Source organism: Stegodyphus dumicola, chromosome 1 (genome assembly GCF_044657685.1).
Source record: "Stegodyphus dumicola isolate Sdum_Otavi_A_Nest chromosome 1, ASM4465768v1".
NCBI lineage: Eukaryota > Metazoa > Arthropoda > Arachnida > Araneae > Eresidae > Stegodyphus > Stegodyphus dumicola.
Window position 1 is genome coordinate 56,858,417 of NC_140768.1, and position 144,179 is coordinate 57,002,595.

Here is a 144,179-nt window from a genome sequence, read left to right on the forward strand (position 1 = left end):
TCCTACCAATGAGGAGAAGTTTAGTTTTAGACGCCGAGATCTGCATCTTCTGTTGTTTAGTCCAATTTGCTAAGATATCGAGGAGATACTGGGTTCTCGATTAAGTATTGCTCCTACCAGCCACTACGAAACCAAAATCGTGTGCATAGGTTTGGAGTTTGACATATGTATAGTTTTCAATGTGTTGGAATGCTGAATTGGCTATAATATTTGATAGTGTGGGCCCCAGGCATGAGCCTTGAGGGAAGCCTCTGGCCAAAATGTTTATCTAGACCTCCGTCAGAGGTGATCTGGATTTTTCTGTTTTGTAGGCATAATTTGATCAAGTTAATTAATTCGAGGGCACACCTCATATCATCCAGGCAGCCGGTTATTACTTATGTACTAACACTAGGCATTGCATTCGAAAGCAGTGTTGGAGACTATACAGGGTGCTCAAAAGATCTTTGCGAAACTTAATATGCTGGTCTGCCATACCATGACAGACAAGATTTACATAGGACTTGGGCCCGAAAATGGGAACGGCGATCACTAAAGGACAATGACCGCCAGAGGGCTTTTGGACAGTGGAAGTGTAATCATTTCAAGCTAGGACGTTACAAAAGAAAGATGAATCGGCTTACTGAGTTTTTTATGGGCATTTTATGTGACATTTTGCGGATAGAGTGTTGCTGGATCTGATTGTTGACATTCCAGTAGCTACACGCCCAAACATCTGGTTTTATCCTGCTGCTGCGCCTTCAATTTTAGCAGCGCTGTGCAGTAATACCTCGATAGCACATATCCTGATCTTTGAATTGGCAGAGACGGACCAGTCGTATGACCACCGCGATCCCCTGACCTTACCTCCCTGGATTTCTACTTGTGGTTATACATGAATTTCACACATGAAACAGAAACATTGGACATTGATCTCGTCGTTACTATCGTAGAAGCGTCAGCATGTGTCCTGGCTATTTTATTTTACACCTGGCTATTTTGAGCGTGTCCGTGAATCCATGCGTCGACGCTGTGAAGCATATATTGTGAGGAATGGAAGGAATTTTGAACATCTATTATTTAATCATATTCTTTCATAAAATTCATTTTAACACCTCTTTCGACATGCTTTGTATCTTCCCCTCTAGGCTTGCGAACTTTGCTCGTTAGGGGATGCCTTTCGTATTTTCGGGCACATACAATTTATTAACATAAAACGGGTAGTTTTATGTTAATAAATTGTCAGGCAGAAATAATCCCCGCCCAAGTCAATCCACTTCTGCCATCAGGCTGAGTCCTGTAGCTTCCAGAGGGCTTTGGTAAACCAACCTGTGGGGGGTTCCCTACGGGCAACTGCATGCAATTACGCAGAAGATTCAACATGTTGGCCCCTGACTGCGCCCTTCATCTTGTCAAATAAGGTGTAGTCTGAGGGGTCCAGATCGGGTAAGCAACACAGTGACGCCCAATACCTCGAGAGTATAGCGGGTGTTCTTGCTGGCGTAGGGACGTGCTTTGTCGTGCTGCAACAACTAGTGCCGTGCCCATTTGCCCTGATGGTGCTGTTGAATGCTCCGTCGCAGCGTTCTGGGAACATCTTCTGCATCCAGGCTCCAGCCAGTTCACTAGACGAATACCCTGGACATCCCCGAAGACTGTTGCCATTTGTTTCTGCACGTTCAATGCCGGCCTAGACATCTTGAGACGCAGGCTTGTTGCATACTTCCACTCCATGGAATCATGCTTTTTTCCGGGAGTGTCGCGCAAAACCATGACTCGTCCCCCGTACCAGGCGGGCAAAGAAGTCATCTGGATCGGCATCTGTAATGCAAGAAGTTCTTTGGAGATGTCGACTTGCTTCGCCTTTTTTTTGTGGTGTGAGTGCATGAGGCACCCACTTTTCACACACCTTTGTCTTCTTCGAATCACCATGCAATATCGCCTGCAATGTTCCTCGCGCAAGCCCTGTCTCTTCCTGCATCTCGTTGAGCGTTATGCGCCTGTTCGACATCCAGTGGCGTAGCGAGCATAACTGGCGCCCGGGGCAAAATACCTTTTTGGCGCCCCCCTCTCCCGAAAACAACACAGTAATATGATGAAAATCTTGTTTGGAGACCATATGGCGCCCCTCTGCGAGCAGCGCCCGGGGCATCATACACCCCCTTGCCCCCCTCGCTACGCCACTGTCGACATCATCAAACCCGACACGGCTGCCCCATTTGATGCGGTATGCGATGCTCCTGGTCGTCCCGTACGGACACCTTTGGCTGCAGTCTCCACTCCATTGCTGAACTTGGCCAACCGACGGTGTACGGTATGCTTTGAGGATGCTTTATTCTATGGATCTCACTACCAAGTATCCCTTCCTTCCATAGGAACCACGTTATCCAAAGCTGACCGTGATAGCCACCTTCCAGCATTGCTGTCTACGCTCTCAATGACTACGCCGAAACGGACAGGCGCTGACTGATACCGTTCGTCCGCAGCCAGCGCCCTCTATGGATTGAGTAGCTCATGCCCCCTTGTGTGTATTTCACTTGTTTCCCTGTAATATCATCTAACAGTTTCGCTGTGAGAGCCGTTGTTTCAATCATTTCTGTACGATCCAAATACACTGCTCGACATTGAAAATGCAAAACCAAGAAGGAGTGGTCAGAAATTTATGCAAATTTCAGAGTAGACGCACGTCACTGAGTTATGCGAATGATGTGAAATGCGCAGCTCTCCGACGCTCGTGAAGTAAGATATAAGGGAAGGAACGTGTAGAACGGGCAATATTCGTGTCGTTATTTCTGCCAGACGAATTATCGAAGAAAGTTGGTTTTTGTCCCGGAGGAGAGAATGCCAGGCCGCCGTGAACGAAGGCACTTCCAGCAGATAGACGATTTTACGAGGGGTATGGTGATCGGACTGAGTAGGGAGGGTTGGTCCTTACGTCAAATCGCAGCTGATACCCACATGGATGCGAGCACGGTGCATCGGTATGGCGAACATGGTTGGAACAAGGAAATGGGGGAAGAAGGGAGGGGTGCAGGTGCAGCCAGAGTTACGTCAGCACGCGTGGATCGACGCATCCGCCGACAAGCTGTGGCGGTCCCGCAAGTCACTTGTACCGCGATTCTGCAGCATGTGCAAGATACCGTGTATATTCCCGTATCGACGAGAACTATTGCTTGTCGATTGGTTGAACGTGGCCTGTACTCACGGCGTCCGTTAAGAAGACTGCCATTGACCCCACAGCATAGACGCCAACGTTTGTCGACGTGGGGACAGATCTAATCCGGCAGTAACTGTGGAACGCCCCACCGCGCGGCAACGTGGCATAATGGTTTGGGCGCTATTGCCTAGGATTCCAGGCCACCTCTAGTTCGTGTTCACGGCACTATGACGTCCTAACGATACTTGGATAATGTACTGCGGCCGGTGGCAATCTCCTACCTTCAGGAGCTACCTAATGCAATTTTGCAGCAGGATAACGCCCGACCACATAGTGCTCGCATCTGCCAACATGCTCTGCAAGGTATACAGATGCTTCCCTTGCCACCGTACTCTCCTGACCTGTCACCAATCGAACATGTGTGGGATGTGATTGGACGTCGTTTGAAGACTCTGCCCCTGCCTCGTTCAGAAGACGAACTGTGGCAAATGGTTGAAAGGAAATGGAGAGCCATCCCTCAGGACACCTTCCGCACTCTATGCCTAGACGTGTTTCTTCGTGCATCGCTGTCCGCGGTGATGCTACATCCTACTGAGCCGACGCCGTTCTCGCGCTGTATTCTGAGTATCATTTTGAAATAAAGATCACTTATTGCTGCTTGCTGTCTCTGTCTTTTTTCCAAATTTCATCACTTTCTGACCACTCCTTCTTGATGTTGCATTTTCAATGTTGAGTAGTGTATTAGTTACATGCTTTCATTTTTATGCACAAAATATGAAAGTCTAGATCAACTGACATTATCTGTAGAAGAGTTTCACATTTAGTGTTCAGTCTATTCTTGTATCTTGTTTTTGGTGGTATTTATCTGTGGTATTTAAAATTTATTCGGCTCTCAAATAAATCGTGGTGAAGAACATTAAGATCTATACAGCTTTATCAGAAACTTTGATATGAATATTGATATGAATTCGCAAACAAAAACAAGCATTTCTTACCGATATTTAATTTCTAATGCAGAGCCTAAACAGTGCTATTTTTCATTCAAAATTATGCTTTTATTCAGAAATAAATAATTAATCTACGTATCAGTTCTCTGAAATGTTATAATTCAGCAACATTTAATAAATTGATGTGAGTTCTAATATACTTTTTCTTACACTATCAGTAAAATTTAATTCATTTTACATTTGAAAACTGTACTTTTTTACTAACGTTGTACCAAAATTATTCTCCGAAAGCTAATAGCAGCTTTATTCGTAAAACAGGGTTGTACCTCGAATCTGTTTCAACTCGCCAGCTTTTCGTCTTTCGTCACTACGCGAAAGGGAGGGATGCCCCATGGATTTCTTTTTAAGGGAAACTGGCTCGTGTACACGTTACACATGGGAAAAATCACGAAAAGGCGCATGCAGCCAGTCCGTTCGCTGGGACTCTAACCTCAGACCGAAGTACCAATGTTCAGCAGCTAGTGGGCGTTTAATTGGTGAACCCGCTGAATACTAGTAGCCCGACACACGTGCAAGCACGGCGAATAGGCTGGTAGTCTCTCTTCCCCATATGTAAAGTGAACAAGAAACGCTTTTCTTTAGCAAATTCATGAAAGCATGCCTACCGTTATGCAGACAGCCCTCGAGGGCTTTTCATTAATCCCAATAGTTAAATCTCAATGTTTAAGGTACACTGCGAAAAAAATGGGACAGTTCTATACCTCCTGTTCTACTGGGCCAATTGACGAAATTCAACTAACGCGTTTCATGTCTCGAAAGCGCGCGATATGTATTAGATTTATGTATAGCATTTTTTAATATAGGTATTTTGACACAAAAGCGGACGTTTTCTGAAATGACATGCCAGTTTTTTCTATATTTCGATTCCACGACACAAATTATGCCAAACTGCCAAGTTTTGTAAAAATCGCAAGAGTAATTGTTTAAAAATTAGCTTTCAAAATTTTAGCTCCTCAATGTTAATTGAATTTGATATATTTTCATTAATATCTCTTTTTTTATTAAACTTACTTTAGTCCTACTTCCAGAATTCGAAATTTAGGCTTTATCCAAATATAATTTTCACATTTTCTATTATTTATTTTAAAAACTTACATTTTTAAATATTTTTTCTAAATTTTTCGAAAATAATTTTATTATAACCTATAAAATTTTTAACATCATCTTAAAAGTAGCTTTATTTTTAAGTATATCTGCAAAATATTAGAGTTTTTTATTCAAAATTTTCTAGGATATACATGAATTTACATTTTGGTACGTTCTGAAATTTGGCGTATTTAATACAAATGAGGTTTACGCAAATTGTTAAAATTATTTGAAAGACTGAACGATGGACCTTTTTCCCTTTCGTGCATCAATGAAAAAAATTTTAAATAAGTAGGTTGCTATGAATTAAGAATTCCGCCAAGGGATTTAATCTTAGCGCAAATGGAAAAAAATACGCCAAAATAAATTTTTAAATTTCTCCATAAATTTCTCACCAAAAATTACGAAATTTAATATTGAGTCATAATTTGAATCGCAGAAACGAAATATGAAAAAAATTGCTATGTAATTTCCCAAAAAGTCCGATTTTGTGCCAAAATACCTGTGTTACAATAATGCTATATATACAAGTAAATCTAATATATATCCTAAGTCGCGCTTTCGAGACATGCAAAACGCAATTTGAATTTCGTCAATCGGCCTAGTAGAACGGAAGATACAGAACTGGCCCATTTTTTTCTTTTCTTTTCTTTCTTTTTTTGGGGGAAGCTGCGCAGTGTGCATGTTACGACATGTTGAGTTACCGATTAGCGTTCACACTTAGACCAAAAAGGTTGTCAATGAGGCCGAGAAATCTATATTTTAGAGTTAGTGGGTATTAGAAATGTATGGAATTTCACGGAAACAGACTGACGAATGATTCTTTGTTCCCTAGTAAGTTACTTCATTCATATTTTGATTGAGCAAGATCAAACACAAAAAATAGATACATTAACTAATATAAAATGAATCCAACAATAAAATAAACAAAATGTTTATAAAAACCTGAAAGGTTTCATATAACGGTCTACTGAAAGGGTTTAAGTTTTTTACGCTCTGGCTAAGCTTACAGTTTACCAGTTTTTTACACTCACTTCTACTAACCAATTTTTTTATTTTGTCTTTTTAGCTTTGTTATTAAATATCATTTCTTCGCAGTTACGCTATATACAGTTCAACAGCAAAATTTAAAAAATTTAAAAGCAGTATAGCAGTTTACGTTTAGAGATCTCTGTGCGGCGTTAAAGTGTTGGCATAAATTTTTCTGTTTTCTTTCAGTCTTTTCTCAATTCATCATATTAATGTTCAGTTTTGTAACTAAAATGGGTTACAAAACTTTTTTCGTTTACTTTTTATGTGTTTATTTTATTAAAATCGCGTTCTTGACACTTGCGCCACATAAAACTCGATTTAACAGTGAAATCACAATATATTTAAAAATAGCTCGTCTTTAGAATTTCTGATACACAGTCCTGCACGCTAGAGATATAATTTTTTTTTTTTTTTTTTCCGTTCCGTATTGCCACTGCTCGCTTTGAAATCGTTGAGTTGATTAATCAAAAATTCGTTAAAAGTTTACAAAATATGAAAGGGATAATAAAAACAAAATCGAAGTTTTCATGTGCTTATGTTCGGGTGGAGGACTACGTTATTCAAAATTTGAATGCTCTAGTTGCCGTTGTTTTTTCCCTGTGCGAGAAACATGCACACGTTCGTGCAGATTCTTCATTTAATTTCTTTAAATATAATGCAGGATAATAATATTTAGTGGCAACAATATTTACGGCATTACAGGCAGCATTACGGCGTTGAAAGGTGATGCACAGTTTATAGTTATTCAATGCAAAATGTCGTTTCGAGACTAATACCGCATTCGGGACTGACATCACGTTTTGACTAAAAAAAATATCTAATTATTTTAGGTGTTTGGCCTTGCATTCCACATAATATTAATTTTTCTATTTCGAATTTGAGTTTGCGGAATTCCAACCATAGATACACGGAGTTCGGGAAATGAATTGTCATTTCTGTCAATTAACTGTCAGTCCTATTAACTGACAGTTCGCTTAGAAATAAGAGAATTGATATCTGTTTTGCTTATGTGCGTGCTCATCACGGATTCTATGGAAATGAAAGAGCTTAGCTAAAGATGCGTTAAATTTACCCGTATATGTCAATATTAACATTCCAAAGAGCTGTTGGAAGTCCTTTCATTATAAGAAGCTTTTAGCTAAGTGGAATGAGAAATATATTTCATCCTGTAATGCTGAATGCAATGCACCGAAAAGTTCTTACCTTCTATTTACCATAGACTGCATTCTGAGTCTTGCCTCTCAATAAATTTTAAAGTTTCTGGTCACGATAAATTTGCAAATTATCTGTTTCACTTCAATCTAAGATCAAACAATTTATCTGAATGTTAAAAAAACGTACATTTCATTTATGCATTCAATATTTAATTTTTTAGTTAAATTTACTTCTGCAAGCCCCGTGTTGTACATCTGTGCTGCACAAGACGATTGTATGATTCAAAAAAAAAAAAAAAAAAAAAAAAAAAAATTTCTTAAATTTGCTCTCAAATCTCTTAAACTGGTAAGAGCGTGGAAAAACTACGGTATGGAAAAATTACCATACTCATTAAGTTTTTACTAATATATCTCCGAGAATGTTTTACTCCTATGCAGAGAATTACTGTATTCCTTCATACATATTCTCGTAATGTAAGTGGCTAGTATGTTCAGCTAGAACTGTAAGATCCGTGTTTTCGAATCCTTACAGTTTTATTTCTCCTATACACCCGCTTTGAAAACTCTACCTCCAAATGTATGTTATTACGTTTGTAACTAATTAAAGCATAGAGTAGGGCTTTTTACTCTTCGAAGGTCATATGAACAGTTAAACTTTTACAAAATCTTCCCCGTTAACGGTGTTAAACTTTTATTACTTTAAAATATTCTAAACTTTATTTAGAAAAACTAATTTCACAAAACTATTATTCCGCATCTAGTTTTGCAGAATATTCCCTAAAATCACAGCGTTAATTCTAAACTTATATGATTCTGTCCCTTTTTAATAAAAAAAATTGACAAAGGCAGAGAGATGCCTAGGATGAAATATTGAAATAGAAGCACCCCATAGACGCAATTTGTTTTGCACGAATTATCATGTAGGATTTATTATCATCAAAAATTTTGAAATAAAAGTTTTGAATGAATTGGTGGACATAAGTCTTGTTTTTCAAGACCATCAAGTAAACTAATTATTAAAAATGTAAGCAAACACTAAGCTTATATCGATTAAATTTGAATTAATATAGACTAAATATTGTCCAACTCACTTCAGTAATAGGAAGCAATCACTTCCTTCTGTATAAACTTTTCAGCTATTAGTCAAAGCATGGAGAACAGATGCAACTGATTAGTAGCAAATCGGAATATTTCCTGAAAAGTCACTTTCACAATGAAAGGAATGAATAAACTAACTACTAACAGCTGTTCAGAACACATTTTTTATTGCCTTGAATTAAACTTATAAGGAGCAAGTATTAACCACAAATAACCAATGCAAGGTAAAACTGCAAGCGAAAAATGAATTCGTTTTATATTACTTGTTTCATTGTCGTGTTGGTAAGTTGTTTCAAACTGTTAAACTTTCATAAGTTTTAAAATTATAGAAATTGTTTACCTATTTATATAGAAAATAATTAAAGAAACTTCTGAGAGGTTTCAGATTTTAACGGTTGCCCAAAATGACTCTTTTAAAGTGTAATATGGTTAATCAGTAGATATTATCAATATCAGAGGAATAGCGAGAGTTTCAGGAGAAATAGCGAAGTTTTTTGTAGGATACTAGATGAATATGCGTTTAGACTAAAACGGAAACTTTTTATATTTTTTCTATATTTGAAAAGTGAAAAATATGTAATGTAATTCTATAAAAATATTTTATTAAGATACATCATGAATTAGCTGCATTTTTACTTAAATCATTCTTATTAAAAATTTTTAAAAAAAGATAATATTCTTAAGAATTGCATCTCTTACTTTTAAATACTTCAGTTTAAAAATCCGTAACAGAGAGATTAAATATCATACATTTTGCCGAATAGCAGCAAAGTGAAACGACGCATTCGGAGTAGACTACGTTTAATGTGAATCAGCCCAGGTTCGTGTTTCAAAATTAATAGTTCTTTAAGACCAATAATAATCGCACAGAAATTGTAACTTGAGAATCTGTTCATTTTTCAGAACATGTATCAGATTTTAATGGCTGGAATTCATTTGAGGATTTCATTGGTGGTTATACAGATTGGTTTTGAAATCACTACAGCAGTAGGCGTACGACAATTTTAAATTCTTATTTTAATTCTATTTACAGCGAAGTGTAGAATTGTTTGCATTTATAATTTTAAATTTGAAACAAAACTATGTTTTTATAATTAATAAATAAAAATTAGAATTTCGCATAAGAGAGAGAGTCATTTTAGAATTAAATCATTGCAGAAGCATTAGGTTTCTTGATGCCTGAAACGTGAAAAATACGCAATGCTCTCGCCTGGATTTAAACCTGGACCTCTCGAATATACGCTGAGTGTGCTACCGTTACACCACGAAGGGCGTGCAGAAAGGACAGAGAAAATATCTTATATCATGAAGACCGAACAGTTAAGGTAATAAATCTCGGTATGAGCGTAAGATTTTCTGTTTAATAGAGGTAATAGGTAATTTATTAAGTATTCAAGCTATATGATTTTATGCATTTAATGTAAACTATGATACACAAGTACTTTATTATCCAAGAATTATTGTTTATATGTATATATAAGTGTCAACAACCGTACTTAAGTACTCATATAATGAATGTATATAGAATAATGTAATCAACTATTCAAGTGTCTGTATTGCAATCAGGTATTCAAATATATAACTAGTATTCAAGTGTATAAACAGTACTCATATAACATAATCATGCATCTACTATATCAACTCATGTATGTACTCAAATAATGCAAATTTTCGAATAATGAATGTAAACAGTTTTAATGTATTCAAGTATCTTACTGTAATCAAGCTCTCAAGTATATAATTAATGTAACCATGTATTTTAATCGTGTATGCATTATGTTAATGTATCATATTTAATGTAGTATTGATAGTATTGATGTATTTAAGAATTATTATTATTGTTATTAGTAGCAGTGGTAGTAGTATTAGTATTTGATGTATGTAAGAATTATGGAAACGTGCGCTCAAGAGTATCCCCAATGCATTCTAATAGCTATAGCTTATATATATTCATGCAGCTAACGCATTCATGTAATATCATCCAGGTCCCAGTTTGTTCATGCGACTTCGCAGAGAAGCAAATGCATTCCCGAGATAGGCATCCTGGACCTCGAGGGCTGCCGGTTTAAGATAGTGGAGGGCGTGGGACATATACCTTCTTACATCAGACATCAGGTATCCCCATTCTCCGTCACCTGTCACCTGTTTAATAGAGGTGTTAAAAATGGCCTCAGAATTGGTATGCTATACTTTATATAAAGTTTTACTTACATGCTCGAGAAAAGTGCTTTATTAATTTTTTTTTTAAATTCAGTTCCGTGACAAAGAAGAGCTTTTAATTTTATTAAGTTATTAAAAGCTTTCACATTAAATCGAAGACCATTTCAGACAGAATATAATCCGGTTTTCAAATTTAGATTTTGTTTCAGAAAATCTTTCAAAACAGGAGCGAATGGAATCGTCAAGACTATTTGGTGAATTTTTAACGGTGGGAGAAAATTTTCTAAAGACGTGAAACTGGTGAAACTTTTTTCAAGTTTCGGAATAATAATCTAGCATTTCCCAAATTTTGCAGAAGTAAGTTGATGATGATGAGATGTAATAAAGATCTTCCATATTCCATTTGAATATCAGAATTTACACGAATATCATTTTCTAATTACTTGCTAATAGAACCTTTTCCTTCAGCTACTCCATTCTACATTCCATACTGAGATACATTTCTTTCCGCACTTTATTAAATTCCATTTAATAACGGTTCTTGAAATGAAAACGCAGAATAAATAAAACCATTTTTGTAAATATCAACAATATTATTTAAACACTAAAAGGGATAAAATTATTAGCTACTCTCTCTCTAGATGTATATTATTTATATGCCCCAAAATCTTTAGAATATCAGTCTGATGCTGGCATTTCGGAAACGCACAACTATTTTTCTTTCATTCATATTCACAATTTTGGCAGATGTGCTGTGGTTAGGATTCCATCTACTTCAACCATTATAGCGAATGAAACAAGTATTATTCCTCTTTTGTATGGGACTGCCATGGTTTCCTGTCAACAGGAATGTGGCCGAAGAACATGTAGAGAAAACCAGTGCTGTATTCAAATAGGAAGTTTAATTTTCTGCAGAGACTATCAAAAGGAAAGCATGTAGATTTGAAAATTGAAAACTTTTAGATATTATTTATTATAGCGTAATTTTCTGACAAATATATGACAAACGCCTATTCCGCGCTTTAATATTCTTGTAATAAACCGCACGACATAATGGACGCAAAAGAAACAAATTTAAAAAAAAATCTTGCTTATAATACAAAGTATATTCTCACCGAAACCTTATAAGTCCGTTGGCTTTCGTTTTGCATTGCAGTTTTTTTAAAATAATATCTGGGAATCTACTGCTCATAAGAAATAATAAAAGATGAAAAAAAAAAAAAAAAAAAAGATTTTGAATCACTAAATATACCAGTACATCCCCCTTTCTTTTTAGCACAAAGGGGCGTTAGCCCAGAAAGACAATAAATCTCGAAACGGCATTGAGCGTCGGTTCACTATAAATGTCCGTTTCACATTTCGGATTGTTGCCACCAAATATTACCGCTCTATATTATATTTAAAGAAATTAAATAATGAAGAATCTGCATGAATATATATATGTGTCTCGCACTGTGTAAAAGAACGGCACCTAGAGGTATCAAATTTTAACGTAGTCATGGAATATGAGCACATGGAAGCGCAAATTTGAAATTTGTTTTATTGTCTATATCATATTTTGTAAAACTTCAACTAACTTTTGATTAACAAACTCAACGGTTTCAAAGCGAGCAATGGCAAAACTGCACGAAAAAAAACATTTTTATCTCCAGCTGGCGAGACTGTCTATCAGAAATTTTGATAGACAGTCTGATAGATTCTGACAGATATGCTGTTTTTAAATACTTTTCTAGAGATATGCTATTTTTAAATATTTATCCCAAATGCCCTCAACACATGTGTAACAAAAAATGCCCCTCTGGGCGTAATATAAAATCTGAAAGCTTTCAGATTGACTTTTTACTAACATTTACCATTTGAGGATCAGGAATATATTTTTCAAGTTTAAGTTGAGAAAGAGAACAGAAAATAAATTTCATTTGTTCACATACTATCCCTCATTAATAAATACAAAAAGTCAAATTCTGAAAACAAAAAATTTCAGAATTTTTTTTGGGGGGAAGGGGCATCAAATAGTCAAAGTCGCTTTGTCGCATTTTCAGTCGCTTCGTATCTGCAGTTTTCATAGTCTTACGGCATATCCTAGCGTAACAATTTGTCTTTGAAGTAATACATCGCAATAACCTTTCTGCAATATTTCAGATACCTTAAGCACAAGGTCCCGAAAGTGGTCGACCGGTTAAGGTCACTGGAATATCTTCCAGGTTTGATATCGGATGAACGAGCTGGCTACATGGATAGTTTTAGTGGTTATATATCCCCATGCTAACGTGAATACGAGCCAGTTTCCCTTAATATGTCCTCCACGAAGTTCCTCTCCTTTGAGAGAGATATGTTAAGTGTTCTGAGATATTTAAATAATTTTATAGCCTAACACATAGACATAGATTTAAACGTTTAATTTTTTTAACCTTGTGTTTCAAGCTGTCATATAAACTTTGAAGTACACTTACATCGTAATAACTATTTTTCATAATGCTTTTTCTGTAAATCTTGAAAGCAATATAACTGATAGATGTATAAGTATAAATTCTTTCCATGCTATTTTCATTTTATTTCCTTGGTTCTATAAGAACTATTCAGTATTTATATTAACGATTATAAATCGAAAAAATAGGAACATTTCAGAATCTAAGGAGGAAACAATTTCTCTTTTTATTAGATAACTGTTATACAGAGTATTTTACCAGTAAGCTCATAAATATCTCTTTTCACAGGGTTTGTAACCTATGAGCATTATAAAAGCCTTCTGAAAGCATTAAAAATGTACTTTATTTTATTTAAGTTTCATCATGTATTATGCATATTGTATACTTCATCTGGAACCATTCAATATTTATGACCATTCTGGAACTGCAAGATTTTGCGCACCGGCTACAAACTGATAAAACTGTCGCCCCTCTCGGTACCTAGCAAGTAGGAACTTAAATATCATGGTAATGATTTTGAATTTATATATCGATCTCAATGAGTATTTGCATTTTTTACGTCTTACCTTTGCGGATGTAGGAGTCCGGAGTCAATAGAAGTCAATAGAAAAACTACGTTCAGCTCACTCTGCCGATGAGTGCCTCATTAGCATATGCCCAAAGATTTTGAAAAGAAGATAGACATAGACGGTATGCTGACCGTATGTCTCATATAGTTTTTAATCATGCTAGTGGATGCTTATTGAATCAGGAACATAAACGAATGAATCGGATTTCCTTTCAAATGTATCAGAACTACTTTCTTCCAAGAAATTTAAAAAATAAGTAAACAAGTAAATAAATAAGACAAAATTTTAAAGCTTTCACATTTTTATTCAAATCAGATCTCCTTTCAAATGTATCAGAACTACTACTTTAATTCCAAGAAATTAAAAATATATATATAAATAAAAAAGAAAATAAAATCTGAAAGCTTTCTTATTTTATTCGGATTATCCTTCCGATTTTTATTTATTTTATTTATTTTTAATTCTTAAAAATTCGTTAAAGTTTTACAAAATATGAAATAGATAATAAAAAAAATTCGAAATTCAAAATTCAGGCTTTAAGGTTGAAGGACTGCGTCATTCGAAATCTGATGCCTCTAGGTTCCGTTCCTTATTTCAAAACGCGAGAAACATACATTCATGCATAGTCTTCATTATCTAATTTCTTTAAATATAATACAGGGAAATAGTATTTGGTGGCAACAATTTGAAATGTGATTCAACACTTTTTAGCCATTCGACGCAAAATGGTGTTTTGAGATAACATGCTCTCTTGGGCTAGCGTTCCCTTGAGATAAAAAAATATGCAATCACCCGGAATTCAGAAAAATTTATTTCTTTCTTTGGCATACTGAAAACAAATTAAAAGGTGGCTAATAATTTCTCGGAGGAATAAAATATTTTTCATTATTTTCAGTTAAACATAAGTTCCGAAATTGATCTAATATACTTAGCTTTTTTTAATCTGAAAATAAGAATTAGAACATTTCAGGGCTCTAGTGTAAAATTGGGTGCCCCTTTGATTGGCGACAATTTTTTAAAAATTTTGGCAATGAAACCTCACTTCTGGTTACCACGATAATTTTAACTTTGTTTTAGCTTCCCGATTTTATTTAAATGAAAATAGATTGATGTGTACATGGACATATTTAAGGCAGTGCGCAATGCCTAGTTTGTGCAATTCTAGGATGATTTTTAAGTAAAAACAGATCGATGTGTACATGGACACAGATCTTGTACAATTCTTTGACTTCTTATTTTGGTTTTGTGTAGCGGCCATCTTGAAATTGTGCATTTCTGGCGCCGATCTTGGCGTCAAAAAAGAATCGCCAATAAACAAGGGGCACGAAATTGTAAACTTTTACCCATTTCATTTCAGAAATACCCATTTCAGAAATGATTATGAAATCATAATTTACATAAAATATTTTAAGGATTTAGGGATTTTAAGGACCTTTTAAAATATATATAACATGTATAAGAATAAAGAACTAGCTTAGAATTTATTGCAAATTTAACACACTATAGGTTACACAACAATATGTACATTTTGCTGTTTTCAGCAATGTGCATTTTTGTTTTTCAGCCCTTTTTTATTGAAGGACAGAGAGAGGGATGACTATTCTATGAAATGAATCTATGAAATTACTGTGTAAAAGTCATAGAAATTTTCCAGGGAAGCTGGGGCCAAACACTCAAACGAATTTTTTTTTAAAGTAACAATTCTTCGATTTGTGAATTTCGCGGAGAAAATAACCATATTTTAATTTCATTTATTTACATTTGTGAGATTATAAAGCATTATTGCTTATTTCCGTGTATGCTTTCAGTAGGGTAGAAATGATTAGTATGACCAGGTAGGAAATAGAAAATTCGTGGTTTGCCACATTTCCTGCTTTGAATTTTAACAGTCTGCCACATTTCCTGATAATGATTAAAGTTAAAAGGATGTAATTTTAAAAACAATGCCGGAAAATCTCACCTTTGCTTGGCTTTTCCAAACGGTATCTTACATTTTTCACAACAAACTTTATCCTTCAATTATCCACAATCCCTCAAAAATCCTCTAAAAAGTTCATATTCGTTTGTTAATTCATACATGAAATATCTGTTTGGAATGCCTAGCTTTCTCTATCTTTTACGCTTGTTTGAAAACTCCCACCTTAAAATTTCCTTTAAAATCTCGTGATACTTAATAACAACATCACAAACAGCAGGTTTAGAGCAATCCATAACTAAATGCAAAAATCATATTTCCAAAACAGTATTCTCCACAATATCTGAGCAATTGCCGAAAATAGTGTTACGAATTTTGTGTTTAGATAATTTTAGTAGAATTCTAATTTAAAATATTGTATTTCCCCGTGCAATGCAGCGCGAGACAAATTTTAAAAGGAAGCTATGCCGGGAAAGTAAGAATACAGAGGCACGTGCAATGGCACATACGCAAGAGGCACGTACTTTGAGCAAATGGATATCTCGGTAATTTGTCTTGAAATTGAATAAATGTACTTGACCGCTATGTTAACAGTAACCGTAATTCCATTCTCTTTAGAAATCAGAAATTTGCCGTTGTTTTCATTGCTTTTGCTAAATAATATGGGTTACCATATGCTCGTAAACCAATGTGGGTTACCATATCATATCATTTATCACCATTCTTGGCGATATGTTTTGGTTAAACTTCTGGGTGGGCTAAACTAAAGCTGTTCCCAGTGGAGGATATTTCTAGATATTCACATTACACGTGGAAAAGCCTTAAAACAGTGTGTTGTTAACTACTTTACAACATTTTAAGTCAGTTCGATCAGTCACTGTTTGACAGTCTTATTCACTCGGTCACAATAAATATATTGAAGGAGGAAAAAATAATTATAGTCAACTCCTGTTTCGCTGAGAGCACGTTAATAGGATTGTGAGTTAACCAAGTTGGGTCTGAAAAAATACAAAGTGCATTGCAGAATGATGGGAAAAATACTTTCATAAATCAGTCAGCGTAAATAAATTGTCTACGAAAAATACAAAGGAGAAAAGAAAAAAAGATTGAAGAAGCATCTAAAAATTTTTAAAAGTAAGAAAACAGTAATTTTGTCAGAAGCGACATGCAGTTAGAATAATGAATCTCGAACATGAGTTTAAAATAATCTGCAATGCAAATGTTAGACTAAAATGTGTGGACGGGATCTTTATTTTTAAATTTGGTAACATTAATAATTTGAAAGTTTTAATTTTTAGTCCAAAGGAGCTTTCTCCCTGAAGGACTATTCTTTTCGTTTTGCGATTTTGCGTTGAATCACTATAAATGTCCGTTTCACTTTTCAAACTGTTGCCACCAAATGTTAGAGTCCTGCATTATATTTGAAGAAATTAAATAATGAAAAATCTGCATAAATGTATGTATATTTCTCGCATTGTGATAAAACAACGGTACATAGAGCCATCGAATTTTGAATGACATAATCCTCCTATGAATATGGGCACGTGGAAACTCAAATTTGAAATTTGAAATTTGTTTTATTATCGATTTCATATTTTGTAAAACTTTAAAGAGTTTTTTATTAACAAACTCAAGGATTTCAAAGCGAGCGATGGCAATGTTGTGTAGAAAAAATTTTTATCTTCATCGGACGAGTCTCTGTATCGGAAATTCTAAAGATATGCTTATTTTAAAACTATTTAGCGATATTGCTGTTAAACTGAATTTTATGGTTTAAGAGCGAAGAACGTGATATTTAATAAATAAATATAACGTCACAAAATGTTAAAAAAAAAAAAAGCGTCGCTTTGGACGTAATTTAAAATCTGAAACCTTTCAGATTTTTTTTTTCCTTATTATTATTATTTTTTTTAATTTCAGATCAGTTATGTGGCGGATTTATATTTTTGTGTGACTGTGAGCAAGGGCTTGAATGCGTAAGTAAAAACTTCATTAAAATTTGAAAACATTTCTAATTAATTTTCTTTCCTTAAAAATATTGTCGCACCAGCGGTTAAGCAATTTTCCTTCTGTACTGTTGCCACACACAGTTTTCTAGATTAAATTTTACATAAATATGTTTCTTTCTCTGAATCTTTTTTAATCTAAATTATAACCTCCATGTATATGTTTTGAGTATTTTTGAACAACTCAAGTAGTTGTAATGAGAAATCGAACTTTTTTCTTAGGAAAAAAAAATCCAATTAATTTAAACTTAATCATACGAGACATTAAAAACAAGTAAAAAATAACAAAGCTAAGCTATTAGTTGATAACGCTAAAGCTAGCGTTCAATCTATGGTCATCTCTAAATACAGCAGCATCCAAGTATGCCGCTATAAATATTTTTTACAACTGTTTTTGTTAACAGCTTCTTAAAAATGATCTTCCTTGAGCAGTTATATTTTATATTTACGATAATTTTAACAGGAAATATTTCGAAATTTAAAAGCGCTTTGAAGTGGTTTAAAATTGTTTCTAAAAAATTACAAAAAATGTGTACTAAGGCAAAGCAAATTTTGAAATTGCAGACGAAATGCATGCTTTTACACATTTTTTAAGGGGCTTGTGGAATTGTTTCTATGAAATTTTGCTTTGGTTTATGTAATTACGGCAAATCCTCCAGGACTATCTCCTTACGGAAAGGAATGCCTTCGTGGAGGACTTTCTAAGGTAGAGGACTTTCTGGTTCGTAAGCATGTTACACATTGGTAAAACCACGGAAACGACCATGCAGCCATCTCGTTCGCGAGATTCGAGAGTTTCGAACCGAAACACCAGTGTTCAGCAAGTTTACCGCTCGGCCGCTGCTTGGCCTTTCTTTTATAAAATATTAAACGAACGAAATGGTAACTATTTTAGACCAAAACTTTAGAACTTGATGTGCAATCTTTAATTAATGAAACATGTACTGCGAAGATATAGTACAACTTCTTTTATTAATAACTTTTCCCGGATGTTTTAATTTAAAATAACATTTACAAAGGTGTGTGTGACCAAAACTTCCCAAGCAGTCATACGGCGTACGTTTATGAATTCAGTGCAGTAATTTATTACCACGATTCAACGGCGACAGCAATGAAGAAAATTAAAAAAAAAGTTTTTTTAAATAATGTACTCTAGTATTCCAGTGATAATAAATCTGTTACATCATATTTCTTCTTTCATATACGAATTCAAGGCTCATTCTTAGTCTGTTTGTTCATCGGTTTTAATGACCCTAAGTATGAGAATAAAAAAAAGTGAACCTGCTTGATAGTCCATTGTATATTTTCCTACTAGGTTGCTGAATGAGCAGTTTTCATTTAGCAACCTTGTAGGAGCTAAATGAGCAGCTAATTGCTAAACGAGCAGTTGAGCATGTCGAACAGGACTTAGAAGAGAAGGGCTAGCTCATAGAGCTTTTTTCCCTGAAGCAGAAAGTGAGAAGTGATGACGTAGCCATGATGACACTGAGCGCGCCAATATAATTCACAGCTTGGAAATTAGCGTTTTTGAACCAGCGTTTAAAATGAGCTGTGTGTGAAAGATAGCTATAGTTTGGAAGAGGCAATGTTACTGCTTTATGCATTTTAGACTGAACCATTAAAAATTTAATAATGCTTACTCAATTTTAAAATAATAGATAAAATGTGCTACTCTTTTAACATAAAGTTCCGTGGTTTTTTTTTTTTTTTTTTTTTAATTTTTATTTGCAGGTTGTTTTTTTTTTTAATTTAATGCACGTTTATTTCTAATCATTTCTTTATTTGCATGCTAACTGAGAGAATTTTTATACTGCTTCTAAGATAACTATAATAGCAGCTATTTAAATTTACTCAAAAAACAACTTTACATTGACATAGGTTTAAACATATATGACATATATAGCAACATTTCTGCTAACCTACGTTTGATTTTTTTGCCTAATTGTAAATTTTACATTGTTATAATTCTATTCCGATTCAATATAATAGATATTTTTTAAATAATTTTGTAATTTATACTTATATCTATATTACAATTAAATAAATGTATATAAGATTGTTACCTTAATTTTGACAAAATAGCTTTATTCAGAGTACCTAAAACAGTTATTTAATTTTTCAAAAGTGTGAGTAAAGGAAGCAGGTCTTTTTATGCCAATTACTTTGATGTTTTATACTATTATATTTTATATAGAATGCTAATCTAGCACAAAATCTAATCAATAATTAGTTACAAAGGATACAATAAGAATAACTTTAACAAGTACTTAACAAAATTAGTTTGTTAAATACTTGTTATTCTTGTTGGTACTATTTTGGTACTATTCATAATACCGAAGATATTATCGATTAACTCATAGAAGTCAGATGCTTTCTGATTTCCTGTGGGGTAGAGTATACCTTTTGCGGTACTTTTTGAAAATAATGTTTTCTCTGGAGCGACTTTTTGTCTCTCGTTTCCCTTGACCATTAAATAATTTGGTTTTAGTTTGTGACACAATTTGATTTCTTCTCAATCTCTATTTAAAACCTCTTTAATAATATCAAAATTTAAAACAGTTATATCTTCTAAAAAAAATCCTCTATCTAAAACGCGGTTTCTCAGTAATTTGAGGCAGAGCGCGAAATGAGACCTCTGATTAAAACAAACTGCACATTTTGAAAAGAACCAACTTAGTCCAGTTTAGAGTCATAGCAGAGTTTCAATCTATATGCATTTCGTCGAAACTGAGAACGCATATTTTTTCTACAGAATACAAATATTCGCCTCTTTCCTTCTTTAGAGTAAGAACATTACTTTGAATTCTTGGACTACACTAAAATTTAGAAAACACTAAAAAATAAAATAAACATCATTTCTTTAATTTGATAATACTAGGTAAAGATATTCCAATTTTTTTCTTAATTTTTTTTCTTTCCAGAAATCATAGCTTTAAGATGACAGAGCTCTTATGACATTGCAACGTGAAATATTTTCACTAGTCCACCTGTTTTTTTTCTTCTTTTTCAGTAATTCATTAATCTGCGACTTTATAAAAATAGGCTTTAGACATTTTTCCAAATTCTCCGATTTGTGTCCCCCCCCCCCAAATTTCGCTATTTGAGATTTTAATTTCTGATACCAATTTCTGTCTAGATGTCGTCCACCTTCTTTGTCGCTGAACAAACATTCTAAAATTTTTCTTTTCTCTATTTTTCAATAGTTTAATACAATTTAATACAATTTTCTAAGGATATTATTTTGTTCTTCAAATTATCAATGCATTCTTGCTTATCTTTAAACATTCAGGATGATCTACATATTCATTTGTGAGTTTTATTTTAAAATCATTAAAATTTTATTTATTATTGTCATCATCAATTTTGATTTATTATTGTCATCATAATTTACTTTCGGCACAGCATTCCATTTCAACAGTTTCTTTTTGTGGCTATCCAAACAAGCGATTTTTCATATCATCTTCATAAACACTGCATAGAAAATGTTCGCTGCAGATTTTTCCGCTCTTCACATTAATAGAATCTTCTCTTTGACATTTGTGTATCCATTCTTTCGTCAAAAGCAAACTCTCATTTGGATCCTTTGGTCCCATGAAATAAAATATCTCATCCTTTCATACTTCTGTAAGTGCTACGGCACGTTACTGCAGCGCAAAAAGCCATATTACGTAAACGATACTTTACAATATAGAATTTAAAATAAAAACTGACTAAAATTGCATATATATAAATGATTTTAAATATATACATTATTAGAAAACAGATATATATATTATTAAAATTAATTTGGGATATGTAACCTCTAGAAAATCGTGTCGCAGCTCAATGAAACCACTGTTTTAAACGCGGGAAATCAGGACAGGTGGCATCACAGTGACGTCAGATTATTGCCTGTTACATCCCCCCATTAGGCTCGCGTCGGCGAGGAGTCGAACAAAGAAATGAGCTAGCCCTTCTATTTATCCCTGATGTCGAATCTCCTTTTATGAAATAATATTCCATTACTGGTCTGAAAGTTCTCTTTAGAGCCGTCCTAACAACATTTGATACAATTTAATAATAGTATTTGAAAAAGAAGAGTAAAGTCTCCATTAAATCATCAGTAGCACTCTGTTAGTTTAAATCAAAATTATAATAATAATCTATACTATTCAAATCTGTGAGCGTATGTCTGTCTGTTTGTTCGTGACACCATCTCCTCCGAAACGGCTGGGAGTTGAGTGTTGAGAGAAGTACCTCCCGAATTCCAAAGATTCATGAGAAGCCATTTCGACCATTCTTATCTTCATACGACTTTAATCAGCCGAGATATTAACTGATAACTCTGAAAACGCTAGTTTTCGCACTCATATTTCCGAGTGGCAACAGTCTCACGCGCTGGAGATAAAAATTTGCTTTATTTCAAGAACTGTTGCCACTGCTCACTTTCAAATCGTAGAGTTTGTTAATAAAAAAATTGTAAGTTTTACAAAATTGAAATAAAAATAGTATTGTCAAAAAAAATAAATAAATAAATAAATAAATAAATAAAAGCTGCTGTTGATAACTTTTTTGTTTCAGGTTAGGATAATTCACAAGGTATGTTATTGCCATATTAATTCTTTTATTGATATTGAGAAAAAGTTGTTGTATAACATTAAATTTAAATCAAGATACGTATGCATATTAACCTGAAGAGTCAACCTGGTTTGGCAACAAAAAATTACTAACGAATTGGTTGTTGCTTGGGAAGAATGAACTGATTTTATTTATACTGAAATGTTTTTATGCATTTTCTTTTCAGGTGTACATAGAACATATAAATTTTTCCCTGGCGCAGCCCACTTCTTGTATTTAATACCCCGATAATTTTTACTGTCTTTGACTTTGCATGAGATTTTCTGTGATTGTTTCAAATGTTTATTCATGTTTTCAATATTAAAATCCACATGGACATTTAAGTCATTAATGAGGAAGTTGCTCATGACAATTAATCATTCAAGTAGCAATATTTTGCAAAAGTTGATTTTTGTGTAATGTGTAATCTCAGGAATGACACAAAAGAGACAGGCATAACTAAGAATGGGTTTTATAGACGTTTTGTAAAGGGGTAACTTATCAATAGACAGAAACGATTTCTGGCAATAAGAGGACAAAGAGGAATTTCCAACACTCGAGATTACTGGGAATATACGCAACATGTGGAGAACAGGTGACTCTAAAAACAGCCAATGTAACTCATATTTTAGTCATACATTTTGATACATGTTACAACTAATTTGATTTTGCACATAAGATGACTTCTAAGCACTGACCGCTATTTAAGACATCTCTAATAAATAATGCTATGTTGGATTGCTCATATTCATGCGCATATAGATGTACACTGCTTATCATAAATTAAGGAAAAATCACAAAAATTAAGACTACTGAAAAAGTTACATGTAGAATTTTATGAAGCTTACCCACAATATACGACACATAGTAAGGTATCAAATAACATAAAAAGAAATTACCAGACAATTATGGTAGTATAGAAATTAGCACATGTATAAAATAAACAAATCGAAGATGTCAGTTTGCTATAGTAAAAGTACCTTCAATATGGAATATAATCACCTCTAGAAGCAATACAGCACATTCAGCGATGTGTGATGCTTTCAATTATGCCATCTATCAGTTCCATAGGAAGCGAGAGCCACTGCTCTTTCAAAGCAGTTGCAAGCGCGGCAAGGGTATAAAGGGGCGGATTGAGAGCAGCTAGACGTCTCCCTAAAGCATCCCAAACGTGCTCGATAGGATTCAAGTCCGGGGATCGAGCTGGCCACTCCATGCGCAAAATTGTTTCCTGTTGAAGATAATCATATATGATGCGAGCCCTGTGTGGTCTTGCATTGTCGTCCTGTAACAGGAAATCATCACCTATTGCCCGGGCATATGGGCTCACATAAGCATCAAGGATGTCCTCTCTATAAACATGAGCATTCACGGTTCCCCTTGGAAAAACATGTAGGTCTGTGCGTCGACCCAAAGAGATGCCACCCCAAACACAGACACTGCCTCTTCCGTATGTATCTCTTTCACGGATGTTTGACGGATGATAACGGGTTCCAGGTTCTCTCCATATCAAATAACGCCTACTATCGCGTTCTATATTAAACCTGGACTTATCCGTAAAGACAATAGCCCTCCATTACTCAGGCGTCCAGTGGACATGTTGTCATGCCCACTGCAAACGGTCCCTCCTATGGCGTGACTTGAGCGGCACGCAAATGGTTGTTCGCCTCGCATGCAGACCACCTTCCTGAAGCTTTCTACGCACAGTTGACGTCGACACTAAATTTCCGGTGGCTGCAGCAAAGGAGGATCTAAGACGAGTCGGAGTAGCAATTCTATTCCTGAGTGTACATGATGTCAAATATCGGTCATCGGCGCTCGTCGTAGCAGTTGGCCGTCCTTGGCGAACCTCCTAGGTACCGAACTGTGATTTGAAATTGTCTCCAAAGTCTATGAACCAAAGAAGAACTCACATTTAGCCATCTGGCCACTTCTGTTTGACTTTGTCCTGCCTCTAGTTTCTATCGTAGTTCTGCAGGCAAATGATGCCTGGAGATCATTGTTACGAATTGGCTATCTCAGATTTCTGATGTCACTATCACAGTGAAATATGTGGGCTTGCTCTCAAACATGGACTTTTATGCTCCTCGCAGATGACGTATTCCGAATGCAGCGCCACTAATTTGCATATTGGAGTTTTACTCAGCTACTCTTACTTGATAACGTATTCAAATTTTACACGGTTTGGCTTATTTTTGAGGGAGTTATCGCTATTTTTGTGATTTGTCCTTAATTTATGATAACCAGTGTAGTTGGATTGAGGTCTTTATATCCAGACTGGATGGTACAACGCGGACGTGTTTGGGAAATTAACGGTATTCTTTTATACAGTTGGAGAATGAGAATTAAAGTTTGGAGGTAATATTTTAGTATGGCTCTTCATCAAGTCGAAGAACGTTCAAAGGACTTCTAAGTTTTCGAGTTGTCGATTGTGTGAGGCCTTTAGAATTTGGGCTGCATGTATCATCGGCGCGCGTACATGATAAATTACTAGATTCGGCTTGACTACTGTAAAGCTGCTGCCTAAACAAACTGAGTTCAAGGCAAACATTTTCTGTTTGGCGTTGATGTGTATTCAAAGCTTTGCTTCTTCTGTTAATTTTTTTGGTTGAGCTAAGACCTTTATGGTGAGACGAGATCTTCGCAATCCTTTCAGCACAATGTGAACGAATAGTATTTATCGTTTTTGATATTATTCTCCTAAATCCTCAGCTGAGTACAGATCAGTAAAGAACTTTTTACGTTCTCTACGAAAAATCTTCAGCCTATCTATAAAACTGCAGTTCTATCATAGTAGCTGAACTGAGGTCTGCATTCTATCAAGATCGCAATGTGATTGTCATAGTGTGAATGAATAATGTTTGACAGCTGAGATATGCTACTTACATAAATACTGAATAAAGAGTGACTCATTCAAAAACTTTGCAGTATATAGGGTAGAATATGCAGATATTTATGCAATGTGTTAAATTCTGTTTAAATATTTATCCAGTGCAAAGAGTTTCGATATAAATTTGTGGATAAGTTTCAATACCACCTCAAATTTCTCTTTAATTTAAATTATTGCTTCAAATTTTAAAGCTGATCATTATTATAAAACTCTAACTTTGCGATATTAAATCATATCCGTTATTTCCTTCATTTTAACACTTCAGTTTATTAAAAATAAATTTATACATGAACAGCTATTGAAGAAAACTTCAAACAATTAATATTTTACAATTACAAAAATCAACACATAATGCAATTAATTTTATATATGCACTTTAATAAATATATACATAAAATAGTTATTACTTGCATATGTGTTACGCTGTAAATGTTATAAAATAGAACAATTTAGAAATTCAGAGCTTAGAAATTTACAGTTAATTTTATACAATCATAAAATTTTGTTATTTCAGAATAAATCCACTTGCGTGGAATTGCATTATGGATTTTAAGCAATGTATCCTAAAATGATGGAGACATTGATTAAATCCCCAGTACAAGTAAAGTATATTATAACAATAAAAACGTATTATTTCTTGTATTCAGTGATTTCAAGTATCAGAATGGGTTCTACTATTTTAGCAAGAAATATTAGAATAAATTCCACTATATAACAATTTGAATGCTTAAATCATAAAGCAAATAATTACATTATTTTATTAAAAATAGAAGTACTCAGATCTAAATAAGATGCGTGGAAGAGTATAGAGAATCTGACAAACAGCTGATTATTTCATGAAACTATCTGCATAAAATGCAATAATTTAAAGATTTTTTCCTTTAAATATTTGTAAATTTATAAAGATTTTCAAAGCTCTGCTACACCTTTCTTAAATGAATATTCCTCACAACAGAAAAAAGAAGACTAAATAATTCTAAGCGTGGAAATAGAAACATGGGAAATTCTTTAAGCAGCAAAATAATAATTAGGAACAGCATTTGTTGATTTGAAGGCACTGAATGAACTTTCATATTATATCATTGTCCCTTTCTTTTTCAAAAAGTTGCACGTTTTAAATAGCAGTCCTGGTTTTTTACAGATGCAGTGAATGATATTTAACACATTGACTGCCGCGTTATCCATATTCTGTTGACGGCAAAAATTCTGATCAGTTTGTGTCATCCGTATTCGGGTGACAGTTCTTTGAGTACTCACGAGATAAAGCAGATATTTGAAAAAAATATGATGGTTGATTGAATGATTGGGTAAAGAAACGTACAAAAATTATTGTTGTCGACAGGTAAACTTATTTCGTTCACTGAATTATGCTTTCTTAGATATCCACTTTTCTTTTTCCCTAAACAACCAATTCTTTTATGTTTAGTAGTATCTGTACCACATTTATTATCACTGCATTTATCAGTGTTCAAATTAGAATTTGGAGATGTAATTTTGTTCATAATTACTTTTCTGAAAAATCTCGACTGCTCGTCATCGCTACTATTCGAATTTTTTTTAAGCCTCGTAACTGGTTTCTTCTTCACTGATATATGTTTCACTTAAAAATTACTCTTCCATTTTTTTTAGACACTGCAAAAAAATGGAGCAACAAATTTAACCGAAAAAAAATTTCAACTATTTGTAACTTTACAAAAAATATTTGGAAAAGAAGAAATAATTTTCGAATCTCACACCCTTTCTTAAATACTTCGTTTTTGAGGAAAGATTTTAAACTAAATGACTGTCCAGAAATATTTTATTCTAGACGTTCTAAACGCTTACTATCAGAAACAACTGGCGCATACTATAGCAGCACTCGTGGCCTGGCGGACATTTTTTTACAAACTAGCGTGGCAGTCAACGTGTTAAGCAGAGAGTATTTGTAATATCTGAAACGAGTGCTTCATTTCATAGTAGCTATTATTCCATGTCTTCTTCCAGCTTTTTTGAAGTAAGACCTATGCTGTTACCTTTTTTTAAAAAGTTCTTTTCAAAAGGTTTAGAGTAATGTTTCCAAAGTGCAGATCAAAACTCAACCAAGAGATAAGGTGACAATTTTATAAAGTCGAGAAAAGTTAGGCCATTTCTAGTTTTATTACATAATTTCATACATTAATTTATAGTTATTAATTATTATATACCTATCAGTTGTCAGAAATGTTATTTACGTATTTATTAATATAATATTTTTCATTATTCTCATCTAGAATCCTTTAACTGTTCCCCCCTAAAGAAATGATAGGAATGCGAGTCGTGATAATAAAAAAATTAGGAAACATTGCACCAGAAAGTGATAGGGATGGACAATACTGGAAGAGCATTTCACGCTGTATCTTTTCTATAAAACTCCAGAAGAAGATTAGTTAAGAATGATTAGACGGTGGTATAAAATATTTCTAGTACTCGCGAATGGTGAAGTGAAATGCTTCGAAAGAAGCTACAAACTGCATAAATAACGAGAAGTAGGCTGATGTTCATTGAGTCCTTTCTTTAAAATGCAAATTTAAAGTAGTTTTTGATTGCTTTTCAGTAATTTTGCAGGCTTATCATTCTATAAACAGCTTCTGCCATACTTGATAGAGCCTATCTGGGGTAATTTCAAAAATCATAGCAGTGATTTTAGAAAGAAGCTTACTGATTTGCCTGACAGTGGTGAGTTACATGCTTTATCTTCTGAAGAGTAAACTCTAAAAAAGTAATACTCTGCATGCTCACTCTGAATCAACAAAAGTCAGCACTTTCAAACTCTGGTGTTTTAACTCTGGTAACTCTGGTATTTTAACAAAGGTGTTTTTTTTTATTAAAAATACTATTTGTTCCTTAAATAATTCTCCATTCCTTAAGAAAGTGTGAATATGCTACAATTTTGCTAAACTCTTTCTTATAGGTGTTAGCTGAAACCGTATTACATTTAAGGAAATTTCAGCTCAGAAGGATGATAATGTACTATAAAAGTCTTAAAACTGAAGAAGTACTTATTTTTAGCTGCTATCTTTTGTAATATACCATAATTATATATCAGCAAGTGATTATATTTTATTGTATTCTAGATAATTATGTTAATCTTAGTTATCTGACGTAATCTTAGACAAGCTGCTTATAAGAAAGGCTTTCTAAGTAATTTGAGAACGACAATCTATTCTATTGCAAATCCTTAATTAAAAGAAAATTAAACGTACTATCTATATCATAACAATATATTACAAAAATCACAGAAAACAGATTTGTCCTAGAAATGTTAGATAGTGAACATTCTTATAACTCGCATTAAAACGAGGAAAAAAATGAGAAAGGTGTAACTTTATATAAATACAAACATAAAAAGATTATAAATACTAAGATTCTTTTTACAGTGTTTAAAATTTTATCTCTAGACATCAGTCGCATAATCATAACCGCGACACAATCCTACTGGGTTCTTGTATTGTGAATTGCATCTTAGTTGTAGCCCAAGTAATACCCAAATTCACGTCTATGGGTTCTTCCATTGTCTTTTCCAAATAATCGACTTGACCATGACCATCAACCAAAATGATAGTGTGCGTTCTGTAAAGGAAACAGAATTTCCAATTAACTCATAATACCTGTTACACATACATACATGAAATAATTATTTTAAGCGCCTGAATATAAAAAGATTAAGCAACTCATATTTTCCTATTGATATTGAAGAACTGTTTTGCTGTTAAATTATAGAATACACAATAAGTTTTATGCCTTTAAATAAAAGCTATGTGGAGATCTTACTGTATTGGGATATTGGAGGGCTTCACTTTATAGCTTAAGAAGGGAATAATAATTATTTTGAATAAGAACGTAAGCTATTATTCATCTTCATGATATTACTTTTCAAAAGTTTTCCCTACCTATTAAAGAACTAGTCACTAATTAAAGCACTATTAAAAAATGAGTCGGCAGTCTATGTTGTTGATTTTCTAAGGCAAAATGCAAACAAATTCCCTGCGTTGTTTCGTATTTTTCGTAATTATACTAGAATTCATGTTCAAAAACAAAATACAAAATAGGCATAAATTAGAAATTAGTCGTGAAGAAACATTTGAAAAATTGGAAGTGATTGTTGTGGCTGATGAAACAGACGGAAGATACAGACATGCTTTCTTTTACTTAAGCAAGTTTCGCCAGAAGTCGTCCAAAACGAATATGAACAGTTTTAAAAATATGCGAAATAAAAGTTTTATGTCAAAATTTTTTAATTTTTTATGTATATTTGTAAAGTTACATTTGTATTTTTGTATACAAGATTATAGTTTAATCATAAAAATATTTTTAAAACATAACCCACATATTCTATCAATAAAAAAAATTACTTGGGAAACTTGGGGAAAATTGAGGTAATTTTGTACGAAAAGGAGTTTGCGTAACAGAATTTTTTTGTAATACTTAGAAAAAAGAATTTTAAAGTTTTATTAATTGCAAATGAAAAGAAATCTCTGTTAATAATAGCAAACTTCAAGTTATTAAATTTAACTAGAACAGAGTTCGAGGAACTAAGACATAGGACATGAAAAACAATGAGATATGAATAAGTAATCTGTAAGGAAGAATTCAATTTTGAGAAATGTTTACATATGAGCGGCTTTCCATTTTACCCTCGGAAAAAAATTCGTAAAATCAGTTTTGTATTGACTAAATAATTAAATTCTGAGTTAATAACAAAAATAACTTAAGAAATTAGTCCGTCGAACTGTAAAACTGTTTATTTTCAGTATAATGTAATTTATTTTTATAAAATGATGTGTAAACAACATGTTGAGTAAAACTATTATTTATTAATATTTAAATTTGAAAGTATGTGGTCTTGTCTTAATAACAACATTACCGTAACTGAGCCTCTATAAAATAAAGAAATTTTACAGGTATCTGATAACCTGATAATTTCTTTTATATGATAATAACCTACCATGAAATTCAAGAAATTAAAACAAAAACAGATCCTAATCTTAAAAGAAAATGTACGAGATTTTTCATAATGGCGTTTAAACAAATGCTTTTAAATCCATATTAATTACAATAACAGTTTAATTTTCAAAGACATCATCATACAAATGATAATTTCTTTTAACATAAGGAACTGAACGGTAGAAGAGTCCAAACGAAATATAAGTTGTATTTGTATTTCTGGACATAAAATAAGCTGGTAGGTAAAGCTATTAAGTTTTATGAAAAGATTTCCATACATGTATTCAGGCTTTTCCATGTCTAAATGTCACAAAATATTTCTTCTAACTTTCTGTAGGTTTAGTTGTAAAATCATGAGGTTATTTTGATGCTAGAGACCTGAAAACTATGCAGTGGCGTCACCGAGACTCGAACCCTGGTTCTCTCGAATACGTGTCGAGTATGCTTGCAATTACATCACAAAGATATGCGGTAAGGAGGGAAAAATACCTTATACAATAAATTATTATTGCTTACAGGAAACTCTGTCAGAGTATATTATTACACTCAACCAACAAAACTTCATCTCATGCTTGTTAACACAGCTATACGGTTCAATTAAACGCATCATGAATTTCATTATCAGTAATTTAAAAATATTTATTTATCACAGAATCACTGCAAGGGGTACTCATTCATGTTTTAATTGCCATCCACAATGCTTTATCAGCCAATTCCCTAACGCAAACACATGGAATGAACAGCACTAAAAACAATCATCAAACTGCCTTAAATGTGCCAAAAATTCACTATATAAATCGCATAGGAGCCAGTGCTATAGCTGAACTATTGTCTAAATGCATGCATAAAAATAATGATATTTTATAAAGTAACCAATTATTTACTTATTATTTTACTTATTTACTTACTTAATTATTATTTGCACATTCTTCCTCCCCTCCCTGGAAGGAATGAGTATTTTCAAATTAAATTTTATAAATCTGTCTTTTGAAGTTCAAATAACGACTTGATATCATTCAAAAGTATGGCATGTGCTTTATACAAAATACGCTTTCCTACTTCTGCAGTTAGGAATTTGAATTTACTGCTTATGTAATCAAAACATTCTCCCCCCTTCCCATCGAAATATCATGTAGAAAGATTTCAAAATAGAGAGCTGCCGTCTATTTAGAATTATACACGGATACAGAAAGGCAATATCACTGCTTTAAGTATGTATAGGTGTAAATATACATATAATATATATATATATATATATATATATATATAAAGGTGGGTTTTTCACAACACAATATGATATGTAATTTCTTCACAGTTTTAGCCTGTTAATAGATTTAGCGCGAGGCCGAGCATACATATCTGACTTGTAAATATCACAGGGGCGTGAGTAGCAAGAGATTGAATCAGAGTATGTGGGGCATTTAAAAATTATTTTCAAAATAAATTATGTATTGCTTTTACCTGGAACCATAAAATCCCATTTCTGGCTTAATAAAAATAGCACTTAATTGTTTTACATATTCTTCGGGTCTTCCTTCTGCATCTTTCATCAGCTGCTCATCGGGATAATGCCTGGAAAAGAAAAGTGATTGTTAAGTTAGCTTTGCTATACTTCTTTGATAAGCTTTCTATAAATAAAAAAATTAAATGGAATATTCTCAAGAAAAAAAAAAAAAAAAAAACATAAAATAATCTTAAGCAGAGTTTTTAGCGTAGAAACTAAAACATCATTTAAGTATTATAACTTATTATTAAAATCATACTTCATAGGTAATAACTAAATGTATTCAACATTCTAAACCAACATAGCTAAATGCATTCAACAACAGAATACCCAGTCTTTGGAAAATAAGTACCGTCAATATGGAAACCTTTTATTGCAAGACTCTTAAACATATTGAAATAATATGAAGGATTTATGGTAAAGATGTCCACGAGATTTTCCAAGTGCCTCAATCGAGGCAGAGAAACCTATTCGCTGTCCTGAAAGAAACACTTATCGTATCTCACACAATTAGAACTATTTAAGTTCTGGAAAGTGTTATGTTATCATTACGGACTTTCTACCTATCTAAAGATAATTTAGTTTTTTTACATGGTCTACAGTATATGTCAGAAAAAAAGCGGCTCTCATCGCAATTACTATCTCATAATTACGTGGATTAGGCCAAATCCATTGTTTTCGTTAGGCAAGGTTAAAAACAAGTGTGGTACTGTATTTACTCATAAATAAGACCTACATGAACATAAAAACATATTTTTTGATAAATTTTGATAAATAAAAATACATGTCAATATTTATTTTGTTTAAAATAATTCTGTGAGAGAAAATCCTAGATTTTTTTTTCTTTTTTAGAAGGGCTATTAATTTCGTTTTGGCAATTTGTGTTGAAAACTTTAAATGTCCTTTTCACTTTTCAAATTGCTGCCACCAAACATTATAGCCCTGTGTTATATTTAAAGAAATTAAATAATGAAGAATCTACGCAAATGTATGTATGTTTCTCGCATTGTGATAAAACAACGGTACCTAGAGCCATATAATTTTAAATAACGTTATCCTCCAACGAATATGGGCATCTGGAAGCCCTAATTTGGAATTTATTTCATTATCGATTCCATATTTTGCAAAACTTTAACGAATTTTCGATTAACAAACTCAACGATTTCAAAGCGTGCAGTGGCAACATTGTAAGGGAAAAAAAAGGAATTTTTATCTCCAGCACGCTAGACTGTGTATCGGAAATTCTAAACATATGCTCTTTTAAACGTTTTGTGATATTTCTGTTAAATTGATTTTTATGGTGTAAGGGCGAAGAACATTGTATTTAATAAGGTAACACACAAAACGTTAAAAAACGCCCCTTTGGACGTAATATAAAATTTGAAAGCTTTCAAATCTTTTCTTTTTCTTTTTCTCTTTTCTTGTTTCCCCCGCTTTCTACATTTCCTTTTGTTATAACAGTATCTTTAGCTGTTCCTCTAAGAACACTGTTAGTGATAAATTGTTACCTGTTTGTTTTTGGTCATGCCGAGTAAACAACTGAGTACCAAATGAATACTAGTAAAGTGGATGCAGGGCCTAAACTACATCCACTTTTCATTTCTACTAAATGTGATTCTACTAGATGTGACTGTTATAATCAGCTATGATTAAGAAATTTATTTATACCGTAATTACTTGTATGATTTTATTTACATATAGTATTTTAACAGCGTAATTGTTCTGCACAGTATAATAATAAAAGTCCTTCCTAATTCTACAATTTCATTGCCAAAGCACTCAATTATAAAACCCTACCAGATTTTATAGCAAAAATATAGCAAACCAAGTAATATATATATATATATATATAAAATCTGAAATGTTTCAGATTTTAAATTACGTCCAAAGGGGCGTTTTTTAACATTTTGTGTGTTACCTTTCTTTATTAAATATCATGTTCCTCGCACTTAAACCATAAGATCCAGTGCAACAGCAATATCGCAAAATAGTTTTAAAACGAGCATTTTCGATACAGAGACTCACGCGCTGGAGATAAAAATGTTTTTTCTGCACAGCGTTGCCATTGCTCGCTTTGAAATCCTTGAGTTTGTTAATCAAAAATTCGTCAAAGTTTTAAAAAATAGGAAATCGATCATAAAACAAATTTCAAATTTCAAATTTGGTCTTCCACATGGTCATATTCGTTGGAGGATTACGTTATTCAAAATTCGATGACTCTATGTACCGTTGTTTTATCACAATACGAGAAATATACATACATTTATGCAGATTTTTCATTATTTAATTTCTTCAAATATAATGCAGGACTCTAACATTTTGTGGCAACAGTTTGAAAAGTGAACCGACATTTATGAGTCCGACGCAAAATGCCAAAACGAAACTAATAGTCCTTCGGGATTCAAATCCCTTTGGACTAAAAAAATTAATGTTAATTCCTACTTAGGTCAACAAAGAAAAATTTTATTTTAGTTACTTTTTATTAACATTATTAATATTTTTTTTTCTAATTTATGAAGATGATGGTGGTCTATAATTTCTCATTTTATCCATTTCTTGTGATGCTTCGTTATTGCAAGGAGCCTTTCCAGTGAGTTTCGAGCAGTCCAGTTCTTCAATTAATATTCCATTTAACGATTTCACACGACTCAAGGCGACATATGCTTGACCTGCTGAGAAGAGATTTCGTCCTAGATATATTATTACATAATTTACAGTGCTATTTATTTTAATAAGCAAGGGACATAAGGTTTATATTTTAAACATACGTATATTATTACCACGTTAACATAGTAATATGGAAAGAATTTTCGCTATATAATTATATCCGCTTCATCCAACTCTATAAAACTACAATTCTTTAATTCCATACACTTTAAAAATCTTTAGAACTCTGTCTTACTGTTGCCATTAATTTTTGTTAAATAATACAATCCCATTTATCGTAGTCATATACTATTATTTATAAGTTGTTATAAAATTAATTTTTACAGCACTTGATAATTCCTAATAAACGGTCATTATTTGTAAGTCTTATAATTATTTAAAAGAATAGCATATCTTTAGTTCCGATAAACAGGAATAAATAAGTAGGAATTGATTTTAATATGTGAAAAAACTGTATTAACATCGTCATCCACTACAAGTTTTAAAAAATGTATTTGAACTTCAGAGGATGAATAAAAAGTATTTTATTAACGATTGAAAATTTGAGAGAGATATAAGGAGAGTGTGAGCTAATAGTAGGAATTTTTTTTAAAAAAAAAAGGTCTTTTTTTCTAATAAACATGGTAATTTTAGTTAAACAATGTTATCATGAAAAACGGGAAGCATTCGGTTCTATCTAACATCACAATTTTTTATGACACTTCTGCTTTGGATTTCAATCTAGAACTCAAGCTGATTTAACACAAAAATCACGCAGAGTTTTAAGAAATGTGATGGAATACTTGGACCAAATACCGAAACCTACCAATTTAAGACAAGACCTATTAAAGTAAGATATTCAGACATTTCTCAGCATTTTGATATTAGAATCAATTCGATTTATTTAATAATTTTGGGGGAGTGTGTTTTAAAACTCGGCTTTTTTCCCGATCATCTAGTCCAAATTTGTTATAATAAAGTTGAATGAAAAGATATTTACAAAGTATCATTTGTAAGAACGCGAAATATGTCATCAATAAGTTCTTCTTTTTGAAAAGAATTCGGTTGATGAGATGTCACTTCTTCGAACATTCTTTTTGCAGCTGTCACTTTTTTCCATGGTGCAGAAGGAGAACTATTTCCAAAGACGTGCACACCTGTAAAATGAAACGCATTTTCATTGCTTGATAAATAATACTTTATGAACAGTGACATAAAATTATAAACTAAAGTGTCTGAGAAGACCTTGTATATGGTGTCAAAATGCTGTGATGCAGTGGCGTCATCTCGTGGTGAGAATGTTAGTTCTTAACTCAGTTACAGAGCGTACATGATACATACATGAGAGCGTGATGGTACATGAGAGCGCATAACGGTGTTACAACTAAGTATAGAGTTTTCTTCTGGATCATATTTAACATTCACTTAACATTACTTTCTCAATGCGTGGTCTGCTATTATGTTCAGCACAGTGGATTCCGCTAGCTTAAAAGTCGCTAAAACAGTGTTAACTCATTTATCGCTGCTTGTTAATTACCTCTTGCCCAAAATTAATAACTAATAGAGTAAATAATAAACTAACGGCAAATGTTTTTCTTTCACTTTTAACAATAAAATAATTAAATGAGTATCTCACATGTAGAAACAAGTCTTGTTTACAAAATGAAATTACCTACAATTCTTTCAAGCTGGGATATTGTTCGAAGCAGGGCAATACACATAATGAAAGTTTTGATAAGCTTTTTTTTTTGCACGGCCAAGGGCTTGTCACCATCAGTGAGAATTACAGGTAACATTCCTATACTGGGTAGCGTTTGCTGACATTGTGCATGCTGTTTCCACGCAATGTTGCTCATTCATTCGTGACGTATTCAACGATTTATGGTGTGTAGCAAAGATATGAGCCCATTTCACTTCGAAAATTATCCACGAAGGCATGTTTCCCTTAGATAGATTACCTTCGACTGCCATCGAATCAAATAAACCAAACGAAATCTAAACAAACCGATGGATGATATATGTGTAAGAAACAAGCACAGATTAGTTTATGATGTGACCATGGTGACCTTGTAATGTTACCAAATTATGTAATCTTGCTTTAATTAGTGTTTACAGATAAATCCAAATGTTCTTACTTAGTATACTGACCAGCCTCTGGTGTATTAGCATTTGCTTTATAAGATTAATATTCTGTTAAACACTATAAATTTAATTTCAGAGAATAATTTTAATCTCAGGGACTTCTATTAATACCTATATATATATATATATATATATATATATATATATATATAATGTCAAACATATTTTATCCAATACAAACAAAATAGTGGTAGTAAGCCTCTATTCTTCAAGAACTACATCGATATAGTAGAAAATTTTGAAAAGCTATTTGAAGATGGATGGAGCAGCAGGCTAGATAGAAAGGGAAGCAAAGAGCGAATATGACGTGTTCAAGATGAAATCTTGGTTCAGAATTAGTAAGTTTTTGTTTAGCTTTGTTTCGATTAGTTAATAATAATAAGTTCTCAAATTGAAATCTTAGTTGTTGAAGCGTTATGTAAGTGCCCACAGACGCAGTTTAGAGAGATTTATTATAAGCAGTTACTCTTTTCAGAACGTTACTATTGTAAGACAGTTACTGTTTTAAGACAGCTACTATTTTAAGACAGTTACTGTTTTAAGACAGTTAATATTTCAAGACAGTTACTGTTTTAAGACAATTACTGTTATAAGCAGTTCACTGTTTAATTTTCCTTTACATATTTTTATCTTACCCACATACATACAAACACACTTATATGTATAAGAATAAATGCAAAGTAAAAAGCAATTCAAAACCTAATCCAACTGCGCTCTAAAAGCAGCAGCAATTAAATGGCAATAAGGCACAATAAATTAAAATAAATAGTACGTTTAAAATTCATTCCCTATTCAATTCGGAATAAACATATGAAATAATCAAAACCCAAAGCCCACTGGCAAACTACAAGAAAAAGGGGGCAAATCATATCAAAACCAAAAATGAAAAACGAAATTTACTTTTTTGCTGCATTATCATGCGGAGGAGTTCAATGAAAAAAAGTAAAAGTAAATAAATCAACTGATTTCTGAACCACCAAAAAAAGAAAAAGGAAAAATTTTATTATAAGTTAAGTTTAAAACTTAAATAATCTCAGAAAAAAAGTTAAATTAATCTGTGTCTTTACCAGTTCAACCCCTAAAGGCCGAAGTAAGCATTATAAAAAGTTACAAAATTATAGTACGAAAACATAAACAAATTTTTAAAATATTATTTTGAACAGACCGAGTCCGAAAAAAAAAAAAAACAAACAAACCAAAAAAAAAAATATAAGCAATTCAATATATGAAAAAATAAAAATATATTAAAATTTTGAATCCATACAAGCCGAATTGAAACCTTTCAAAAATTTTTATAGAAACAATCAGAAACAAGCAAAAATGTTTAAAAGTCTAATAATGAAACTTCATTTAGAGTGGACTGAGTCCAAGAAAGATGTAAAACAGAAGCAATCCAACATATTAAATTTTAAGCTAAAATTACTTTTTAAAAAAATCTGAAAGCTTTTAAATTTTATGATACGTTTTTGACGTTCTGTTTGTTACCTTTATTTATTAAATATAATGTTCTTCGCACTTAAGCCAAATTCAACAGCAATATCACAAAATGTTTAAAAACAGCATATCTTTAGAGTTTCCAATACACAAACTCCCGCGCTGGAGATAAAAATGTTTTTTTCGTACAGTGTTGTCATTGCTCGTTTTGAAATCGTTTGTCAATCAAAAATTCATTAAAGGTTTACAAAATTTGAAATAGATAATAAAACAAATTCGAAATTCAAAATACAGGCTTCCAAGTGCCTATGTTCGGTTGGAGGACTACGTTATTCATGCAGTCATGCAGATTCCCCAACATTTAGTTTCTTTGAATAAAGTACATGACGATAATATTTGGTGGCAACAGTTTGAAAAGTGAATCAACGCAAAAATTGAAACGAGCAAAATGCCGTTTTGAGACTAATCAGCCCTTTGGGTCTAACGCCTCTTTGGTCTGAAAATAAAAATAAAAGAGGAGATAGTTCTTAAAATGTACAACATTAGAACAATAAAAATTTTAAAATGAAAAAACATATATTCGTTCTGTTTGGTAGCAAATACCTTTGAGCCTATAATTTGTCAAGAAATGGATTTAGATAAACTACGAATTTTAAACTCATTAATAAAAAAATAATTAGGAAACACTTCCTCGATAACATTTACTATGGTGTAGCAAAAATGATGAAACAAGAAGGAATTATTTTATAAAAGTGAAGATGAAAAATCATCGAATTACTTGGATAGCGCTTCAACGAATAAGATTCCAAGTTGGGAATTTATTATTATTAACCAATCAAAGTACAGCTAAACCAAACGAATTACTTTTAAACAGGCTGATTTATTTACTTCTTTCGTTGTACCAATCTTCTGATGGCAATGCAACTAAAGATGTAAATTTCTTTCTTCATTTCTGATTTTGCCATGTTTTGCTCCCTTTTTCATGCAGTCTCCCAGTGGATTTCCGGTTTTTTAGTATCTGCTTTTTGGGGGTAGGTTTGCATGTATTTATTCCGATTTGAATATGGGAGTATATTTTAAACATATTATTGATTTAGCATTACATATTTATTTATTCAAAGTACTCGTTCCTATTTCTTTAATGACGGCTTTCTAACTACAATTTCAATTTAGGAATTTTTATTACAGACGATACCTTGAAAATATCATAGCTATACCATGAAAAAAACAAGTTCCTGAATCAGGACATCCAGGGAAAATTTTGATTCCCCATAAAAATAGTGACTAAACGTCCTGTCTTTTCTAAATTTATCAATTCACTAACTTGTTCCTGCTACTTACTTTGCAAGACTTAGTTATTGTTATCGATATTAATACGAAAGCAAATGAAACCAAACAAAATTTTATTGCATTGACCATTTATAGATACATACAGTATTAAACTATACTATAAACTACCGAAGCGAGTGGTGCACAAAGCTTAATGTTTTGCTTTGTGCGTTTATACCTTGTAAAAGTTACCAGTTGTCTAAACCAAAGGCTCTGGTTAGCCTGGAGTTAACATTAGTAACTTAAAGCAACTTACCGCTGCAGACACGATGAAAACTCAACTGCTTGGCTTTTCCTATCCATGAGAGGTAATGCAGGTACAGAAATGATATCCAGGACTTTACATACTACTCTGCGCTTTGCTCCTATAATTTTGTGGCCAACTGTGTTGACTTAAGTATTTGTTACATTTGCATACTTTTAAACAAGGATAAGTTAGGAAAGAACAAAGAATAGCAGAATTTGAAACAAACTGACTAGTTACATTAGAAGTTTCATAAAATAAAACCTTTCCATTTGATGGTATGTTTGCTTATCGATTCTCGAATATGCTCTTTAATTAATTTTCGAAAAGTTCATCACTTAATTAAAATCTGAGAATTTAAAACTGTAAGTTTTCCATCGAAAGGAATGTTTGTTTCCAGTGGAATACAGTAAAATAATATTTATGTAATTCTAGTCTCGCAAATAATTTTCTAAACACTGAACAAACTTATAGAAATATTTACGAAGCGTTTCATTCAAATCATGGTTCGAATTCATAGTAATTCGGATATAATATCGAGGAATTTGAAGTGTCTTACATTGTAACTTTTGATAATGTAGTACTGCCATCTAAATCAGTAGTCTGAAACTGGCGGCCATTTAAGTAATTTTATGCGGTCCGCGAAGACATTTCAATTATGCTTTTTTTTTTTTTTTTTTTTTTTTTGTTATTTACGCTGTTGCAAATACTTCGTGGTTTTAGTTATTTGCTGTCCGAGTTTATATTATTTTAACTTCCATTAAAACAAATATAAATAACGTAATTATTTATCGACTTGAGGATGCAGATTTTATTAACTTTATTTTCTAATAAATAAACTCAGCAACAATCTGCAGAATTCAGCTGCTGAAATTACTCACTTAAAATTAATTAGAATAATTATTCTGTTTGGAAATACATTAATTTGCGAACAACATTTTTCGCAGATGAAAATTAGTAACCCAATTAGCTGATGTGCATGTAAAATCCGTGATGAAGATAATTTTTAGTAATTTCTTCCCAAGGCTACAAACTTATCGGAATCGAAGCGCTATTAACTTTGAAGTTGCATCAAGAGATAAAGAAGTTTATATTTATTTACACACAAGCATATGTATTTTTATTTATGTGTAGAAAAAAATTTATAAGTGAAACGTTGCTATTAGTGTTTAGCCTCAAGTTTTGTCCCACTCAGTAAATTTTCTCTGAAAACTTTTCATAAGCCACTTTTTTTCTGAAGTATTCATTATTTTTTAAATTTTAGTTTGAATAAGAGCAAGTTATTTTATAAATTAAACAAGATAGAACTGTTTGAAAGGAGTATCAGTCCAAGAATTTAATAATTTGCTGCCAATATATTTGAATTACAAAAATGTAGACAAGAAAAAACACCTTACAGATTCCAGACTTTAAATTTCAGATAAAAAATAAATATAAATTTGAATGTTTTTCCATTGAGATACTATTATTATTTTTTATGTATATTTTGATAAGTATTTAGTAAGCAAAATTTAAAAGTATTTAAATTTTTTTCATTTTGGTAATATTTTGTTAGTTTGCTAAAAATTTTCTGAAATTTTTCATTTTGTAAACAAAACAAAACAAAAAAAAAAAAAAAAAAAAAAAAGTTGCCCATCATTTGTTTTTAGATTGTGCATTAAGCCTGCGTTTGAGACCGCTGGTCTAAAACGTGATGCTTTAGTCTAATAGGTTAAGGTACGTTAGATGGACTATATCAAGATTTAAATGTTCTACTAAATATTTACTCATGAAATTTTTTATGTTACAATGTACTCATTAATAAACCCTAAATGCAATAAAACATTTTCTTGGACAAAACAAGATGATTCTCAATATGGCATTTTTAAACCTAGTTCTATAAGTGCACCATTTTTTTAAGTTTGTTTCTCAAACTAAAGAATTTTTACTTTTTAGCTTTTCCTTTCTCTCTCAGTTTTTACATCCTAAAATTGCACCTATGAAAATCAATACAATAAATGTGATGTCAGCAATAGGCAATGAGATATTTATAACAAGCGATACGATGCTAATATGTAATAAAATACTTTATTCATGTTTAAATGTAATGTTAATTATTTAAATGTGGTATTAATATTAAATAACGGAAATATAAATTAAATAATGGAAATTATAATTCTAATATCGACTCCACACAGTGCTTCAATAAAATTAAGAAGTTTAAAAATAAATGAAATTAATAAATAATGTAATTTGTTTTAACATAATACCGGCTTATATAATGAATAAAGCAAAAAATGAATTAAATACGGCTCATTTTATTATTACACTCATTTTATTATAGCAGCTACGCTACCAGCTTTCGCCTGGCTTTTAAATGTACCGGAAAAATGCCTGAAAGATACACCAAACATTAAATTTAAAAACGGCGCAGAATTTTACTCTGCAGAACAACTTCATATTTTTTTAAAATTATTACATGTAACAAAATTACAATGAAATAAGCCATATCCCTTAATACGAATATTAATTATCCTAATAAATAAATTAACCAACTTCTCGTTGCCTTATCTCAACAAGCCCACCAGCGGCCGAGCGGTAAAGTCGCTGAACACTGGTAGTTCGGTCCGAGTTTCGAATCCCGCGAACGGGCTGGCTGCATGTTTGTTTTCGTGGTTTTCCACATGTGTAACATGTATACGAGCCAGTTTCCGTTAGAACGTCCTCCACGAAGGCATTCCTTCTCTTAGGCAGATAGCCCTAGTCTGCTTTGCCACAATTAAATACATCAACAACACCTTCTCTCAACAAATCTCTAGTATCCAAGAGAAACATTAAATTTATAAACTGCACAGAATTATCGCCCTCAATTTTCCAAATGGCAACAGTGTTGATTTTCAACATTCAGCAGTCCAGTATACAATTGAATGAAAAACTGTTGCCAAAACCACATTTCTAAAAGAATAAAACTATTCAAAATGATGCGATAAAATCGAAAAGAAAATTTTAAAAAATCTGTTTCAAATATTGAAAAAAATCGCTTCGAGGTGCACTGGCTCTTGTCTAGATGCACATATATACCGAATTTCGTACGCCAGGGTCTATTAGCTCACTCACGAATGACACAATTTTCAGCATTTGTTTGCTAAAGTCATATTTTTCTTAGGTATGTCTAGTGTTTATTAACTGAGTTTTTGTTATCATTTATAAAAAAATGATTCAAATTAAAACATATAGGTAATTTTCATGTTTTCACAACAGTAAAAAATTTTAAAATATTTTGCATGTTTGCAGGTGCAGAGTAAAAAATGTATTTTCAAAAGAATTACAGAATTTGAATATTCTGCTTCAACGAGTACATGGTCAATAAATGGTTCTTTTGATTTGGAAAGGATTAAAGTACTTTCTTTTATAATTCTGACCTTAAAGTAAGCGGAATTAGTTTTTTTAATTCCAATTAATTAAGTAGCACAATATTCTTGTTTCTTTAATCAGTCTTCAAGATAAAAGTGGCTTTGAAATACAAAAAACGAAGGAGATTATAACCTCACAAAAAATGTAGGGGTTTTTAAAAAAAATTCATTCCTTTAAATAAATTTCCGACTCTGCTCATAAATAATATAAAAATAGTGGAAATACTGAAGAAACAAAATCAGCAAAATAATGATCCACAAAATACTACTGCTGTAAGTTAGCAGCGCTTTAATGAAATATTCAGGGTCATTCTAATGGAAAAAATATATAAAAAAAATAGTTTACTTTAAGACAAAGAATATCACTAATTAATCCTAACTATTTTAATCTTAGTGCTAGCAGCAGCATTGAAATTCCAGTTGTCTTAAGTTTAGAAAATGCTCTGAAGGCTAGATACATAAACCTTGCTTTTGCTTTGTGAAAGATAGCTCGAAGAGAATTGCCATCTATGAAACGATACGTTAGTTTATATAAGTAAAGTGTTAGTCAGATGGAATAAATCAGGTGGAATAATAGCTTTACTTAACTAATCCTAATTAAAATCCTAGCATAGTTAAAGTATACAAATTTATGTTATATAGCTTTATAATCACTAATTAAAGTAATTTAACCCGATAAGGAAAAAGTCCACATTTCTTGTCTTCAAGAAAGAACGCATTTTAGTAGCTAATTAAAGCAGAAGTAGTAACAATAATAGTTACCTGGCTTAAGAATAACTGGTCCTTGATTTCCTTCATTTGTGTAGTACGCAGCTATTATTTCACCGATCATCGGCCTATGAAAAAGAACAAAATCAAATGAATTGTTCTTTGATAAAGTGAACCGGCAAGACACACTTAACAAAAATAAAAACTTACTTGGGCGAAGTTACGATACGGTGGGCGAGCCAGACTCGTCCACCGTAATCAGTATTGTAACTAAAATGATGTTTCAAAAATATATTTATATCACTAATTTAAGTATATTCCAAATAAAATTACACATTAACCTTTACACATTAATTCTTTACACATTAATCCATATAGCGACAAATTAAATCCGACCCATGGGCATAAAAATCTTCAAATAATTCAGTATTCAAAGGTTTAATTGTATTTTTATTTTCTAATTTTACAGTTAACCTGTCCTTTATAATTATATTATTTTTTAAATGTTTACTGATTTATAATAAAGTATTAAACAATTTTTGAAATTTGTTTGTAAGATCACATTCAATAAGAAACTAATCATCGATCCTTTTTCTTTTTTGGTCATCTTATTTACTTATTTGACTAAACGTCTTAAATCTTTCATATAGTGAAAACATAACGAACTCAAGTTAAATGTTATCAATATTCATCGATATTTCGGCATTCTATCCAAAGAATTTTAATTATGTCACGGACCTTTACAGACAACGAAGAAATTTTAGTTCAGAATCAAAATATTTTCAGATTTTCTAAGTTGGATTTATATTATTTGTGGGTGCTTAAGTTTCTACCATATTATATTTGCAGTATATACCCTTTGAAGTTATTATAATGAGTTTTTCTTTTTTATTTAGATTTGATAGTTTTATTAGATTTATCAGACAAAAAAATTTATATTTCAAGCATATCAGATATATAATATTCTAATGTTCTGAAAGTACAAAACTAGATTCTACAGAATGTTACGTGTATGAGATATTTAGTCTTAAAGAAAGTTAGGTATTTCATTTCGAAAGATCTTGCTACATAAAAAAATAAAACTATAATGCAAATGCAAAATCTGCCTTTTAATATAAGTTTTTATAACAGCTAAAAATTGATAGAAATGTATTAACTTAATTGAAGAAAGGAAAAAAGGTTTTACTGTAATTAATTACTATTTTACTGTAATTATTATTATTTAATATACCATAAGCTATTACTTTCAGACACTTAACAGGATAAAAAGGCTTGAGCATGAAAATTATTACCATTTGCGATAACACATACGTTGTTTAAGAATACAGACAATTGTTCAAGAATATGATATCTACATTGCTCTTTAAATAATGTTTTAGAAAAGAAAGAGGATCTGCTTTTGTTAATTTTACACAAAGGTTTGAAATTAACTTAGACTGGAAGTGATTGTTTGTAGAGCTTGAATCGTATTGTAAGCTTGAATCGAATCGTATTGTATTTTAATTTTATAATAGTTATGTTAATGTTTTATCCTCTTTCCTGTCTCTCCTAGCTTCAGCTTACAACTCCCTATCAGAATGAGTTTTTAGGATCGCGTTAAATGCAAATAAGAAGAGAATAGTATTTAAGTCAAGCTCAACTGACGTCATCAAAGAGAGTTAGGATTCCTGAATAACTCGCGTTTGCCTTTGGATTACGTCTCTCTAAGCTGTTACAACACTCGGCCGTATTACGTGCCTTTTGATAGTTCGCTGGCTAATTTAATATTACGGGCCAACTAGTTTAGAATCGTGTTAGCTTCGGCTAAATCTCTTTAGTTAGTCATTAGTTAGTTCTTATTTCTTTCTTTTGAGTTTATGCCCAAGTGGAGGCTTTGCTGTACTCCTTGAGACAGAGACCGACTGTTAATCTTATTTTGAGAAAATAAAGGGTAATTAACCCTTCTTGAGTTTACGTCTTAGCAGTTCATTAGGTTCCTCGACACATAGTTTAATAGAATAAAAGTTAGAAACTCTACAGTATTATTATAAAGATTGGAAATATTAGCATTGATAGATAAATAATAAAAAAGACGAATAATTTATTAAGCTGCACACGCTGGCTTCTTGACTGCAGGTTATTTTAAAAAATGAATTTAATATCTTACTTGACATCAATAGTAACAAGCAAAAAGCTGTTGTACATCTCAGCTTCTCTCCTCAGACTTTGCAAGTAGGTGACGCCATCGTCATCTCCCTCCAAGTAATTTACAGCCAGGAAACCTGAAGTTAAAAAGAATAGATAAACTTTATATACAAATTTATTTTTTCTTCTTTGCATTTGTTACCTGCATACGTGGCGTTTACTCCTATCTGAGCAATTAATATAACAACTTCACTAAATAATGAAGTGGAGAGAGATAATACTTGCAAATTATTTTCCGCATAAGGTTTAGACCAAATTTGAAACTTAACTCTTAAAAAAAAAACAGCAAACAAATGGGTGATAAATTTGAAAGGAGTTTTCTGATATTTTACTTGTTAATTTAATTACATGTTTCTAGAGGAGAAGAAATCTGAATATAAACAAAGCAAGAATACATAAAATTAACATAAGTAAAATTGTGTTTCCTATTTAAAGGTTGATGACTGATTTTTTTTCTATTATACCACATTTTATAGAACAAGAATGTGTTTTTTAGTAATGTTTCTCAGTACTAGTTCTTTTTAATATGTTTCTGTGTATCAATTCTTTTTAATAATAAGTATCATTCTTCCACGAAATGAAAGAAAAAGAAAACGCTTTGGCTATTTTCTTACTTGAATTAATGTTTTTTCTCGTTTTGAATTTAGTTGAGTTCTTAATATAGAATTCTAATGCATTTGTTGTGTAATGCAAAGAGAGGCTCTGCACCTGTGAACATCGTTCAGCCTTATAGAGTTCAAATGAAAGAAGGTAAAATTACAATAACACAAGTAACTTGGTCTAATATTATAATTATAATAATAATAATGATAATAATATTTGTCTTTGATATTATATTTGATTATAATAAAGTATGTTTGATTAGTATTTGATTGAAGTCTTGTTAATTTATATATCCGTTATTAAGTTCTTACTTTTAACTACCTGAAAATTTATTATGAATTATTTTAAAATTTACAATACTTTAAAGATGCCGGTAACTATCAACGGCGATCGTGATAGTGATACGTATTTTAAGGGGCGAAAATATCAGTCTAAACATTTTAAGCTAAATATTTTGAATAAAGAGAGACAGAACAGATAAAACTCAATTTTTGAATTCAGTTTTGTTCCAGTAATGTAAAATTATTCTGCGGTGGAATTCCACAATCAATTTGCAATGGAATTCCACAGGGATTAGGAAGAGAAAGTTACCCTTCCTTACTTATATAACAAATTTAACTTGGCTGATAAGAAATTAGCATACGATTTCTTAAAGTGATACCCGATAAATAAATTAATATCGTCTGCAAGAGCTCATTTGGGTACTGTTATTTAATTGTCAATAATGCAGAAGTATAAAAGCAACCATTAACCCTTCTTCATTTCTTTTGCTTCCATTTTGCACGACCTTAAACCTGAATTGTCCTTCGAATACTTAATTACGAATGCACAAAAATAATTTCTTCCTTTATTTTCGATAACTCATATAAAGCCTCTGAGGCCTGTTTCATTTGTTTATATTTTTTATCAATTCGCTTTCGATTAATGAATTCGCAAATATCACTGAATTAATTTTAGGTTACTGATCCGTGTTGATCGAACGACGTGAGTAAACTCTGAAATTAATAAAGAAGAAATTCAAAAACTAGGCTGTTGTAAAATGACTAGCCATTTTTAACCACGGTGATAATCATCAGCTTGATTTGTGAATCAGCTGAATATTATCACGCACTTCCATTTACTTTCGTTCTTTACAACTGAAAATTTGCAGTAGCAATGGAAATTTTGGGCGTTTTCGATTAAAACAATTAGCATAATGCAAGATGAAATACTGTAAGTAGTAAACATCAGATCAGATACTATAAGTAGTAAACATCAGATTACTATCTAGCATTTGAAAAATGTGTTTACCATTAAAAATGGAAATTCTTTTAAATGCTAAAAAATAAGTTATATGAAAAGGTCTTAAAAATATGAAAAATTAAAAAACAGCAATCTGATCTTCATATTCACATTCTACATTAGCACCCGCAAAAAACTGAAAATGTAGAACGTAAATTCATATGTTTAAAACGAACTATTCAAAACAGTAATGCGAAAAAACAGGAAACGAATTTGCTATGATATAACCCCATAATTAATTAATATCACTTTTCATATATTTAATTAAAGGCTTACCTTTCCAAGGCGTAACTGCTCGCATTTTCTTTTTCAATGGATTGTGTGCGAGAGGCTTTTCTCTCAAGTACAATGCCAGCAATTTATTTTACACCGAGACACAAGATTTGTGTAAAGAAAACATTAGTGATGCTGACTGCCATACCGATGGTCCAAGGCTCGAATCCCGTAGAAGGCACAAGTGTTAGTAAGGGTATAGTGTCTGTGCGGCAAAAGGGCACTATAAATACACGGCGAGATGAAAGTCCTCTTGAAAGAAGTTGATGATAGAGTAAGATGGGTTGGAGATTCCGACCAGCCCACCGGGGTGTTCACCCTCAAAATTGGGGTTCTAAGCTTAATAGTTAGCGAGTTCCAGCGATACCTAACATATCTACGAAAATGCACAGATACCGGGCTTGCTTCAGTCTTTATCTGTAGTGAAAACAATGCCTTCCTCGATTTTTTTAAATAATTTAATATTGGTCGAAGATACAGAAGGCATTCAGTAAGTTCTGATCCTAAGTATGATGCGAGGCAACGAAAAATGATGAAATAATTGCCTCATCCTTTGGAAGCATAGGAACACACACAAAGAAGCTCTATTATTTGACTTTTGAGAATCAGTTGAAATGTTGTCAAACTGTGATGTGTGTTAACATAAAAAATGTAAAATATAGTTCGGTGACTGAGTTCCTGAAAAGGAAGGCATAAAACCAATTGATATTCCAAAACATACGGTTGCAGACAATTATAATATAGCAATTGTGAAAAGTGGGTTTCCCGTATTTAAACAAGAGACGTCGTCACGAACATGATAACAAACCAGGCCACAGTATGGATGTGACCACTAAAGAAAATGTGTGCTAAAGTCAAAGAATATGTGAAGGAAAACAAGTTAATGTTAGTTCTGTTAGTTCCAAGAAAATGGGATAAGTGGACAAAATCTTGCTATAAAATCTGAGGATGTCGAAAGACTGCGTCAAAGGACTAACCTAAGATGTTGACCCCTAAAACGAAGAAATAACGGACGGTATTTTCTCAAGAATTGCTGTACGTGATCAAGTCGATAAAAATTTTCATTCACGTTAATGGCAGGAGAATATATATGGCTTCATCACGTTCGTCATAAAGGAAATAAGAGAAGACTGTGTAGCAACACAGTAGATCTTCTCTACTAAAGTTCAGAACTCAGAAATCTCTAATTGAGTGGAGCACTGCTTATTGAGTATATACTATTTAATACTATAATAAGTTGCGTTTATTACGTTAATTTTTTGACTCTAATACCGCAAGTCACAAAGATCAAAACACCGTGGTAAACTTAACAGAAATTTGTTACTTTGCATGCTAACGCTCCAGCACATATGGCTTACATTTACCTAATAGCTATTCAGCAGGTAACAAATACAAGTAACCGGAGTACCAGAATTTCACCACTGATACAATCCCATCGTACAGATATAATCCTGCAGCATAAAATGTGAAGTTTCACCCGAATTTTTAGAGAGAACATCGCGAGTGACTATTCGATAGTCTTCCATCCCTTCTTCCCCTACCATCAACATCTCGAGTGGACTTCCGGCTTGCCGTGTACTTTACGTGTTCCCTTGCCGTACAGATACTATACGCCTACAAACATTTTATGCCTTCTCAGGGATCCGAACTCCGGACCACGTTATGGAAATCAGCGTCGTTATCCACTATGCTAGCTGGACTATTTATTCAGCAGCGCGGAATTTAACTTTTCCTCCGTCTACTATATTCACTGGACCTAATTTTTAATGACTTCTTTTTTATTTTAAAAACCTAAAGCATCGTTTAGTTGTTTGCATTGAAAAGACGATGATAATTGGAAGGATTCCGTCCAAGAAGTCTACAATATAAAATATTTTTTGCAGAAATGCAATGTTTAATGGCTGACTTTGTTAAGTGCAGTGAAGTCAAAGAGATGTGTAAAGAAAACTGAGAAAATAATGTTAGATATTTATTTCATATAAATGTTAGACTTAAAACGTATTTATCGCCTTCCATCCGAAGTTTAAACGTGATGAAAACATATTCCGCTTTCAAGACAAACAGATTGGTTTTTATAAAATTGCCATTAGTTTTTGACGATGTTCGTTTATTGCTTGAAAACCTTTTCGCATGAATAATCACAAACAAACTGAATCTCCAACTCTAACTTGAAATGGAAGAAATATGCGATTCTACACCTGGAGCTTTGCAAGAAAGGAACAAATTGTTTCGAACGCTCTGTTCTTGATAATTTTGAAGATTGTAGGCAAAATCGCTAAGCTCTTTAGGAAATAAATATTTTTCGTATGTTCTCGAATATTAAAAATGTTTTCTCTTAAATGTCTTTTAAAGGTCTCATATATGAAGCTTAAGCATTTAAAATCCCTTAAATTTATAATTTTTGTCTTAGAAAACACGTACAAGAGAAAGTACAAGAAAGATACAAGTTAAAACAAAGTACATTTACTTATATTTGCATCAGCAGCATGGTATTAAGGACCAATTTTTTGAATTACCCTAAATAAAAATCTCATGTGTGTGAAGTTGTCTTATATGCATGCCTTTTTCCTCTTGCAAAACACCTCAAAAAGTGCACGACGGCTTAAAGCGGGATGTATTCTTTCTTTAGTGCCAATATAAATATTACAAATTATAAAAATTGATAACCAAATTTTGTTATTATGAAAGATTTGAAAAACACGTACGCATAGAAAACAGTTCCGGTTGTGATGATCCATGATGACGTTTTGATCAGCAGGTATTTAATGAAAGTAAAAATATTCAATTAATACTAGGTTTTGCTAAAAACACATTTACCTTGAAAATGAATAACACTTCATTTCTTTCTCTGTGTGTCCAAGTATAAAAGTGCTTTCAATAAATCAACGATATTTCGAAATTTTTTACTGCATGTTCCAAAATGAAATAAGCATTTTTGTATCACCTCATAGACACAGCTAAAGTAGTGATGAAAAACAAGACTAGATGTATAATATATTAAGACCTCATTATTCGAGACTCAGATACTCTACTCACGGCCATAAACGATTAAAAACGTGACTGAAAAATCGATCCGTTCCTCAGTAAAACAATTGAAATGACTTCTTAATGATATAAATTATATTAAACTGTTCTAGCCAATCATAGAAAATAGATTATTATTCTCCTTTCAGAGTTAAAATTGGGCTTTCAATAAACAAAATTTAATTCTTTTTGCTTGAATCTTACCTGACAAATATATAAGGCTAAATTTTGCACATCTTCCTCCTTTTTACTTCCTTGTACGAAGTAAAAAGGAAGTATTGTAATCGCGAAAAGTTTCAGGCAGCATATTTCAACGAAAATATCCATTTTGACCTCTATCGAACGCAATTTAACGATGTTTTTGCGTGATATCTGTACGTAAGGACAGAATAAAAGAATCGTTTCCTCCAAAAAAATTATAAAACTTCTTTAAAATAAATTCTGAAGAGAATTTTTCGTGGCGTCTGTATAAACGTATGTACGTACGTACGTATCTACTCAAAAACGACAAGCCTCAGAACGTTGAAATTTTGCATATAGGACTGCTATAACATGTAGATGTGCACCTCGTATTTTGGTTGCAATCGGCCGCACCAAACGTATATAAATATATTTATATATATATCCACACTGTTACCCAGCTCTGTGATCTCAGTTTCTTTACTCTTATGTGTTTGTAAATTGTACATTTTTTGCTTTAAAAATGATTGAATTATGTTGTTCTTATCTTCCGGTTAAGATTTTTATGCCTTTAGTAAATCTGCATGCAATATTTTTAGAATTATCAACAATTTTAAAGTTGTGTAAGTGCCGCTAAGCCCAATAATTTTTTTGATGGCGGCCATTGCTTGTTTACATTTGAAACAGCAGACTAAGGGATTTGTTGCCAATCTAGAGAAACTTAGCTTCGCAACAACAAAGATAACGCCTTCATTTGTTATTGCCAATTAAATCATGCTTAATCCTTTCTGGAATTTTTTCGAGGAAATAAGTGTTTAATATTTACTTCGTAATTTTTAATATAAATATTTTGAGTTTTTATGTGTTTTTGGCCTTCTCGCGAAGGGAGAACTGAATTAATTGAATGAGAAATACTGAATCGTCTGTGAAAAACTGTTCCTTTTTTGTTTTGTTTGCTTAATTTATTTTATACATCGTTCTAGCTTTATTATAGTATTTGAATAGAACATGTGGCAACGATTAGATAATTCTATTATTTAAATGATATAAATTTTGTGCATTCTGAGTTATAATATGAACGAAATATAATACTATTAAGTGAATCTAGCGCCAGAGCGTCGCTATGGTAAACAAATACTAGAGTGAATTTTAAAGAATTCATTTATTCTATTGTGGTTTATGCGCTGTCGGCGAAGTGATTTAATTCAATCCAATACGTTTAAATGAAATAAAAGAAAAAATGCGCATAATTTAATGTTCCATACAAGGAAGTCATGTGGTGTACACATCAGATTTTTTCAAAAAAATACTTCTTTTAATAATCATTTGTTAAATTTTTAAATGGAGATTAGAAATGAATGCGATCTAGTTGATTTTCTCTCTCAAAACATAATTATAGGAGTTTTAATATCACTGTAAAACTGTATGAAAACTTTTGTTGTCTAAAGATGCGATCAGTGGATTGTATTTCTAAAGTATACAAAATGTATAAGAATACTTTCATATAAGGTATTTCTAAGGAAAAGTGGCTCATATTTGCATTAACTATAGGGAAAAAAAAGAAGCATAAGGCTGTAAACGTATGGTTTTCTGTGGGTTGAAAATACGATTGTTTGGATTTTTTGTTTCAGCATACTTAAATATTACGCCTGTGCTATTCCATTTTACTTAAGTACTTCAGTAGCGCGTTTTTCAGTCTTAATTTTTCTCTTTGCGATTTGAAGCAGTGTTCAATTTAAAAAGCGATATTACTTTACATTTAGACTAGAACCTGAATAAAATTCTTTAACATCTGATGTAGGAAGCGTTTCCCACGCAGCTGTTCATATGCAAACAAATATAACTATATTCATCTAGATTTGGGATTTTCCACATTTTTTAGTTTTTTAAATATTGATTTAGATATTTAGAAGCATCTGATATGTATTTACTATGTGTCATAGTGTAAATAAAGTAAATAGACCTCATTATTCGAGACTGCAGGTCCTTAAGGATCAGTCTGTTTAAGGAAATAACCGCTCAGTTTTTTAATTTGATTTATAAACAAAACATATAAAAGTAAAAAATCTAAGGTCTAAGATTCGGAATTAATTGGTAAATATCATTCACAGTAATTATTCATTTTTTGTTTATTTTGTTATTAAATATAAAGTCTATCCTTCTATTCCCCAATAACTTCCCTAAAGAGTAAATTTTTAATATTTTCAATGATAAAATTGAAAATAATCATATTTAAAAGTAGTGTATATATGCCGGAGCTGGCGCAGAGCCATTTACCCTCCCATAAAAATCCCACCCACTTTTAGAAATGTAATGGCTCTGTTTCACCCATATAATTTTTTAAAACAATGGCTCTCAAAGCCCCCATTAAAACCGCACCCACTTTTAGAAAACAATGGCTCTCAAAGCCCCCCATTAAAACCGCACCCACTTTTAGAAAACAATAGCTCTCCAACCCTCCATTAAAAATCGAACCCACTTTTAGAAAACGCCGCTTTTACAAACGCCACTTTTCCTCTTCATCGCATGCTTCTTTTGCAAGGGGCATTCGTCCCCCACATAATCCACTGGCATTCGTCCTCTGCAGTCTTCACGTATGTTTCATATTTATCGGGGACGATCACTGTCATCATATCTGCCTTCACTGTCTGGCAGAGGACACGCACTACAACAACATGTAAAACCGAAACATAAAACAACTCTGGCTCAAATAATAGAGCAAAAGTTGGACACTGAATTGATGTCCAACTTTTGCTCTGAACCTCTATCTTACCACGATGGTAAACAGGTGATGATCTATGAGCCCGGCCTTTACTCTTTGGCTATGCACAGTAGATTACCCCCATCAGTGCACCATTATGTATGGCTTCTAGAGCGTCAAAGGAGAGACAATGGGTAATTGATTAATAATACCTAGTGAATAATAAAAGCATTTAAAGAGAAGGTTTGCAGTATATAGAAAGACAAAATGGATTTTCAATCAAAAACAGTTCGACAGTTACAAGATTACTGTCGAGAAAATGATATTCGAGGATACTCGAAACTTAAAAAGGTGGAACTGATCGCCCTCATTCAATACCACAACGGCTTTTCCAGGTTCCACAATCACTTGTTTATCAAGCGAAAGAAGAAGAGGGAGCTAAAAATCAGGTGTTGCGGAAAGTTAATAAAGGAATCTAGCATAAATAAGCACTTACAAACTAAAGCTCATCAAAACTATAAGCCTAAGAAGGCCAGCCAGGAGGTTCACAGAGATGATTTTGACAATATGCAGGGGCTGCATCATATGACCATTAACCAACTACGTGAATTTTGTCGAACGCATGGTATTGCGGGCTATTCCAAGCTAGGAAGGAAGGCGGACATCATAGCATACATAGAAAGCGTATTGTTTAACCGTCACTTCGCATTTGACTCCGACCTGTTTTCAGATTCACGAGAGAGAAGGCTATATACCCCCCATGAAGTTGAGACAGCCTATGAATCTCGTTTGAAGACGTATGATATCCAAAACGAACACAATCTGATGCTTCCCAAAGACTTTCTGAACGATGTTTCATCACAGGTCCGGGGTCTGATCGCTAAACATCTGAAAAGACTGCATGGTCTCAAGGTTAATTTCCAGTTCCTCTGCGACTATCAAAAAGGGGAAGATGGAATGAGGGAAGAAATGGAGATGAACTTTAAAACAACAAATGAAGTCATCTTAGAGTCAACTGATTTGGTAGCTTATTACAGATCGGTTATCCAAAAGTTATTGACAGAAATGGAGGAGTTTGTTGCAAGGGGTTCAGGCTGGACGCTTGCCAGAATTAAAAGCCTTGAGGTGAGGATCAATAAATACAACCCACTGAGAGGCTCATCCTACATTGATTTACCGAAAAGAATTAAAGCTAAAAAAGCCGTCATAAACGTACAAAATGAGGATAATAAGTGTTTCATGTGGGCAATACTCTCTGCACTGCACCCTATGGAAAAAGATGCCCAAAGAGTCACCAAATATAAACCGTATGAGAATGAGCTAAAGTTCGAAGGCATTGAGTTCCCAGTGCAGATGGAAGACAGAGTATTTAACAGGTTCGAGAAGTTGAATGACATATCGGTGAGCATATACTCATACGAAGGTAATGACATTTACCCATTGAGAATCACTAAAAATAAGGAAGACAAACACGTCAATTTGCTGTACACAAGGAATAAAGAAGGAAACAGTCATTACTGTTGGATAAAAGACATGTCGAAATTAATAAGTGCTCAATTAACTAAACATGAGAAAAGAGTATATCCCTGTGAAAGGTGCCTGTTATTTTATCACTCTGAGGAGGACCTTCAAGTTCATGAGACGGATTGTAGGAAGAACACGCCAGTAAAGATTGTAATGCCTAAGGAAGACGAATCTCTGAGGTTCAAAAACTACCAAAGGTCATTGCGAGTACCCTTTGTGATGTATGGAGACTTCGAGTGCTTGACAAACAAGATAAACAGCTGTCATCCCAATGAAGACGCATCCTTCTTGCATAAGTATCAAAAGCACGAGCCTATGAGCTTCACTGTCTACATCAAGTATAAACATGCAGACTACAAGGCACCAATCACGTACAGAGGACCCAATGCCACCAAACTGTTCTTTGATACAGTGAAGGCTGAGGCGCTAGCGATAAAGAACATTTATGATAAGAAGCAACCCATTAAAATGACCACCGAAGATGAAGAGCACTTCCAAAGGACCCATGTTTGCCATATCTGTGGCGGAGACATCAGGAAGAAACCCTCCCCCTATTCACCCAAGGATGAACCAGACTTCCGAAAGGTCAGAGATTACGACCATCTTCTTGATCCGGCGAAATGTGAATCGAACTACAGAGGGCCTGCTCACAACCTTTGCAACCTAAAGTACCAAGAGCCTTCGTTCATTCCGGTGTTTATCCACAACCTCTCTGGCTACGACGCCCATCTCTTCATAAAGGAGCTCGGTGGGGAGAAAGGAGACATTGATGTCATTCCGAACAACGAGGAGAGGTACATTTCATTCAGCAAGGAGGTCGGGGCAAAGATGTTAGATGTAGGCGATGGGAAGAAAGTAAAGTTGCCTGGCATAAAGTTGAGGTTTGTCGACTCGTTCAAGTTCATGGCTGCTAGCCTAGACAGTCTTGCGAAGAACGTAAAGGAGTTCAGGGAGACAGCCAAGTACTTCCCCAAGGACAAGCTAGACCTCGTCACCCGAAAAGGCGTCTATCCATACGATTACATGGACTCGTGGGACAAATGCGAAGAGACCAAGCTGCCCCCACAAGAAGACTTTTACAACCAATTGAATGAGTCTCACATAAAGGATGAGGACTACGAGCACGCCAAAAGGGTATGGAGGGCCTTCAACATTAGGACATTGGGTGGATATTCCGATTTGTATGTGAAGACTGATGTACTCATCCTTGCCGACATCATGGAGCACTTTCGAGATGTCTGTCTAAAGACCTATAAGTTGGATCCTGCATGGTACTTCACCGCACCTGGACTCTCCTGGGATGCCATGCTCAAAACCACAGAGGTCGAGTTAGAGCTGTTGACAGACTATGACATGATACTCATGCTAGAAAAGGGGACCAGAGGAGGTGTCTCTCAGTGTTGTAACCGATATGGGAGGGCGAACAACAAGTACATGAAGGACTATGACGAGAACAAGAAGTCCAATTACCTGATGTACCTTGACGCCAACAACCTTTACGGGTGGGCCATGAGTCAATACCTACCGCATGGTGGCTTCAAGTGGAGCACTGTGTCAGATGTGACCCAAGTAGCGGATGACTCAGACACAGGATACATCGTCGATTGCGACCTACAGTACCCAGCCCATCTGCACAACCTCCATTCAGACCTACCTCTAGCACCTGAGAGCAGGATGCCCGATGGCTCAAAACAACCAAAACTACTGACGACCCTCTATGACAAAGAACATTATGTGGTTCATTACAGGGTTTTGAAGCAACTGTTGCAGTTGGGAATGAAGCTCAAAAAGGTGCACAAAGTGTTGGAGTTTCAGCAGTCTCCCTGGTTGAAGAGATACATAGACCTGAACACTGAAATGAGGACCAAGGCAACCAATAACTTTGAGAAAGACTTCTTCAAACTCATGAACAACTCGGTCTTTGGCAAGACGATGGAAAATATCAGGAAGCGACTCGATATCAGACTAGTATGTGATCCCAAGAAAGCGGAGAAGCTCATTGCTAAGCCCAACTTCAAGGGGAGGACCATTTTCGACGAAAGGTTAGCCGCTGTGCATATGAACAAGACGAAAGTGATCTTTAATAAGCCAATATACGTCGGCATGAGTATATTAGATCTATCGAAGCATCTGATGTACGACTTCCATTATAATCTTATGAAGCCTAAATACGGGGACGATATCAAGCTATTGTACATGGACACTGACAGTTACATCTATGACATACAGACCGAGGACTTTTATGAGGATATGAAAGGAATGATTGACTACTTTGATACATCTGACTATGCAGAAGGTAACAGGTATGGAATACCGCGAGTCAATAAAAAGGTATTGGGGAAGATGAAGGATGAAAATGCAGGGAAGATCTTGGAAGAGTTCGTTGGCTTAAGATCTAAGATGTATGCTTGTAAAACTGAAAAAGAGCTAATTAAAAAGTCTAAGGGTGTTAAGAAATGTGTAGTGAAAAATAGGATATCTTTCGGGGACTATAAAAGCTGTTTGTTCTCACAGGAAGTACAGTACAGGACCATGAATCTCATCAGGAGCACAAAGCATGAGATTCATTCCATACAAGTAAATAAGATTGCCCTTTCAGGAGATGATGACAAGCGGCACATATTACCAGATGGTATCCATACCTTGGCTCACGGTCACTATGCGATAAAGAGCAACCTCAAAAGTCACCTGTACAGACGCCAGGCGAAGGATCAGCATTTTGGTAAGGCCCCCAAGAAACCTCTCCTCTATAATAGCTCGGCTACGTACTGAACATTTCAAGGGTATCACCAACTGGTCCTATCCCAACTGCTGTCCTGAATCCCTCATGCCTCTTCGAACTCCGCCAATAGAGATCCGCCCAAGAAACCTCTCCTCTATAATAGCTCGGCTACGTACTGAACATTTCAAGGGTATCACCAACTGGTCCTATCCCAACTGCTGTCCTGAATCCCTCATGCCTCTTCGAACTCCGCCAATAGAGATCCGCCCAAGAAACCTCTCCTCTATAATAGCTCGGCTACGTACTGAACATTTCAAGGGTATCACCAACTGGTCCTATCCCAACTGCTGTCCTGAATCCCTCATGCCTCTTCGAACTCCGCCAATAGAGATCCGCCCAAGAAACCTCTCCTCTATAATAGCTCGGCTACGTACTGAACATTTCAAGGGTATCACCAACTGGTCCTATCCCAACTGCTGTCCTGAATCCCTCATGCCTCTTCGAACTCCGCCAATAGAGATCCGCCCAAGAAACCTCTCCTCTATAATAGCTCGGCTACGTACTGAACATTTCAAGGGTATCACCAACTGGTCCTATCCCAACTGCTGTCCTGAATCCCTCATGCCTCTTCGAACTCCGCCAATAGAGATCCGCCTCCAGAACTGGCAGCACCAAGACTTTTTGATTTTTGCACCTCATGCACTTATGTATAGACATGACAACAACATTATCAATCAATTTAAAAGGGGTTAAAAGGAAGACTTATATTAAAATAAATATGGACATGACGGAAGAAATGGAGGAAATAATGAGATTGTTTAGTCCAGACACAGAAGTTTCTTCAGACTTGAAAACTAAAGAGTGTGAACACAAATATGTAATTGGTGATGACTGGTACAATTGCCAAGCATGTGGTGAAGAACTGAGATATAATCCAAATAAACCCCCTATCAAATTAGAAGATTTATATTTCGAAAAGGCGCAGACAGCTAGAATGAAAAGCAGAATGACAAATCTTTATAAATGGATAAGTAAGTATAACTTTCCTTTCGAAGAAGAGCTTATGATTGATTTGTCATCTTTTATCTCTAAATACATAGAGTTGTATCCGAAGCGTAAGAACTTAATTAGCAAAGACTATATTTTATACCAAATGTTACGGAAAAGAGGTGGTTATGAGGTCCCACTTAAGCTACCTAAACTGATGACAACGCTAGCTCAGAATGAAGAAATCTGCAGAACCATCTTCGATGCATTAAATTGGAGCACAAATATGGGTGCGATGACCCCAATGAGTGAATTATAATTTTTAATAGCTTTCGTCGGCTATTAAAAATAAACTAAATCCTTCTTATCAATCCAGCTAGTCTCAGGATAGCCTAACCATTTTACTAGATATTTGTCCCCTTTCTTTTTGATGACTTTTTCAATCTTATATACGTTGTCTTTCTTATCATACTTTACCAATTCATTTTCATAAAAAGTACCTTTAACCTCTTCATTATTTAAATCCTGAACTCTATAAGTGATTGGATCAGTTTCTAATACTTCAGAAATGACAAATATTTCTTCTGTAAAAGTTGCTTGATAACCTCTTCTGAAGGCAGACTTATATATTGATATTCTTACTTTATCTCCTACTTGGTATTTAGGTTTATGTATGACCTTTTCTTTAAACAAATTGTGATACACATCACCACTGTTTTCTTTTAGACTGGCTTCAACAGGTGTCATTTTGATACTTCTGTGGTAGGAATTGTTATAATTTTTTACTAACTGACTCAATACATCTATGTATCTTTTTGTATTGTTTGCTGCTAAATATTTTCTAATTTTACCGTTTAAAGTTCTGTTGAACCTTTCCACTATGGAGCACTTGATTTCGACATTTTCAGTAGTAAACCAGTGAATATTATTCTCTTTAAACAGTTGTTGCGTCTCTTTGTTAATGAACTCGGTCCCCTTGTCTGTCTGAATTTTTTGAGGAATTCTTTCCTTAAAGATCTTTTTAAACGCTATAGTAACTTCTTCTCCCGTTTTTCTGCGAACTGGTATAGCCCAAGCATATTTGCTAAAAATGTCTATGACTGTTAGTAAGTAGTTGTTACCATCATTAGAACTTGATAATGGTTTTAAAAATAGCAAGTCTGCTTGCCATTGGTCGTCAACGTGTGATACGTAAGTTCTCCTTCTTTTGAATTTACGGATAAGTGGTTTGTGTTTGGTATAAACATCTTGCTGGTGTAAGAACTCTTCGATATCCTTTCTAGGAACATGCACCTTCCTCTGAAGCTCCTTGATGCCGCAATATCCAGTTTCAGGATCATAGTATACATCTCTCAGTCTAGGGGTGTTCTGAGTTACCCCGTCAACTTTAAAAAAGAACTTTTCCTTGATCCACACTTTTCACACTTTCCTTTCATAATAGGCCTTCCGTTGCTTGTTACCGAATTTTCAACATTTAGTGTACCTGTCTTCTTTTTACAAATCAAGCAATATGTCACAATAGCACCTAGTCCAAAAACTCTTTTGGTTTTTATGATAGGTCGGATGATAGCCCTAGCTTGTTTTTCTCCGAGTGGATAAAATCCGCTGTTTGGGTTTTCAATGGCATCTAAATCCTTTAAAAGCTCTTCATCTGCAACATGTCTCTGTCTAGTGTCTTTTGTTTGACTGTATGCTATGTCATGCTTCTTACATGCTTTATCTACTCTGTTAACTCCTGGATCCCCTCTAGTCAATCTTTTAGAAAGCTTTGTAAAAGGTCCACAGTACTGATAACCAGGAAGATGCATTTCTGGTGGATTGAGCTTATCTTGCATCCAACCGACTAAATCTCCACCTTTAATCTTTCTATCTTGTTTGCTCATTTATTAAGAATAGAAAATTATTTTTCGTACCCGTTCAAACCTTTCTCCTTTAAATATTTTTCCATGGGGAAGTACTTCAAGTCCTTAATAAATTCTTGCTCTTTAATCAAAGCTTCCTCCTCCGAAATAGTCTTTGCTCTCAAGCAATTTAGTAAAGACTTATAAAACTTGTAGGCAAACTTGTATTCTTCTTTCCTTTCTGCGACATGCAAGGATTTATCAATAATCTCTATGACACTGGCCACGATGCTCAAGGATGCTAAGGGAAGCAGAGCGAAAGCTGTCAAACTCGAAGTACCAAACAAGAACTTCGCAATTGTCAGAGACAGACTAACATCACTGTAGAATTTGTAGCTTTTTCTGTATGCGTACAAGCATGACTCTAATTTTTGTTCCATGTTTTATTTAAAGAAGAAAAACATTTCCTATACCTCATTTCAGGGTTAACTAAATCAAGCATGAAAAAATCATGAGGTTTCGTGACACACTTTTTGTACATACTATCGAACTCCTCGCTGGTGAGACTACCATCGATTTCCCTCAGGATTTGTTTAACCTCTCTTGGTTGGAGTCTAAAGAAGATAAAGTAGTTACAGTTCTTGCGTATGTTGATGGGTGTTGAGTAATATGATTGAGATATATAGATGATGGACGCATTTTTCTTCCTACCTCTTATGAATAGGTCCTCTATGACTTTTTGCTTCTTTTCTGTCACGCAGTCATCGAATACAACTAGATTCTTAACGTTAGGATCAAGTTCATCTACTGTTATAAAATCGCCCAACTCTGACGTGAATAATGTTTCCTTCTTGAATTTGTGAAACATTTCTAAAACTTTTTCTTTATCAACCTTCTTAACTTTTTTAAGGTTATGAATATCATCTTCCTCTATATCATTAAACTGCGTGTATGTTTCTTGTAGAGATGAATACTTGGGCTCAAAGATGTCTTTAGCACATACGTAGAGATTGTCAAACTTCAACCAATCGTAGATGAAGTTAAGAAGCAAGTTCGTCTTACCACACCCTGAAGGTCCGGTGATTAAAAGTCTGAAGGGATGTTTGGGTAGCAAAGGATGCTGATCAGCATATGCAAACTCTTCAGGTTGCGTGTAATTCTTTATTCGAATCATATCTTTATTTAAGGTGAAAATATTTGCTTTAAGGCAAAAAATATTTACTTTAAGGCAAAAACATTTACTTTAAGGCAAAACTTTATTTGCTAAGTAATAAAGATGAATCAATTAGAAAAGGAACGCATTGAAAAGATAAAGGGGCAGATACTAGCCCAAAAAAGATTGGGTGAGTTACAAAAAGATCTTAGAAGAAAAAACGAGCAGCAGCTTCAAGAAAAATTAGGTGTTCGAGAAATGTTAACAGAGTTTCATAAGCCTGTGACAGAAGAGATGACTAAGCAGGAAGTATCTAGAAACAAACACCTTAAAGCTGTTCAGGATGCAATACAGGAAATATCCTCTCCATCGTTAGAGTCCACAACAATTCCAGAATTGGATTATGGAATAAAAGATTTGGAGCGCAGGATTTATAATTTAAACTTAAATAAGGATATCGACGAGTCTTTCATTCGGGAAGAGGGTTTTGAACTACCATCGGAATTAGTGAACAAAAGTGAGGGCGAGCTGAATGAAATCATAAAACGCGCCAACGACAGAAATAAAGAATTCGGAACTAGAAAAGGGCCTATGAAAAAAGAATGGAAGAACAGTGCAGAAGATAATGAAGATAGGAAAAACTATTTAAGAAAAGAGTTGGACAAGTTCGACTACAAAATTCAAATGATGAGGAACTATACAAAAGCACTCAAAACACTCAGGGATGGAAATTATTATTCAGGCGAGGGTATCGATAGGGTGGAGCTGCTTTCGCGACTGACGGATAAAAGATGTGGAGGGAATAAAAGTAAAACGCTCTACAATAAAATCGTTACTCTGTTGGATGCGCTTTTGAAAAAGGGTGAGCTAACTAATGATTTTGTAAAAAGCTACTACGCAAAGTTTTTGAGCTAACTAAAATTTTCTCTACATATAATAAATGAGTAACTACATTAAAACAAAAGTGCATCTGACTGATCATCAGATCAACAAGTTAAAGACTGCACACAAGAAAAAAGAGGAGGTCACTCTACAGATCAATACCTCCAAGGCGCCAAATCATGATCTATATCTTACACAAACACAGATCGAGCAACTAAAGAAGGGCAAACGCATAAAGATCAGCAAAACACAACTGGAGACAAATGGTGGATTCTTGCCTTTTCTTCTTCCCATTCTTACTACTTTAGCTACCGGTGCTCTTTCGGGGGCAGCTGGATGGGAAGCCAAAAAGATTATGGATAAAGTAAGCGGATCCGGTTGCGGGGGAAAGAAAAAAAAGGGGAAAGGCGTTCTACAAAACTGGGAATCTCGAACAAAATGATTGAGGAATGCATGAATGGTGAGAGAGGATTTCGTGGCGTCTTCACATCAGACTTGCTACCCAAAAAGATGAGAAAGTTTGAAAGTGGAATTATTAATTTAGACTTGTCGACAGGGCCTGGAACACATTGGGTGGCTTACTACAACGATCCAAAAAATAATTTTGTAGAATATTTTGATTCATTCGGAGACTACAAATATAAAGTTACTACTTTAAAGGATGACACTATCCCGGCAAACATATTTCATTACCTGAGAACATCAAACAAAGAAGTTCGGTACAATTCAAGCTTCCTGCAGAAACCCACATCTGAGCGTTGTGGCTACTTCAGTATGACATACATAAAAAAGAGAAATAGAGGACACCCTCCTTGGGACATCTTATACTCCCTAACTCAAGAACCAAGTGATCATAATGAGAAGAAAGTGCTACTTTAATGAAACATGTGTGTTATTTTAATAGGTAAAAGCCCATTAAAATAAAAAAAAAATAAAATGCTTATAATAAAATGACTCTGCTTATATTAAACTCAAAAGACTACCCGAAGTCAGAAGACTTTACTGTCGAATACGCTACGCCTCTGAGAATCAAGAGGGTTGCTTTGCAATCATTTTCCTTATGGGTTTCATGGTACAACATTTGCAAGGCCTATGAGAACAACATGCTTTCATTCTATGATGGAAGCCTTTGGTATGATCTAACTATTCCGGATGGAAATTATACTCTGGGGGAGCTAAACGATTACATGATGCAGTACTTCAAGGACGAAAGTCCTCCCATACAGTTTGGCGTGATATTCGCTCGACAGAGATTTGTGATAAAACTGAAAGAACACTACAAGCTTGATTTATCAAAGAGTAAGCTTCATGAGATTTTAGGATTTGAACCAAAGATTTACGAAGAAGTGAAACAAGAAGCCAAGTATGTGGCTAATATTTCTCGAAGCATCGATGATATTCATATCCATTGTGATATAATAGAGGGAGCTTATTTGAACCAATTTGCATCAGAAGTTATCCATTCTTTCACACCGGCTCAAGAGCCAGGCAGTTTGCTCTCTAAAGATTTTGACAGACCTATCTTTTTTAAGACAAAGAGTAACCACATATATAGGATCAGGATGCGTCTGACCAATCAGGATGGTGAACCTATTGAGCTCAATAATCAAAGGGTACTTTACAGGTTGCTGGTGGAGTGAAGAAAATTTTTGTACTTACAATAAATGAACAGACATAGACTTTACGGAGCAAGCAAGAGGATACAAGGGCGAGGTTTCTTTGGGAGAAAGCTTTTGAACCTAGCTAAGAAAGAGGTTGAACAAGAGGTGCAGCAAGCAGTGAATAGTAAATTGGAGTCAATCCTTAATAAAACGATTAAAAGAGGCACAGGTTTAAAAGTAGTGAACGAAGCTAAATTAGAAGCTATCCTTGGAAAGAATATGAAGCGAAAATAATTTTACTGCATATAATAAAGATGAACAATATTTGGGAGTTGAAACAAACGTCAGAAGACGTCATCAGAGATATAGAAAGTTTTGAGTATAGAGAAATCAAAGAAACGCACAACACTCAAGATACGAGTGAAGATGCCACGTATAACTTTCACATACTCGATACAAAAGCTAAAATTCTCTACTCCAAAGGATATATTCACCAAGAACTCAGAGTCCTAAAAGCAAATGGAGATTCTGTAGGGGAAGAGAACGTGACATTGGTGAATGGTGGAGGTTTACTCAGGAGAAGTATCATGACCATCGGTGCCTATGAGATAGATTCAGATGTGCATGACACATCCTTGATGTTACAGGTTATGGGTTTAATTAACTTCACACCTGATTATGCAACTTCGGAAGCGACCAATATGTTTTACTATATAGATACCTCCGATTCTACCGAGAGAGGATCGTTCAAGTTTAACGGTGCCCTTACCGACGCTACAACAATGACAAATTTTTTCACTAACTTAAGAGTGAATGATGACCATAACGAAGGTTTTACCAAAAGATGGATGTATACCCGAGATAGTCAGTCTGTGCACATATTTATACCGCTCAAATACATTTTCGGCTTCCTCAATGATTATGAAAAAGTCATTACAGGCTTTGATGTAAAATTTCAGTTTCAAAGAAACAGTCATAGGAACATGTTGTATACAAATGTACCTAATCCTAAATATAAAGTACAAGTCAAGAAACTTTCGCTTTGGCTACCTTATGTTAAATTCAATTCTTCTGTTGATGGTCAGTTTACAAAACTAATTCTGTCGGACCAATCCATCGACATTAACTGGAGGCAACCTAGAGTAGTCAAGTCCAACATTTTAGAAAATAGCAGCGGATCATGCAACATACCCGCCACTACTGATGAAGTGATGAGCCTTTACGTTGTGCCCCAATATGATAAAAGAAACGAAAACTTTTCTCAAAACAACATGCTGTTCGATAACTTAAACATGATTGATTGCTGGCTTATGATCAATAACGTGAGGGTGCCAAACATCAATTATACTATGGACTTTGAGAAAAAAGATTATTCGAGACTCTACGCCGCTCTCTTAGATGCAGGGCTTAACAATATCACTTCCGAAGCCGGATGTCTGATCAACTATGAAACCTTTAGAAGTCTCTATCCAATCATATGCTTCAACTTATCTTTTCACGAGCCGTACGTAAATGTTAGCAACCTGATGATTGAATTTCACTGGAGACTGAAGAGCAGCCCTGATGATAAGTATGTATTTTACTTTGTTTTGAATGAGAGAAAGAGATGCAAACTCAATATGGCAGAAAAGAAGATCATAGTGTTGAATACTTTAAGGATGTAATATTTAGAGATTATTTTTAGATTTTAATAGATTGTAATCTATTAAAAACTTATTTATATAATAATAAAGATGGCTTGGTATCCTTTTGGAATATACTATCCCAGAAAAGCGGTGGGTCTTCGCGGTCCACCTGGAATAGGGTTTAAACTCACAAACGATGGGAATTATGATATGGAATACAAGGTGCTGAAAAACTGTAAAGATCCAGTAGACGCCAACGATGTCACCACGAAGTCCTTCGTTTCCGGAGAATTGGAGGATTTAAAGCTGGAAATTAGGACACTTTATGATGTTATGACCAACAGAATAGAGGAATTAAAGCTGGAAGCTAGGAGAAGTAATGATGCTATGGTAAACAGCTTTAAAAATTATTCGTCAGAGACTTCGAAGAAGCTTAAAAGCTTGGAAATAGGATTCAAGCATACTGAAGAAAAATTACAGGAATATACTCAAAGTGTTTATATATGCGCAGATCCTCCTGAAAGCGGGTACAGCAGCTCAAAATTTCAGAAGGTGACATTTACTTCGTTCAGTAATAATTTACTGAATGGAGCACTCATGACATTGAATGAAAGTGTAAAGGCTAAAATAACCTTCTTCGCACTCATAGATAATAATGGTACTTATCTTGAAAGTGTGGTTGAAGCTCAAATTTTAAACGGTAATAAGATGCTGCGGGAGTTCAATTATAACACCGAACAGGTATCATTTATAAACTATATTAAGAAAGATAAAGAGATACAAGTATTCGTTAAGACTAAGGACCTAAAAACTTATGTATACTTGAAAGTAGAAATTCTTTTGTGTTTATAATAAATGGCTGACGTAAATTGGAACGATATTTCGAAGACCGGTTTGTTGGAAGGACAAATCAGGGCATTACAACAGAATATAAGTTGGTCGCTCGTGAGTCGATACTCGACTCTTTCGGAGGAGTTCATCGAAGAATTCTCAAATCAGGTGAACTGGAAGGTCATTTGTCAGTATCAGACGTTATCAGAACCATTTATAGAAAAACATGAAGGTTTAGTTGAATGGTATGAAATCTCCAAATACCAGAAATTGTCGGAACCCTTCATGGACAAATATGCCTATAGTTTAGACTGGGAACAAGCTTGCAGGTACCAAAAGATGACAGAACCTTTCCTCGATAAACATATAACAAAAGTGCATTGGATAACAGTTTCCCACTACCAAGTACTGAGCATAGACTTCATGCGGAAGCACAAAGACTATATCGATATGGTTCTTATCTCTTCCCAACAAACACTCACTGAAGATTTCATGAGGGAATTCGCAGAACAGCTGGAATGGGAACGAATTGTCAGATATCAAACCTTTAGCGAAGAGTTTATCTTAGAACACCAGGATAAGATAGACTTTTGTCATCTGATGACTTATAAACACCATTTACTATCGAATGCCTTTTACGAGATGCACTATAAAAAACTAATTTGCATCCTTCTAACTAACATATGCAACAGAAATTTATATAGATATAGCAGCGAAAATGAACCTTAAACCTAGTAATTTTTTAATGCTGTGTAGCATTAAAAATAAAATAACTACCCGCAATTTGTTATGATCGTGTTTCCGTTTTCAACGTCCCGCGTGGGGAAAAAAAAAATCGAAGCGAACGCTGATGAAATGACCTTGGAGTGAAACGTGTTCCTAGCTTGAGGAAATGATAAGTGCTTTTTCTTTATTCTATCGTATACGTCACGACCTTGACTGCGTCTAAATGCGTAGTATTAGAAAGTGACAACAGATGGCAGCACCTCACAAAACATGTTTGATATGTTACATTTATAAGACAGTTAGCAATTATTGAATACGGGTACCCTGGCTGAACGGTTAGCGCGCAGGACTACTAACATCAAAGTCCCAAGTTCAAACCCCGACCTCTCCCGGATTGATGGTCTTAACCTAGCCAAAAAGACATGTCAGCTTACTCTCGCCGTTGAACCAATAGAGTAGCATTCACCGTTATTCATAAGTGGGATCCCCGACGCTAAAGCGTCAGAGTCTTACAGTGTATGTCCTCTATGTTGTCCTATATATGTTGTATATATGTCCTATATATGTTGTATATATGTATGTCCTATATATGTTGTGCGAGAGGTGGTCTGTGAGCCCTGTGAGTCCAGTCAGACCACAACTCCAGGTGACTGAGAAAAAGTTGGAGGGCGCTGCGCCCTCCAACCTCTACATTGGGAAAAAGTATGATAGCTTATCTTATCATGATGGTAAGGCCGTCTATATTTACTGTGTATGTGCGTGTTGTAATGGCTGTTCGCTCAAAGTTTAGTCCAATGGGGGAGAGTGTCCGCGGGGTCCTTCGGTCATGCTTGCGGGGCCTTCCTGGCTTTGTTCTCGGTACCTCGGCGAGCGAGTCCTTGGTATCGTTGGTGAGTGTCATCATAGTTAATTACTACAGCTTATGAATATACTGATCTCAGAGTCATTTCAAACGAAGGTTTCGTAAAATTTCGAGGGGTCTGATGAAACCTAGTGAATAATAAAAGCATTTAAAGAGATGCATTCTATATGTAAAGATGGCAAATATTTATGACTTATTCGGTGATATTAGAGCTTTATATAGCTCAGGTAATAACAGCAGAATGTGCGGCCTTGCTAGAATGTGTCAGCATTTACTGACTGCTGTTGAAGAAGAAACAGATATGAATAATAATTATCCTGAAATTCATTCGCTAATTTTAAAATATATTATTCAAATGTATCAAATACTACACGAAGAAAAGAATAGTAAGGTACAGAATATGGGTTATGACACTCTATCAAAAATGACCAGATTTCTTTTGTGTAACTAAGCCTACTTTATTTTTTAATGACTCTAAAACCATTAAAAAAAAGTTATTGCTCAAATTTAAACATGTTTCCAGGTTGGGCTTTCCCGACATCTTTACTTCCTAAATAAACAAAATAAAGAGGTTTAATGCCATTGAGCTTTAAATAATCAGATGCTTTGTTATTACATCGCTTCGGTAAAGATACAACACACTCAGGTAAATGGACTATTATTTTTTTACCATACTTTGTGTTTATTTCTCTAATTTCTCTAACCGGATACTTTTCATTGATATTAAGTTCGCTCATTTTCTTGAACTCATTGAGAGAACTAAATGTGTTTAATTCTTGTAACAATTCCATCTTTACATATAGAATCCATCTCTTTAAATGCTTTTATTATTCACTAGGTATTATTAATCAATTACCCATTGTCTCTCCTTTGACGCTCTAGAAGCCATACATAATGGTGCACTGATGGGGGTAATCTACTGTGCATAGCCAAAGAGTAAAGGCCGGGCTCATAGATCATCACCTGTTTACCATCGTGGTAAGATAGAGGTTCAGAGCAAAAGTTGGACATCAATTCAGTGTCCAACTTTTTTGCTCTATTATTTGAGCCAGAGTTGTTTTATGTTTCGGTTTTACATGTTGTTGTAGTGCGTGTCCTCTGCCAGACAGTGAAGGCAGATATGATGACAGTGATCGTCCCCGATAAATATGAAACATACGTGAAGACTGCAGAGGACGAATGCCAGTGGATTATGTGGGGGACGAATGCCCCTTGCAAAAGAAGCATGCGATGAAGAGGAAAAGTGGCGTTTGTAAAAGCGGCGTTTTCTAAAAGTGGGTTCGATTTTTAATGGAGGGTTGGAGAGCTATTGTTTTCTAAAAGTGGGTGCGGTTTTAATGGGGGGCTTTGAGAGCCATTGTTTTCTAAAAGTGGGTGCGGTTTTAATGGGGGCTTTGAGAGCCATTGTTTTAAAAAATTATATGGGTGAAACAGAGCCATTACATTTCTAAAAGTGGGTGGGATTTTTATGGGAGGGTAAATGGCTCTGCGCCAGCTCCGGCATATATACACTACTTTTAAACAGAATTTAATATGCTTGTTTGAAACAAATACATCTTTAAAATTCAGGTTGAAATTAAGTTAAATAATATTTAACGCAATACGAATTTTCCTCCTTTTCTCTTTAAATTGAGTTTTTTAATTTTTAATACTTTTTTATTATAAATTATGCAGTAAAATATTCAGTTACAAAAATACGAAAATTAGTTTCGCGCACAAATTACACATCAGAAATCTTAAATCGCACACAAAATATAGATATTAGGTATTAATCTCATAATTTGGTTTTCAGTTTCAAATACATTTCTGTTTTGAAAACAATTCATAAATCACAGTAAAACATATAATTTTTTAAAACTTTAGAACGATAATTTAGAACTTCGGTAATTAATATATAAGTAATTTCCAGAATAATTTTTTATGCAAGTTCACGAGTTTTATGCAATATAAATATTCTACCAACAAGAAGGGAAACACCGTTCACTTTTTCATAGCTAAATTGATTATTAATATTGAAATTAAAAGATTACCATAAACTAGCCTAGTTTCCTAAATGGTCTTCTTCCCATATTCAAAATCTATCTGTTTTTTACTTATTGCGCAACAGGTATATTGCCTGTTGCGCTCATATAAAAAGGTTGTCGTAACACGCATGCAATAATTTATTCCATTTTTAAGTGTTTTTTACACATATATATATATATTAAGTGTTTTTTACATATATATATATATATATATATATATATATTTACATGTTTGTTTAAATTTAAATATATATATATATATACATAACACACATCAGCTGCATTCTACAGGATTAATGAAGTTCAATGCACCCTATTTAAATATGGACAATTTTAAGTACACGTTCACAAGAAAACACAATTTCCAAAACAATCTACCAGATGCTGCTTACAGCACAAAATAAAACTGCATCTGTGGGCGGTATCACTATAAAATAATTAAAGAATGATAGAATTTTGTCTTATGACACTGGTTTTTGCTAGCAGTATCAAATAGTTATTTTATACATTGCGATGCTGATAACCGGTGCAAGTGTAACATCTGGAGCTCTGAGTACATCAGATTGTTTTATACTTTTTTGAAATAAAGAATTAAACGTGTTTTTGAAGAGTGCAGTTTTTACCATTCCTGCGCAGTACTAAATGTACAAGTACGAAACTTTGCCACTACTATCAGGATATCGTAAGGTTTCGTGCTTGCTGATGTCATATAGGAATAAAAGAGCAGCACAATTGTTAACTAAATGCATTACAAATGTTATAATAAAGTAAAGCTGGAGAAATATTTTATTACTAAACCCAATGCTACGGCAAGCCAGACATGTCCCAGACGCCTCTTATGTTTCATCCAAATATAACATAAACATTTAGAAACTGATGCAAAGGCAGCTTCACTCCGAAAAGCTGACAAATCACAAACAATTGTTACACTCATAAATAGGTTAAAAAAATCATATAAGAAATTCATTTCATATGATTAATTAAGTTGACATTTTTCTTCAAATTAAATTTTGCACCATAATAAATTTTCACTTTTTTAAGATAAAATATTACCTCGATCCTTCTTAGTTCCGTCCATATCTGCTAAGGGTCTCATCAAATTTAACAGTGACGCCACTTGACCGTTAGTATTCATGCCTAACCAAGTTCCGCCTTGTTTCCCTTCTTCAATATCCATACCTACAAGTAAATTAAAAAATATAAAATATTACTCTTTCTCGCTGTTGATTTAATAATGTGTGAAAACATTTATAATAGAAACTTAAGCTATGCGCTTTAAATGAACCTTAAATATGGACATTTATTTACCCACCTTTTTTTTAGCTTTTCTTCAGTTTTATAACAGAAATGTTTGTAATCTTTTCACGATGCAGAGTGATTCATAATTCCCAGCCCAATCTTTAAAAATACACAGAATCAAAAAATACTCCGTTTTTGTTTTAAAGTCAAAGGATGTATTATTAGAACCGTCGCGCACGAACTGTGCAATATTCCCCTTGTTTAAACATGACATTTTCCAGTTTAAGCACTCGGATGCACCAATAAATTCAGGCACCGAACCTGGCATTCGAAAAGCATATTTTGCCCGTAATGGAGAATTTTATACAACTTTCGTGAGGGCATTTACATACCCATTATATAGAAATAAAAACGAGAAGGAAAATTTTCGCAAAAATTGTATCGCTTCTCCGTTAGGCTGAATTGTCAAATGTTTGTTGTTCTCGAAATACATGATACCTTTGAAAATGTACTGCAGTTAATGCGTCGACATTATCAGGCATATTTTGCTGTTGCTGGCAGGTTTTCTGAATAGCTATTTAAAACAGGGTCTATCAGAAATTTTGATTCATTTCCTGAAAAATTTCTGCGTAGTGCCTACAAGCGACAATAGCGTGTATACGTTTTTGGACAAAAAGAATAATGTTTATTTTGGTATATACAACTCTCCTTTAAAGTTTGGCAGAGAATTATAAATAATTATGCATATTATTTCATAAGACATATAGCATTTCCCTAAATAGGAGGGTATCCAACTGATAATTTTTAAAGAAAATGAGCAAACTGATTTGTTACATTTGTAGTAGATTCAGTCTGATTTAAATTTATCAACTGTCAATAAAAGATAAGTAAATCATAAATTCTGAACAATTTTATGTAAAAACTAAGAGGCTAGAAATTGAGGAAAAAATAAAGATTCAGAATAAACAAACGGCGCTAATCACATTGCCGACATCAAGTAAGTTCAATGAATAAAGTTTACACGTCGGTATTTCAAATAAATTTATGTGTAAGTACAATCCCAAGTTCAGGCCCTAAACAACCTCGTGAATTTTTACAGGTGAGTGAGTGCTTGGGTATTTTGTGCATTTGTTTGTATTAATTATTTTATAAAATGAACATTTCATTGAGGAAAACAGAAGCTATTGATGAAATATTAAAGTTTCTGCGGAAAATAGAATTTGTAATGAGGAAAAAAGAGAATGGGTTTATTTGATTTTAGAAGATTATATCTGAAGAAGAAAAGGCTCTTCAAAACATCTATTAGGTGTTTATACGGGGGCATACGCTTTGTTTAACGTATAATTGTTATTTTATTCTTCTGAAAAATTTTTCATTTAAATTCCATAAATGGTTGAGGTTTGCAAGTCAGAAGTACTTTATATAACTTATGAATAATACATTTTTCGAAGGTAAGTTTACGATCTTAACAATAGCTTATACTTTTACATAATGCATTTCAAAAGCAAACAAATATATTGCTTTAAATATAATTATCTATTTCTTGGCAGATTCATCGACATTTTTGAGAGATATCTACAGATTTACAAAAGTCAACTGAGTCTATTTTCAGAGAAAGATATTCCCTATTGAGTGTTTTTTTTTCTTTCCAAGTAACATGTGCATGAAAAACTATTTAAAGTAAAAGAAATAAACAGGTTTGTTACATATGTTCTAAATGATTCAACATTCAAAGGAAGTCAAATTACGCTTCCAGTATCCTGCATTTTCCAATGCGAAATCGTATAAAAATCTGATGCTGTTTCCCTTGACAAAACTATACAAGTCGTATGACATTGACCCGGAAAGTGGCATTGCAACGAACACAGAAAGAAAGCTGCGGTTACGGCCAAAATCTGACCAAGGTTTTTCAAAACTTCCGCTTGAGACAATGATTTATGCATCTCAGATTTCTAAAATTCACCATGCCTAGTATCTCTACAAGGTTTCTTCTTTCTCGCCTTCTGTACTATTGATTTTTGAATGATGCTGAGTAACAATTAGTTAAGAATCTGAACGATTAAATGTTTGAAAATTAGACTGCAAAGTGTTAATTAAAATAATTTTAATAAGTACCTAACGAATTCGGTTAATTATTTTGTTACAGACGTTTATACGAAAAATATTAGTTAAAATTCTTCCCGTATAATTTTCTGCCCATTCTCATCCGAAAGCATAAAATTAATTCCCATTTCATTTATAATTATGAATGAATTCGTAATTTCATTTGAACTTTCTATGATTTACATGCCAAGAAATTTTAAATATATCAGAATTGTCAAGAAATTCCTATTTACAGTATATAATTAATAATAATATATTATTTTTTAAAATAAATTATTTTAAAAATTAGCTGAATGGGAAATAATATTAAAGTAAACTATAATTTAAATAAAAGTTTATGAATGTTCCGAGTTAGCAGGTAAACGGTTTATTTCAAATTGTAAATAAAAGCTCACAGTTAAGACCGATTACGGCTTGGCTGAAAGCAAGTGATACAAAAGGACTAGAAAAACGAAATACAAACCTCGTGTAAAAATAACCGAAATCAATATAAGTGTATACTTTTCTTTATATTTATAAGGTTATTATTTAAATTAACCAATTATTTATAATTTAAGCTTTTACTATAACTTTTCTTTTTCATTTCCTCACCAAAATGCAAATGAGTAGCCATAATCTAAACTAAGGTTTTTGGCGTTTTAAGACAGAGCCTGTTTCTGGTTGCGTGTTAACCCTATGCTTTAGTTCCTGCCAGCTCTGACAGTTACAATTATTCGGCTTTGCATTATATCGCTGCTGACAACTTGATGTAGACGCTTCGATAGAATTACTGAATCAGCTTCGAGTATCATATAAATTGTGTAGTCTTTGACTGCTATTGCAATTTAACTTAAATTTGTCTGTCCTGTTTAGTTGCATCACCACGAAGCTGTGACAGATATTGTTTGCACAAAGAAGTGCGTTTATGTTTTAAATTATGTTTAAATAAGAAGCTTATGCAAAACCTTCTTACGACTTGTAGTTACTGCAGACATAGTGATAATTCGCTTCACATCTGATAGGGTTATTAGACCATCTGATAGAGTAACTACCAGTTCCAGATGAATTAGAGCCCCGTATATTTATTAAATGTAATAATAATTTATATGCATTAATACCATATCAATATTACAAATGCGTTAAATATAATATATCTTGAAGTTATGTGAATCTGTGTAGTGTGGAAAAATTAAATGATTTCCAAATTTATATATTATTTGAAATACATCACTTGAAGCGATAAAATATTGACAAAGAGGTCACATGGTCACTGCCACATGAGGAAAAGGGGAAAGTGGAGCGAAAAATGTTGAAAAATACTGCTATATGCTTATTTCCGACCCTTTGTTCTAGCTTTTAATTTACATACAAAATGCTAATGACAAGCATTTATAATGATTTGAAGAAAAGTTTGAAGATGAGTTTTATTTAAAATCCTCGCCGTGCCCTAAACCTCATTTTAAATACATTCTTTCAATACCAGCAGATGTTGCCTTAGTTCCTCTTTCAATTCCTTTACTCTTATTCACTGTTTAAATAAGCTATGAGTTTAGAAATCCAGTTTCAATTACTTTTCATAAAACTTTCTTTCGTCAAGTCGTCAAGTAAGCACTGGCGTAGAGAGGGGGGAGCGGCAAGGGGGTCTCGACCACGCCCCGGGCGCTGCTGGCAGAAGGGCGCCAAAGGGTCTCCAAGACAAACAAGATTTTCCGGAAAATTTCAGTTCTTATTTTAATCAATTTCTGATAAATATATTTTAAATTTATAATTATTGTAAAATAATTAATTATTTCCTTTTTTGATTTGTCTTATAACATATGTTAAATATGACATTTGCAATAAATCAATCATATATCTCCGTATACAAAACGTTCTTTCTTCTTTCGTTCTGAACACTTTATTTTTCTAAAATATTGATATACTTTTATCTTCTTAAACGAAATGCAAGTACAACCACGCTTGTTATTTTAAAAGATAACGAACAATATAGTCTTTTATTATATTATAAGCACTTCGACCTTGAACTACGTATTATTAATTCGGTAGCCGATAGAGATCTTTGTTATGAATTTTACTTTTTAACATCTACTCGACGATTCAGTTAACAATGTTCAATAAAATAATTGAAGAGCTATACAATGTTCATCTTTTATTACTATATTGTTTGCAATTCACAATAAAGTAAGTTCTCCTTTTTACATTTTATTTATTGCTGTTGTGCTATTCAAAAGTAATAGCTTAATTAATATAATAAAAATTCATTTTTATTTAGACCTTGTCAATTCCAGGAAAAAAAACTTAGCGGTTCTTAGAATCGGAAAAGAAAACTAGAGCTAAAAAAAGGAGCTCAGAACTCAATAATAAAGGAATCGTATTTAGTAATAAAATCGTAAAAGCTAAAACCAGGAGATAAGAAGGATGAAGCAGGAGATAAGAAAACCAAAGTCAGAATCAGATTCAGGTTGTACTTCTGTTGCTGCTAAACTTGTATGCGATAAAGCATCACAACAAATAGAAAACTCTGAAGATGGGGGTTCTAAGTACATCAGAAATTCCAAAACCATGTCCATATCTAATAAAAAGTACAGAAAATGCAACAGAAACACTCACTGTAATTTCGGATGTTCGGAAAGATGTTGCTTATTTAAAATTCAGTAATGATATTGAACCCGTTTCACACAGAAATGATTATTCGTTGATCTCACATATTTCAAAACGATTTCAGTCTAAGTGCAGTAGGAACAACAGCTAATCGTCTAATGTTAAAATTTTCGTTTCTAGACGAATCGGTAATGAAGAATAAGGAACTGAAATTAACCGATCTCAGTTATTATATTCATCAAAAAATACTGCAGCGCACTGCTTTTGTTGGTTACTGTTTATTACATCAAATTCCGCTACACAATCATCATTCGTAACAACATCTGGTTTTAGTAAATGGAGGGAAAATGATAAGTTGATTAGCCGATGAAAGTCCAAATCATCGAAAATCGTTTACAACTTGCAAAAAAACAGTAAAAAGATAATTAATAAAATGGGAATCGATGAATCATTAGAAGCAACTATACAATCCGAAAAAGAACGGTAGCGAAATATATTGCAACGAATATTAGCCTGTATGAATTATACGAATTCTTCCTACATGGTGATGTTTAAAATCTAGCGTTTCAAGATGGTACAAATGTCGAAAACCTATTACCTTTACTTGTAGTTCAGCTTTATCCACTACTAGTAAATCATCTTAAAAATGTCATGGAAACACCAAGAACTGTCTCATACCTATCAGCACAAATTCAAAATCATGAATCCATTCATCTTCTGACATCTACAGTTCGAAATCAACTCACAAGTGGCATCCAAAGAAATAAATACTATGGACGATTCTTTGATTCGACTCCTGATATCGCTTATCAGAATAAATGTAAGTTTTTAGGTATGTAGATATTGATTTTACCAACAGCAAAGTTTCTATCAAAAAATCTCTTTTGAGATTATTTGAAATACATGTTAAAGATGCAGCTTGAACTGAAAATACAATTTTAGGAAAATTAAACTTTGATCGGATTTCATTAAACAAACCGTAGATCGCAATTTTGTGATAAACCTGCCTGATGTCAGGTTACATATTTGGTGTCCAACAAAGAATTATGAAAAAAATAATAAAGCATTATTTGTAAATTGTACTAACTGCTCATTAAAATTTACTAGGAGTTACTGCAGCTAAACAAGATCCTGTCAATATAACATGCTTTGGAATAATTGAAAACATATATCTATTTTCATCCCGTTCAACATTACGATAAGAATTACAAAATATTCTTTAAAGAAAACTGTTAAACGTGAATCTGAAACACGGTGGAGCGCCAGAGTACAGGCGGTTGGCGTTATTATCAATGGGCTGGAAAACTTGGTAGAATTATTAGAGAAATTAGCAGGGACAGTATTACCACAAGTCACCAGAAGTGAAGCTACAATTTTATTTCAAAATACACTAAATTTTAATTTCATAACTTTAGTCTATTTCTGGCATGAAATCTTGAGAATTGATAGTGTGCAGCTCAGATTACAAGATCCTAGAATGAATTTGAGAGAAGCGTTCCAAGATCTTGAATCATTAGCAACTGAACTTGCAGAAATTCAACACGAAATCTGTGATGAGGTAGTTGATGTTCGTGAACAATTCGTGTAGAATACGCCGAGAAATATCCGGAGAGCAGGCTGGAGATGTTGGCCTTTCCGCAGAAAGTGAAATTTCTCGCGATATGAATTGCGTTCTTAATCGTCTGCAGCAAAAAAAGTTCACGATTAAGTGATCTTAGTTCTAAATTTTGGTTTTTACTGGACGTTGAAAGTTAATTAAACAAGGATAATATTAATAATGATCTTGAAAAGAATTGCAAAAATTTTGTGAATTTTATAATACAGATTTTAATGGAACAGAACTCTAAATCGAAATACGTAATTGCAAGATGTTACTCCACAGTAGAAAAGAATTGGTCACAAGTGGCTTTTATAATCTTGAATGGCGAAGATATTTTTCCAAACTTGAGAATGGCACTTCAAATATTCCTTAGTATCTCAACATTAATTCCTACCTGTGAACGTTCGTTCAGCAAATTGAAATTTGTTTTGATATATTTGAGGACGACGGTGAGACAGGATCGCCTAACTCACCTAACATTTTTAAGTATGAAAAAATAAACATTTGAAATGATCGACATTGCTGAAAATATTGATAAATTTGCTCCGTGAAAGTCAAGAAACATTTATATATTGTAATTAACACTATTAATGTATTATATATATATTTTTTTTATTTCCAATGACGTGCTCTAGCCGTTTATAGGCGTTGCCCGCTGCTAAGGCCGGAAGCGGTGGTCTCTTTATCATGGAGCCACCTAATAGGTGAACCGCCGTTGCCTCCTATGAAGGGGACAGACAAATTACATCCATGCCTTCTCCAGTATTTGAACCCGGGCCATTTGGTACAGCAGTCAGAGTCATTAACCACTTTTCCGTCTAGGCGGCTTGTATTATATATTAATATTATTATTAATAAATATGTGCACTTATACATAAGCTAATAATTCATAATAATTTATAATAAGAAAATTTTCCATATACTATCTCCAAAGAACACGCAAAATTCAATTTAAAACCATGAATGAAAAACAATTTTTTTAGTCAGAATTTAAATGAGTATTTTAAATAGTAATTTCAAATCTTGTTTAAAAACCTTCCTAGAAAAATCTTAAATCGCAAAAATACCAAAAACAAAAGTAAGTTATAAAGATTTAAAAAAAATAGTTATTGTCATTGATCGTAGATTAATCGACTTATTTGGATTGAGTATTAATTTTGACTTATGGTTTGAGTATAGCAAATTATTTGATGCTTACTTGGAAGTAAGATGAAACACTCTCTTAATTTAGTTGTTGTTAATTGATGGTAGATTGGTTTATTCCCTTGACAAATCGATTAATCTGCGATCAATGACAATAACTACTTTTTTAATATTTAGAATTTACTTTTGGTTTTGGTATTTTTGCGATTTAAGATTTTTCTAGGAAGATTTTTAAACAAGAAGTTGAAATTACTATTTAAAATACTCATTCTGACTTAAATTTTTTTTCATTCATGGTTTGAAAGTGAATTTGTGTTCCTTGAAGATGGTATATGGAAAGTTTCCTTATTATAAATTATTAGTTTATTACTTTGCAGCTTTAGCACAAGTCATAGGCTTTTTAATTTTCGTTTAATTGTTTTATTTTGTACTTATATATAATATATAATAAAGTTTTTTCATTGTTTAAAAACTGTATGTTTCTTAAAACAATTATATAAATATGTAAAATAAATAATATCTTTTTAACTGATTCTAGACTGAATTTTTCCACTGATATCTAGAATTTTTCCATTGACACAGATAAAATTCCATATCCAATCCTAGTCTTGATTTTTTAACTAGATCTTTTTGTTCCAAATTTAAAGCCTATCCTGAGCCTGGGTTCCTATTTATCCCGAAAAAACAGTATGGAATTCTGTAGAAGCGTAGTTAGGTAGTGACTATTCGTAATATATTATAGAGTAATTTAAAGTAGGCATTCTATTATTATTTATATTATAATCATATTACGATTATGTTCTATATTTTATATTACTGTACGTTTTTCGGGTTATCATGCCCCCGGTGCCAGTTATGTTCTCTACGCCAGTGCAAACAGGATGTAGAGGATATCTGCCTGGAATATCTTATTTCTTTCCTGTCCCTTAGGACAGTACTTGAGATGGTAAATTTAACCTTCGAGCATCAAGATAAAAAATTGGTGAATAAATCCACAATTTAGACTGTCTCTCAGTTTGCAAGCCTCAGAGGAATTGAAGAATAAATTATTTTTACGAATAGAATCAGATTTAGTTTTCTATCAAAACTCATTGCAATGAGATTTCAATGATATATAATTCTTTGCATTCTATTCTATTCTTATAGTAAGTGATTTTACACAAATGAAAGAAATATTTCTTGCAACATATGGCGAACAACATATACTTAAATGGGGATGTAATAAACGTAAAAGGTTATTTTCGTCCGAAGATGATTAATGCTTTATATTTATGATGCTTATGTTTTGGTATCATTGCTTTATTAGGAATTTATTAAGATTTTTTTCCTGAAAACAAGCTATTTTTATTCGTACATTTAACATCGAATATCCATCTCTTATTGAGAGCCCACCAGCGGCCGAACGGCAACGTCGCTGGACATTCGTAGTTCGGTCCGAGGTTCGAATCCCGCGAACGGGCGGGCTGCATGGGCGTTTTCGTGGTTTTCCCCATGTGTAACGTGTATACGAGCCAGTTGCCCTTAGAAAGTCCTCCACGAAGGCATCCCTCCCTTAAGGCAGATAGCCCTCGAGTGCTTTGCCGTAATCTAATAAAATCAAAAACCATCTCTTATTGTTATAATGTTGCGAGGCCCCAACTTGTCAGCAACAGTGGTAGTGACTGCTTTCAACTGTAAATTACACAAACTCGTAAGAAGGGTTTAAATTCCTTTTATTCCACTTTAGAAATACAGCTGCGTTCACTTGACGCTCACAAACTACGCCGATCCGGCGGTTTAACAAAATAGAAAAGTACAACTAAAAATAAATGAAAGGATGAATAAATAACGAAATCACCACCTACGAGGCTCTATAATCGTAACTAACTTAACCGCGTTCTAAGATACAGCTGAGATTCAGCAAACTTACTGATTAAGAAGTTGAAAGATTCAACGAACTGCCGAAATAGGCACACAGGCCGAAACGCGCGGTTCTTAAATTTCTACCTAGCAACCTTCACGCTCGTGAATCAAGAAAGCACACACTTTTAATCTCGTTTCCCTTCTATTTAACTAAAATTACTTCTGCTAGAAATCTGAATACTTTGCGCGTTCTACTAAAATTTACATACTCTGGCATTGGCAATTCTAGGGGAAAGTAAAGGCTTGGCAGGAACGATAGCTTAAACTTAAAATAAGTGTTAGTTAAAATAAATATAAACCCTACCTGTTGAAAAAGTTTCCATATTCTGGACTAAAATTCAAGAGCCTCGTTTACATAAAACAAACTGTTTTCTAAAACAATTATAATCATTTCTGTAGATGTTAAATTACCATATCTTCTTACAGGATCCTTTCTGGAATTTGGTCTTCATCAAGCAATCTTTTTCTCTTCCTTCCAGCATCTGGAAGGAATAAGTATCAGTATATTCGAAATAGATTGTGATTTACACTTTCTTAACATTCGATACATTTTCGTTTTCGATCCTTTTCTTTTCCTTATTTAACTAATTACATTCACATTCATTCAAATATTCAAACATGAATTTAACTTTACCCTGGTTCTCCACCATGTGGGGTGTCAAGCGGGAATCTTCGTGTTTTTGTATTACAACACTTTCCCTAACCACAATGATTTGTTAGCATACAAACGACCAAATATGACACACTTATAATCCAATATACTGAAACTCGATGAGCTATGTTTAACATTCTTAAAATTCAAGTGTAGGTGGAGAACCCTACAAAACACATTCATTCTAAATTCCCCCCTCATTCATCTTTAGACATGCAGGCTTTCGCTCTAAAGCATGATTTTATCTACTGTTTAATACTTAGATTTGAATTCGTTTCTTTTGAGCATTTACTTTTAGCATCTAAAATTTTATGCTTCTAGACTAAATTCTACTTTTACATAACTTTCAAGTATTTACCTATATTTACAAAATTCTAATACATATGATTTTTACAATTTACCATAAAATGAATAAGACAAAAATAAAGTTTTACTCCACGCTTTCTTCGCCAAGCTGGCGGCACTGAAACTAAATTTTTCATTAATACAAGAATACGAAGTTATTTTACTTTCGGCCAAATTTTGGCTTTAACATAACAGAACCACTCTTTCGACCAACAGGAACTGCTTGTTAGATTTTACACTTAAAGAAAATTATGCTTTTGCCTTAGCTAAAGAAAGTAAAACAAAACTAAGTTTCAACCGAGACAAATTGACTTCCGTCAACTCATAGAACTTCGTATTTACGCATAACATTTCAGAACAAAAGAAAAAAAAATATAGGAGATTTTAACTTATCTTTGACTTTTCGATGCTTGGAACTCCGACATCCTCTTCTGGCAAAATTGATCCCAAGTTATAGAATTCATGGAAGTCAATCTCCGCTTTTGGGTTCTTCGAGTTTCCTCCATGGTGACTTTTCTTTTTCGCCCTCTGTACGCCGGCCTCTTGGGGTGGTAGTCTTCGGGTTCCTGTCTTTTCCGTTTGGCCCCTGGACGGCTGGTCTTGGCGGCCTCCGGTGTGGATTCTTGCTTGATTTTTTTTCTGTTGGTGCCAATCTTTTCGTTCCTCCTTCTGTCTTTTTCTTCTCGTGAACGGCGGCCTTGTTTGCTCCTGACTATCTGGCCCTGGAAGTGGTTTCCTCGACTCAGATTTTCTACTGTGGGAAGTTGTAACTGGTCTTTTCCTATTTACCAAAGATTCTTTACGAGGCGGCGTTGATTTCCTGCATTTCTTGAATGCTGGAGTCTGACCATTTTCCTTCCTTTTTTTCGGGACCCTAGAATGACTTGTAGAAGGGCTAGGTACCTCTTCTGTTCTCTGCTTCTTGGGTGGTGGAGCGGGTGGCGTTACTTCTGGACCTTCCACTTCTTTTGCGCTCGAGTCCTGCAAGAAACTTTTAAGGATTTCAAAATCATTTTGATTATAATATTTTTTCACCTGGACGGGACTTGCTTTACAGATTTCCCCTCTCTCGTTCTTAAGGTACAATACGACTTCCTTGATTTCCTGTATTACATAGGGGCCTTCAAACTTTGGAGCCAATTTTGCAGTGAAATTATCTGGGGCACTTGATAAAGAAAATTTCCGCTTTAACACTTTATCGCCTACTGTAAAATCTGCTTCACGGCGTTTTCGATCATAGTAAAGTTTCTGTCTATTTCTTACCGTATCCGAACTTTTAACCGCCTGATCAATAAGTTTCTGTATATCTTTTTGTTTAAATTCTTCTTCCCTTTGTTGCACAAAGAATAATTTATATTGTGGCGTAATTAACTTACGTCCTAAAAATAATTCTGCTGGAGTTTTTCCAGTAGTATCATGATTTGCTGCTCTTAAAGCATAAGCTAACTCATTTATGTAGCCATCCCAGCGCTTGTGATGTGTGCTAACATAACTTCGAATTATTTTTACAATATTTTTATTAACTCTTTCTGCGATGTTTGCCTGTGGTATATACGGAACCATTTTGATATGGCGTATGCCAAGTCCAGTGCAAATGTTTTCAAATATTTGGCGAACGAATTGTTTACCGTTATCGCTAATGACTTTTATCGGTGCACCGTATTTTAAAATGTATGTGTGTAAGAATGCATCTGCGACTGTTTTGGCTGACGCGCGTTTAAGTGGAACAATTTCTGTCCATTTTGAAAAATGATCTACAATTACTAAAAGAAAACGATTTTTATTTAACTCACTCTGAGGGAAAGGACCAAGAAGATCTATGCCTAAAATTTCATTCGGAAATGTAGCGCGAATTCTATTTAAGTACCCGGCCGGGCTGTAATTAATATCATTTATTAATTGACATTGATTGCAGGACCTGACATACGCAGTTACTATTTTGTATAATTGCGGGAAATATACCGCCTCGCGTACCCTTTTTATAGTCTTTCTGATCCCTAAATGACCCGCTCTTTTCGCGTCGTGTAATTCCTTCAAAATGATTAATCGAAGCGAGGCTGGGATGACTGGTTTGTACTCAAGATTTTCGTTCGTTGTTTTCGTATAAAATAATAAATTATCTATTATTTCATAGTTTTCTGCTCTATTTCTTATCGCATCGATATCTGTGTGCTCAAAGCTTTCGGGGTCTTTCAAATATGCATAGATACTTCCAAATTCTGGATCAGCTTTCAATTCAGCAATAATTGTATCTCTAGAATCTAAAATTTTTGAAGTCATCACAGCGCATTTAAGTTCATTGCCTTCATCGTCCAGTTTTATACGAGAAAGTGCGTCAGCTACATTGTTTTCCTTACCCGGTTTATATTTAATTATTAGATGATATTCTTGAAGTTTTAAAGCCCATCTTATTAACCTGGACGTTAGGTTTTTCCCCGAGTAAAGTCTACCAACAGCCGCATGATCCGAAAAGACTGTTACTGGCGCTTTGCCGAAATAAACTCGAAATTTGTGTACAGCCATTAATACGGCTAATGTTTCTCTCTCTGTAGCTGTATAATTCCTTTACGTAGAATTTAAAGCTTTACTAAAAAATGCCAAAGGATGGCCATTCTTCATGAGAACCGCACCTACGGCATAGTCCGACGCATCTGCTGCAATTTCCAGGTTTTCGTCCCCTTCCGGGAATTTCAAAACAGAGGCACTGATGAGTGCTTCTTTTAACCTTTCAAATGCTGTATTTGCTTCTGCTGTCCACGTAAACTTACTTTTCTTTCTTTTAATTGCTAACAATGGTTCAACAATGTTCGCGAAGTCTTTTATGAACGACCGATAATAAGAACATAACCCAAGGAAAGAAGAAAGTTTCTTGGCGGTGTTGGGAGGTGGGAAATTCTTGATGGCTTTTATTTTTGAATCCTGAGTTTTTATACCCTTTTGCGAAATTTTATAACCCAGATATTTAAGTTCTTTAGTCGCGAACTTGCATATTGATGCGTTAATTGTAAGACCGGCCTCTTTTAATAATTTAAAAACTTCTTCTAGATCTTTAATGTGTTGTTCCAACGTACTACTCGTTATAATTATATCATCTAGATAGATTAAAGTCGATTTTCCTAGGACAGACTTTAGAACAATGTCCACAGCTCTCTAGAATGTTGACGGGGCCCCACACAACCCAAAGGGCATGCGTAAAAATGCATAAGTGCCCGATTTTGTGATAAACGCGGTTTTATGTATATCTTCAGGTCTCATAGCTATTTGATAGTAGCCAGACGTTAAGTCCAACGTAGTCATGTATCTCGTAGACTTAATCTTTCTAATAATTTCCTCTATTACCGGCAAAGGGTATACTGGGAACTTAGTAACGCTATTAAGCTTTCTGTAATCGATAGCAAACCTCCAAGCCCTTTTATCCGAAGGAGGGAATTCATTCTTTTCCCTACATAGTACGACTGGACTCGCGTATTCACTATTTATGGGCGTTACTATCTGGTTGTGCAACATTTCCTGAATGTGTTCTTCGATAATTTGCTCTTTCTGTTTATCATACCGGTAGGGTTTTTCGACTTTACAAAATTGTAATTTGATCAAATGTAGCATTACATATCGTACAATAATTAAAATACAACATAAATAACATCTGCCAATCTAAATCATAGATAGATTTTTCGATAATAAAAACCAGTTATCCTTTCTTATACAGTCGCCTAGCTAGAAAACGATCTTTGTCATGATGCGTTTAACATCTTATTAAAGATACCATTCTATTCAAACTGTATAGATGTGAGTTAACACGTGACAGAATTTATGTGTGACTTATTTAAATTCCTGATGCATCCAAAACCTATTGTTTCACAAGACTAAATGATGGCTGCAAACTTTATTTCTAGAACTGGAATAGCGACCTTTATGTCAATCAGCGCCAGCTACATGCAAATTGTTTCTTGCGTGATTCTTACAACGCCACTAATTTAAGAAACAAACGCAGTCATTTCAGCAAGGTATAATAATGAATTGATTAAATAAATACCTGCGTCTTAAGTTGACTGCTTTATAATACGTAGATAGGAGCATTTGTTAAACTAATTATACAAAAAAGTGCGTGAACTTCCAGACAGATTTCCTTTTCAAGGCTTCTTCTAGAATGTTGTTACTATATGTGGAAGAAAGATATGGGCCATATTCTCTAGAAATGCACAGCAATGCCCAAATGATGTTTAAGGAGGATGTATACCTTAAAACCGGAAATTTTGGTCAAAAAATCCCTTTTTTTCTTACGCTCGATGAAAGTCTTATTTCTTACGTTTCCAAAACCGTTTGATTGTTCCTACGTTCATTTAAACCGGAGTTATGATACTTTATTTGACACCTTGACCTCGAAAAGCATACCGAAAGTGCACAAGGCGGAAATATTTAAAAGGCCGAAGTGGGTGTGTCAGTTGTTGTTTTTGTTTATTTTTATTTTCGGGGCTTAAAACTTTATTTAATTGCATTTTGAAAACCAAAAAGTATTTTTATGATGGCAACGAAACAAAGTTGTAGCATAATTTCAAGCTATGTGTTATGAATTCATTAAGGCATTTTTGCTCGTGTTTTGATTCTGTGTTTACATTGCTGATAAGCGTTTTTTTATTTATTACTGAGTAATATTCATTAATTTTATAGGTATACATAGATATTAGTATACATTAGGTATAGATATGGTAAATTAGGTATAAATATTGGTTCCTACACTGCAAACGAGTATGAAATTTTGATGTTAACCGTATCGACAATGCAAAACGACATTACTTGATTTTTCTTTAAAACAATACTCTCGGATGCCTGTTGAAACTCCTCGCGGATGAGGGCCAACGGTTGGGTGCGGTTCTTCCGAATTTCTCTGGACAGCTCTTGCCGGTCTCTATCTCCCAGTTTCGTTGGTCTGCCGACTCGGGACACATTCCGACAATCACCGCTCACCTTCCACTTCTTAATCAAATAGGCCACTGCCGATTTTGGGTACTTCAGATCGCTAGATATGTCCCTTAAGGATCGGCCACATTTGTAATACCCGATAATTATACCTTTCTCGAAATCAGAGAGCTCCGAACTGCGAGGCATCTTGCACGCGACTAAAGCCGAACTGCGAACGACTAAAGCCGAACAGCCCCCTTTAAAAGTTGATTAAAAAGCTTAGAAAAATTTTAAAAGCTGCGAGAAAGCAAAAAAATGTAAATTCTAAAAAACAAGAGTGCATTAGTTATAAATCAGGGAAATGAAATTTCAAGTTTACAAACTGATTAAAAGTAGGTATTCGAGTGTTTGAATTCTTTAAACGCGTTTATCTCGTTTTTCATTTTTCGTGTTTTAATGCTAACACGAAACACGATATCTTTAAAAATTATGATTGAAATCTTATGCAATTTGGTACACATGTTTAGAACACTTCCTGCAAGGAGGCAGACTATTTACTAACTGACAACTGCATTTTTACAAAGTAATTAGTGTTAAAAATGAATTTTAATGAGAAAATATACTTTTTTTTTGTTATACACTGACTACCAATAAGTATTTGGACACCTATGCAAATGACGATATCTGCGGTCCTATGGTATGTCACGGACTCCGCCGGTATATATCGTGTAGGAAACAGCATCGGCTTTAGTCGCGTGCAAGATGCCTCGCAGTTCGGAGCTCTCTGATTTCGAAAAAGGTATAATTATCGGGTATCACAAATGTGGCCGATCCTTAAGGGACATATCTAGCGACCTGAAGTACCCAAAATCGACAGTGGCCTATTTGATTAAGAAGTGGAAGGTGAGCGGTGATTGTCGGAATGTGTCCCGAGTCGGCAGACCAACGAAACTGGGAGATAGAGACCGACGAGAGTTGTCCAAAGAAATTCGGAAGAACCGCACCCAACCGTTGGCCCTCATCCGCGAGAAGTTTCAAAAGGCATCCGGGAGTATTGTTTCAATGAATACCATCCGTAAGGAAGCACTTCTGCTTGGTTCTCATGGTCGTGCTGCTGCCCATAAGCCTTTAGTCACAAAGTCCAACCGCGCTGCTCGGTTAATGTGGTGCAAAGCACATCGAAATTGAACCGTAGATCAGTGGAAACGGGTTCTTTGGAGTGACAAATCAAGGTTCACCCTTTACCGTTCGGATGGCAGGGTCTGGGTCTGGCGTCTACCTGGAGAACGTCTCCTGCCAGAATGCATTGTGCCAACAGTCAAGTTCGGCGGAGGTGGAATTATGGTCTGGGGGTGTCTCTCCTGGTATGGGGTGGGACCCTTGGTCCCCATTCTTGGTAAGCTCAACTCCGATGTCTACTGCACTATTTTGGATGACAATGTGCTTTCTGCGTTGTGGCAGTTTTACGGGTAGGACCCCTGTTACTTTCAGGACGACAATGCCAGTTGTCATGTTTCGACGTTAATCAAGGCTTGGTATGGTGCCAATGGAATTCATCGAATGGACTGGCCTGCCCAGAGTCCAGACCTGAACCCTATCGAGAACCTCTGGGACGAATTGCATCGCCGAATTCAGGGGTGCACTAACCGTGCAAAATCGGTGAAGGAACTTCTATGTCTTCTCCAAGCCGAGTGGAAGAAAATACCACTAGCTGTCATACAAAGACTTGTGGAAAGTATGCCCCGGAGGGTCCACGCTGTAATTACCTCTCGTGGTGGCTCTACCAACTATTGATTTTGAATAAAGTTAGTTTTTCTTTTCTATCACAGGTGTCCAAATACTTATTGGTAGTCAATGTATTACACATTCTAGCTCAACAATATTTTAAATATCTTCCTAGCTTTAAAATAATAGTCTACCTCCTTGAGAATATCTTTATGATGGGTTTGCAGTTTACAAAATATGAAAATATATTATACTTTTTTTAACACAGTGTTTCTAATTTATCGTAAATATTGCTTTTTTTTCCTTACTTTACTCCAAAAATACAAATTTAATGGTCATTAAATAACTCAGATTCTTCATTATTTTCATCATTAATTATTTTAAAGCCAAAATTAAATGCAAAAACTTAAAAATTAAAAAAAAAAGTGTTCGAAGGTATACAGTCCCCTTTAAAAGTCTCCTTTCCGACATACACACATGTATGTAAGATAAAGAACATATACAATAAAATCTTAACTTAACCTTAAGTCTCGTATTTAATTTGATTATATTCTTTTTCTATCTTAACAGCCGTAAACGTTTATAATAAATCTTTTTAAAGTGCATTATTTCAAAATTAATCCTTGCCGTACATTTATAACGCTCATGAAGCATTTACGTGCATGACACTTCAAACAATAATAAATATCAAAATTTGTAATCTTAAATCATAATTGGCAATAGAAATAAAATAAAAACTTAAATGTATTACTCTTATCCTCCTCTGTCCTGCTAGAATGTTGCCGCCAATCTTTCTTATGTCAACTATTGTTATAAAGATAAGAGAAAGCACAAGTGTATAAAAATGTCAGGATATGAGAAGGTTCATTGAAATGCTCATACGAAGTGTTTATAACTCTCATAGAATAATTTTTATTATATTTGTGTTTCTATGACCTTAAAGACGATGGATAGCAGATCGTATGCGCTTCTGTGTAATCAGACATATTCAAACAAGGGCAATGAATCAAAGATACCGGTCTTTTCTTTGGCATTGATCATTCGATGATCTTTTGGAAGTAGAAACAATTCCAATTAATTCAAAACGTTGTCCGTACACCTGTGCTCATTGGCCAAGAGATTCCACCTCTACCGGAGGTCGGTATATTGGTACAGTAGCAGAATGGAATCGACGAGCGATTTCCACAGCTGTTACATCTGTGGTTATAGCGTCACTTGGTAACACAATATCTGCTAGTACTATGCACCGAAAGCTTCAAGTGAAAGGACTGCAGCCCGAATACTAAGTGTTTGTGTCCCACCAACCATCCAGTCTAGAGAAGCAAAATTAAAATAGTGTTATCAAAATCTGAATTAGACTTTTTTAGATTAACGTGAAGTCCTGTTTACGGACGAGAACAGATTTTTCCTAGAAAAAGATGATAACCGTGTGACCATAAATCTGGAAAGAACGAGGCACATGGATTCAGACCTAGAACATCAATATGTTTAAAACCTCTGTATTTATACTTCACTGCATGCTCTCACGAATTGCAGCTGCGCAGCCGCAAAGCAATGTATGAAAATATGTTTTGCGTGATAATGGCAGTTGTTAAAAATAAAGAAAAAATGGGGTTTGGATGATTTGTTTTTATGTCTTTATGATTGATGATTTTTTTGGACTAAAGTTTCCCGTCACTTTGCTGCATCGCTTTCAGAACTTTATATGAATCACCTGATACTGTTGCTAAATTCGTAAAATAGACTCTTAGACAAAAAAAAAAAAAAAAAAAAAACGACGCACAGAGAAGATATAAAGCAAATTGGACACAAATTGATATGCATACAGGTTTCGACGGGCGGAACATGCAAAATTTTACATTTTGGTTGCCAATGGATGAACGGTTGTCGCTACAGTGCATCTGATCTGCGCAACTGGCAGGATATTTAAAAGAAAAAATTACGATTCCAGGTCATAAATTCTTCAGGAATTTCATTCCGTGTACTCTAATAAACAGTAACTATGCCTCGCATACGGGTGCGCGAACGATATACGCAGATGTCAGAATTTGAGAGACGTCGTGTAGTTGGACTCAAAGAAGTCGGTTGGTCTTAACGGCGAATAGCTCGACATTTCAGCAAGAGCGATGCCACTGTTAGACGATGTTGGCAGGAATCTGTGAACCATGGCCGCACACAGCGTCAAGAAGGAAGCGGTAGGCCTAGAGAAACGACAGAACGTGAAGACCGAGCAATCGTCAGAGCGGCACTCATCGATTGTACGTACAAACTAGTGCTTCAGTGACCGCAAGGACCATTCATAGACGGCTCACAGAAAGGGGGAGCTAAGGTCACGGTGCCCCATCTGCCGACTTACCAATGACCTCTGTACAACGTCAAGCCCGTTTGCAGTGGTGCCTGGTTCATTCGCACTGGAATGTCACTGACTGGAGTAGAATAGTCTTCAGTGATGAGTTCCGCTTTGAACTGAGCCCCGATAACCAGCGAAGCCGAGTCTGGAGACGCCCCGGACAGCGGTGTGATACCAACCAGACTGTCTTCCGGCAGACAGGCCGACAACCAGGAGTGATGGTGTGGGGTGCCATTTCATTTCATAGTAGAACCCCTTTGGTTGTCATCGTCGTAACCTTACAGCACAGTGGTACCTCGACGAAGTTCTAAGGCCCGTTGAGTTGCCCTTCATGTCACGCCACCCTGGGATTACATTTCAGCAAGATAATGCTCGCCTCTTCACTGCACATGTTTCTACTGCTTGCCTTAGTGCTTGCCGAACATTACCTTGGCCAGCAAGGTCGCCGGATTTCTCTCCTATTGAGCACGTTTCGAGCATTATGGGCAGCGCCCACCAACCAGCTCGGGATTTTGACGATCTAAAGCGCCAGTTGGACAGAATTTGGCACGATATGCTTCAGGAGTACATCCGCAACCTTCATTAATCGATGCCAAGCCGAATAACTGCTTGCATTAGGGCCAGAGGTGGACAAACGCGTTACTGACCTTTTTCACTTTGTGAAGCTTTATCACTTTAATAAATCATCTAGTTTTTCTCAAACTGTAATCATTTGTTTTTCTGTACATGTACACTGCTAAAAAAAAAAAAAAAAAAAGGGACAGTGCTATATCTCCCGTTCTACTGGGCCGATTCACGAAATTCAAATTGCATTCTTCATGTCTCGAAAGCGCGACTTAGAATATACATATTAGATTTATATATAGCACTATTCTAACATAGGTATTTTGACACAAAATCTGACTTTTTCTGAAATAACATACCAATTTTTTTCCATATTTCGATTCTGCGACTCAAATTATGCCAGAATGCCAAGTTTTGTAAAACTCGTACGAGTAGTTTTTAAAATATTAGCTCTCAAAATTTTAGCCCCTCAACGTTAATTGAATTTGGCAAATATTTATTAATATCTCTTTTTTTATTGAACTTTTTTGATTTTTCTTTCACATTTCGAAATTTAGGTTCATTCCAAATAAAATTTACCCATTCTTTGTGTTCTATTTTTTAAATTTCTATTTTTAAATAATTTTTATAAATTTTTCGAAAAAAAATTTGAATTATAACTTATAAAAGTTTTACCATCATCTTAAAGTAGGTGTATTTCTAAGCATACCTGCAAAAAATGAGACTTTTTATTCAAAATTTTCTAAGATATACACGAATTGACATATTTTCGCGTTTTAAAATTTGGTATCTTTATTTTTGAGTGATAATAACGCCAAATGTGGTTTATGGATTTTTGTTACAATGAATTGCCACAGATATTTTTAACTTTAAATTTCAAGTAAAATTTTACGGAGAATTAATTATATGAATTTTTTTCCCTCAATGATGCGTTATAAATATTTATTAATACTATATGAAAAGCTATTTTTTTAAATTATAGATGATATTATTCAAATTTTTAACTATTTTTTTTAATTTCTCTCTTTTTTCCTTTAAAAAAAATATTTGTAAGAATAAATTTTTATCTTCGGCGTTTTATCGTCTGCTACTTTACTTTAAATTCGTTTAAATCGAATAGTCTAAAACTGAGAACATTCGTTTGATGTTTATTTGAATTTTACGAAAATATTTTATGACATTAACTGCATAATTTATTTCTAAACAAGCTGTTGCGTATGAAGTGACTGAAAGAGCGGCTGATACTATCATCCATATTTTTAAAGCACAGTATATTTTTATAGAAACATAATATTTAGAATAATCATTTTTATAAAAGTCAAACTATGATATAAACATACACCCCTCTAGAGACCGAATTAATGCAAGTTCAATGGGTTGCGTAGAAATGATCTGCAGCTACTTAATGGCTGGATAAGTCAGCAGGTTCTGTGGACAAGTAAGAATAATTATATAAACGACACCCAAATCCTGGATTCAATTAACAACGAGGGTACGATGTTTATTAAATGAATTTAAGAAGTTTTTAAACATAAAAAATCAACTCATTTTTTTATCCTAAAATGTATTTTTATACGTAGCGTATTTTCATTATATTCTTAAAATTCTAATTTAGAATGTAATTGTCAAGAACTGAATTCTAATCATCAGTAATACAATAAGTAATTATTACGGTTATGAATAAATACTTCTTATTGCAAATATTTCAAAAAACGTTCTGTCTGAATGCAAATATTTCTAATTTTATATTAATCAAAATTGCACACGATATTATTTATTTGCATTCAATTCTTACCGTCAGCTCTAGTAGAAGTTACAAATCAATTACAGTGTCTCACAAAAGTGATGGGACACTTGTGCTTTACAAAAGGAAACTGTAACAAACTACATTTTTAAAAAAATATAAAAATTTTTTGTGGGTGTGTTTCATACTTAAATTTAGTAACAATTATTAAACATACATTTTCTCAAAATATTAAAATATTAATTTAATAAAAATACAATTGTTTAGAACAGAGCAAAAAATGGTTCATATAAGTGATGGGACACCATTACCACTACGTACTACGCACAGATACCACTACGTACAATGCAACAAAAATCGTCTGAAGTAAGCAATAAAAATATTTTGGGGGGTTTTTATTTTTACTCAAAAGCAATTGACAATAATTTATAAAATCGTTTGCAGTATTTCTCTCCAGTTTGTTTAGGAATTTTTGTGTTTTTTAGCTCTGTGCAGCCATGAATGCTAAACGAAAAGAAACTTTGTTTGAAATTCGAAAATTAGTTATTAATTTGCATATTGAACGTGGAAAATCTATTAGAGAAACTGCTGAAACAGTTAATCTGAGTCATTCAGCAGTTTTTAATATGATTAAACGATATAAAAAGAATCATATGATTCAGGATAAAAGAAGACCTGGTCGACCATTAAAGCTATCCTATCGAATAAAGCGAATTATCGTTCGAAATATTAAAAAAAATCCAAGAATGAGTGCTCCTAAAGTTGCTGCTGATTTACAAGCATTATATGGCGTAATTGTTAATCCTGAGACTACTAGAAGAGTAATTATATCTGCTGGATATTTATTAATTTTTATCTTAAAAAGGCAGGTATTAATTTTAAATTTTAATATTTTAGTATAAAAGCATATATCCGATATATCCGAATATAGGATATATCCGAAATATTTAATGAGGAGGATAAATTTGGATGGCTTAGATTGGAAGAATTGTACAGATGTAAAATAGTACGATGCATAAATTTGTAATATTCTTTTTCTGCCTTCTAAGCTTTTACTAACTCAGAACCTATTTATTTTTTAAAGTCGCAATTACAGCTCGTTTTGCGTGAAAATTTTTATCCTTTTCTCTATCGTATTTTCTGTTTCATGACGTTTAGTCAGAAATTTTAAAAATTAATTTACTTACTTATTCTATTTAATAGCTAGTTGCGATTTCTAGCCATGCCATAACTACCATTTTCACCAGCCTAATTTTTGCTGTTCTCTTAAAACTGGCAACTGCAGACAAACACGCCTGCACTTGGAATTAATAATAATAAAAAAAAAACAGTTCATTGCTAGTTACTAGCACGATGAATAGAGTAAGTTTTTATCTTATAAAGTTATTCTGGACTAATTCATTATTTTAAGTATGACAATTTGATTTAATTGAATATTTTAATATAACGTGTACTCCTTTTGTTTACATCTGCCTTATCATGTTTTATTTACATATTTTTATATGTTTTGATTACATCATTGATTCGATATTTGCGTTTTGTTCTAACAGTTTTTTAGCATTTAAATAATGTTTTTCCTGTTATATAATGTTCAAATAATTTTTAAATTGATTTACATCATGTAGGGAATTTTTGATATGCATATAAGTTAGTTAAATTTAGGGAAATAAATATTTACATATAATTTTATTTTAAATTTTAGTTTGCATATGCATAACAAGGACGAAACACGTTGTCGGAATAGTCAGAAATAGTGTGAAATAAGAAAATTCCCCCCTGAAGAGTCGGTATTGTTTCGCTAACTTTTCAATTACTCATTTTTAAGTAATATTCTTTATATGGCTATAATTATTATTTGCAACTTTTACATCTCAGTTTTACGCATTTCCAATACTATTAGCCAGTAGAGCAATTTTTCCATCTTTTTCGGTAGTGCCCACCAGCGGCCGAGTGGTAACGTCGCTGAACACTGGTAGTTCGGTCCGAGGTTCGAATCCCGCGAACGGGCTGGTTGCATGGGTGTTTTCGTGGTTTTCCCCATGTGTAACGTGCATACGAGCGTGTTTCCCTTAAAAAGTCCTCCACGAAGGCATCCCTCCCTTAAGGCAGATAGCCATCGAGTGCTTTGCCGTAATTTAATAAACCAAACCTTTTTCAGCACTTTAAAAAAAATTCAATTACCTTATAAATTTTTTAAAAACTTTAAATTTTTATTTTACCTTTAATTTAATTTTAATTTTCCTATTTACCTATAAATATTTCGGCTTTGTATATTGAAATTTATGTTGACTTCTAATTGTAATTCTTAGTTTTCTTTATTGGCTTTCGTTATTTTATTTTTAAATATTAGAATTTAATAGTATTCCCCTTTCATTCTTCTGATTATGTTTAATTAAATCATTGCAGCCTAGGCGCATGATTCTTAATAGTCCTTCCTTCTTTTTGTTTACGTTGTTTGTATGTAACGACTAACAGCTGCTTTTCAGCCTTTTATTTGTTAGACTCACAATCTTACTCCTATTTCTTACTATTTCCATATTTTATACACCATTGTTTGACAAGCAATGGATAAAAGTTTCATATATGTTTTGGCTTAAAAATTATTTAGATTTATCTAAATTTTGGCTTCAAATTTATTTTATATATTTTTTAGCTTCAGATTTATTTAAATTTACTTAAATTTATTTTTTTGGATTCAAATTTATTTAAATTTCTATTTTTTGGGTTACAATTTATTTAAAGTTAAATTTTCTACATTTTTCTTGCTTTCAGTTTATTACATATTGTTACGTAGGAAGAGGGAGGCATTAATAATAAACTACGGTCTAGGATCTTCTGACAAGATATAGAATTATTACAATTTCCTTTGGTTTGTACAGCTGATTTTCAGTCAGTTGAAATAACATTAGAGAAAACATGGACTTGGCATATTCATAATTTCGAATCAAAGAAAATAGATTCAATCTAAACCATCTAACAATAAAATTATATCCAGGTAAAGGAATATAATGTGCAAGTAGGTCAGGATAAGTTCCCGCTTCAGTACCCCACCTTTCTCGCACATTAATCACCTTTAGTGGCTCACAAAAGTGTGCGTACACTTACGAGTTTCAGTGAAATATTGTATTCATTAATACAAATTAATATTTTAGAAAGAAAAATTTTTAATAATATCTATAAATGTCTCTTAGCAAAACTACATTAATTATTTTCTTTTTTTTTTTTTGAAAAATCAGTAATAAAAAAGTAACAGAAAAGTTACCTCACAAAAGTCTTCGTACGATTTAAGGAAATCTGCATATATTTTGTAGTATATCTTGCAGTATTTAAGACAGCTTTCAAACGCCTGAGAATAAAGTTCACTAGTGTTTTTTTTAGTCCAAAGGGATTTGAATCCCGAAGGACTATTAGTTTCGTTTTGGCATTTTGCGTCCGACTCATAAATGTCGGTTCACTTTTCAAACTGTTGCCACAAAATGTTAGAGTCCTGCATTATATTTGAAGAAATTAAATAATGAAAAATCTGCATAAATGTATGTATATTTCTCGTATTGTGATAAAACAACGGTACATAGAGTCATCGAATTTTGAATAACGTAATCCTCCAACGAATATGAGCATGTGGAAGTACAAATTTGAAATTTGTTTTATGATCGATTTCCTATTTTTTAAAACTTTGACGAATTTTTGATTAACAAACTCAAGGATTTCAAAGCGAGCAATGGCAACGTTGTGCAGAAAAAACATTTTTATCTCCAGCGCGTGAGTCTCTGTATCGGAAATTCTAAAGATATGCTCGTTTTAAAACTATTTTGCGATATTGCTGTTGCACTGGATTTTATGGTTTAAGTGCGAGGAACATGATATTTAATAAAGAAAGGTAACACACAAAATGTTAAAAAACGCCCCTTTGGACGTAATTTAAAATCTGAAACATTTCAGATTTTTTTTTTTTTTTTTTTTGTTAATATCTGCATCAATGTGCCTCCATTCTTCCATCATTTCTGTTTTTAGTTCGGTTTTTGTTTTAATGTTGTGTTTTCGTACTCTCACCTCTAATTCTCTGCAAATGTGCTCTGTTGGGTTCTGGTGACTGAGGTGGTGTTTTTAGAACTTGTGGAAAATTATAGACACCCAAAAGGCGAACATTGAGGGCCGTGTGCGTACCATCGTTATCCGGATAAAAAATTAAGTTGTTTCCAGTATCCAAATTTTGGGAGGATAATTTTAAATTTTCTTTTAAAACATTAAAATAAATAGTAGGGTTGGGACATCAATAAATACTAAATTATTTAATCCTGATGCTGACATGCACCCTCACATAAGAACACCTCCACCGCCATACTTTACTGTTGCCAACCAAGGTCTCGGGATTAAGATCCTCATTTTTTTTTCTCTGTATACATATGCCCATCGTAACCAAAAATGTTAAATTTGCTTTCATCTGAAAACAATATATACTTATAATACGCTTCGGGCTTATTTACCATTGATTTTGAGAAGAAAAGCCTGAGCTTTCTATTTGCACTTCCAAAAAAAAAACAAAAAACAAAAAAAAAAAAATTTCTTCGAGCAAAGCGGCCTATGTAATCCTGCTGAACTGAGCACTCTTCGAACAGTTTTAAGTGAAATTGAAGTGAAACATTTTTCAGTAAATTCTGTAGAAACCTTTACAACACTCAAACGTGGACTTTTCATAGATTTCTAACTATACATCGCTGATCACGTTGAGTCCTCTTTACCGGATAACCTCTGCTTACTTTATTTTGTATCTGATTTTCTTCTTTAAAGCATTTTATCACATATTGGACCGTAGAATGGGATAAATTTAGCGATATCCCGAATGGAATTTCCCTCTTTAAGATAAAAAAATTATAAATTTTCGAATGATGTTCGTTGTTTCCTTACGACTACAAGCGATCTTTAAACATGAAGTAATATACAACGAAGCAAGCAAGCAAAAAATAAAGTCAAACAATTTTATAAAAATCACCAAAATGCAAAAATTAAAAAAAAGTGGTAGACAATTTTATTCATGAAATTTTACGAAAATAGTTCGATGTACGATCATTTTTGTGGCATGTTTTATTTATGCCTCCTTACATTTTCAATTTTAGAAAAAGAAAATAAATCAATATTAAAAATTAAAAAGTTCGATTTTATTCAAAGTCAGGTGGAGATGATACAAAAATATATTGGACTTTATTACTCGAATTCAGTTCCGGGTTACAGCGCTTTTTCTGCAAATTCTTAAAGTGCGCGAACACTTTTGTGAGACACTGTATATAAATATGGAGCTCAGCTTTCAGCTGAATATCACATGTATAATTTCTAATATCGTGATACGTAACATCTGAGAACAGTCATTTGCTTTATTGATAAGATATAATACTCTACTTATCAGTCTTAAGTAATTTTCAGGTTAAGCTATCCTTTACTTAGTAAATTCGTAATTTCCAATTTATTAACCATTTAAAAAATAATTCTTATAAAGCCTGCAGTTTAAAAAATACTTTTTGAGAAGTCTTTAATAAAATTTAAGCACTTAAGACGTTAAGAGAAACTAAATATTTTCATAGCTTATATTATTTCCTACAGAAGAAATCGATATTTTACTCCATAAATCGTTGTTTATTATTTTACAATATAATGCAGAATGTTTCTTTAAATTTATCTTCAGATATGCAAAATAATTATTTTATTAAAGAGCTATTATTGAAAAGTAATCAAAATTACAATGCAAATCTAATCCAGAAAACATTTTCTTCACTAAGTGCTATGAGGAATGTAATTTCTGACATTGTACGAATATACAAACCCCGGTGAGCATGTTTAGCTGTGTTTACCAATTATAATGAATTGAAGTTTCGACACAGGAAAAATGCATTTAATTTTTTTTAAAAATATAAGATAATTAAGTAATGTTTTTCATACTGCTTAACTATTTTATATTTTTACATTAGTATAATTTGATCCAAATAATATTGTTTGATAGAACTGTTACCTTTTTTTTCTTTTAAAGCGACACGGCCGACTTTTCTCTTATAATATATCTACAGGGAGAAAACCATTAGACTAGTATTTCTCTATCTTATCGTTGTTATCAAGCAAGAAAGCACATAAAAAACTGATTTAGCAATAATAACAATACGCATGGCTCTACAACAGTAATACATATCCGCCCAAGTAAGCTTCTAAATATTTATATACTAATTTTATCATGTATGTGATATACAGCACAGCTCAACTTCTTAAAATACAGCGCATTTTAGAACGTAATTACCCTGTTATCATTGCAAACGTGAGCATATAATTTTTTACAACATTCGTCTGTTTTAGATAATTCTCATAAGCATCTGATGTGACATTTCATTGGGCTTGACGTAGCTGTAAAGCTGATAGTACATTTACGATTACCTAATATTTTTCTTATATCAAGGTTAAGATAACCTAACTCCTCAGAAGCTACATAAGCAGAAATTTAAACCGAAGAAAAATAATTTCATTAAGCCTTTTTGTAAAACATATAAATCAGTCTTGCTCGATTATGGATTGAAGAACAGATAAACAAATCAAAAATAAATTGTTATCGACAATAACAATAAAGCAGGCGAAGTATAAAGATATTTCTTTTATTAGTTTTTGCATTCTAGATATAATGCCAAAGGCAATAAATTGGAGCAGCGCTGCATTTAGTAATGATAGCCATACAAATAAAAAATTTTTTCTTTTACTTTCAGTGGTAAAGAAACTATGGAAATGGTTTCCACTATGCAAAATTGTAACTTAATTTGCATTTAAACTGAAAACGATTCCCCCAAAATAGAAATTATCATTTCGGTTTGAGGAGAAATGACACATAGCGACATACAATTATATATTTTCCTTTGCTTTAAGATCTTATCTTGCGACATCTGAAATTTAAAGTAATTTATAAATAAATTAGTATCGTTTTAAAGACATATTGTTTCCATCACAGAAGCAAATTTATATTTAGCCTGAAATAAATAAAGTAATCGTAACAGATTCAAAACCCTATGACAGGATCTTAGGTCAATAGAGTCTTGGAGCAACACCCCTATTGATAGGATGAGTCCATAATCTGATGTGGCCTCCTCCACACGCAAATGTATTCAGCTACTAAAAACATTTGAAAAGGTACTAATTTGTCAAACCAGGCCACGTGGCGCTAGTCTTTCATAGTCTGATAGTGATGTTCTGCGGCCCAGTTGAAGTATATTATCTGCTGTCATGGTATCAACAGCGGAACCTCGACTGGCCAACAAATTACAAAACCCCGTGAAAGCAGTACAAGCCGCATACAATTGTATGTGCTTTAAATTTTGGCATGATTGCCACCAGCACTGAACTGTGATGTGATATGAAGCAGTATTCCAAATCTACGAGTAACTCTCATCTTTCTAAGCTGCCGGGTGTCCTATACTCGCATGAACTGTGGATGTTTTTCTTTTTCGGATACCTTAATCTTTATTAGAAGTGCCGCCCTAATCGGTATAGTGGTTAGCGATGCTATTTTCCATATTGTGGGGCCCGCGTTGGAATCCCACAGAAAGCATAGACATTTGTATCTGTGCGACACGGGAGTATTTAAAACACTGATGACCGAAAGTTCCCTCGAGTGCTTTAGTAATAAGATAAAAGGGTGAGACCCTCTATCCGTCACCCGGGGTGTGCTTCCCCGAACTTGGACGAAACTTTGCAATGAAATACACGTAACGTTTTTCTTTGTTAGGATAGAAATATACAAATGTATAGTAAAACGTTTTAATGTTAATGAAAACTTATTTCATTTATAAAGGAAACTTAATGAAAGAATGGATGAATTAAAAAATAATGTCTTTCATTAAAATTTATTCATTTATATAAAACCAATTAGAACTCATTCTTTAAGGCCGCTTAGATTTTGTGCTAAGTAGGTAATTTCTGTCTATGGAAATTCTATCTCAGATGAATTCATAATACTTAAATACATTCATATATTTAAATTTTGTCTTGTTTCATGTTATACTGCAATAAATATAAAAGTGGGAGACCCCCAAAAAACGTTATATCAGAAAAATATTTTTGAATGCGTTGAGAATACCCGTACGTGATATAATTGATGGTCTCGTGATCCAATGGCCTTATGACTGAAGTCTCAAGTACTGGTATTTCGTCCTGGGTTCGCTTCTTGATGAGCAGCGAATTCTATGAGTGCAACATAAATGTACGCCAGGTTCCCACAAAATGACTTCTAGAAGGTGTCCCTTCCTTTGCAGATAGTTGTTGCGTGCTTTTCCGTGTTTGACTAGTTCAAGCCTAACTGTTTGCAACCTTCCATTTTCATCGTAGACAGTTCCAGGTTATTTTACGATTTTTTCACTCAGTACCGCCTTCGCGATCCTTCAATGGCTATACTTAAATACGTTGAAAACTGAAGTGTATTAATTTACGGTACTTATTTAAAAACAATGAAGAAATACCTTTTTAAAAAATTAATAAACTGCAGACATGTAACCAAAAGCTAAATTTCAAAGGGGAAGAGAATCTGTGAATAGCCTTGAAACCCTTTTCAATACCAAACCAAAAGCAGTACTCAGTATGACCTATACATACAGCAACTCCATTTAATTAATTATTCATTAAAGTAAATATTTTTTTTAATCTTCCAGTAACCCCCAATAATATGTACGTAGCCCCCAACGACCTTTGATGATCACTGATCTATCTTTTCTTTTTTTTTCTTTTATTTATTTATTTTTATTTTTTCTTTCTTATATAGATCCGATATTTTACAGAAATCTTCTATTTGCCAACATCGTGAAACCGATCAATAATCTGCCTGTACATTCATCTGACGTTAATGTTGCCTGAAGTTCAATAAACGAGTATCCCAAGGTCGGGTTTCTCACATCAAGGTTTCAGTCGGTCAAAGAAGGTCAGTTCCAGAAACCCAACGGAAGAAAAGCGCTAAGTTGATTCCACGTTAGCCGGCGGGCTATAAGTGAAGGCAAGAGGAAAGTTCATTAAATTGCTATTTGTAACTGTATATCATCACCTAAATGAAATGGATGAGAAATGAAAACATGACCTTGGATAATGCCTTTTTTATAAAAGCAAAATAACTATTGCCACACTGTTTATATTTACAGTGATCTTTCTTGTGTGATTTTTAGAAATGCAAAGAAAAGGAGGAGAGCAACATACTTTCGAAAAATATCTTGCCTGAAGACTTTTCCCTCTCATTTTGTTAAAAGCGAAAAGAAAGTGATGCTTTTAGGTTGTTTTAGTGGTGCATTTAGTCATGGCAAAGTACTCGAGAGCTATCTGTTTAAGGAAAGGGATACCTTCGTGGAGGATTTTCTAAGGGAAACTGGCTCATATATACATTACACATGGAGAAATCCACGAAAACATCCATGCAGCCAGCCCGTTTGCCAGAACTCGAGACTCAAAGCAGACTACCGATGTTCAACATTACCGCTCGCCCGCTGGTGGATGTTTTTAAGTTAAACTGAGAAATCTGTCTAAACTGGATATAACAAATGGTCCTCTATTAAAATAATGATCTGGGGCAAACAAATCATTTATTTTATTACAAACAAAATTTTAAATCAGCTGCGTTAAAGGAGTTTTAAAAATTATTAAGTACTAATGCCCAAATGACGAAATTATTGTTCGGTCATACTTGCCAGCTCATTTTTAGCTGGCACCCAAGCTTGGCGCAGATTAAAACAGAAAAAATTAAAGCTTATGGTGGGAACATGAACAATATAAAGTTCTTGTGAAAGCCTGTTAAATTTCATAATAAATTTTAAAATTCTAGACATGATCATATTAAAAATGTTTAACTAAAATGTGAATACTTATATCAAATAATTGAAATTACAAAAAATTATGCTCAACTGGTAGCTAATTTTAAGCGAAAAGATTTCGATAAACTTGAGTTTTTTTTTAATTAAATGTTTCGAAGATAACTTTAATTCAAGGTAAGAAACTAATTGGGGAAAACCTAAAACAGATAGATCTCTCTCTACCTAAGACAGATATAATGACAACAGAACCAGCTGTTTCATAAATCCAAAAACAAATGTAATAGACCCTATCTACCTAAAACAACAAGATGCTGTCTTGAGTTGGTCTTCCAGTTACATGAGAAGAGAGACAATTATGTTAATTTAAAACAGACATAATATCGCCTTATTACTTATCTTTCATAAAAGCCCCTGTGTAAATATAATAGTATTAAAGACTGTACTTTAACTTTTGTCATTATGTAAAAGCATGCATCCCCCGCATGATGTCAAAAATGACAGTAATTAATTTGGGAATGATGCATTCCAGAAAGATCTGACATTAGAGTTTTTTTGCTTTTGAGACAGAACAGGGAAATAACCAAATTAAGAAAAGTATTTTAATACACTACCCAACATTAAAAATGCAACACCAAGAAAGAGCGGCTCAAAAATTATGCAAATTTCAGGGTAGAAGCACGTCGCCGAGTTATGCGAAAGATGTTACAGCTCTCCAGCGCACGTTGATGAAGGTATAAGGAAAGAAACCTGCAGAATGTTCAGTTTTCGTGTCGTTATTTTTGCTAGGTAAATCATCGTAGAAAATTTGTTCTTGTCTCAGAGGATGCGTCTAATAGCAGAGAATGCTAGGCCGTCATCAACGGAGGCAATTTCAGCAGACAGACGATTTTACGAGGGACATGGTGATCAAACTGAGAAGGGCAGGTTGTGCCATACGCCAAATCTCGACTGAAACACGTCTGAACGCGTCCATAGTGCACCGGCTGTGCCAACGATGGTTGCAACAAGGAAATGTGGAAGTTCGAGGGATGCTGGTGCAGCCACAGTGACGCCAGCAGACGTGGATCGACGCATCCCCCGTCAAGAGGTGGCGCACCCGCAAGCCACTTCTACCTCCATTCTAGAGCATGTCCAAGACACCCTGGATTTTCCCATATCGACCAGAACTATTTGCCGTCGATTGGTGGCTAAGGGCCTGAACTCGTGGCGTAAATTAAGAAGACTGCCATTGACCCCACATCATGGACACCAACGTCTGCACTGGTGCCGGACTCGAGTCATCTGAACGACGGAATGGCACAGGGTCGTGTTCTCAGATGAGTCACGTTTCTGTTTCTCCAAGGATAGTCGCCACGTACGAGTGTGGCGTCGATGTGAAGACAGGTCCAATCCAGCAGCAATTGTAGAACGCCCCACGGCGCGACAATGCGGCGTCATGGTTTGGAGAGCAAAACTGCTTACGATTCTAGGTCACCTCTAGTTCGTAGTCAGAGCACTATCACAGACCAGCCTTACGTGGATGATGTGCTACAGCCGGTGATACTCCCCTACCTTCAGGGAGTGCTCAATGCCCTTTATTAGCAGGATAACGCCCGACCACACATTGCTGGCATCAGCCAACGTGCTCTGCAAAGTTTACAGAAGCTTTCCTGACCACCGTTTCCTCCTGATCTCTCACCAATCAAACACATTTGGGATGTGATTGGACGTCATTTGCCGACTCTGTCATTGTCGCATTCAGAAGACGAACTGAGGCAAATGGCTGACAAGGAATAGAGAGCCATTCCTCAAGTCACCCTCCGTAATCTCATTGACTCTGTACCTAGACCGTATCACCGTCCAAGATAGTCCTACAAGCTACCGATCCGACCCTGTTCTCGCTCTGTATTATGCATATCGTTTCGAAATAACAACCACCTATGGTTTGTTGCTCTCTCTCTGTTTGCCGGATTTTCTCACTTTCTGGTACTTCTTCTTAGTGTTACATTTTCAATGTCGGGTAGTGTACTATTGCAAATTAAAGTTAAAATTTTATTTTATACATTATTATTATTATTTATGCATATCAAAAATGCATAATAACCCAAATATGCTCGTACTCGCTCCCCACTTTCCTGCGAAATTCTATCAATCGCAGAAGATATCATTTTTTACTAAATGTGCCTCGTTTTAAAAATGGGCAATTCATGACGCAAGACCTACTCTTGTAATAACACGAATAATGAATTAAAAAAATTTTAAGTCACTTTTCACGTTGCAAAGCTATAAATTTCTAATTTAAGTAATCAGGAGAAATCTGAAAAATCAAGGAAAAATATTAACATCTATGCATTCAACCCATTCCGCTGCCAAGTATCGAGCTCAAGTTGCAAATGTAAATAATCAGCAAATTTTCTCAGTCAATTAACTTTAATTTTCTTCACAATACACTCTTAGTTTGAAGTTTATGAACTTTAATGCTTTTCTTAATTAAATAAACTAATTTAAATTTCAGAATTTCCCTTTAAATTTCATGTAATGCAATCGGCTATCTCACATAACGATGCTAAGGTTTTCTATTTTGTGTAGCTGTTCTATGTTTAAAATTTGTTAAAAATGTTAGCTTCTTATGTATTTAAATTAACCACTCATAAGATAAAGACAAACATACATTAAAAGTTAAACCGTGCTTATAAATTAAGAGGCCTACATGTAACTTATTCTTAAACGTACGTATCATAAACAGACATTCTTACTGCCTCGTACCAATACATATTGATCGTACATCTTTATGAATGTAAAACGGCCCAACATCCAGAATTAGTTGTTGTCATTTCTCCGTAGGTATTCTGTCTTTAATATCAATAAATAATTTACAGTCATGTTTACAAAGATTATATGTTTATTCGAACTAAACTGATAACAATTCAGCAAGAGATTTTTGCTTAGAATTTTATACAAATTCTATACCTTTCAGGCTGTTATAATCAATTGTTTTATATTTTTATGAGAGTATGAATTTGCTTTTTAAATAATTAACAGCTAAAATACTGATTATTAATACTAGATTCATTCACAGAATCTAAGCTCTCGATTCTCTAACGAATCGAATAAGCGAACTCATGAACCTCGCTACGGTATGAATTGCATAGGAATGAGAATGAGAGAATTATAAAGCTGTACATACGTTTTAAAGCTTGGAGATAATATTAAACGAAGATTAGACAAAAATAATAACGAAAAAAGGAAAATCTGAAATCTTTCAGATTTTATATTACTCCCAAAAGTTGCTTTTTTTTTTTTTTTTTTTTTTTTTTTTCGTTTTATCTGTTATCTTTCTTTCTTTTCTTTTATTAAATACCATGTTCTTCGCACTTTAAATACATAAAATTCAATTCAAAAGCAATATTATAAAGTATTTACAAACAGCAGATCTTTAGAATTTCGAACACAGTCTCGCGCTCTTTTTTTAATTTTTATTTTTTTTTTAAGTGTTGCCATTGCTTGCTTTGAAATCCTTGAGTTTGTTAATCAAAAATTCGTTTCGAAGCAGGAGATATGTGAAAAATGAGCAGTGGCCTCGCCGGGACTCGAACCACGGACCTCTCGAATATGCGTCAAGAGTGCTGACCACTACACCATGAAATCACGCTAAAAAGGCGGGAGAAATACCTTATAATCTATTTCATATTTTGTAAACCTTTAACGAATTTTTGATTAATAGTCTCAACGATTTCAAAACGAGGAACAGTATGAAAAAAAAAAAATATCTACAGCGCGCGAGACTGTATATCGGGAATTCTAAAGATATGCTATTTTTAAATTACTTTGTGATATTGTTGTTCAATTGAATTTTATGGTTTAAGTGCGAAGAACATAATATTTTATAAATAAAGGTAACACACAAAACGTTTAAAAAAAGCCCCTTTAGGCGTAATATAAAATCTGAAAGCTTTCAGATTTTTTTATTTTTTTGGAGGGGTAGAGGGTAACATTTGCGTCAGTGTTGTTCCATTCTCCCGTCATTCTTGTTTTTATTTCGTTTTTAAGTTGTGGCTTCGTGTTCGAACCTTTAATTCTCTTCAAATGTGTTCTATCGGGGTTTGATACAATGACTTTCAGAACTTGTGAACAATTATAGACACACCAAAGGCGAACTTTGAAGATTGTTATCCTGATAAAAAATAAAGTTTCCAATATCCAAATGTTGGGCAGATAATTTTAAATTAGCTTTTAAAATATTTAAAAAAAGAGCATGTTTCATGATGTCATCAATAAATACTAAATTACCTACATCATGTCATCAATAAACACTAAATTACCTAATCCTGATGCTGGCATGCATCCCGACACAAGTCATGCTTTACAGTTCGAACCAAGTTCATTTGATTAAGTTCCTCATTTTTTCTTCTCCGTACAATTATATGCCATCGGAACCAAGAATGTTAAATATACTTTCAGTCTGCAAATAAGATGTAGTATCGTTCCAGGCTTATTTACCATTTTGCGAAAGAAAGAATAAGCTTTCTATTTTTAAAAAAACTTATCTTCCAGGAGTGCGCCCATATATTCCATCTGATCTGAGTACTCGTCGAACAGTTTCAGTTGAAATTGAAGAAAAAAAAATCTTCAATAAATTCTGTAAAACCTTTCACAGCATTCAAACGTGGATTTTTCACAAATTTTCAACTATAAATCTCTGATCACGTTAAATTTGCCATTAACTTTCAGTTAACTTTGCCGGATGACCTCTTCATACTTTATTTTCGATCCGATTTTTTTTTTTTTTTCTTTAACGCGTTTTATCATGTACTGCACAGTAAAATGGGATAAATTTACTAATTTAGCGATATCCCTGGTCGATTTTCCACACTTATGACGAAAAACTATCTATTTCCAAATGATATTTGTTGTTTCCTTTCGTCTAGCTCGATTTTTTAAATATTAAATAAAATATAACGAAATAAGCAAGCAAAGAATAAATCTAATTTTTAAACGTCATCAAAACGTAAAAATATAAAAAAAAAATGGCAGGCGATAATTTTATTTATGAAATTTTACGAAAATGTTTCGGTCTACAATCGTTTTTGTGGTGTGTTTTATCTCTGCCCTCTTACATTTTTCAGTTTTACAAAAATAAAGTCAGTCAGTATTAAACTTAAACCATTAAGTTTAGTTTTATTCAAAATCACATGATCATGATATGAAAAAATATTTGGCTTTGTATTCGAATTCAGTTCGGAGCAACGGAGCTTTTTCTGAAAATTCTTAAAGTATACGAATAATATGGAGATCCATTGTACATATTTTTATATTTAATTGTATTTTATTCTTTTATTACACAGTACAACTCAATCTTTGTTCTATAATACGGCTTAAAACATTAATAAACATTTGTAAGAATTATGTTAATTTTATTAACAGTTAAATTTTGAGTTAAACTTTCTTTCCTATCGCTTCTTAATTTCAACTTACCACTTCCGCCCAGAACGCAGTTTTAGAATCACGTCTGAATGCTAATGAGGAAGAGCGGTATCTAACCGCGAAGTTCTACTGTCTTAGTGAAAGAGATACCAGATATTCTGGATAGCACGCGTCCGCCTTTATAGGTTACTCTCTCGTAAGCTGTTATTACGGCCGGTCGTACTTTAGGCCCTTGATAGCTTCGCAGTCAATTAGCGTTAAGGGGCCAATTCTGTTAGAATCTTGATAGTTTCGGCTATATCTCTTTATTTAAGATTATTTTAGTTTAATTCTTAGTCTCTTAAGTTCAAGCCCAAGTGTCGGCTTTATTGTACAACTCCAAGACGGAGTTCTGTTAAATCTTATTTGAATAATAAAGGGTCCTTTTAACCCTTTCCAATTTTATTCACTGTCTCACGAACTCAAGGGATTATTCGCTTACTAGTTCTTAAGATTCTTCCCTTTTAACTGTAACTTAGAATTACACAGTGGGGAATCCTACATATTAATCAGTTGAGTGTATCCACACCACACATATTTTTTTCTCTTCTTCTTTTTTGCCAATAATAGCTAATAATTGTCAGCATAATTTGAATATGCGTAAGTATTTTAGTAATATGTCATACAAAGCAACTTCGGGAGGAAACTGATTTTCTCAACAAGCGAATGCATTCGATGATTCTAATCTTTCCTCCTTGAAATTCTCATCCCAACCACCTTGAAATCATAAATATTTACAAGGATTTATAACGCTTAATTAACTTTCTTCTTGAACTTTTATTTGATTGCAAAGTTTAATATAAGCATTACCAGTTTCGGGGCTAAACTGACAATTTAATGCATTCCCCCGTTCTGAAACTGGTAGTTAATTTTCTCAGATCGTACTTAAAATCCAATTCTCTTCCTTATTTCAGTTCAGCTTATTCGTGTGGATAACTAAACGCTACAAGTAGAAAATCCCACAGCAGTTAGAAAATGCAGAATCTATGTGTCAGTTTTAAAATCTTTAAAAATTCGATGATATAGCATTTAATGAACAACATATTCTAGAATATTCTGAAAAAAAAAATGCCAGCACTTTAATTGTGTGATCAAGATCGTAGTATCGTGAAACAAGAAAGGAAAGAGAAGCTATTCAATTTTGTGGAAACTCGCTCAGAAAGTCAAAAGAGATTTAATGAGAGTCCTTGTTCTGAGACGAATGTGGTTGCCATGATGAGCACATACATTTCAAAGGTCAAAGTCGTATGTCTCAAAACCCTTATAGTTTCAAATATTAATCCAATTTGTACCAAAAAACTTAAACACTTATAAAGTGTCCATAGAACTTAAATCAAAACAGTATTAAGGCAGATAAGAAAGAAATAAAATACTAAACCAACGGAATAAATATTTTTGTGAGCTAATATTTAGTATCATCCTTTTGACGAAGTCTCTTAAAAGTTCTTACGAAATCGTTTAAACGAACACGAGGTATAAAGTAAATATATAGACATAAGGTTTATTTTCTTTCCAAACAGATTTTTGGAAACCTAAAATTTTGCAAACAACCTAAAATTTTGATCCAAGGACTATCTGCTGCAGTAACATAGTTTAGCGCAACTTTCTGCTTTGTGTTAAATAAAATACAAGCACTAAACTACGCAAAGTCAGCATATTTCATGCACGCTGTTTATCAAATACTAGAAGAAAGTGTTAAATTATGATAACGTGAATAAAGATTTTTCCAACAAGCAAGATGCTGGGAAAAGTTGTGACTTTTTATTATTACAACTAATTATATCTAACTGGATTAATAATGTATTAATTTGGAAGTCAAACAACAAAAATCAGTGTTACATTTTCAAATTTATTACTGAATTTTACACTGTTTAGTTATTTCTGATACAATTCTTAAAAAGATGCCTGAAATTCTTAATAATACAGCTTATCAAATTTCACTTCAACTAAAGAATGAAGCATACATGTCTAACTATATAAATCATGTACGTCATAAAATTTATAGGCACTAATATCATTCATAATATCATAGCACTAATATCATTAATCACAAATACTAATTCATACAATAGTGCTAAAACCCTTTCATTATTAATTAACGAAGTAATAAAATGTTGCAAAAACTTTTATTGAAAAGGGTTAGTTCTCAAAATCATAAACATCACATTTAATTGCATACTTGTGAATGTTATCTTACATGAAGCAGTTTTATCAGCTAATTAACTAACAGTGAGACTGGCATTTTCAGAGAAAAAGTAATTTTAAGTAGTTTGATCAGACAAAAGAAATTTATAAGGCAGTGTCTCTTTTTATCATTCATCATGATAATAGACAAAACCGATAAGAAAAACAGTAGTGTAATTTCCATTTTTAAATTATGTCTCATCTCAAATGAAAAGTCTTCTGAAGCAAACCACGATCAGCGTTTGATACCTGTCGAAGTGATTGCAACTGACCAAAGAAAACGCTACCAGACATTGGCAAAAAAAAAAATGACCTTTGCCCTTGACATTCCGAACGTGAATCTAATTCAAAATGTTACGCCAGAAGATAAAATCTTTCTTCTCTGTCAAAGTGATCTACCTTCAATAGGTTTAAACAACTCAACTCTTTTTGTTGGAAAAAACCGGATAAAACTGCTTTACTCACGATCACTTAATGATACAGAGAGGCGTTCTTGATTTCGTCACTTGTAATGGGAGGCGATTGTCTTCAACATAAGAGGATTTGGAGTGGTATATATCTCAGTTTATTTTATATGATTGAAATTTGGTAATTATGAAGAAACAATTATGTTAAATTTAAGATAAAAATTGCACTTCCCCCCAAACCCATCAAGTCTATATTACTGCATGAAATCGTTAGCTTTCAGAATATGAAAAGTAACTTTTATTTTTAATTTAATATATTCAATTTATTTAATTTAATACAATTAGCTAACATATATGTAAAAATTATATATATATACACTGAAGTGACAAAAGTCATGGGATAACAATATGCAAATATACAGATGGCAGTAGTATCGCGTAGAAAATGTATAAATGCATAAGTGCTTTGGCAGGGCTTTCATTTGCGTTCAAGTTATTCATGTGAAGAGGCTTTGACGTGATTATGGCTGCACGACGAGAATTAACAGACTTTGAACTCGGAATGGTAGTTGGAGCTAGACGCATGGGTCATTCCATTTCGGATATCGTTAGAGAATTCAACATTCCGAGATCCCCAGTGTCAAGAGTGTGTCGAGAGTATCTAATTTCAGGCATAACATCCCATCATGGACAGCGCAGTGGCTGACCCCCTGCACTTAACGACCGAGACCAGCGACGTCTGCGTAGAGTTGTCAATGTTCACAGACAAGCAACACTGCGTCAAATAACCGCAGAAATCAATGTGGGACGTACGAGGGACGTGTCCGATAGGACAGTGCGGCGAAATTTGTCTTCCTTGGGCTATACCAGCAGAAGACCGACTCGAGTGCCTTTACTGACAGCACGACATTGCCTGCAGCGACTCTCGTGGGCTCGTGAGCATATTGGTTGGTCCCTAAAAGAATGGAAAACCGTGGCTTGGTCAGATGAGCCACGATGAGTTGGTAAGAGCTGATGGTAGGGTTCGAGTGTGGCGCAGACCCCACGAAGCCATGGACCCAAGTTGTCAACAAGGCACTGTTCAAGCTGGTGCTGGTTCCATAATGGTCTGGGCTGTTTTTACATGGCATGGACTCGGTCCTCTGATGCAACTGAACCGATCATTGACTGGAAATGGATACCTTCACCTACTTGGAGATCACTTACACCCATTCATGGACTTTACGTACTCAAACAACGATGGGATTTTTATGGATGACAATGCGCCATGTCACCGGGCCACAATTGTTCGCGATTGGTTAGAAGAACATTCTGGACAATTCTAGCGAATGATCTGGCCACCTAGATCGCCCGACATGAATCCCATCGAACATTTATGGGACATCATCGAGAGGTCAGTTCCTGCCCAAAACCCTGCACCGTCAACACTTTCACAATTATAGACGTCTATAGAGGCAGCATGGCTCAATATTCCTGCAAAGGACTTCCAACGACTTGTTGAGTCCATGCCACGTTGAGTTGCTGCACTTCGTCGGGCAAAAGGAGAACCGACAAAATATTAGGAGGTATCCCATGACTTTTGTCACTTCAGTGTATGTGTTCCTTTAATGAAATATATGTATGTTTTATATATATTTCTCTAAAGAAATTAATACAATTCTAAAATAAAAGTCAATGAAAGGTAAGGATGAAACGCTTATCTCTATAAATATTTATGTTTTATATATATTTCTTTAAATAAATTAATACAGTTCTAAAATGAAAGTGAATGAAGGGTATGGACGAAACGCTTATCTCTAAAAATATTTGGCTTATTATTTATTCATTCTTGCGCGGTGTAAACAATCTTTGGAACGTTACACAATCAGATGGCTACAATTACGCAAATGGAGTTTAATAATTTAAAATTTACATCATTTTTAGGCTTTCTCAATTTAAGTGCATTAAAATCTAACTGGTAAGTAAATCTGTTATTTCTCGATTTGAATAGTGTCCTCGCATCATCGGATAATGTACTACAAGATGTTACACACTGTTGCTACCGCAGATAAGACTGGATTGTTTTGGTTGTAGCAAAATATGCTGATGTTATCTGTCTAAGGAAGCAGATATTTTAATGGACGACTTTATAAGGGATACTGACTCGTATTTACGTTAAATGGTGGAACCACGAAAAAAGCCAGGACACCAATCCGTCAACTGGATTCGAAATTATATTCAAACTATCATTTTTTAGCATCCGAAAACCACAATGGGTGAAACAGCGAGTTCGTCAAAATTTGTGTATAATGAGATGGTATTGCAACATTACATGAATAAAGTTCAACTGACAAATTACGCACAGTAAGACTTTATTAGTATTAAATAAAATCAAAATAAAGTTACTATGTTGCGCATTGCACACTTTCCCTTTTCCTCTCTCACGTGTAAATTATTTCATTTAATTAGGATAAAGCACGCAAGAGAGAGGTGACGCCTTCATCGAGGACTCCTATGGCTGTATTCACGATACATCTTGAACTAAATCGGTAGCAACTGAAACCATAGATTTTTATTAACAAGAAGAAAAAACAACAATATTCGAAAAAAATAAGCAGTTCAATTTTGCACACAGCTGAAAAGAGAAAGGAGATGCAAATACACTCATGTCCATAAATTAAGGATAATGCAAAATCAGGCAAAGGAAGAGTTAGAAGCAAAACAAATTTGACTTATTTGTAAAGCTTATTTATTAAACAAAAGGTTAAAGAGCAAAAAAAGATGCTATATGTTTGATATTATTAAAAAATAGCGATTTTTTCTCCCTGGAGCAAATTACAAAAAACACCTATTTACAAAAAACCAATATTACATGGTTGGTATGATTGTTAATACATTGTATGTCTCCCAGACGATGCAATACAGTCCGTACAACGCCTAGGCATGCTGAGTATCAAATTATCGATCTGATCTTGGGGATATTACACCACTCAAAAAGCAATGCTCTCCGAAGCTCCGGTAGACATGTAGGAGGAGGTTGACGGGCTGCAACTCGTCGGCCAAGCATGTCCCACACGTACTCTACTGGATTCAAGTCCGGTGAGAATGCTGGCCAGTCCATACGCGTGATATCCTCCGATTGAAGACATTCGCTTACGATGTCTGCACGGTGAGGACGGGCGTTGTTATCCATAAACACAAATTGTGCGCCCATGGCGCCTCGAAACAAACGTACACGTTGTTCCAGAATGACGTCCCGATAGATTTGGCTTTTCATGGTTCCAATTTGAACATGCAGGTCAGTTCTGGAACCCAGAATAATTCCACCCCAAACGAGCACTCCTGCACCACCGTAACGGTGTCGTTCAATGATGTTTTCTTGGTAGTAACGGGTACCTGGAGCTCTCCATATGAAAGTCTGGCGAGAATCAGACTGCAAGCTAAACCTGGACTCGTCGGAAAACATCACACAAGCCCACTGCGGTGTCCAAGCACACTGCGGTGTCCACAATGCATGCTCTCTACTCCAGGCTAACCGCAGGCGACAATGAGTTGCAGTAAGTGGAAAGCATCTGACAGGTGTACGAGCATATAGACCAATTTGCCCTAAGCGTCTGTACACGGTCTGCCTTGAAATTGTCGTACCAGTGGCTGAAGAGAGATGACGAGACAGGTCTGAGGCTGTGCTCCGCCTGTTTCTTTTGAACTGCCAAATACCCGTCCTCATTCGGCTTTGTAACTCTGGGGTGACATGTGCTGTAACGTCTACTCACATTACCATCATCTTGGAATCATTGCCAAAGCCTGGAGATGACACTCTGGGCAATTCCAAGGTCGTCTGATACTTCCAGTTGGGTACGTCCACATTCCAGACGACCGATAATTCTACCCCGTAAAAAATCATCCAAATGCGTCCTTTGTGTCATAACTATTCGGTTATTGCACTGAAATGCTTATAAATCGCCTGCGAACAATTTTACTTCTTTGTCTGTATTTCTTATATATCACTCTCTTACACTCTCGTCATTGTGACGTACCATCGGTGTCATCTGGTTACTTCCTGAAATTTGCATATGATTCTTGAAGATGTGTGTAGTGATTTTACAGATGATATATTTATTTTAGATTTCGATTTCCGCGTGACTCCGAATTATCCTTAATTTATGGACATGAGTGTAAATTGCTGAGAATTGATTTTAACGGAGTTAAATATTTATAATATTAAAGTTAAATGCAGATAATAAAAACAGGAGTTATTTATATCAATATCAATGGTTCTTAAGTATTTTAGTTTATATATGTATATATTTGTTGACAAGAATGATATATGTTCCCTGAGAATTAATTTCTAGTGTAGGCTCCTTACGACCTGTACTGAAACATTTATTAATAATACAGAAATTACGTTGGAAGTTGAAATATAGTTTTCATCTCTGTGCTTAAATAGAAAATGAAAGAGGGAGCAAGATTTTATGAACTATTTCTAATAAAAGAATAAATTTACTTTTAAAACGGAAAAAAAGAGTTTTGAACCTTGATCAATAATAAAAGGAGAAAAACTTCTTTCAATAACCCCAGCTTTAGGTTCCTAATTAAAAGGAATTCGCTAGCGGCCGAGCAGTAAGTTCGCTGAACACTGGGAGCTCTACTTGAATTCTTCTCTAGGCGAACGAGCAGGCTGCATGGGCCTTTTCATAATTTTCCCCATGTGTAGCGTTGAAACGAGTTAGTTTCTCTTAGAAACCAATCCACGAAGGCTTTCCTTGAGGCAGATAACCCTCGAGTGCTTTGTTATAATTAAGTAACCTAACCCGCCCTAATTAAAAGCAGCCTGTGAAAATCAAATTTTCTTATAGAATAAAATGAAACAAATTTTATTATCTGGTGTGGCAAGATTTTACCATAAAAAAAATAATGTAAACTAAAAAAGAAATACTTTTAATACAACTTTTTTAATCGTTCATTAAGCTCTTATTTCAATGCTAGAGCAACAAAAGGAAGTACACAAATGAAACATGACACATTTATAAAAACCATTCCATGAGTAAAAATGCGCAGTAATTTTTTTTTACTATTTGTGTCATCACTTATCTCACAGCAATGCATTTAATAATTTTTTAAATTTTTTTCGTTAATTTTAAGAAAGAAAATTTTAGACTTTTCAGTTTTGATCAAAATTTCTATACGTTAATAAATAACACGTATTTCCTTTCTTTTCTTTCTTTGTTTCGTTTGGCCACAAATATGAATAGTAATAGTTAAGTAGAGTAATTTACATTAACCAAGGTAAAGCCGATAATTCATTTTAAACTAAATACTTATTAGAAAATTCTTCACTTTCTTTTAATGACAAAGAACAACTAAGTACTTTATAAAAACATTACTTTTATAATGCATGAATTGCAAAAGCAATATTTCCTAAGTGAAATAAAAATGAAATGCGTAAACTTGCATTTTCTTTCTCCTAAGAGCTTGCCTTCGTGGTGTAATTAGAAGCACATCCGGCAGGCAAATAAGGTGTGAAGTTCGAATCCCAACGAGGGCATCTTTCATGTTTTCTGCTCTGATGAAAAAAACCTAATGACTACAAACTTTTAAACAAAATTACTTTTTGTTTCTGAAAATTCAGTTTTAATACATTTAATATAAATAATAAATGATAATTTTAATTTTTCTTGAAAAAGAATAGCGCATACTTTCTATACTGTAAAATAAACATATTTTTTTTTAGATAAAAAATTCTGTTATTGAAACTTTCGCTCATGTAAGACTGAAATTTACTGTTCACTGTATAATTACTGATATTTTATCATTATTATCGCATTTATATGTTTTAAATGTTGATCGGGAATACATAATAACATATCACTACATAGTATAAAACAAAGTCGCTTTCTCTGTCCCTATATCCCTATGTATGCTTAAATCTTTAAAACCACGCAACGGATTTTGATGCGGTTTTTTTAATAGATAGTGTGATTGAGGAGGAAGGTTTATATGTATAATAACATCCATTAAATAGTGGAGAAATACTGTTATTTTTGAGGTTTCTAATGTGATGTCGTAAATAATTACATTTTTTCCTCTTACATTGCAAACGCAGGCTGAACCCTACGAGATTTATCAAAATAATTTACTAAGTATTGTACGCATTGAAAAGGTCTACAGATTTAAAAATTGCGGGACGTAGCGTTTGCGGCGGTACCGGCCGGCCGGGGCGGCGGGATCGTGCCTATAAATAGCGCGTCGGATGCCGCGCTTCTCCCTATAGCACTTTGAATTTAGCAGCGATCGGACGCGTTTATTATTGGAGCTCTCTAGCTTTCAGCGCGACAACGTATCAGTAATTATAAGTAAGTTACGATAAATAATTGTATGATAGTCGTTTTAAAATATAAATGATATTCTATTCTAAGGTTAATTTTTAAATCGCACTCATAGTAATTATAAGTACATAAAGTTAGATAAGATTAGATTAAATAAAACCATAATTTATGGATTGGAATTTTCTATTAAGATCTTGGCTAAAATTTAGAGTTAAATCAATTTAATATTAGGCAAATTATTTTCAAAAATCGTAATTTAAGGTGAGGTATGTAAGTTCAGAAAAAGATTATGAACTGCGATTCATTGTTAAAATATCTATTAATATTTTATACCCGTGCGAAGCCGGAGCGGGTCGCTAGTAGAAGTATAATGCATTCTTTTATATTTTATAATAAATTTATTAATGAATAAATAAGGACTAAATATTTTACTGAAAATTTTATTCATTAATAAATAAGTGTCTAAAAGCAAATTTAGCAAATAAATAAAAATTCACAATAAAAACTTCAAAAAATATTATTCTTCTCGCCACTAAATATTCCTAAGCATACACACACGCATATATTTACAAAAAAGTAAAAAATTTAGAACCTAATTAACAAAGACATGAAAACCCATAATTTTTAACACATTTTAGTAACTCGAAAGGAGTCTAATATAGCTTCCCTCTTTGCAAAAGGGGAAAAAAAGAGGGGACGCATTCAGCAATTTCCTTATAAAATAATTTTTTGTATCCTAATCTATAGCTTTTGAAACGTGCTCAGTTTGGGTGAGTTTTACCTAATTTTACAAGTTGCTGTTTGTTTTAGATGTTATTTTACGCCGCAGAAATAAATAAAATTTTGGGGGGTTTCACTTACCTCCAATAATATTAGGATTTTGTTCCCAATAATGGCACTTTCTGGTCGGACGGTAAAAAAACTCATCTCTGGTATTAGCAAGGATCAAATAGAACCCATGTGGACCAGGGTTCGGATTAATGTACAGAAAAAGCATGCACATCTTGTCTAAAAGAAAGAGCTTCCGATATGAAAAGAGTTCTTCCGTATTCGATCGAACAGGTGAAAATTCTCTTTTTCTTCGTTTATAGTACTATACTTCTAGAATATAGGCCCTGCTCTCTGGAGAAGCATCTTAATTGCAGTAGGCTGGGGAGACTAATAGCACTTTTCCTTTCGTTGGGGAAAGAGTCGGAAGAGAGAGGAAGGACAACCACTCTTGAAGCGAGAGGGAATCCTGCAACCAGTTAGCAGAAAAAGAATGTCTAATAAGCGAGAGCGAAGGAAGGTGGAAGATAAAAAAGTGAAATCTAAAAACATGGTGGCCTAGTTATTAATTATTTCCCGTGGATATTCTGTGCAGGACCATTGCTCAGGACTACATCCGCCATTTTCGGTCTCGGTTTCTTATGTTCTTATTTGTCCTTAAGACTGAAACATTTTGTGTTGTGAGAGTTTTTTATTATAGTTCGCTCTGACTGGACGTAAAGCTGTAATGATCATTTCCGGACCTCTTAAATCATAAATGTAAGAAATTAAGAAATAAATTTGTGATTGAAAAAGTGTAAGGTTAAACAGAACCATAAGTGGAGGATAGCAGACTGCTTGTGGAGTGCCAAAATTTGATTCTCAGACCAGATACTTAAACAGTAAAAAAATTACATAATACAAGAATTTCTTTTTTCCCTAATTCCCTCTAAATTAAAGAATACATGGGAATTTAATAACTCTGTGAAACAATGTTTTCTCATAATAAGACACATGATGATATAAAAAAACTAATTATGCAAACACAAAGAATTTTAACTGAATCACAAAGAAAATGAAATGTGCATTTCTTATCTATAAAATGCTGACAAGTTAAGAGATACTCGTATAATGAAATAAAACAAACTGTAGAAATATAGCTATAAGAAATTTAAAAAAAAAAAAAAAAAAAAAACAGATAACATAGAACAGCGTATTTCAAATTGTGCTTTGATTCTCTATGGAGCACTGCGGAAATTTGTTGAAGATGTCTGCAGCCACAGAAAAACGGTGACTTTGTTCTGAAGTCTGCATATTTTTGAGAAATTTTTAAAAAGTCGGCTCATTAAATATTTTTTTCTACAACGCAATGAAGTCTGCACATTGTGGCAATCGGACGAAAATTTAATTAAATCTATTACAAGGAAAAGAAAAAATAGGCAAGGAAAACATTTCTGAAAAAATAGGCAAAAAAAAAAAAAAAAAAAAAAAAAAAAATCTGAAACTTTTCAGATTTTAAATTGCATTCAAAGGGGCGTTTTCTTTTAACGTTTTGTGTGTTACCTTTATTTATTAAATATCATGTTCTTCGTACCTAAACCATAAAATTCAGTTCAACAGCAATATCGCGAAATAATTTTAAAATGAACATATCTTTAGAATTTCAAGCGTGCTGGAGATAAAAATGATTTTTCTGTACAACGTTGCCACTACTCACTTTGAAATCCTTGAATTTGTTAATAAAAAATTCGTTAAAGTTTTACAAAATATGAAATCGATGTTAAAACAAATTCCATATTAGGGGTACCAGATGCCCGTATTCGGTGAATGATTACGTTATTCACAATTTGATGGTTCTAGGTACCGTTGTTTTATCACAATGCGAGAAACATACATACATTTATGCAGATTCTTCATTATTTAATTTCTTTAAATTTAATACTGGGCGATAATATTTGGTGGCAACAATTTGAAAAGTGAAACAATGCAGAAAGTGAATCAACGCAAAATGCCAAAACGAAATTAATAGCCCTTCTGGGCAAATTACCCCTTTGGACTATAAAAAAGGGCACATTTACCCAGCTAATACTCTTCTTTTGTAACGATTTGCATCATTTGAAGACAGCATTTTGTTTTCTTATAAAGAAAAATTAATATTTTTGGTGGATATCGCACTGCTTATTATTACACCTGACCTCTCGCTACCTGCAAGGAAGTATAGAGAGCTACTTCTCGGAACTTCAAAATGATATATGTTCTTACGTACCGATTGCTATTAAACAAAGTGAAAGTGAATTTTCGATAGCCCTCAGTGAAAAGCGAAACAGAATATTCCATTGTCTTACTGCAAAGTGAAAGTGAAACTGAATACTTTTTTCGACGTTTGGGTTTTATGATAAAGTTCATCAGACCCGCTCAGAGGAATTTCTCATGAAAGAATCACTTGACTATTGAAAATTAGAAATTGATTTGTTGAAGTTGAAGAAACAGTGAATTTGCTATCATTAACCTAAGTACAATGACAAGCTTTTCTTATTTATTTTGTTTGCATTATATCAACCTATGTTCATACCAAATTTTATTAAAAATCTGTCCACTAGTTTTGGAGATCGTAGATCAAATATGAAAATTCTCTTAATTTATTTCACCAATGTTTCAGTTATATATTAATTTATGTGATAGTTTGTTTACCTTATAAATTTTGAACAGAAATATCTTTATTTTCCTAATGCTCAATTTTAATTCATATTTTCAAACTATTCTTTTCGCCTAAGTAAATTTGAATAATCGAATACATGACAGTTGAATAGTTCTGAATAATTCGAACAGCATAAATAACGTTAAACTAATAAAACTCTTACCTAACAAATAATTATACATTTGCGTATAAAAAATATGTAATTGCGTAGACGCGAAAAGTGTATTATTTTCAATACTACGACTTGTTTTTCTTCTGACAGAATGTAGATATGCTGCTGTATACGAAATTAGCTAAGTTTCTCTACATGTTCATTGTCTCGAAATAACCTTGAAAGTGACACGTATTTGATAGCGTCTTAATACGCCCTCTTTTGAAAGAATTTCTACTAATAACTATGAGCAAGCAAATTAAAAACATTTATTATTTCTTTTTAACGCAAAAACATCAATCAGAACAACTGGAATTCATCGTATCCCCCTTTTTTGGGAGGAGGGCGGATACTTCTTAGAGGATCTCAGGTTTTTCCATAACAGATATAACTGAAAATATATATTTATATTGTTACGAAATGTCCAGTCGCGGTAAGTTAGCTTCCCCACAGAGCAGGTTTAGGGTTGCCATAAATGACAAGGGAAGGCATGGTTGCCACATTTGGCGATAAAATTGGCGATATGCCATACATGGATGGAGAACCATCTGGAATAATTTCTTACTGGTTTAGCCCAGAATATGCTCGAACACAAGCCAAAAGCTATATAAATCCTGCTGGTACGCGGACAGTCAGTTAGTGCCTCGTCTAGCGAGTTGGTAGTCAATGATTGAGCGAGTTTCTCGAAGTCTAGCGCCGAGTGTGTCATCGAGTTCATCGAGAGAGTGTTTTAGTGTATCGCGAGTTAGTGCATCGTCGAGTTTTGTCTTACTGAGTCATATCGTCGAGTTTTGTCTTACTGAGTCATATCATCGAGTGCATCGCGAGTTGTAGCGTGAAGAGTCTTGAGAGTACGTGAAGTTCGAAAACGAGTCGGGAGTTGTATTCCGGTGCTTTGCCGTAAAGCTGCCTTCACAGTTATAGCCTGATTACCTGAAGGCTGTGTCGCTGATTGTTACAGCCTGTGTATAGTAGTTCTCTTCGACGACTGTAAAAACGTGTTTTGGAGCTGTCTTGAGAATACTGGCCAATAAAGTGCGTTGCAATACTTCATCCAGTGCTGTTGTCATTATTCTCCCCAAATCCGCACGAACCCGTAACGTACCTAACGTAAAGGAAGAAAAATTACGCAACAATATTTTATCAGTACAAGCCCTGAAGCAGTTAACTGAATGCCGACTACATTTCTTAAAACTTAGTTCTTATATTCTGCTTTCTTCCAAACTTGTGTGTTTGAAACAAACTTTCGTGTTTGACCATGCTCCTACTTTAGTACCATGCTCCTACTTTCGTCGCATATTTTGAGTGCTCCTATATGGCACAGGCACAATACATTAATAAATATTTATGCCTTTTCCAAGATGCGAGCACGGTTCCTTCGGTACAGCAGTTAGCATCACTAGCCACTTTCCGATTTGGGCTGCCAGTTTATGTTTACACAGCCTAAGACTGATAAATCAGAATTAAATACTAGTTCATGTAAAATATCTATTTCTGACAAATTTGTAGTAAGAAGTTTGTTTTAGCAGATAGATAACCTCCTGTTGATGAACATAACTGTTTATTTATTGTCCTGTGGTTTGCCCCAGAATAGAATAGTTAGTAAGTCACAAAAGTTTTCGACTATTCCAATGATAAATATAGTATTATCTATGGTAGTGGCTTCTAATGATTTTCACTTCGGAATCCATTCTAGAATTAATTACTATGGCAGAATCCATTGGCTTACCGATGTTTTACAAGATAATGCTGTTTAGGTGTAATGTTATAAGGAAAGGAAAAACTAACGTATAAAAAGGGAACATAACGTAAAGAAAGCTCTATACAACTGCGCAGTGACTATGCAATGAAATTATATTTTAAAAATTTTGAAATTTTGCGCAGTACCTCAATTTTTCCTCAGCTTTCACCAAGATACATGATAGTGTCAAAAACCCTCGCTATACATAAACGTCCCTCCATAGTTCAATGAATGTTTAATTCATTGAACTATGTTTCATATTTATATTTCGTTATTGGGTAAAAGCAAAAATGAAAAATACAATAGACTCAAGTTACTCCAGTTTAATTCAAATACAGATTTTTCATTACTTATCATTCGAAATTTTACAGCTGATTATAGACTATTCTAATTAATTTTACCAACTATAGTGCAACTTGAGTACAGTGTAGTATATATAAAAGTAGGCCTATATTAATACATAACATAAAATAACGTATAAACGTTGAATGAGACACTAGTAATTGCACTTTTTTAACGGCCTTCATATTCTACTAGATTCATTTGATGGTAAATACAGGCGAATATCTTGTTGAGCATTTCAGCAGCTTCTATATTGTACCGTAGCATATCTATACAAGCGATGAACACTTCCCAAATACATACAGTTGAGAAAGACAGCAGTACTAATTTTGCTTCTTCAGACAAGATTTTGAACTCATCTTATATATGCAGCCAGATTTCCGGTACATTGACAAAGGGTTTTTGAAACGCTATTTTTGGTTCGCTGTAAAATATCAAAACTGTGAGAACCTCGAATTCCGCTGAGTGTAAGCTACGTGGGTTCTTCCCCGCCTCCCATCACACTGAAAGCATTTACTACCTATTTAAAGTCACCAAGTACCTTCTCTTGAGCTGACGAAAAATAAGGTCCGAAAGAATCTTTCGAAGCTTCAAGATGCACCTAAATATTTTTCTCTGTTTTGGTTTGAATTTTTGACATTATTTTCCTTTAAATAAAAATAAAATTAAATAAAATTAAATAAAAATTAAATAAAAAGCTTTAAATTAAATTAAATAAAAAGCTTTTTGTAAGAAGGAAGCAGTCGATGTTTTCCTTTTTCACGCAATCCAACCAACACGTGTTTTCTCGTAACAGAAGACATTTATTTGGCTTTTGCATCAAAAATCTATGGCACATTTTTCCTTGCACTGATGCATTCATTTCGTTTTGGTAAAAATATTGGCCAAATGTGTTATTTTATACACCCAGTCTTCATCAAAAACGTCACCAGTAGAGCTTAATGATCCTTTAAAACGCTGTTACCTCTGCCTGCAGTTCCATCAAATATGTCAACGCTTTTTCATGAGACAAAACCTTACTTCGATGCATAGAAGAAGAGTTCCTTGATGTCTTCTTATATTTTTGTATATTAGTTTGTACAGCCGACTTTTAAAAAGCCTGGACTTTTATATAATTTTTAATGACATCATTTAACACTATTACAAATTCAAGAATCAATGTTTGTAGCTAACGTGTGTCTACGAAAATGCAATAATTGCTGCTACATTTCTTTGGCTTGTCTTTAATTTTTGTACCACCTCTATCACTGCATTATATCTGCAAAGATTTCCCGCAATTTTTTATTTGACAGAAGAACTCAGCTAAAAGATTAAGTTTTTCACCTCTTTATGAGTTGATTGGTAGTGGTCGCTAAAAAAGAAGGTTTTTTTATAGCTTTATAAGTTAATTGTAATGAATAAAACCATTAAAACCGCCAACTTGGTGACACATGTGTATTCATGCAATTATAGTCCGAATCTGTTATACCTGATGGTTATTGTTAAGTGTCTTAGATTATCAATCATATTCTTAATTCGTCTAGGAATGTTGTCATTTGACAAAGCGATTATGGAGAGCTAACTTAGAGCTTTTACATCAACGAACACATGACAATATAAATTACACGAGGTTTAATAACAGTCTTTGAAATAGTATGAACTTCATCAACTCGAGCTGCGCGTTAATTGATGGGAAAAAAATTACAAAAATTCTCGAAGGGTTAAGAATGAGAAAGAAACCTTCTCGAATATGCCGTTTCTATAAAACTCTCAGACAGTTTCATGAAGGGCCATTAAAACATGACACGTTACAGAATGCGCATGACAGGTCAACACCTCCCTCAGCCTCGCCTTCTGTCCATCTCGGACCTCTCGCCACCTTGTTCAGATTTCATTTCAACTCAAACAGCTAATTTTGTTGCACATGGAATAAGTTACAATTTATTTTCTTACTTTCCCAATGTACTGTCATTTTCTAATTTGTTATTGAATTCTAAAAGTCTATTTGTCAAGTCAAGTTTTTGACAGGTAGACTTTCAAGATTATAAATATATTTATTATTAGCACCTGTTATTATAAAATTTCTACGTTTAATGATTTGATATAAAGGTCCCATTGATTTTTTCCATAGATTAGATAGGACTCATTTTGCAGGAGAAAAGTACGTAATACGTTTTTTTCGCCATAAAATGAAGCGAGACGGTAAAGGAATTTAACCCACGTCATAATGCAAGGGTTTCTCGATGGAATAATCGGACAGTCCCGTATAACAAAAAACTTATAATTTTAGAAACCATTTTTATCAATTTCAATCAATAAATTACATAAATAGAAAGGCAGAACAAAATAGAAAAGTGCAAAATATAATAGATGGCACAAAAAAGAAGCTATATGACAGTCTCAAGTAATCGATGGAGAACTATGCAAATCACTATCACATTATATATATATATATGTGTGTATGTTTCATAAATTTACATTTAAAAAAATTTCGAATTTATATTTTGCAGCAGAATTTAGATTTTTATCAGCAATATTGTATGTTTTTTTTTAAATCCACAATTTCAGCTTCATGTCTCTGGCTGAGCATATTCATGGTTTCCAGTGACTCTTTAAATATCACATTTCTACGTCGTCTTATTCATCGTCATTTTCCATTTTGTTAGATTAAGTTTCTCTGAGAATAATTTGACGTGTTTTGTTGCCGAACGAATAATTTTGGAACCATCTTATTTCTACGTAGCCGTAAGGAATAAAATGCAAATAATATTTGAAATCTTAGCAAACTAGCAGAGTTATAGACCGGATATTGTTGTAATATAGACGTCAGGAATATTTTATTTTCGCATCACGATTATTAGACATATAGTCTAAACAAAAAGGCGACTAAAATTTTGAAAGAAATGATAAAACTCAGTTACGTGCTTTTCTGTCAGAGATGAGAATGGCGTATACACCACGCTGTGTTAATGTTCCTATCATTCTCATGCATGTGTTATTCACAAAAGCAAAAGCAGTTGGCAGATATATGTCTTAAAAGAGGTTCTTCTGGGAGAACTTTTATAATAGAAATCAACTCTCATTCACACAACACTTAGTCAAATTTATAAAAACCTTCTCGCAACCAGCCTTTTTAGTCACCGCGAAATCGATATGAATATTTTTGAAATCGATATGAATTACTTTTTCAATTATGTACATTTCACCTGGCAGCTATACAGACTATTTTCAACCAAAGATTTTATCACGAAGATAGTATTGCTTATTAAAGGAAATTTTTAAGAGAGTAATAGATAAAAGATTTGTATACTTAAAGTGGTATGAAACTAAAAAGAGAATCTTCAATTGAATGCCTCTAAAGTGGCACCTGTATTGCATCCATCAATACTTAAATGTTCCAAAAGAAACGAAATAAAGATACAAAAGGCAACACTGCAGACATTTCGAAGACTTAATTGCCACAAGGAATATGAAATTAAAAGTTTTCATAATAGAAATATTTAATGGGAGTTCGAAAGTTAAGGTAAATTTTATATTACATACATATGGGTTAAAAGCTCTTGCATTACCATTAAAGTATGAAATCCGTTATTTCATAGAATGCTTAATTATTTAATGAAATAAATGATCAGGTCAACTAAAGTATGTATAATAAATTTTATGTATAATGTATGTAAAACGATTAATAAAAAGTAAAAACAAATTTTAGCTATTTTCTAGACTAATGATATACAATCCTTTAAAAGTAAAATGATATACATGATTCATCTCACTTATTACTATTAGCTATTATACTGCGACAAGCAGAGACTTTGAGTTCAAAAAGCTGTAAAATGATCATTTGCAACCCAGTATGAAATATTATAATAATAATAATATTAACTTTTATTTTTCGTTTAACATTATTTACGTATTACTTTCATTTATGAGCAACATTTTTGTAATTAACGATAATTTTCTGTAGCCGAATATTTTTGCGTTAGAATCTCAGAATATAAATATTTATTATGCATCATTTCAGAATATGAGAATTAGGTGCTGCATAAAACCAATAATTTTCAATAATGCCATCAGTAAAATATGTATAGTTTGTTCGTAAAAATGTAGTAATGAAATGAGCCTGTCGACATATCATGTTAAATGACTGTATTTTGGAATACAAAGCTGAACGGAATATCTGAAAATTGTGATTTTCTGAACTAAATGGAACTGGCTCTCTGTGGGGCTTATATTCCGTATCCAGGAACTGAAGTTAACAGAAGGAAAGGTGATGCCAGATCTATTTTAGCTGTTATTATGAAAATTACCGAAAAAATACTTTTCAGTTGAGAACAAGAAATGGCTGCATAAAACAGTATTTTCGATCTCATTTCAACATCTGGTGAACAAAATCTAATTAAGATCGAAGTGCCGAATGTACAGAAATTGCTTTGATCGGTTGCTACAGCTCAAAGTTTAGATACAGGTCAGGGATTTTTAAAATGTTCACGTGAAACGCAGTGTGTCAATAAAAAATGCATTTTTTGAAAAATGGCGTCGTATGCAATTCCAAATGGCATTTTAGTAATCCCTGTTATAGCAAATGATTTTATTGTGTTTTTGTGAAAATAACATTTTTTATGCTGTACAATTCAGTTAAATTGCTTATTTTACACTACTTAAACCGTCCATCATCAGTTAATTTATAGAGTAACTGGTTATTCTATTAAATAACTAGTTAAAGGGTGGAATTATTAATTTATTACAGGCTTTAACTGACTTTATTAGTTAATTCATGAAATAATTAGATATTCTATGAAATAACTAAATTATACACTTTAACGGTATCACATGTATGTAGTATAAAATAATGATGTCTATATAAAACAAGTTTTTGGCAAGTTGGAGGTTGTCATCTTGAACGATACCTAAAGACTAGTTTGTTTCTATAAAAATTAAATTATTTCCTTAAATATTAACTAATGAATATGGCTTTAACATTTCAGCTCTGACATTTTTCTATCGTCACACCAACTCATTGAACATTTTACAAATACAAACTTTTGGGCCTCTAACTTAATGATTACAAATTTTAATTAGCTTGGTATAAATATTTTCGCTAGCAGTTTTGTATTGCAGATGACATCTGAACTAAGTTTACGGCAAACCTTCGGAAGGGTGGAATGAATACTCTATTACTTAAACCGTTAAATGTGGTACGAAACCAGTAATGACCAAATATGGCCTCCAAATCTGAGTCTGCCTGAAATCTATGAACCATGACAACATCGAAACGAATGATTATTTTGACAGCAGGAGATTTCTAATTTCGGAACATGCATTTTGGATGAAAGTGACAACTGGTGCAGTACATTTCTGAATGCTAAAAGTAAACCCGTCAATAAGAACTCTGACATAATTTTCAAGAACGAAAAAAAGGCCAATTTAAGGTGTCGGAAGAGGAGTGAAATCACTTCCGTGTTATGAAAAAACACCTCCTGCTAGATTTTGGCCTAAAAACTAGGGTAAAATTACATGAAAATTTTATGCAATTACATCACTATTCCCAGTTGCTTTTAAGGCTGGCATTTGTTGCTCCATCACCGATGCATTAATTCTGGGATACACCGAAGTTAGAAATGAAAATACGTAGTTGAAAGTATAACACTAATAAGATTATTTGAAGTTATTTTAAGCATTCGCCTAAACAATTGCTCAATAATACAAAAATTACATGTATTATGTATGATATCTGCAATGCTTTTATTTTTTGAAACAACGTTTAAGTCAGTTGCAAAACTAATCAAAAATAGACATTTTTTTAAACGATAGACACAATAATATATAAATTTAAATAATTAAATTTTTAAAAAAACTGAAAGGTTTCAGATTTTAAATTACGTCCAAAGGGGCCTCTTTTTAACATTTTGCCTGTTATCTTTATTTATTAAATATCACGTTCCATAAACCATAAAATTCAGTTCAAGAGCAATATCGCAAAATAGTTTTAAACTGAGCATATCTACGCGCTGGAGATAAAAATGTTTTTTCTGCACAACGTTGCCATTGCTCGCTTTGAAATCCTTGAGTTTGTTAATTTGAAATTCGTTAGAGGTTTAGAAAATATGAAATTGATAATAAAACAAATTCCAAATTTCAAATTTGGTTTTCCACATGCCCATATTCGTAGGGCATTCAAAATCGACGGCTCTATGTATCGTTGTTTTATCACAATGCGAGAAATATACATACTTTTATGCAGATTTTTCATTATTTAATTTCTTCAAATATAATACAGGGCAATAATATTTGGTGGCAACAATTTGAAAAGCGAAACGGACAATTATAGTGATTCAACGCAAAATCGCAAAACGAAAAGAACAGGCCTTCAGGAACAAGCCCCTTTGGACTAATAATTTTAAATATTTTTTTAAAACAAACATTTTTAAAAATTTTTATTATGTAAACTGGAAAACGGAAATGAATAATTTGTTATAAAACTAATAAAAGTAAAAATTAAGTTGTTGATATGACTAATCTCGTTTGTCAGACATCAGAACAAGCTTACGAAATTCATCGAGGCAAGGAGTACAAGATTACGCAAAATTACGTCTTGGGAAAAGCCTTGGGCACTCATATAGGTAACAGTACGATTCTGCCTAGTTCCACCCCAATTTTGAGGAAGAGCAACTCGGCCGGCGAGGGTGTTCTAAATGTCTTCCCTAAAACCAGTCCACACGACACTTTCGGCCCGCCATATATTTAGTCCCACACCGCAAAAATACTATACATTTATAAACATCCATGCCTTCTCTGGGATTCGAACCCAGGCCCTTCGGTACGATAGTCAGTATCATTAACCGCTATTCCGTTTTGGCAGCAGTAAAAATGATTGCGTACGAAATTCTCATGTCAGTTATCATGACTTCATCAGACCCAAAAATCACTTTATGAAACAATATATCAAGTTCTCTGTGTCTAACAATTTAACCCGAAAGCTGTAAATATATTAAATAAAGTTAATATTGAAATATTAACTCAATGAAACCTGAAATTCCCAATTTGCTTTTAAACTACATTTTATACTGTGGAAACGTTTTCCAAAGAAAATTACTTAACATGTAAAACAAGAAATCTGAAAATTATTCTACAACTGTTTGAAATGGAGAAAGCAATCACGAGTTTTATTACAATTAGTTATGAGCTCTGATGTTTAATAACACTGTATAAATACATTAGATATTTATTTATTCTTTCTATTGCATATTTCCGTTAATGCCGAAAATTATTATTATTAATATTTGTGTTTTAAATATGACATCATTAATTACTTAGGATGTATCGTGTGCATCTGTAGCAAAATTAATTCTATGCTAAAAATTTTCTGGGATTTATTTTCATGATTTTCATAAATAGTTAGATATCTTTGGTGAGCGATCTTAAATGGCTCTAAGCTGTGTAGACATTTGGAAGAGCTGCTTGTATAAATCTACCATTATTAGCCCAGTACATCTCATGTTGAAATAGCACTACGCAGACAATGTGTTGTTCTGTGAAAGGCCCGTTTACCCTATTCCATTCTTAAAAAGCTGCAGTAAAAATCCGGTTTCACGGTTATGGTTTCAGTTGCTTTATTAATACGTGAAATATAATAAACGAAAACTATTTTTCAAAAAGACACATTAAGAATGTACTGAACAAATGGAAAAATATTACTTAGCCTGCGAATAGATTAGAAAATTAAAAACTTTAAACAGCATATTTTATATATATATATATATATATATATATATATATATTCTTGTTAGCATAGTAACAAAAATTCTGTACTTACACTATTTGCAATGAATTAAATAATAGCCATGTTATATCCGTATAGGACATTTCTCTTGAAGAATAATTTTCAATCAATATTCAAAAAGCTTCCCTGTCTCTTACCGCAGATAGATTGTACCTATGTTTTTTTGTTAAATATTTGAACTGTAACGTAAATTTCGTTAGATATTTTAACTGTTTTTGCTTCTAAAGAAAGTATTGTAACCGCGAAAAATTTCGGGTATAAAATTTCACCGAAAATATTCATTTCAACCGCTCTCGAAACCATTTGAACGATGTTTGACATTTGTACGCACGGACAGAATAAAGGACTGGCTTTGCCAAAAAGAATTGTAAATTGCATTTAAAATGGATTCAGAAGAGATTTTTTTCTTGACGTCTGTAAGTACGCCCGTATATATGTACCTCGCATAATTCAAGAACGAGTAGACGTAGAAGTTAAAATTTTGCTATACGGGACGGCTGCTATAACATGTAATTATGCATCTCCCTTTTTCTTTGCAATCGGCTGCACCAATTGTCTATATACACAATTATACAAGCACAATATATATGTACACCATATTATCTATATATATCCACTCTGTTATTTGAATCCGTAAGCTTAGTTCTTTTTTTTTTTTTTTTTTATTCTTATCTGTTGGTTTTTATTCTTCTTACCTGTTTTTTTTTTATTCTTATCCGTTGGTTGATTGTAAATTTTTTCCTTTAAAAGTGATTGAATTGTGTGGTTTTTATGTTTCGGTTAAGGTATAAAGACTTTATTTTATTCTAACAAATTATTTTTAGTTTGACTTTCCTTTCCCTTCCGTTTTCAGTTTCCTGCCAGAATGTAAATTTTAATGACGTAGTATGCAAACTGTGTGGTGTGTTCAGAAGTAGTATTTAATCTGCGGTTTTAAGAGTTTTGTGAAGAGTACTAGGGCCGAGTTTATGCTGCGTGTTCTGAATTAGGTCTCTGGTTGGTGTTACCTACCCTCTTCAGATTATATTGATATTCTAGTCTCGGTTTTGCTGTGTACAGCCGATTTAGCGGTTTAGATAACTAAGGAGCCAGTCGTTGTTTAGCCCTCCTAATTTACTGTGAATTTACATTTTTTATTTTCTGTTCAAATCATTTAGCAACAAGTGGTAGTGAATTGTGAGCACCGCGTGATTGCATCTTGTTACGTTTGGTTCAAATAAAAAAAGTTATTTAAACCAACCTTCTTTTGCAATATCTGTTCTTCAAAGACATAGCGAAAATCCGATACGCAGTCTTTTTTTTTTTTTTTTTTTGTAAAAGGTTTTAGTTAATCTGCATGCAATAGTTGTAGAATTATCAGCAATTTAAAAGTTTAAGTGGCGAGATGAGCCTAACGAACAGCCCTTTGTTTACATTTGAAAACTCGGTAGAACAGTGAATTAAGTCAGCCTTTGCACATTCAGTGTCTTTTTGCCGAGTGGGACAAAAAGTAAACTTTCAGTTTTGTGCACCGGAAAATCTGCCTTCTTGCCCGTTGGCCGAATGGTTTGTTTTTTAGTGAAAACTGCAATTTTAATTGTAAAAATTGTTTGTAACTGTTTTAACTGTATTTGATATTTTGTATTTTTCTGTATATTACAATTTTTAATAAAGATGCTTTGAGTTTTTATGTACTTTTGCTTTCCCGCGAAGTGAGAACTGGATTAATTGAGTAAGAAATATATCTCTAATGAAATTCGTTTGATTTAAAATCGTTTGTTTTCGTTTGAAATGAAAGTTTAAATAAAATGCAGCAAAATATGTGTATAATTTAATAGGCCATACAAGGAAGTCATGTGGTGTCACATTAGTTTTTTTGTTCTGCAGAACAAATTTCGTTAGATATTTGAACTGTTGAAATTTGTTTAATTGTCTAAAAGTTTCTTATTAGACATTGAAATAAGGGCAAATAGAAAACTGCTTATGACTTAATTAAAGTGACCGTTTGCGAAGAACCTAATTCTCTAGCAGCCTTTTTATTCAGTGATTTTTGTTGTCGCCTGAGAAAAACAATGAATATTAAAGAAATCCTTCATCATACGAGTTACGACGCAATCACTTATGGCACAAAAATATTCACTAACTACAGAGTTTTTATTCAGTTTAGCTACATTAAAATTTATTGTTATAAAAAACAATTTATCCCTTCCTTATAACGCATGAAATTTACCAGGATATTAAACATTTATATCTTAACATCAATGGTAAAAGTTTACAATTTGGTGCCCCTTGTTTTTTAGCGATTCTTTTTTGATGCCAAGATCGGGGCCAGGAAGGCACAATTCAAGATGGCCGCTATACAAAATCAAAATAAGAAGTCAAAGAATTACACAAACTCTGTGTCCATGTACACATCGATCTGTTTTTACTTAAAAAAACATCCTCGAATTGCACAAACTAGGCATTGCGCACTGGCTTAAATTTGTCCATGTACACATCAATCTATTTTCATTTAAATAAAATCAGGAAGCTAAAACAAAGTTAAAACTATCATGGTAACCAGAAGTGAGGTTTCATCGTCGAAATTTGAAAAAAATTGTCGCTAATCGAAGGGGCACCCAATTCTACATTAGAGCCACATTAATTTCCAGCGTTTGATAAAAATGAAGTAACATTGCATTGTTACATTTTAAACAAAAAAATATTTATGTCATAAATACTTGCGCAATTATTACATTATGAACAAGGATATCCAAATTTTAGGAATTTCTAGGATGCTAAGGCCGATAAAATACATCAAAGGGTCGTGATAATTTTAGAAGCCAAAATTACGAATGCGAAACGCATTCAAAACCGTCCAACTTTAGTGGAAAACATTTTTGGTAGATAACGGTGTGCTAGGGAGATAATCCAAGCCATATGGACTAGTTGGTAAGGTTCCCACCTCTTCCGGAATTGAGCCCTGAAAACTAAAATCTCCCGGCTCCAGGAAGAAATTTAAAATAAATATTACTCTCCCGGAATATCAAGTTTCTCGTAAATAACGGTACTTGTCTGCACGGACGAAATGGTTGAGAACATCGAAAATTACACGACCGCGAACAGCAGCCAAAGAACGTCTATGTAAAGAAGGAAAGGTTCAATAGACGCAATGTAAGCCAGTTTGCTATTACGCCACTAGAAACTTTCTAACAGAATTGTACGATGGTATGCTTGAAATCCACCGAAAAATAACAAATAGAAAAAATGACAAATGTTTTGGTAGTTCAGTTAAAGATCTTTTAAACAAATTAAATGAAACGGATAAGGCTACGTTTCATAAAGACGCAAGCATTTTTTTTAGAGATGTTTAGATTACCCTAAAAAATGGTATAATTTCGAAAACTTAGAGTATAGTAAATTGAGCATACTTTCAATAAAAAAACCGATTACGTGGAATGCTTTGAGAGACTTGGCCATTGATTTAAAGGTCACTTTTGATGAAAATAAACTTTATCAAGATTTCTGCATTTTGAGGGAGGTTCAAGACAGCTTTGTTAAAGCAAATTAAGAGTTGATCTGTGGTGGGCAAAATTTTTCTCAACAGTTGAAAATAAAGTTGGAAATTTGTTCAAGAAAGTAGTTTCATTCGTTTTATCTATACCTGTATCAAACGCTGCCTGCGAGCGTGTTTTAATATAGTATTCGATATATGGACTAAGAAAAGAAACCGTTTAAATGATGAACATGTCAAGGCAGAAATTCTAACGTTCTTCAATTTTAAAATGGACTGCAAAGAGTTTTTTTAATTTGTCAGTTCCAAACTAGATATGTTGAAATCCGTACGATCAAATGCAAAATATAAGTTCAAAATAAAATAAAAATTTATGAAAGTTGATATTGTTTTTTTACCCCCTCTCCCGGATTTTGACAGCAAAGAGATGGCAACGCTACTGGTTGGTCATTTTGAACTGCGTCCTGATTTTAACTGAATGTTTTTAGCTTGTTCTAACATGCAAAAATACGTTGTTAATATTATCATAAAGTTTAGTACTTTAGAATCGCAGTCTGGTATTCGTACAAAAAATTCATTAAAATACATATATTTTCATTTTTTAAATAATGCGAAAACTATTGTGAGTTTGCTATCTGTCAACACTTAAGTCAGCCAACGTTTTCTAAAGCAAGAATTTTATAAGATTCTGTAAATAAGATCTCTTTTGAGAAAAATTATACTGATCAACATTTTTACTCTTATTTGCATAAATATGCTCGTCACTTAATCTTTTAACGTCAAAATGTTTTTCTAAATTTATTGTTTAGTTTTAGTTACAAATATTTTATTTTTAGTTATGCGCAAATGCAAACATTTCGCTCTTCAATTTTTATACGAGCCATGAATATGATCTTCGATTTTAATATTAGCATCTCGGTCAAATATGTCTCATGGGAATCACAATTTTTGTGTTTTACTTTACAAATATAAACTAACAAATATAAAATTTTATTAAATATAAATGAATGTAGGGACATAGGAATGTATATAAAATTTGATTTTGTAAGGTTTTTAAGAACTCATTACTTTGAACATAAAATGCCGAAGCATGAATCTTTGTGTGTCTTTTGTAACTGGGAATACATATTTGCGAACAAAGGTTGTGAAAATAAAGGCCAGTAAGGAAAGATGTGTACAGTATATGTATATATAGTATTTAATTAAAATACTTTATAATTTCCTATTTTCCAAAGACAACATCACTTGGAAAAACAACTAAATTGGAAAAAAAAAAAAAAAAAAAAAAAAAAAAAAGAGAACAATGACAATAAACGATTTTATACGACTAATAATTTAAAACAAATGGGGAAAAATATTTTTTTAATTAATTACTGCATTTCTTTCTGGGGACGAGGCAACCTCAGGAATGGAAATGGAAGCTTTTTAACATCCAGATTATCTTTATATTAAACATTAAAAAGTTATTTTCGACTTATATTTGAAAATTATATTGCTTTCAGAAACGTCGTTTTGATTTCAGCAATCTTGTTCATCCCTTTGAAAAAGAGCAAAATTGATTCAAATTAAATTGAAAACTCTATTGCTTTCAGAAACGTCGTTTTGATTTCCCATGCCATTATAACAGAGGGAATTAAATCAATCTTGTTCATCCCTTTGAAAAAGAGCAAAATTGATTCAAATTAAATGATTCTAATATTTTAGGCTTTATAGCTATGCTGTTTTCAACAAATGAAACATATATAAGCAATGTAACTTAAAATATTAATATGCATATTGATTCAAAAAAAAGAAACGATTCACAAAACATTATAAAAGACCCCGACCCACCTATAATGGCTCCTTGTACAAAGTTTGAAATCTCGTGGAAAAGAGTGCACTTGTCAGATTTTGTCCTACATAAAAATCAGCGTGAAATCGGTTTGAAAAATCCGAAGTAGGTTCTGTTTTTAATTTTCGAAAGTAAGTAGAATGCATATTAAATCTTTCTCGTTAGCATAACGCTAAAGCTAAAGCAATAAGAGTACCATCAAGGTTAATTACTCGTAATACGAGAATGGGGTAATAAAAAATGCCTATATAATATAATTAGAGCTGTTGTAAGTTTTACTGATAATTAATAATGCATCTTAAATTTATCAAAAAAATATTAGAAGAAACGTTTTTAAGCTGAACTCTCAAAAGTCTCCTTATATATATAATGGAAGCTTAAAAAAATTAAATCGTTTTGTTAATTACTAGACGATAAAAAAATCATTAATTAGAATATACCTTTCAAATTAAAACAGCTAATCTTTGGCACTAAAAATAAAATACTGCTTAAGGCACAAGTTTACTGGGGCACATTTTAATTAAATTTTGCAAAAATAAGCAATGCAATCTTTGTATATATAGTCACAGAAATGTGTGAAATTCGGGTGTTACATAGAATACCTAGGATGGAAATATAAATAATAGTCTTTACAACATTTTTTTTTTTTTCAAAAAATTTAAATACCTGTATTTTTTCCTAACCTTACTATTTTTCTCAGCAAATTTTTATTTTACCTAAATTTTTGTATACAATGTACTATCTAGGTTTTTCTATACGTACAATTTTGTTAAAGTAATGAAATTTAAAACTAAATAATAAGAAATTACTATTATAGATAAACTGGAATCTTGAAATATTATAGTAAGAGGACGATTATAATAATAACAACATTATAGTCTTTTACTTACTAAAAGAGCTTGAAATTGAATGATATTTTGAATATAAGACAAAGTATTTCTTAGTTTTATATTTTGTCTCATACATGGACTTAATCTTTAATCAGTTCTCTCAAATTAATGTGCTGCAAATCAGTGAATCTTTAAATTATAATAAACAAAAAATAATATTTTCTTCTAATATATTATCTCAAACAGGTACACATTTAATCAAGGCCAACACCTGTGCACCAAGTAGACGTATTAGGTATCGCCGGGTCTTTCTAAATGCTAAATTTCCACCTTGCATGGCATTCCAAGGAAGAGCACACCGGGGTCCGGTTCGAGAATCTCCTACATCTCTTCTGGCATCAGCCTATCGAGAGGATTTAAGCAGACGGTTTATTTTGAGTGCCCCCTTGCCGCACAGTCACTATACGCTTACAAACATTCATGCCTTCTTCGGAATTCAAACCTGGGCCCTTCAGTATAGCAGTCATCCCTTTCAACTTCCCTAACGACTACCCCGTCTGGATGGAGATTATCTAGAACAGTAATTTTTAAACTATAACGTGTTAATAATAAGAAGACAGCAAGTAATTTTCAAATTAAAATGTGACTTACTTATTACACTATTCACCATTACAAAGTTACACTATGAAAGAAAACAGCAAGATCATATTTACTTAATAATTACACTATAATAAAAGGATGGAATGATTAAATTGCAGGTAATTTGAAGGCACATAAATGCAGAAATCAGTATCCCGAGCATCGGACCTGGTAACAATAGCAGCTTTTATACAGCCGGGCATGATTATGAATTCTAGCAGATTTTGGATAGCAGTTATATATAGGTACTGCAGTCCATGCGGCTTCAGTTCTGTGCCAGAATTCGTATATTATACTGGCTAGAGGGTGTTGTCGTGCCAGTCTCTCTGCAATCATTGACTAAAGATTTTCATTTGCTGAGGCCTGAAAGTCATCCGAATACTCTACATAGTGAAGAACCATCAGACAGTTTGGGCAACACGCGCTATCACAAGATTATGTTATAAGGTGGGGCGATGGAAGGCCAGGTGTTATATGTTAGAGCTATGGGCGATTAAACTTTAGTATTGTAAGTGGCCAAAGTGCAGGATATACGGACTAAAGATGAAAGAGATATGTACCGAGTGGCACTGTATACCATCTAACCAGGTGCTGGGCTGGTATCACGATGGAAGAATGTAAATTTCCTATATTTGTTCCCCCTAGTACCTCCATATACAAATACAGCCATAATTATCCGTAATGATGCTTGTAAGCAAAAGAGGAATTCGTTAGAATATGCATTGCTACTCCACTAATTTCCACTTGCGTGTTTGAAAGCACCATTGAAGGAGTTGATTTATACGCTGTGTCAAAAGAAGCCGAAGCAATGGTCGTCTTACTGGTAATGCAAGGCTTTAGAGACGACGTCGAACTGTGCATGCGGATAGTAGATGCTGTGCAGTACATCTTCTTGATCCAGGGATGGTGATGTAACTGCACAATCTCAAACAGTGATTGGACAAGATGTCTGTCGTGCCCGGCACAGGCGGACAGGAGATCCACACTCACTCTGTATAGTCGTTCTGGATCCATCGATTGCAAATTCTCGTAATAGGAATTGAATCTCGACAGAACAGGAGAAGACATTATTCGATCCAGGACCGGCGCCAGAATTGGTGTAACATAAATGTCGACACCAGGCGCCACAATTACGGTAAAATTTTAGAATTTAGAAAAACACTGACAAAAAAATTTAGTCACTTCAAATTTCTTAAGAATTTAAGAGAGGCACTGGGAAGCAGTATTTAGAGGCAACAAAATTTTTAGAATTTTTGAAGGTACTAGGCAGCAGAATTTAGAACTCGCAGAGACAGTACCGGGTGGTAAAATGCCTAGCACTGGCCATATTCGATATTATAATCCGCAGTATCAGTAAGTTCCGAGTGTTCCAGTATCGAATTCTAAAACATGCTAGAATGAGTTATTTCTTCTTACGTAACGCACTCTACAAAAAACATGTAAAAATGATTTCCGAAAGCAAAAATCGGCATTATAATCTCCCTTTCTATACTGCTTCGAGGCGTCTCTTCTACAATGCTCTTGCTTGTAATGTGCGCATGCCATGAAATGATAATGATTTTGCATAACCTAGTATCTTCTATCATTCATGCAAAATTTCAGGTTTGTTGTGCTCTTACCTCATGTTGTAGCAATTTTAATGTCTAGAAGTGTAATTTCTTAATGAAAAATATGATAAAAGTACCTTGAAATTTAATGATTACGGTTGAAATGTACATCACATAAAGGTATTCTTCGAATTTTTCAGATTATGAAACACTAGCCCAAGATAAATTCCATGGAATTCCTATAAAATGTACAGGTAATTTTGATTTACACCTTGCCTAAAAGTTTTGTAGCGTATTTATGATGCCTAAGTATTCTGCTGGATTTTCTCACACATTAAAATATGCAAAACTTAACTTAAATCAATGAGATCAATATTTCGGTCATGACACCAAATGACTATCTGGGACGTAACATTAAACTATACGCATTTTTTCCTGCATTTCATTTATACTTACCTTCTCGAATTTCATTAGAAATATATTTCTCATTCAATTAATTCCGTTCTCATTTCGTGATAAGGCAAAAATACATAAAACTTCAAAATATTTTTATTAAAAATTGAAAAATATAAAACATAAATACAGTTAAAACAATTTAAAGAACAACTTTTACAATTAAAATTTTCTATGCAAAAACAAGTAATTCGGCCAGCGGGCGAGAAGGCAGATAGTTCGATGCACAAAACTGAAAGTTTACTTTTGGTCTCACTCGGCAAAAAGACGCTGAAGGCGTAGAAACTTATTTAATTTGTTGTTGACGCTATGCTGAGTCAATATATGGAATGATTTAATAAGTGCTAATTCTGAATGGATTAAGCATGATTTAATTCGCCATAATAAAAGAAAACGTTATCTTTGTTGTTCTGAAGCTTAGTTTCTCTACATTGAAAACAAACCCACTATTCTGTTAAGTTTCAAATATGTAAACAAATATGGCTGCTATAGTAAATAAAAATTAGGCTTAGCCGCAGGTAAACAACTTTTAAATTGTTGATAATTCTACAAATATTGCATATAGGTTAACTAAAGGCATAAGAACCTTAACCGGAAGTAAAAACAACATACTTCAATAATTTTTAAAGCAAAAAATGCGCAATTTACCAACATATAAGAATAAAAAAAAAACTGAGCTCTCAGAGCCGAGTAATAGAGAGGACATATATACATATATACACTCTTTTGAAAAAAAAAAAAAAAAAAAAAGGAAGCACCATGAAGGAAGCGATTGCTTTTGCTGATATTGAATATGTGTATAGCTCATATACAGATAATAAAATGATTACAAAATCAAAGTCAGAGTACCTGTTCACGGCTCCCAATCGCCCATTGAGTGTTCAAATTAGTAGTTGGTCGAACCGCCCCTGGCGGCAATGCATGCTTGAACTCGTCAAGGCAAGGAGTGGTAGACGCTCCTAATGTCATCCTGCGACACATTCTGCCAGGCATTCATCAGTTGTCGCTCCGGATCTGCGATATTTTGCGGTGCCCGAATCTGGCGGCCTACCATGTCCCAGACATGTTCAATTGGTGAAAAGTCTAATAACCTTGCTGGCCTATGAAGAGTATTAACCGCATGGAGACAGAGATATGCGAGCGGTATGTGGCCTGGCATTATCTTGTTGGAAAATGACCCCAACATGACATTCTATGGGTGATGCAACCGGCTGCAGGATGGTATCAACATATCGTTGAGCTGTTAAAGATGTACGAAAGATGACAAAAGATGACCTGCTTTCATAAGAAATAGTGCTCCACACCATCACACCAGGAGTTATGGCTGTATGCCTTTGTAAAACAAAAGCTGGCGCCGTCCTCTCCAGACACGAATACGGTGGTCAGCTGCTTCAAGAGTGAAGCGGAATCCATCGCTGAACACTACACGATGCCAGTCTGATGGCAGCCATGATGATTGGCTGCGACACCACTCCAGACGACTCCGTCGATGTGGGGTCAAAGGCAAACGTCTTAAAGGCCTCTGTGAGCGTAATCCCGCCTCAGACAAGCGCCGCGAGATGGTGGACGGTACCACGGGAGGTATAGACGTAGCTGTAGTGCGTTGAATAGTCTACAATAATTCCGTTGGGGCGGTTCCGGCCTGGCAAACAACCATCCTATCCTACCTCGCATTTGTGCTCCTTGGCCTTCCAGAGCCTTCATTTCGTCGGTAATTTCCTTGTAGCAACCATTGCTACGAACATCTTTGCACAGCAGTGTCTGTACGCTGCAGGTGGCGGCCTATTGCTCGGTATGACCACCCAGCTTCACACAACCCTACAATGCGACCACAGTAGAAGTCGTTTAGTTGCTTGTAAGGTCTTCGATATCGTCGTAATGGCATCTTTAGTTTCTTCTTTAAGGAATTATAATGGCACCAACAAAAAAGATAAATTTTCCAATTTAAAAGTTTAACGTATCCAAAAATCAAAGAAAAATAAACTTTTTTAGAAAAAATCCCGTTGAAAAGGTGTTAAGCTCCCTTTGTTAAATAAATTCGTATTTAATCGATTTATTGAAACACGAAATTTATTCTAAGTTCGTAAAAGAGCTAAGTGCCTACGTTTCATGACGATGTGAAAATGGAGTGTGTAGAGTAAAATCTCGCTTTCCTATAGCCCATTATGTCTCAAAATGATGCGATTTCATCACAAAACATAAAATAAAAAAAATAAATAAATAAAAAAGAAAAAAAAATTCGAATTCGAATTTTGAAAAAAATCGCTTCGAGGTGCACTGGCTCTTGTCTAGATGTACCTACGTACCAAATTTCTTAGCCGTGGGTCTATTAACTTACGCGCAGCGCGAAAGAAAGACACAGAGTCAGACTCTTTGTTTTATTATATGTAGAGATGTTAAAGATTCTTCAACAACAAACAAAAAAAAAAAAAAAAAAAAAAAAAAAAAATCAATGCAACTGCAGCAGAAGAAGAGGTAAATTTAAAATCAAATGATTTACAAAATGTTACAAATGAAGTATGTAACTTTGCAGGAGATAGTTTTTGCGCGGGCTTTGAGTGTGGTAGTGAGTGCTCTTGACAAGGAATAGTTTTTCGTTAGGCGATAAGTTTATTTGTTTATATTTTCTACGGGTTTTCCAGTATTTCGAATGTAGTCTGTTTCCAGAAGAATCGTTAGGGATTATGCCTAACGAACTCAAGCGGAAAACAGATAGTGATATGGACAGTGGTAGCAACAAAGAGAGGAAAACAAATGGGAACGTTTATAGTGCAGACATAACCCCTATTGACAAGGTCAAAGTAGCTCTTAAAAATGGTACAAAAGAGGTCAAAATTGTCCTGAAGGAAATTGAATCTGGTATCCCGATAGGTAAGTTGCTTAAAAAAGGTTCAATTTTAAATGAAATTACAAATAAAGAAGATAATATATACATCACGAGAGAAAAAAAAATCATAATTTCCACGAAAAGAATCAAAACAATAGAAAACGTCTATAAAGTAAAATCCTTGGAAGGTGTACAAGTAAAGGCCACTATAATTGAAGACACGTATACAACTAAACATATAGTTAAAAACGTGGACACACAACTTAGCTTAGAAGATATAGCAGCTGGCCTGGAAGAAAATGAGATAAAATTTTCGTGTATAATAAGATTTACAAAACCAAGGTCGGAAGAAAAGATACCAATAATTTTGATTAAGGAACTTGGTTCCTGTTATCGGCCTGATATCAAAATAGGTCGAATAAATTTTGCGGTAAGTAAATATATTGAAAATACCATAATATGCTACAAGTGCTGTAATATAGGCCACAAGTCGAAATTCTGCAAAAGCAAAGCAAGATGTGCGAACTGTGGTAAAAATGACTGCAACGACCCATGTAAAAACAACACCAGTTGTTTTAAATGCGGAGGTGAGCATAATGCTCTAGACAAATCTTGCCCAAAAATAAATATCAAAAAAGGAAAAGCGAACGGACAAAAGCGTGAACCTTCATCGAAAAAACTTATCCAGAATTCCAGTTATTGTTCCTGGGCAGAAGTTATCCAGAAAGAGGAAGAACAAAACTATTCTAACACCAATACAAATAAATATACTAAAGACGTGGTATCGGAGAAACCAGGGGAAAATGTCTTAAGTAAGATAGTCGCAAGATTAGAAAATCTCGAAAGGAAAATTGATTCTCTTTATGTAGATAATTTAAATCTTAAGGAAGTTAATAACAAACTTAAAACAGAAAATACAAAACTTAGAAGCCTGTATGAAAACTCCCTAAAACAAATCCAAAAATACAAGGATGATCAAAAGACCTGCCTTGCATATTAAAATCTTCAAACAGAACATCTAAATTTGAACACTATTCAGGAGGTTACTCCTCTGATGTCTTGGAATAATGGGCCAGACACGCTTCAAGAAGAGGAAATTCCTCAAATTGACGATGATACTTTCTAATTTCATGTGCTTTATCTTAAGTTGGAATTGTCGAAGCTTTGAGGCAAATTTGAGTTTCTTGTCTTCTTTTGTTTCTTGGTTAAAACCCTCAGTTGTGTGTCTCCAGGAGACCTGGAGTCGGAACCCTAGGGTTCCTTTCCTCTCTGGATATAACAGTTTTTTAAAAGAAAGAATTTTCCCTAGTAAAGGCGGTGGGCTTGCCATTTTTGTGTTAAAAAATTTACCTGCTTCCAAACTTCCAGATACTGGAATTAAATCTGACATGGAAGTTCTAAGTATAAAAGTGCAAGCTTACGGTAAATTATTTACTATAGTAAATTGCTATAGGCCTTCTGGAAGCTTTAAACCAGAAGACTCAATGGTCTTGGATTCCTTTAAGGATCCTTTTACGATTTTGGTTGGTGATTTTAACGCTCGCCATAGAAATTTTGGAGATAGAATTACATCGCCCAGCGGTCAAAAGTTCATGAATTGGCTAATTGACTCTAATATGATCATTCTAAATAATAAGAAACCTACTCATATTTATCGTGGCCAAGAAGGAGGAATCCTCA

The 144,179-nt window shown here is 33.7% G+C and overlaps 1 protein-coding gene across 1 annotated transcript; it reads right to left on the reverse strand.

The window, feature by feature from the left end:
• Positions 1-25,437: 25,437 nt before the first annotated feature.
• Positions 25,438-118,713, reverse strand: LOC118181945 (transport and Golgi organization protein 2 homolog). Its single transcript, XM_035351187.2, has 7 exons — positions 118,324-118,713; positions 71,517-71,642; positions 45,586-45,700; positions 43,494-43,567; positions 35,191-35,347; positions 31,502-31,612; positions 25,438-28,666 (listed from the first exon to the last, which is right to left on the reverse strand). The coding sequence occupies exons 1-7, from the start codon at positions 118,463-118,465 to the stop codon at positions 28,510-28,512; spliced, it is 882 nt and encodes a 293-aa protein (XP_035207078.2). The 5' UTR covers positions 118,466-118,713; the 3' UTR covers positions 25,438-28,509.
• Between the last annotated feature and the right edge of the window lie 25,466 nt (positions 118,714-144,179).

Coding starts and splice junctions, on each gene's coding strand:
- LOC118181945 (XM_035351187.2), bottom strand. CDS start 118,465: ATGTGCATGCTTTTTCTGTACATTAATCCGAACCCTGGTCCACATGGG. Junction 43,568..45,585: donor CTTGTTACTATTGATGTCAA/GTAAGATATTAA, acceptor TCTTTTTCATAG/GCCGATGATCGGTGAAATAA. Junction 28,667..31,501: donor ATGGGATTTTATGGTTCCAG/GTAAAAGCAATA, acceptor TTTCCTTTACAG/AACGCACACTATCATTTTGG.